At 41.4% G+C, this 144,179-nt stretch overlaps 2 protein-coding genes across 2 annotated transcripts; one reads left to right on the top strand and one right to left on the bottom strand.

Moving 5' to 3' along the window:
- Positions 1–40,968: 40,968 nt before the first annotated feature.
- MCPH1 (microcephalin 1) lies at positions 40,969–140,332 on the top strand. The gene is made up of 14 exons (XM_088665664.1): positions 40,969–41,148; positions 42,186–42,277; positions 42,588–42,706; positions 46,569–46,653; positions 47,372–47,486; positions 49,315–49,455; positions 50,203–50,298; positions 50,878–51,777; positions 55,783–55,880; positions 58,361–58,398; positions 59,275–59,437; positions 64,679–64,756; positions 138,072–138,309; positions 139,435–140,332. Exons 1-14 carry the CDS (start codon positions 41,100–41,102, stop codon positions 139,491–139,493), a joined length of 2,271 nt encoding a protein of 756 aa, XP_088521790.1. The 5' UTR covers positions 40,969–41,099; the 3' UTR covers positions 139,494–140,332.
- On the bottom strand, positions 65,254–110,104 carry ANGPT2 (angiopoietin 2). The gene is made up of 9 exons (XM_035109952.3): positions 109,250–110,104; positions 86,603–86,758; positions 83,116–83,237; positions 79,658–79,890; positions 77,858–77,988; positions 73,998–74,099; positions 73,188–73,354; positions 68,281–68,411; positions 65,254–66,119 (listed from the first exon to the last, which is right to left on the bottom strand). The coding sequence occupies exons 1-9, from the start codon at positions 109,538–109,540 to the stop codon at positions 65,959–65,961; spliced, it is 1,494 nt and encodes a 497-aa protein (XP_034965843.3). The 5' UTR covers positions 109,541–110,104; the 3' UTR covers positions 65,254–65,958.
- Positions 140,333–144,179: the final 3,847 nt, after the last annotated feature.

Raw genomic sequence — 144,179 nt, 5'->3', positions numbered from 1 at the left:
AATGAGAGTACCCCTAAACATCTTTTTAAGAAAGGGGGGGGGAAAGGCACTTGTTCTGCGTATTTATGAAGACGTAGACCCAGTGATCACAGTTAAATTCCTGGATATGTTTGTCTGTTGTCATTGCTTTAAATGGAAACACCTCATTTGCATTATCTTGTCAAGTACATTGGGGAAAGTTATTTCAGATATATACAAATCTATTGCTGGATAAAACGTAATAGTCTAGCACACACAAAAATGGACTTCACTATACTTTTCTCATATCTCCAATCGCATTTGACTTGAATAAGTGAGATGTCTGGGGATTTGGAACCGATCCCTCTTGAAAAGGGAACCCAAAGAGTGTTTGTCACTATGCATGGACACAGAAATATCACCTTAACTCTTGGCACCTGTGATCACAGCATGTCCAGCTGCTGACAAAATGGCAAGGAATGGGGGAAAAAATATCACACCCTGTCATACTGACATCTATAAGGTGTCAACTTTTGCTTTCGCTTCTTATTAAAAACTGAGCTAGTGCCATTAGAAATGACCTTATTAAAGGCTATCAAATACAGCTGATTTTTTTTTAAAAAAATGCCACCCTTCCTCTGGTCACAAGTTAAACATGATAAAGCTACACTAAAAACCTCAATGACTAAGATATAACCAAGCTGAAACAGGAATAAATACATACATTTTGATAGAGACTGTGAAAGCAGCTCCTAGTACTGTTTTTTAAAATAATAATAATAATAAGAAGAAATATACTAATATAAGGCTAGAGCAATGTCATCACACATGTGGGCAATGTTCTCATGTAGCTCTTATACCATGATGGCAGCTTATATATGTCTGATATGGTTTCTTGCTTTCAGTGGCAAGTTGCCCTCACCATGCATGAAATGATGTATTTGTTTATATTTCTTACCTGCCCTTCATCAAAGGATCTTGGTGTGTGTGTGTGTGTGTGTGTGTGTGTGTGTGTGTGTGTGTGTGTGGCAATAGTATACACAAATGTGAAAAGAACCAAAACTGGCCCAGTTACAAATCAAGTAAAACCATTCCAGGTGGAACAGAACAGTATAAATTCAATATAAGTGGTGGGTTCATTGTCAAAGGCCAGGTTAAAGAGGTACATCTCCAGCAGGTAAAAAGGTAAAGGTAAAGGAACCCTGGACTGTTAAGCCCAGTCAAAGGCGAATATGGGGTTGCGACGCTCGTCTCACTTTCAGGCGGAGGGAGCTGGCATTTGTCCACAGCTTTCCGGGTCATGTGGCCAGCATGACTAAACTGCTTCTGGGGCAACAAGACATTGTGACAGAAACCCGAGTGCACGGAAACGCCATTTACCTTCCCACCACAGTGGTACCTATTTATCTACTTGCAGCTGGTGTGCTTTTTAACTGCTAGGTTGGCAGAAACTGGGAGGGGATTCGAACTGCCAACCTTCATATCAGCAAGCCCAAGAGGCTCAGTGGTTTACTTTACATCTTTACCTTTACATCTCCAGCATACGGCGAAGTTGGCAGACACACCTCTGTGGCGAAAGAGTTCAGCAATTTAGGGACTGGGAGAGAATATCCTCTCCTGGGCCACCATTCATCACACTTCAACAAAACTACCAAGAGAGATGCCTCTGCAACTCAGCTCCTGAGAAAGGATGGAGATGGCCTTTCAGCCATTTATAATGGTGCCCAGAAAGTCAAAAATGAGGGCAGAATGGTAGCACAGCTGCTCATCAGAGGGAATTCCAAAGGGTAGATGCCACCACACTGAAGTCCCAATTCCTATATCTACACAAAAAGGTCTCCTGAGAAGACCATGTCTGTAGGAGGTAATCTCCTGCAGAGTACAGTGATTGAATGGATATATAAGGGGTGAGATTATTTTTCAGGTATCCTGGAAGGAAGGAGGCAGAAGACCAAAGACGGAGTATCTCACATATGCCGAAGTTTTTATCTTTGGCAACACAAAGAAGACTTCAAAAACCGCAGGCCCTCAAAAACTACAGCAATTCTGGCAATGAAGTTGATCGATGATGAGCTGAGCTAAACTTTCCTCGCCAAATGTAGGAGAGGACATGAAGAAGCAGAAAAGAAACAGTCAGCATTATAGTAATAGTAATAATAAAATTCTCTTTTAAACAAAATATTGTTCAAACCAGTAGCTTCGAGAGTGAAGTCAATAGGCTGTGACCCTCATTCATTTTCCTTGGTCACATAAAGCATAACTAAGTTCAATGACCCATGGAACATTATCAGGGTGGTGAAAGTTGAAAGCATAAATAAACACGGCTCCCCAATTCCTCCCCGCCATTCTCTCAAAAACAGCTTAAGCATTTCGCAAGATATAATAGAGAGTGACTGCTTCCTCTAAGGGCCCAAATGACAGAAAGACAAAAGGGTTGCCATTGTCAGGTTTTATATGGCTATAAGTAAGTATTCAATCAATAAGCAACTTCAAAAGGGGCCTGTTTAAAGAGACTGCTCCTAGCTGTTAAGGTGGACATATTATGCATAACTTCTGCCTGAGCCGGGAATTCTATGAATCAGATATGAGGCTAAAGGATGCAATTTCTAAATTGAAAGCCGGCAACTACCAATGTCACTGGAGGCAATCTATAATGTCTTAGTCCTATCACAAAGAGTACTTTCAAAATGACTTGTTCGGAAAACTAATGTTCCCTATAGTACAGGGAACAGCAGGAATAATGAACCGCTGCCCCCATAAAGCATTTTGACAAATACCTGGTTTAATTGGTGGCTTTGTTGGGATTAATCTTATCAGAAATGGGTTGGTTTCTGAGTGTATTGGCACCAAGTGGCCAGCAAGCAGCAAGTCGATGTTCTCTTAAGCATGAAAAATGTCTATTAGTATCTCCCTCATTTCTATAAATAGGAGCCCAGCTGTCCACAGATGATAGGACTCAAACCATCGTTTCACTGAAGGAATGACAGGTCAAAGATAACTTCACATATGATTGATGATGCTGGTGAAGTGACTATTATCTGGCTCTTGGCATGGCCTGTCATATGTGACAAGTGGCTCCTTTATTAAAGCAGCTGTACCGCCAGCCCATTCCTAAGGGCTATTTTCCTTGGCAAGTAAATAAGGCAAGCAAACAATTCTGAGCAATTACACACCTGTACACATGTGTAGTTACACACAATCCCTGACTGAATCACCTGGCTTTTTTTTTTTTTAGTACCTATGACATTTATTTAGTTTTAACTTGAATGAGGTAAATATTGCCAATAGAAATCCTCAATGCTGGCTTCCTTGTTTTCTGTTTTTAATCAAATCAGCTGCCGAATCCAAACTCCATATGCAACTGTTAAATCTGTCTTAAAGGTCTGCACTGATACGTTTTATTTGAAAGCCATAATAACCAGGCATACAACAGACCCTCCGGATGTCCCTATTTCCCAGGGACAGTTCCAGATTTACAGAAGCCGTCCTGATTTCTGATTTGATCCTGGAATGTCCCACTTTTCCTTAGGTTGTCCCTATTTTCATTGGAGAAATGTTGGAACTTACAGAATTATGTGACTCCCGAGCCAAGGAGATAAGTAACTATACAGTGGGATCCGTTCGGCGGCCCATTCACCACATGAAAAGGTCGCAACATGAAGCGCCGCATCTGCGCACACGCATGATGCAATGCGGCGCTCCTGCGCACGCACAAAGTACGGTTTAGCGCTTCTGCGCATGCTCGCAGGTCACGGACGCGCCGAACCCAGAAGTAACCCATTCCGGGACTTCTGGGTTTGGCGCGTCCATAACCTGAGAAGACGCAACTGGCAGTAGACGTAACATGAGGTATGACTGTACAACCGTTACAGCTCTGTATAGGGAAGGTTTTTTAAAAATGTTTAATGTTTTATTATGTTTTTATATATGTTACAGGGACCCAGGTGGCGCTGTGGTTAAACCACTGAGCCTAGGGCTTGCTGATCAGAAGGTCAGTGGTTCGAATCCCTGTGACGGGGTGAGCTCCCGTTGCTTGGTCCCAGCTCCTGCCAACCTAGCAGTTCGAAAGCACGTCAAAATGCAAGTAGATACATAGGAACCGCTACAGTGGGAAGGTAAACGGCGTTTCCATGTGCTGCTCTGGTTTGCCAGAAGCGGCTTTGTCATGCTGGCCACATGACCTGGAAGCTATACGCCGGCTCTTTCGGCCAATAATGCGAGATGAGCGCGCAACCCCAGAGTCGGTCACGACTGGACCTAATGGTCAGGGGTCCCTTTACCTTTTATATATGTTACAAGCCGCCCAGAGTGGGTAGGGGAACCACGTCAGATTTGTTATATCAAGTTGAATCCCCAATCTGCAAATAATATGTTCATTCACTATTCATCTACCAAGGATTTGTTATATCAAGTCACAAATAATATGCTCATTCATAGGCTATCATACAGAAGAGTAACTGTGTCCAACTGGCTCTTTGGGGCCATGGGGTAGGCCATTCCAGTTTCCATACACACTTTTCCCTTCATTTTTAACATTATTTCTTTAAATTTACTTTTATGGACTATCGCTTTTGATATATTAGCCTTCCTGAGCTACCAAGGTGCAGGTAAAAACTGGAATAAACACAATATATATACAACATAATAAAATAAGACGGGGAAAGTGGATTGAGAGACCTTTGCCATACCTACGAATGCAGAGTAATATTGGTTTGTAAAGTAATCATGGTGTGGAGGGAGGGAGGGGGTGGAAGTTCAAGTGATTTGAAATGGAATCCTAAGCATGTTTTCCAGAACCAGAGTTCCTCTGTGCTCTGAGGCTTACTTCCTTACAGAAATGGTCAAATTTGTCTGTTATGGTTCTCTACATTTCTTATATTTGCAGTCTTGATTTCAGTTCTCCACATTTCCCTAGGCAATTAAAAAAAAACCCCATGAAATGTTATTACCACTTTAGTGTGAATTTCTCCTAATAGACATATTTCAAAGCAATTTTAACTAATATGCACATTTTCGCAGGCAATTTCCCCATCTGGCATTGCAAAATTCATAGAAGGGCCCATTGCAAAGGACAGATGTTTTGAGATGTGAAAATTTGGAAGTTTTTCACTGAAATGCAAATGAAACTTCTCCATTCCTACCACCTTGTGTGTTTAGGGTTGCACTGTAACATCTTCTTTTTGTACTTTCTGTACCAAATGTCTAAACAGGAAATTTCATGTGTTTCTCATCCGCTGAGAGCTGCCCAAGTTGCTTTTGCATCTAGAACTCATGCATCTCACCAGAAATAAAACATTCCCATTTCAATCATGATACAGGAAGTGCAAAAAGAGGAAGTACAAGTCATTCACAGCCTTCTACATATTTGCACTCCTGCAGCAAATTAATCCTACTTTAAGTCAAATTAAACGCAGTGGGATTTACTTCTGAGTAAACAATGAACAAACACTGTGTGACAAAATTTAATAAACACACAGACACAGAAGAGCTGTGTATTCTGTCTCCTCAAAAATAAAGCAGTGGGGGCTTCAGTATAATGTTTCAATATGCTTTCCCCCCCCCCCATTAATATTCATGGCACACTATTTTGTGCCATTACAAAACCATTGTTAGTGGACCACTGTGAGAAACTCAAAGGCTGAACTTCCAGTAAAATAATTATTTAGAAAACTTGTATTAACAGGGCTTCATTTCAAAGCTGTGCCAGCCATGGTTCTGACTAATAATAATAATAATAATAATAATAATAATAATAATTTTATTACTTGTACCCTGCCCATCTGCCTGGGTTTTCCCAGACACTGTAGACAGCTTCCAACAGAACATAATACAACTAGGTACATGTCCAATGCATTTACTAGCACAGTACAGTCTGCCTCTGAAGACATTTTGGAAACTTGAGCTGGTGCAGAATTCAGTGGCCAGGTTGCTCACTGGAGCAAGATGGTTTGAGCATTTTACACCAATTCTGTTCCGACTGCACTGGCTGCCAATTAGCTTCCATGCCATGTTCAAAGTTCATGATCTCATGAGAGCCAGCGTGGTGTGGTGGTTAAGAGCGGTAGACTCGTAATCTGGGGAACCGGGTTCGTGTCTCCGCTCCTCCACATGCAGCTGCTGGGTGACCTTGGGCTAGTCACACTTCTCTGAAGTCTCTCAGCCCCACCCACCTCACAGGGTATTTGTTGTTGGGGAGGAAGGGAAAGGAGATTGTTAGCCGCTTTGAGACTCCTTCGGGTAGTGATAAAGCGGGATATCAAATCCAAACACCACTTCTTCTTCTTCTTCTACTTCTTCTTCTTCTTCTTCTTCTTCTTCTTCTTCTTCTTCTTCTTCTTCTTCTTCTTCTTCTTCTTCTTCTTCTTCTTCTTCTTCTTCTTTGTGTTAGTTTTGACTTCTAAAACCTTAAGCAGCTCAGGACTGCAATACCTTTCCCCAGATGAACTGACCCAGACTTATGATCACCTGAGGCCCTTCTTCTTGTGCTTCCTCCACAAGAGGTCCAGAGAGTGGCAACACAAGAAAGGGCCTATTCTTTCCTTCGCGGGGATTCGAACCGCCGACCTTCTGATTGGCAAGCCCTAGGCCACCCGCCACCCGCGTCCCTCTAACTAACATAACATGTGTTATGTTTGTTAATCTCAGCGGTACGGTTCTGTATAACTACCACTTAAAACCAAACCTTGAATTCTGATGATCTCATGAGAAATAAAGGCAGCACCACACCTTACACTGGTATTTCCTACAGCAAACACATTTAAAAGAGAGAGGAAGAGAGGAAGAGAGGAAGAGAGGAAGAGAGGAAGGAAGGAAGGAAGGAAGGAAGGAAGGAAGGAAGGAAGGAAGGAAGGAAGGAAGGAAGGAAGGAAGGAAGGAAGGAAGGAAGGAAGGTACATGAAGCTTTAAAACACCTGTACTGTATATATATTATTCAGGTTTCACAGACATACATACAAGGAGACAGGCATACACATATTTTTACTTTCTTGATATGTTGTGGAATACACTTATGTTTTCCACACTGCCTTTGGTACAGAATAAAAAGCAGGGAATTACACTGAAATTTGGAAAGCGGTATTTCATGAAAACGACCCAAAATAATGAAGCAGATGTTGTTAAATTTAATTAATCCATTATTCAGTATTGTGCTAATCAATTCATTGGAATTTCTTCAGTTGAATATTTAGTGTTTCGTTCCTAATGCCTTTTTAATTAATGCAATTAATGTGTTTACTGTTGCACTCCAGCACAATGTCACGTTGCCAGCACTGCGGCGACAGCCTAAGGGGTTGCCAGATCATAACAGGGATAACTCTCCTGTCTCTTTTAACAGCTCTGTGGCCATCCATAAGAAGAGGCTGCAGCCTCAGCTTCTCCTTCAGCTGCCAGTCGGCAATCTCAAGGTTACGCTGTGAACAATCTGGGACAGTGTCTTAAGAAAATAATCAAGTTCTAATTGCCTTCAAAAGCTGGTAATATTTGTGGCAATGTTATTAGCACAAGATAAACAAACACCCTTTTGGAAGGGGGGACTTCTTTGAGCTTGCATTTGGATATATGCTATAGGGCTTTTAAATAGTTTTTATTGCAATAGTCAGAGCACAGGACAAGCAAGAGATATGTGCCACGAGGCATCGTATCTGAGGTGTGGGGAGGAGATTATGGGAGTGACAGGACTCATGTCTCTCCATAAATCTTCTGGGTTATGTTACCAGGAAATAGGGGATGCATGCCTTTGGATAGCCCAACTCCCCAAGTTTGTTACCGGTAAGCGATTAATGAGCTGAGGCAGAAATCCAATGAAAGCAAAACTGATCTTTCATTATCTGTTGCAACAGAGTTCCCTCCTCCTTTTTGTCAGGGCAGTGGACCCATAACCAAGAAAAAAAGATCTTTTTAAAGGTTTGCCTTTCGGCATGGCCGATTCAGGAACTTCCCCTGGTGGCTATCTGCTTACGTGATTTCAGGCTAGGAGAATCATGGAGGGTTTCCCACAATGCAAAGAGGCAAGAATACATTGTTCCATGGGGAATCTCAGGTCTTCCTTGTTTTAACAAGCTACAGTGAAGGTATCTGGCATAAGTATACACTTACTAGGTAGGTAGCTGTGTTGGTCTGACACAGTCAAAATATATAAAAAAAATTATCCAGTAGTCTCTAAGGTGCTACTGGACAATTTTTTTTATTTTTTTATATATTTTGACTTATTTTCATGTACATCCTGGGGACAAGTGGCACACAACAGATGTATAGAGAATGGAAAGGGGGGGGTATGCAATGGACATTTTTCTGGTAACAGTTACAGCCTTCCAGTCCTGATTATTTGACTGGTTACAAAGTGGGACCAATCCCATTCAATATATATACAGTTGTACCTCAGAAGTCGAATAGAATCCATTCTGGAAGTCCGTTCGACTTCCAAAATGTTCAGAAACCAAGGCGTGGCTTCCGATTGGCTGCAGGAAGCTCCAGCAGCCAACTGGAAGCCACGGAACCCACGCCGGACGTTCGGGTTCCAAAGATCGTTCGCAAACCAGAACACTCACTTCCGGGTTTGAGGCATTCAGGAGCCAAAACGTTCGAGTTGCAAGGCTTCCGACTTCCGAGGTACAACTGTATATGCAGCAAAGTGTATGAGAGAGATGTACTTGACTTGACTTTAGTCAGTGGGTTGTCAAGAAACAAATGCTTGCATGAATGTCCTAGTTCCCGCTTGTGACAAGTCAGCATCTGGGTTGCGCATGTCTGCCATGCCACTGGAATAATGACTCCATCTGTCTAGCCGAGGACTGGGGAATGTGACTCTAACTCCCACCAGCTTCGGCCAATGGGGCGAAGGTTTCCCTGTCCCTGGTCTAGACCTACCTGCAAATGCACAGACAGGCCTGTCACTATTTTGATCTGTCGAATTCTGGAGGTTCATGGATTCCTTTGCCAATTCTACTGCCCACACTTCTTTCCCAGCTGCTGAAACATAGAATTGTAGAGTTGACAAGAGAAAACAAGGGAAATTGTGACTGTATCTTCATCCATGGCTGCAATATTGCTAAAGGGTGTGTGACAGGCAACTCTAGCAGCCAGATATGCAAATACTTTGGGGGGGGGGGGTGACAGGCAGTCCTAACAGGCAGATGTGCAATTCATTGTTGTTGTTGTTTTGTTTTGTTTTACAAATGAGAGTAATGTAATTTCCCCCAAAAAATAAATATGTAGACAAAGAGCAGGTAAGGGAAACACTGTGGGTTTTCAAAGTTCAGCTGCACAAAAACTACTCAGTGGGAATTAAATGGAGGTATAAAAGGAACATTCCACAATTTAGTATGCTGAGGCAAGAACTGGAAAAATACTGACCAGAGTTGAAATTATAGGGAGAATTTACAGTAAGTGAGCAGATAATCATTATGCTCAAGTAGGCTTTTGGCCAGGTCTCCTGTATACTACCATTGAAAAAATATGCAGTGCAATCAATTTTTAACAGAAATAAGTCCAGAATCTTTGCTTTTCCAAGTTCAGAAACCCAGTGTACTACATTATGAAGAATCATTTGCTTAACGTTGATGTAAAAGCCATGCTCCTGTAAAGACTTAGAAGTTGTTCCTATATGTACCATGAATCAACCTGCGGCTTGCTCACAGCATAAAGCTACAACAGCATAAATCTTTGCAGCATTAGCATTTCCCAAAGAAGAATGTTGCCTACAACAGCTTCTTGATCTGAACCTCATTAACATGTAAGCTGGAAAACTTGCAAGCAGGGCAATATTCGGAGCCCAGTCCTGCCTTCTCCACTGGAGCAAAGGCTCGAGGGCAACCGCAGAGTAAATCCCTTGCACCGGGAGCAAGCGTTGGCCGAACTCACCGATCCGAATCAGCAGCAAACAGAGGGGATTAGGGAGAGCCCGTTCGCAGAGCACAAATTGCTGTCCAAGAGCTTGTTCAGGCATGGATGCCAAACAGCCACTAGGAAGTAAAAAGGGCTAGCAGTTTCAGGGAGGTTTGCTTGGGTTTCTGTTGTGTTTTGGGAAGTTTGCTGCAAAAGTAAGAGGCAAGACCATTGTGCTTGTAGTGGTGAGCTAATAGTCGTGTGAGCTATGCTTCATGGTCAGAGGCAGAATAAATAGTGGCACCAGTTCCTGGAAACCACAAAAGGGGGCAGAGCTCTTGTGCTTGGATCCCGCTTGAGAGTTTGCCCCAGGGATCTGGGAGCCATGATGAGAACAGGATACTGGATTAAAAGGGCTTGATCCAGGAAGCTCCTCTTATGTTCCCCTCAGCTGTTTTTGTTTGTTTGTTTGTGGTAGTTTCAAGCAGCACACCTTAGGAAAGTCAATTGCTTTTTTTACTGGCTCCATCCTTAAACATACCTGAAATTACAGGGTTCTGGGTCCAAATCTGCCAGAATGGTGCAATGGTTAGTGGTTAGAGTGACTAAGACTTAGGAGACCCAGGTTCAAATCCCTACTCAGCCATAAAGTTGAATGGATGACCTTGGGCCAGTCACTATCTTTCAGCCTAGCCTATCTCACATTGTTGTTGTGAGAATAAAATTGGGGGGGGGGTTTAAGACCAGATCAGGAAGTAAATGTTGTTAAGGACCCCCAAAGAGCTGCTAGCAAGTCAGAGCAGGCAGTCCTGGCTAGTAGATGGGGAAATAGTCTGAACAGGAATAAGGCAGTTTGCTTATGGTCCTAGAATAAATCTGCTAGTTTCAAATTCAGAAAAATAAATAGGCTACAATGATTTGGATTATAGGCCAGAGTAACTCCTGAAACATGACTTGAAGCTAGACGTCCTGGGATAACATAGCTGTTTGTTTATAATATAGGACATTTTCTGGTGAGACTGGCCTGCTTGGAATTCTTTTCAGGGAGTTTGTATTCAGCTACCGTGGTCCTTGCTTAATATTCTGCTCTAAGTCTGACCTGCAGCGGCAAGAATAATGCATAATTTGACAATTTATTTTATTATTATTTTTTTATTATTTTTTTAAAAGTGCAGAATTTGCATCAACATAATAGACAGAACCATGTCCTTGCATTAATTGCATTCTGGATGGAAGCAAATTTTACAATTAGTTAGGAGCACAATATCTTTAATGCTATCACTTAGTTAATATTAATCAGCCTAAAAGCAAGGTGGTGGGCAACCTTAGAATCTAAGCAAGCCACGCGGTGCCCCAGGGTCTTGAAGCAGAGCGAGCCAGTCCACAAAAAGAGCAGGGAGCCCTGTTGAAATAGCCCCAGCTTTTATTGAACAGCATGGGATGGCTTGTGACAGCACCATACCGCTCACCTTTGTGTTTTTACAGGGCCCTCTGTGATTTTGAAAGCTGTGTGACAGGCAGGGAAGTCACAGGGGCACCTATTGCAGCATCTCCACGCTGGTGATAGATCCATATGTCAGTTCTTCCTCACTCACAATGCCCCACATCATTCTCTCTTGAGAATCAGCTGCTCTGTCACACAGACAATTGTAGGGGTTGTTGTTTTTTTGAGTACCAGAACAGGCAAGGAAAGTCATTTTGTTGTGGCCATCGCTAATAGCAATGAACAAATCCATCCATTTTGGTTTATCTCAGTTACTCATCTTCCCAATTTTGCGTTCAATTCTCTGCATAGGGAAACTCCTAGGGGTTGAGGCCCCTTCAGCCCCCTCCCTAAAATATTTGAGAGGGATGCCCCCCAAAGTTGATGGGCATTGCCAATCAAATGGTGTGCATGCCTCGTATCATGTGATCAATTATGTGGGGTGGGGTGGGGCTTACTTGCCCCCCCCCCCATATTTTATTCAAGTTGGCACCCCTGGTTCCCCACATTGCGATCCATATGAAAAATTTTCAGCATTTTAGTGTGAATGTATTTGTATGCAATTTTGCCTGATCTACATACTTCTGCACTGATTAGCCCAAGCATAGCACATTTTCGCTAATATATGTCTTTCGGTATACATTTTCTCCTCATTTTTGTACGCATTTTTGTATGCATGATTTCATTGGAGAACTGCATCACAAAACTCAGAGAAGCTCAAAGTTTGAAGGATGGATGTGTTTCAGTTTGCATCTTGTTTTGGAAAGCACACATTAGGCGGGTTCACCTTAAAATTCAAACCGAGCCCACCATTATTTCTTAAGCAACTTGGAGTCATAATTCCTTGTGGATCTACTGCAAATCACCCACAGAGATACCCCCTGCTCACTGCTGGGCTGTACAGCTGGTCTTTTTCATTGCCATATGATTAACTTTAATAAAAGTTAAATCAAAGTTCTAGCATACCTTTGGATATATTCTAACCCTTGCATTATAATATTAAATGCCTTTTCTAACTATGGATCTGTTCAGTTCTAGTCTTGTGCCAAAGGGGCATTAGTGCAGGATTGAAAACAAATGACTTCCCGGCACACTCCGGCTCTTAAGGTTTTAGGAAGATTAAATATTAAAAGAACACACGCCTGCTTCCATAAACCTGAGCTAAACCGAATGAATCAGGTGCAATACAGGGCAAAACTCATGCTTATAGATATCACAGCAAATAAAAGGAATGCTATGATGTGTCCCTCCTGCATGGGACTCACCAATAACTTTTATACCTCACATCTGTCACCTGCAAAATGGCGTGCAGATGACAAAGATGTTGGTCTGAAAAAATTACCGTGCTTAATCAAGAAATACAATGCAACCAACTCTCTTCAGAACAATCTCACCGGATTTTCAGATGATGCCGCTCAGCTGTTAATGAGCGACAGGAAATGTGGCGCAGACGACCGAGGAAGCAGGGAAAAATGTTTACAAATCAAGAGAAAGACTACAGAGGGACGAGGAAGTTTCAGGGCTCAAGCTTCTGAGGCACTGCGTTTTGTAAACTACATTTGTTATGCATGATATCGCGGCAATGTGTCCTCGAGGGTTACAAGATCTGTAGTTATTTTCTAGGCAAGTCAACCAGTCAAATGTGCAAGCAGAAAGACTCTTTCCATCCACCCCCACCCACCCCCATTCCTTGCTGCTGGTCTCCCTCGCCACTTGCTCTTGGCAAAGTTCCTCATCTCCCCATCCAGCTGCAATTTGCGTACTGCAGTGCCAACTGCCTGCAATGGTTATCTCAAACTTTCCTTCATATGTTGTTGTTTTCCCCTTTTAATACAAAGGCAAGACAATGGTTTACAAAAGGAACGTGACTCCTCCCCCTCAGATGTTCTGCAATCTAGACGGCAATAAGTGGAGGGCATAGGCAGTAAATTTCTAGAAAGAACCACATACCTTATATAATGGGTTGACCGTCTTGCCCTGAGGGGAGAGAAGAAGAAAGATGCTCAGTCTTGTATGCCTTGTACGCCTCCTTCCGGCAACTCCTGCAGCCAAGCTGGTGCCAAATGTGTTGCTCTGCTTTCCTGTGTACACATCAGAAAGGCTGAGAGGGGGCACCTGTTGCCTGGTCAGCCCAGGAACCCCATAAACACTGCTCAGACGTGTGCCCCGGGGAGGTCATTTATGGTGCTCCTAAAGCAGTGGTTTGACTTCACCTCCATAGGCGCACCTCATGGTCTCTCAAGGCGGACAGATGCCAACAACTTCTAGCATAACTAAGTCTGGATCTAACTTCATGACACTTTCTCAGACCTTACAATCCATGTCACCTCTGGCACAAGTTGCATTACCTGCCTTGTGAAATCCTGTTCTTATATTTCACTAATCGCACTTTTAAGGTATTAAAAAATGGCTAGCAATAGGAGACATCTTCAGGACTCATGCCTGACCTTTCCAACATGATGAATTCAAATTTCAGATCTTTCCCACACAATTTTGTAGTTTTTATGACCTGATGACAGTATACAAATTCAATTTTTGACTGAAGTGAATATAGTCTTCCAGAAGTATACTTTTGTGGCCAAGGAACTGGTGAAGCAAATCAGTAATATTGTCAAATACTTTGGTTTTTTGTATAGTGTCTTGTCTTTGATTTATGCACATTGTAGCCATAAATAAAGGTAATTGAACATACTTTGGTACTGCGAAGGAAGTCTTAAATCCACAATTACTGTAATTGCAGATTCTTCCACCGCATTTTGCTGTTAGCCACTAAGGAGATCATGAATCAAAAATCTGTTGTGTCCACATGTAAAAACACTTGATTGAAAAACAGTTTCGTTCCCCACGATGTGTTTTTTAAGTAAAAATTATGTATATTACTGGCTACAAAATGGAATATATGCTTCCCATGGATAAATATACATACATAGGAGTGAGATGTCTTGCAACACAAGGGTTTCGTTTAATAATGCTTTTAAAAAAACAAACCACCCATCAATTCAGTTTGTTTATGTGCACTAGGAAAGTTAAACTGAGTCTTCTGAATATCAACACCATTATCTTCTAACAGTGCCGTGAAGCAAAATGGCATTTTGCTTCTTCCTATACGAATCAAAGTTTCAGTCCTACAAGAGGCCTATGTGGGAAAACTATTGATTTCATTGGGTGCCTCAAGCCAAAACATTTGAAGTGTCAAAAAGTAAATTTGGAAATGTGTGCATCTGGTAGGTTAATCCTGCAGGTACAAGCTTGTCCCTCAAGGCTTGTGAACTATTATAGAATCTACATTTGGACAAGTGCCAAATTGGCTTCTTCTTGCTGGCAGTTATCTTTATTGAATACATCATACTAATGCAGAGCCATTATTCATGATCCTCGGAGACTTTTTCAGCCTTGTACTGCCTTAAAGGCCATCAGTAATTGCTAAAGATTGTAAATGATAGTAAAATTTATGGAATACATCCTGAAAACAGTTATTCATGTGCATATGATTCCTTGGCGATTTCAATGGGACTCCGCACAAGAGGAAGCGGGGAAGATTGTCAAAAGTGATGATTCAACTTGATAAACAAAACCCAAAGACTTCAGCAAAGAGCTGAATCAGTTCAGTGCTTGGTGTCGGTAGAAGTAAAGCTGGATCAATTCTAAAGGCTTCATAAGAGAGGGGGGGGAAATCTCAGTTTATGGAACATGACGGCAGAACATAATGAAACAAAGTGAATTTGAGACCTGGCTTCAGTTATGAGCTTACTGGGGTAAACAGAGAAGCTCCTGTTGGTTTTGATGACGCTAAAATCAGAGTCTATGAGAACTCAGTGCAGAAACTGAAGAATTCATAGTAAGAGACTGCAATGCTTAAATACTCTGGAATGCAATTAATATTTTGTATTGAATTTTTGTTGTTGTGCTATCCTATGAATGCTTGCACATATTAAAGAAGCAATTTTTGAGAATTAGAAAAGGACCTACGGGTTATAAGTTATTTGCAAAATGCCATTTTTTTTGGATTAATATAGGTATTATGAGGAGCTGTAGAACAGAAAACCATGATAAGGGTATAGCAAGTCTCTCTGTTAATGCCTCAGAAGGATATAATACCGATTTTATGTCATTTTAAAAGTGACTGTGGTCCTAATCCCTTTCCACTGGAAGTTGCATTTTTAATAAGAAAATTATATAATTTAATAGAAATTCGTTATAAAGGGACAGGCTTAAGAACATAAGAATAGCCTGCTGGATCCAGCCAACATCCCACCTAGTCCAGCATCCTGTTTTCACAGTCGTCAGCCAGATGCCCGTGGGAAACCAGCAAGCAGAACATGAAGATGATGATGGTGATGATGATTTATACCCCGCCCATCTGGCTGTGTTTCCCCAGCCACTCTGGGCGGCTCCCAACAGAATATTAAAAACACGATAAAACATCAAACATTAAAAACCTCCCTTCAATTTAATAAAGAAAGAAAACCTGTGTGAAAATGAAAAATGCTTGGGGCACCCAAATTCCAGGGGTTTTTAAAAATTCCTCACAACTAGGGTGGCAAAAGTTGGCCGTTGCTCTGTTCATGGCACTGCCCTCCCCATTTCACACGCGTGTGCCGTCTGTAGGGAGGCTTCATTGCCATGAATGCAGTAAAACAGGATTAATATATTCAGGGGGAAATGGAAACTGTCGTCATGTAAGCAGATCCATGTCAACATTAATAGAGAAATTATCTCAATAATAGTCAAGGGCAGCATTGTTGGAACTTCAAGGAAGATTCTCACTTTCATCTATTTTTTCAGCACCTTGGGTCACTGGGGGGGGGGGAATGTGCCAGTTTGTTTGGCTCCTAGGTGCTAATCAATTGTTAATTATCTTTAACCATATCGACCTGCTCCTACTCTTTGTGCCATATAGATTAATGAATGGCATTATACAGAGCACAATATCACATGCAGAAAGGAATGGATTCATGTATTATTCACTCCACATAAATATAAAGCTTTTTTTTATGGGAATTCTGAAAGGTCTCCCAAAAAGGTCTCCCAAAAAGGCACTGAGGCTGCAACCCCACCCCCTACTTTCCCGGGAGTAGAATCATAGAATCTTAGAGTTGGGAGGGATCCAAGGGTCATCTAGTCCAACCCCCTGCAATACAGGAATCTCAGCTAAAGCATCCTTGACAAGGTGGCCATGCAACCTCAATTCAATGGGGCCTACTTCTAAGCAGACATGGTTCAGAATTCAGTGAGGCTTACTTCTGAGCAGACATGGTTAAAATTGCAAGTAAATGTGCATGTTTACTCAGAAGAAAGTATCACTGTGTTCAGTGGGGCTTACCCCCAGGTAAGTGGATATAGGATTGCTGCCTAAGGACCATTACAGTCACTCGTGTACATAGGAAAGGAAAACAGTGTTTAAAAAGAGGCCAAGGAGAAGATAAAGCAAGACTGGAAAAGAAGTCCACCTATCTTTAAGAACTTGACTACAATTAGTAAACTTAAACATGTCTTTGGCTTGCCTCACACATTGATGCCTCTACCAATGTCTTTTGGGTGATGGATGTGGGGCTTCATGCTCAGAAACATGCACAGCCTACTCTGTGTGAGTAATGTACGTGATTTTCTCAGTCCAGGGCCATCCATTAAAAATGTCACACTTTTAAAAGCCCTTAGCCCTTTGCCACCCTTTCCTCCATTTTAACCTGTGCTGCACTATGCTGTTGACATGATGAACCAGGTCTATAATGTCCAACTTGCCATGACTTGCTTTCATTTTTTAAACGGTCAGTGTTCCATTTCTGACAGTCAGGGGTGCTATTTTGTGGATTTACTTAGCCAAACCGCACTAGGCATTTAAAGCACATCCAACACACTTAAAACATACAACTCCCCTCAAAGAATCCTGGGAAGCATAGTTTGTTAACTGGAAACCAGCTCTGTGGGGGGGGGGGACTAAAGTTCTCAGGATTCTTTGGTGGAAGTTGTACACTTTTAATGTGCACCGAATGTCCTATCAAGGAATAGTGTACATCTGCCAAAGCCTCTCTCTTCCTTCCATCCCACTCCACCCTTTTGCCCTATTGCCTTAGTAAAAGTGGCTTGAATTGCTCTAGGAAACCTCCCAGCTAGCCTAGCCAAAGAATAAATTCTTTCTATCTTGAGGTTTCTGAGTCAAATGTAAACCAGAGAAGGTGGTTATCACTGTTTGTGTGCCACACACCATCCATTCCTTCCTTCCCCAGCAATTAATGGCTTCACCCTACGGCAAAAAGAGGTGGACACACAGAGGAATTATCCAAAGCATGCCACCAAGAGAGAGCCTGTGGCTACAGAAGTCTGAGATAAATCAGATATATTTACAATCTAACATCTTGGCATTTGTGTAAAAAGCTTGTTGCTTCGAGCAGGGTGAACTCTACCAATGACCTTGCTTAGCATCCTGTATTCTTAATAGGCTACATGGAAATATATCTCAGGAAATGGCCATGTGTTGGGTGAATTGACACATCCCTTTGCAAAAGCAAGATTATCCTCCTTAGTATATTTTCTGGTAACTTAATCCACCATGGTTTTAATTGTTCTGATTAATGGAACTTCCACAGTTTCCTGGGGGGCTACTGAATAACCCAGAATATTAGGGAACTTTTCAGATCTCACTTATAATTTTTTTTCTTTTTCCAATCTCCTATACAGTAATTGCTAATTATGCAATTGAATTTACTCTAACCTCTTGCTTCCTTTCCTTGGTATTATTGCCATGCTTCAGCAGGCCAATATAGATGGTTTCTCTCTCACGCACAGTTGCTATTAAACTATGGATCTCTAATTCCTAATCTTTCCCCACAGTCCTTAATCACTTTCATCACAGTTCTCTAAATGCCATCCATTTGATCAACATCTGTCTGCTGTTATAATTTGTATCATCAAAGCACCCAGTTAGGACTGCTTTCATTCAAACCATAAAGCCAGTTGACTAAAACAGAAAAGGTATAGGTCTCTCTGCTCTTGTTTTTTGTTTTTGTTCCAGAATACACTTCTTATTGAATATATCTGCTGGGAGGAGATACCTCTGCGTTCTTCTAACATATATGTACTTTCAAGAAGCTGCGTCTTTCATAGCAGGATTGCAACATTTCAAACCAGCTAACTCTAAACAAAGGAATCTGTCTTTCATTTGGCTGCACATTAGGATTAATTATTTACTTCACCTATAACCTTCCTTTCTGATGAGCTCTAGGCAGCGCACATCTTTACACACACACACACACAGCCCTCGTTTTATCCTCACAACAACAGGAACACATGAGAGACATAAGAGGTTGCCTTACGTATATCAAATCAGACCATTGGTCCAATTAGCTCATTATTGTCTACGGTATTGTCCAACGTGCAGCCCCTCAAGGCCTTTTCTGGAGACCCTCGGGAACATTTGAGCCCCCCACCCCCACAACAGCCCTCATGTTGCCTTACCAAAGCCAGGTAAGTGAGGCTCTGGGCTTTGGGAAGGAGGCATGGGGACTATGACAGGGTCCTAGAGTCCTCCACCCTCCTTCCTAAAACCTAGTTACAGTGGTGCCTCGACTTATGAATTTAATCCGTTCTGAAGGCACCTTCGCAAGTCGAAAAATTCGCAAGTCGAAAAACACCATTGGAAACACGATTTCCCATAGGAATGCATTGGAAATGGAAAAATTCGTAAGTTGAATCAACCCTATCTAAATATTCATAAGTCGAAAAATCCCTATCTAAAACCGCCGCGTTTTCCCCCCGAATGTCGAGACATTCGTAAGCATGCGGCCATTACCCTCATCTGTAAGTCGAAATATTCAGTTGTCGAGTCATTCGTAAGGCAAGGTACCACTGTAGTGCTTTCCCAGCTTTGGGAAGCAGAAGGGAGGGCTCTAGGACTCTGGCAGAGTTTCGCACTGCCTTCTGAAAGCCCAGTGCCTCGTTTACCCAGCTTTGGAAAGGCAGCATGAGGGCTGGGCTGTGTGTGTCAAATTATGGCTTTATTCCGCCCCCCGCCTCCCATGCATTTGCACAACAAGGCAGGATGCAGCCTGCAGGTTCTATGTCAAAGTACTGTTGCAGTCCATTTGGTTGGACCGCCAACTCTCCAGAGTTTCAGGTAAGGTCTCTCCCAGCCCTACCTGGAGATGCCAGAGATTGGACCTGGGACGTTCTGCATGGGAAGCAGATACTCAACCACTGCACTATGGGCCCTTCCTCCCAAAATGCAGAGGAACATATGAAACAATCCAAAGAGGTAGGTTAGTCCGAGAGATAGTGACTGAAAGCAAGAGCACACATTTTGTAGTTTCAGATGGAACAATCCCCCTTCTGCTCCTCCTCCCATGGGCTCTTCTGGGGAAGCCCTAGACAGAGACACACACCCAGCTAATTCTGAGGTGTGTGGAGGGGGACATGGGGGGAAGGAGGGGGAACCTGGTTGAGTAAGTGAAAGTCCTTCGCAAGGTGTCCACTGACAGGACTCATTAGTTGAATCCCACCCAGAGTAAACCCCAAGAATGAATGCCTCAAATATAATGTGGTACAGTGGTACCTCTACTTACGAATTTAATGCGTTCCGAACGCACATTTGTAAGTAGAAAAAATCGAATCCCATAGGAATGCATTGGGAGAAAAAATTCGTAAGTCAAAGCAACCCTATCTAAAAATTCGTAAGTAGAAAAAATCCTATCTAAACCGCATCCAAGATGGCGGACAGAGCTCCATTTGTAAGTAGAAAAATTCGTAAGTAGAGTTATTTGTAAGTAGAGGTACCACTGTAATCGTAACAAATATACCACTTGTGTTTATCTGTGTGGTCACTGCACTCATAGTGTTTAATGCTAGATATGGCAGCCATCGGGTGAGGAGCATGCCTTAAGTTCCAATGTGCCTTCATAGCTACCCTCATGAGAAATGGGATTCAATGGAAAGAATCCAGGTTCCCTGTGCCAACAGTTGAACCTGTCATCTATTCCTTCATCATATCTTGCAACCCATATGTATTATTCTTCCATTTCAAGGTATGGAATAGGTCTGCAAATGACATCTAGAAATTAATTCGTGCAATGCATCAGTGTTGGTTGGAGTGAGGCAAATCATCCCGGAAAAAGTTGAGTAAAAAAATAGCATAAAAGCAAGCTAAGGCTGCTGGACACAGCTGACAACTTGCTTTGTGGTCATGCTCAATTGCCCATTCAAGTACTCCTTCCTTTTAGGCTGTCATAGGATTGCTCATAACCAACTGGATTACCACCATCCTTCTAAGAGAGCGGGAACGTGGGCTGACCTGTTTCGGTCACCTCCTGTGGAAAGCTATATTAGCAGGCTTCTTGTACGACGTTTTCAAAATGTAAGCACTCGGACTTGGAAAGGCAAAATTGGAACACTGGGCAACATGAAGGGCACTGTGTGAGTTGCATTGCGAACTGGCTACAATCTGTGCAAACAACGAAAGGTGAGTGATCACCATTCTGTTTGCTTTGAAAGGGGTCAGCATTCTTAGAGTATTGCAGATGAACAACAACAACAACAAAGATGCCTTGAGAGGTTTTTACAGTGTTTGGACACTCAAAACAAACCCCAACTCCCAACCTTGAGAGATCAAAAACCTACCTTGAGGCAGACGATGGCCCCAGACCCTAGTGGGGGCCAGACTGTACTGCAGAACCTCTGACAGAATGAGCACTCACACTTTACATTCTGGGTGCCCTTTGCAGGATCAAAACAAAAAATTAAAAAAAAATCCTTCCAATAGCACCTTAGAGACCAACTAAGTTTGTCATAGGTATGAGCTTTCGTGTGCATGCACCCTTCTTCAGATACTTCAGATACAGTGGTGCCTCGCTAGATGAATTTAATTCATTCCAGGACTCAATTCGTCCTACGAAAAATTCATCTAGCGAGTCGCGGTTTCCCATAGGAATGCATTGAAACTTAATCAATGTGTTCCTATGGGCTCCGGGGGACTGGCGGCAGGGAAGGCAGGCAGCAGGCACTTGCTCTCTTGCCTGCCTGCCTTCCCCAGCCAAGAGAGCTGTGTGCCAGGCGGCGGGGGGGGGGGAGAAGTGGGGGAACGGATCGTTCCTCCGCTTCCCCCCCCCCGCCCGACAGAGCCGGCGGGCACTGCTTGCTGGGGCTTGTTAAGCAGCACCCGCCGCGCTTTGGCACCGGGGGACGGAGCCAAAGATCGGTGGGCGCTGCTTGCTGGGGCTTGTCAACCCCGGCAGGCAGCGCCCGCCGCTCTTCGGCTCCAGGGGACAGAGCCGAAGATTGGCGGGCGCTGCTTGCTGGGGCTTCATTTGATTTTGATTTGATTTAATATCTTCCGGATTCGTTGCCGCTTTTTTCCTTGCTCCCTTTTACTACAGTGGCCCAACCATGCTCTCTAACACTTTCTTAAAGTCTTTTTGCCCTTTTTGTCTCTTGTAGCTCTTCCTGAACTCTGTCAACTACCCTTCCGTTTGACTTATATGCAACATTTTCACTTCCAGTCCCAACCTTTTAGCCAATCAGTGGGCTCCTTGTTAAGTTTCTCTTCTTCTTTAATTGCCAGATTCCTATGTTGAATCTTTGACCATCCGATGCAAAAAGTGAATTGTCGACCCCCTAGTGCACTACTTCCCCCTGTGAAGATTTGACCATCCTATAAAGCAAACTTTGATTCCTCCTTTGAGGAGGGAACGACAGGACCCAGCGGAATTTCAGATTACCCACAAGGAGAAAGACGAGAACAATTCAAGAAGGGGAGAAACTCAGGGGGGCACTATGGACGCCTGGAGGGCAAAACATTGGAAAAAGGGGGTGGGATGAAGGAAGAATGGGAGTGTAATTATTAGGATGGATTATTAAGATCAAATTAGGACTGTTGACTATGGAACTTGCTGGATTGGAGGGAGGTAGCCGGAATTTGGGGAAGAAAGGTTATATTGGGATTTGTTAGAGTGCAAGAGTGGATTACGGGAAAAGTTAAAACAAAAGAAATCTAGTGATTTAATAATCTTAAGAAGTCTATTGAGGGGGAAAAATTAGGCAAGGGAAGAAAAATTGGATTAGGAATTATAGCTGTTAAGAGATTTAGGGAAAATGGTATTAGCTAAGTTTAAAAATTTTATGAAGAAGAAAAGTAATTATTTTATAGATAAGGAAACTGTTAAAGAGGATAGTAAAGAGATGAAAATCGGGAAAGGGGGGAGGTAGGGGAAACCCATGAAATATGGTTTATTAATCTAGATTTGAAAAAGATGATTTTTATTGTTATTTTGTTTTTTGTCTTTTGTCTTTTTTATCTTTTTTCTTTCTGATATTTTTTCTTTTCTTTTTCTTTTTTTCTTTTTAGTATAGATTTTTTCTTTTTGGTATGAGAATGGATGGCTGGGTGGTTGTCTCCCTGCTTTCTGCCCCGACACCCTGGAGCTCTCTGGTGGCAGGGGGGGGGGCTCTGGGGGGGTGGGGGAAGGGGGGACATAAACCCAACCACAAAATGAACCATCTTCAACTGTTCGTCTGCATGGGACTCTCCTGTGGCAGGGGAGGGCCCATGGGAGGGGGGTGGAAAGAAGGTGGAAAATTTGTCTATGTAAGTATCTCTCTTATATTTTTTCTTTTTGTAACCTGTAAAACTAATAAAAATTATTTAAAAAAATAAAGCAAACTTTGGAGCTCATAAAGCAAAAGGAACTGTTCTATAACCCAAAACCAACCACAAAGTTGCTGAAAAGTCCTGTTATTTCACACCATCACTGAAAGAAGAAGCACACAAGGAAGGTTCGTGGAATGCCTGCAGAAGACTGCAAAAGCAAGCCACAGAGGATTCATGTAGAGCATAAACATTTTACTTGCATTATGGTGAATTATTTCTTATTGAGCCAGTTTGTGAGAAAAGCAGAGTTAAGAATTGATTAGTATTAGTTGAAAGAGTTTCCATTCTAGAAGCACATAACGTTTTCTAGATTTCACCTAAAATGTCCCCTTGAGAAATCTGAGGCATGTTAAAAGTTTATAAATGATAATGCTACAATCTCTTTATATTGTTGGAAGCATTTTGATCCTCTTTTTCCACACCCAGATATATCCTGCACAGGGAATCTGTAGATGTTCTACGTGCCCATAGAAGCCTAGTGAAGTGGCCTTGGTCTCTGATATTATGCCTTTAACTTTCTGTTTTATGCAGCTTCTTTAAAATTAGATCAAATAGTATGGATAGATTTTTTTTTCCCTCTCCCGTTACAAAATAAGCCCAAAATGGTCATACTGACGAAGAAGGTTTCTTTGAAGTAATTTCAAATTCTGAACTTCAGGGAGATGTTCTGTGATACTAAATTAAATTGGAAGGATGAACCCCATGGATGGAACAAGACAGCAGATAAAAAGAAGACACAAATTTATTCTGCCTGTATTACTCTCTGTTTGACCATTACTAAAGGTACTCCATAGTTTGATTCAAAGGCTGATTAATGAAAAGAACTCTAACATTTGCACCCATAATAGGATTTCCTTGCTTTAAAGAAAGTTGGGACTTTTATCTTACCTGATTTTATCGAATAAGGATTCTAATTCTGGGCATTAGCTGTCACATTTTGGAACATGATGTTACATGAACTTGAATTTTTGCTTGAGTAAGAACTGAAAGGGGACCCAGGTGGCGCTGTGGTTAAACCACTGAGCCTAGGGCTTGCTGATCAGAAGGTCGGCGGTTCGAATCCCTGTGACGGGGTGAGCTCCCGTTGCTTGGTCCCAGCTCCTGCCAACCTAGCAGTTCGGAAGCACGTCAAAATGCAAGCAGATACATAGGAACCGCTACAGCAGGAAGGTAAACGGCGTTTCCATGTGCTGCTCTGGTTTGCCAGAAGCGGCTTAGTCATGCTGGCCACATGACCTGGAAGCTATACGCCGGCTCCCTCGGCCAATAATGTGAGATGAGCGCGCAACCCCAGAGTCGGTCATGACTGGACCTAATGGTCAGGGGTCCCTTTACCTTTTTAAGAACTGAAAGACTCTGGGCTTTGTGTTATGGCGATGGTAGGCAATGGAGGATGAGAACACATACAATGGAAGTCAGTTAGTTCCCATGAAGCGGGGTTGTGCTATCCTGCAGGAATTTTTGACTTCCACTTGCCCACAACCACAAACACCTCCTTAGCTTCAAAAAAAGTTTAGCATATGGTGCTTGGGTGGGGGGTGGGGCTTCTTGAGGGGGAAATAGTAAAGCACCATGAGCTCGCCATACTAGTTTCACAGATCCTTGAATTCTGTCCATAAAATTATTTTAATAATAATAATAATAATAATAATAATAATAATATTCCCCAGCCACCCTGGGCAAATTCCAGCATATATAAAACATAATGAAAAGTCAAACATTAAAAACTTCCCAATACAGGGCTGCCTTCAGATGTCTTCTAAAAGTTGCGTAGTTTTTTATCTCCTTGACCTCTCATGGGAGGGTGTCCCACAGGGCAGGCACCACTACCGAGAAGGCCCTCTGCCTGGTTCCCTAACTTCACTTCTCGCAGTAAGGGAACCACCAGAAGGCCCTTGGGTGATGGGTGTGGAAACGCTCCTTCAGGGTGGGTGAGTTTGGGCTGCCAACCATTGGAAACAACTAGTATAGGTTTTACATTATTTTTCTACTCGTTTTGTATTATTCTGTAGAGAAATCTAGTTCTAAACCATTCTGCATCTGCCACGGTCAAAATAAATAATATCCAAAGGGAATCAAGATCCTTAGGGAATAATGCTTCATAATATTTTACAGCTTTGTTGCTCTGCTGCTTACTAACTTTGGGTCTATTCTTATTCGTCCCTATCTTCTCTTATTTGCCCCTTTGCTGTGCTGCTGCTTGTACATTTGCAGTAAACACACACACACACACACACGCATTTCCGAGAATAACTGCGAGTCAAGCAACGCAAACAACAGGCTGGATGTCTATGCTGGGAGTGGTGTTTCCTCATTGCTAAACTAGCCTGCTGCTTGAAGGCTGGTAGCATTTATTCTTTATCATGACTTTTGAGTGTGCACACCAGCCTGCTAATCCAAGTGGCAACTTAAATACTTATCTGAGAGCACAGCTACTTGTGGGGAGGTGCTCTGTTCTGTTGTTTCAAGTCACACACAATCTTGCAGGAACATCGTTCCTCGTGCTTACTGTCTAGGTACTGGGTGAAAAATTATGTATTTAATGATGCACTGACTTCCCTGGAATAAACCTCAGAAGTAGAACCCTAATCAACGACTCCATATGGCATCTGATGTATTTTACGGCGGTATGTTGGCCAGCTTCTTAGATTACCTAGCAACACTAAATTTTATTTATTATCTTGCATAAGTATCCCTCTTTTCTTCTGTTTGGAACGCACATCTCAGCTGCAATAGACTCCTTGAGAGGATACAAACCGTAGATTTAAAAAATGCTTAAAGCAATCTATACATGCAATACCCAAGCCAGGAAAGCTATTGAATAGCTATGCAGTGGATCATCAACATCCAGGGAAATTGTGCAGCTGTTCAATTGTACTAAAAAAGTAGTTGTTCTGAGGGTTTCTTTTGGGGGGTGGAATGAAGCTGTACAGGGAAAATATCCATGGAGCAGCTTTTTATTACTACATCATGCAGACACTCCAGAACAAGTGAATCTACAGACTGTGCCTATTCCACAATTAATGCTCGGTGTGGAAGCAGTTTCTTTCATTGAAATCCTAGAGTTAATATTTTGCAACAATGCTGCCTCATCTGGGCAGATTGGAGCTGAATTCGGGCAACAACTGTATTGTGTTCTGGACAATGCTATTTTTCTAGAAAAAGAGGTGACGGAACTCACCATGAACACCTCCCTTGTTCTCCTAGAATGGCAATGGCGCCCATCTGAGAAATGCCAAAACTAAGTTCCGGTGAGCTCTGGCTGAAAAAAAGGCTTGTTTCTGGAGAAACTGTTTTTGTGAGGGACAGCTGTGGAAGGGAACTCTGCTTCCTCTTTGAAAACAATGTGCCTCATCATTCCCTTCTGCATGTGGTGCAGAAAAAGCATCATGAACCCAGACCAGTCCCTCTTTGGAGTAAGACTACAACTCTCTAGTTAATCTCTAGAAGATTTCATTATGGGGAAAGCCCTAGCTCCTCATAAACTCCATCACTGAAAAGGATCATGAGGCCAGTTCCCCTAAAGCCTGAGAAGTTAGCACAACCATCCTCAAACTCTAGTTTATGAAACTTCCACCATGTGGACGTTGTCCCAATATCAACAAAGTCAAATGCTCCTAAATCAAGGTGGAACGATTTAAAGGTAGAAGCCTCGTTCAGTGTGGAGACAGAGCCCACAGCCTGAAGAAAGCCAAACCCCTACCTAAGGCTTATTCAGGGTTTCCTAGTTTGCCTGGCTCCCAGCAAAAGTCAGACCTCTCTGTGGTGCTAACCTCTGCTTTGGATTTCCTGAGATCTAAACTCCTCTTGGTCCACATTTCCAGAACCTTGCCAGCCACCTTAAAACCTGACATTTTGTTACCCCTGACTCCTGTTCACTGAGCTCTGCTCACTGGACCCTGGATGTGGAGTTAATATCTTCCTCCACTGGAACCTGGATCTACGTCTCCTCCAGCAGGGACTGCTGCCTAAAAAAGGAGCATGCTAACACATCGATATGAATCATCACTGTATTTTGTGCTGAGAACGAATTTGAAACAGTGCTCCTTTTACATTTTATTCCCCTTTTGTTTCTCTGGGTCCAATCCCATGATGGATCATAATGATTTTTTTTAAAAGGGTGTGTGTGTGTGTGTGTGTGTGTGTGTATACACATTTTTAAAAATGTATTTTATCCATTCATCTGATTTTCCTCCTAAAACTGTATGTGTGTTTAGATTTCCAACCTTTAAAATAATGTTATAGCATCATCTTTAAATTATCATTTCAAAGGTAAAATGGTAAAGGTAAAGGACCCCTGGACGGTTAAGTCCAGTCAAAGGCAACTATGGGATTTGGCACTCATCTCGCTTTTTAGGGCCAGGGAGCTGGCATTTGTTCACTGACAGCTTTCCAGGTCATGTGGCCAGCATGACTAAACGACTTCTGGAACACCATGATGGAAACCAGAGCGCACGGAAACACCGTTTACCTTCCCACCACAGTGGTACCTATTTATCTACTTCCACTGGCATGCTTTTGAACTGCTAAGTTGGCAGGAGCTGGGACAGAGCAACGGGAGCTCCCTCCGTTGTGGGGATTCCAACCGCCGACTTTCCGATCGGCAAGCCCAAGAGGCTCAGTGGTTTAGACCACGGCGCCACCTGCGCACTGAAATGCACTGAAATGTGTGCTTTGAAGGAGCAGGGGTGGGAGAACACCTTGAGAAAGCTTTGCAATGCTGCTCAGATAGTAAAGGAGCCATGCTTAAGTGCTACAGTTAGAAAATTAGACAAAGATTTGATCCAAAAATAATAATAATTGTGGGGAATGGTTGCACAGAAAGAGTTGAGCAAATGAAGCATTAAATAAGCTTCTTCTCTTGAAGGAGAATGAATGGGATAATGTCTTGAAAAGAGGACAACACAAGATTTCAGTACAGACCAATTGCAAGGAGGCTGGGATTCCTTAATGAAGTAAAAACGTTTACAAAAGACATATTGACAATGGAACAATGGGTGACTGATTTTGTATACCACTCATTTGTATCATATCCTATCCTTCATTTAAGGAGGGCAGCAAATGCTAGGTTGTTCCATTTTATCTTCACAAACAACTCGGTGCAATAGTTTGGCTGGCAATCCAAGCCAGGGCTACCCAATGGATTTCATGGCTGTATATTGTCATGGACACAGCTCCTGGTCTAAATCCAGAAATCCAGCCACTATATCACATTGGTAGTCAAGAATATACCACCTCCTTGAATGATTATCAGTGTGCCAAAAATAATAATCTGGTGTGGACGTACTTTGGATCTAGAGCCTGAGACTCTTAATCTCAGAGTGATGGGTTCAAAGCCCCATGTTGAGCAAAAAATTCCTGCATTGCAAGGGGTTGGACTAGATGATCCTTGTGGTCGCATCCAGCTCTACAGCACAATGATTCTATGTCTTTTACACAGCAGCTCAGCAGCTCAGCATTAGGTTTGCTTTGTTTACTAAAGCATTCATCCGCTTTTCCTGTATTTAAAAGTCTAAAATAGAAAGACAGTTACGTTCATGAAAGACTAGACACCCCCTTTTTGCTCTCTGTGTTGAGAAAGATGTTTTGTATGTGTATTTGTTTTATCCTTGTGTTAAAAAAAGGATTCCATTTGTGAGTGTTGGGGTGGGGGATGGGATTGGCTTCTCCTGTGATCTGAAGAAGAAATGCCTTGGTAAGCTGTGATCAAAAGAAGAAAAACTTCTGCAATCATTCATTTTAGCAAAAATTAATAAAAGTAGTAAGTCAAAGAAGACAGAGGAGGCAGATGGCAAATAAAAAATGTACATAATTTAAATAATAATAAACCCAACTCTGCATAAGACCTTTCATTCAGTTCGGGGCCTCTACAAAGTCAAAAACAGAAGCAAAGTGCTCTTTTAATCTCAGTATTACATAAATAAAATGCTCTTTGTAAAGACTGGAATAATAGGGCTTTCAGAGGAGTATGTTTGCAGATGAACTTTTTACACTGCAAGCTTATGCATGTCTGACTCCCAGAAGGATGTTTCACTGAATTCAGTGGTGCTTACTCCCTGGTAAGGTAATGCCAAAATCCACCATCGCCTGAGCTCTGCGAGTGCGGCTTTCTCCCGATTGAAGTGCAGAGTGTTTGAGGACTGGGACATTCGCAGAGAAACCAAAATGCTTGTTTACAAAGCTATTGTACTACCAACCTTTCTGTATGCTTGTGAAACATGGACCACTTCTAAACACCATCTCCAACTCCTTGAAAGATTCCATCAATGGTGTCTCCAAAGGTACTTCTGTGGCACACGTACAAAATATCTGCAGGGGGGGGGGATATGGGGAGGGAACCTCCAAGCAGCCCTCTAATGTGAAGGCAGTGAAGGTCTTGTGTGAGTGCCTGGAGGCGGTTGCAGGATGGATGGCAGCTAACAGATTGAGGTTGAATCCTGACAAGACAGAAGTACTGTTTGTGGGGGACAGGAGGCGGGCAGGTGTGGAGGACTCCCTGGTCCTGAATGGGGTAACTGTGCCCCTGAAGGACCAGGTGTGCAGCCTGGGAGTCATTCTGGACTCACAGCTGTCCATGGAGCCGCAGGTCAATTCTGTGTCCAGGGCAGCTGTCTATCAGCTCCACCTGATACGCAGGCTGAGACCCTACCTGCCTGCAGATTGTCTCGCCAGAGTGGTGCATGCTCTAGTTATCTCCTGCTTGGACTACTGCAATGTGCTCCACGTGGGGCTACCTTTGAAGGTGACCCGGAAACTACAACTAATCCAGAATGCGGCAGCTAGAGTGGTGACTGGGAGCGGCCGCCGAGACCACATAACACCGGTCTTGAAAGATCTATATTGGCTCCCAGTACGTTTCCGAGCACAGTTCAAAGTGTTGGTGCTGACCTTTAAAGCCCTAAACGGCCTCGGTCCAGTATACCTGAAGGAGCGTCTCCACCCCCATCGTTCTGCCCGGACACTGAGGTCCAGCTCTGGGGGCCTTCTTGCGGTTCCCTCATTGCGAGAAGCCAAGTTGCAGGGAACCAGGCAGAGGGCCTTCTCGGTGGTGGCGCCTGCCCTGTGGAACGCCCTCCCATCAGATGTCAAAAAGGAAAACAGCTACCAGATTTTTAGAAGACATCTGAAGGCAGCCCTGTTTAGGGAGGCTTTTAATGTTTAAGAAATTAGTGTATTTTAATGTTTCTGTTGGAAGCCGCCCAGAGTGGCTGGGGAAACCCAGCCAGATGGGTGGGGTATAAATTATTATTATTATTATTATTATTATGGCAGGATGTTGAGCAACTGAACCCATTTGGACCCTCTGCTCATATGCAAAACCTACACAACACAAGTAGGGAGAGTGGGAATAAACATGCTAAACACTCCACCACCCCATCATGGAACATTCTGGCTAGTGGAGGACAAAGGTCTGAAGGCCGGGAGCCTCTTCTCCTGTGGAGACTCTCTGTGTGATTTAGAACCTCAATTGTGCAGGAAACCTTCACAAATCAGAGGCTGCCAGGGATGGTGTGGGCGAGGGGCAGTTGGCCCGCTTGCATATAAAACCTATGCCACCTACCTGCTCACGCGTAGGTTTTATATGCAAACAGAATGCCTGAACTGGACTTGGGCTGGATCTACTTTCACCTCTTAAACACTATTAGAATGATATTAGAAATATCATTCTAAAACGTCAAGACTCGGAAAGTCCTCTTCAGTTTCTTTTCCACCTGGTTTCTGGTAGAGGGTTGCTCTGCAGCCCCTCTCTGGTGTCACATTGTAATAATGCATTGTGAACGTCAAAAAAAATAACGTCATACGACTATATGGTTATCAGAATCATACCTTAACTCTTTTTTAGCACTGAAATCTATGAGTGTAGATTGAAAGAGGGGGAGGAAAACCTGGTTATTGGAGTGCAAGTGGGGGAGAAGCATGACATGGCTGGAACAGGAGGACAGAGGATCATACACACACGAGTTCATACACGCCTGGCAGAAAGTACTAATCTTTCTGGATAGGTTGCTTAACTTCATGGTTTACATTGAGAAGCTATTTTTCAGTGTCCTCAGAGACAGAAGAGAGACCTTCCAATGGGTTTTTGAAGCCTCTAGGGGGAGGGGCATTGATGCTCCCAGCCTCTGTGTGTGTGTGTACGAAATTCGCATGGGGGGTGCCAAACTGGGTCTTTGACCCAGGTGAAATACAGTATGTCCACTCTACCCCCCATGCCACCAAAAAAAGCTGAACCACTAATCTCAAACTAAGATGAAATGTGTAACAGCCCCCCACACTGAAAGAAACCTACAGTGAGGGCTGACACACACACACACACACACACACACACCGAGGAAAATATAATTTACAAAACAGAAACCTGAATTCTGGTTATTTTCGCAAGCACATTTACCATGCTAAACAAATTAACTTAGCTTTCTTCATACTAACAATAGCTTTGGAGACATAAAGCTGTAACCTGGCAGCAGCCCATATGAAAGGAGAACCTGCCATTTGCATCCAATGCCATTTTCCACAAAACTACTCAATCCACAGTTGTATTTATCATGCTGGAGGTGCTGTTTTGTAGAAATTTCTCTGCTTCAAATGTCTATTCATTGACTATTTTGGTAGGTGAGCATCCAGAGGTTTTATGAAGCAGGGATGACTTCTTCACTGAAGGACTTTTTTCTGCATAGATTTCGGGACCTGTTGGAACATGAGATTTTCAAGGTTTCTAAGCCTATTTTATTATGTATTTATTATTAAATGTATAACCTGCCCTTCCTTCCAAAGGACCCCTGGGTGGCAAACAAATGCATGATAAAACAATAAACACATCTTAAAAACAAGTCCAACACAGATGCAGCTTGGGAAATATTTTAGCTTGATGAGCTTGTTGGAAGGGGAAGGGCTTCAGTACATACCTGCCAAGTCTCTCATGGAGAAATCCGGGATCGGCAGCCGCGCAACACCGGAAGTTGTGTAGACGCAACTTCCGGTGTTGCTTTGCCCATCTATGGGCACCAAAAATGGCCGGCGCTGGCGCCGGAAGTCGTGTCTATGCATGTCCGGAAGTGCGTAGACGCAACTTCCGGTGTCGCTTTGCCCATCTATGAGCACCGAAAGTGGCCGGCGGCAGCACCGGAAGTCGCGTTTACGCAACTTCCGGTGCTGGCACCGGCCATTTTCGGTGCCCATAGATGGGCATAGCGGCACCAGAAAAATGGCTACCAACAGGAGCCAAAATTAGGGAGATTAACGGGAGGGGAGCTGAAGCGGGAGACCGCAGGGAAACGGTAATGAAAAACGGGGGTTTCCCAGGAAATATGGGGTACTTGGCAGCTATGCTTCAGTAGGGTGGCTGCCTCAGGCTCCTGATTTGGGGTGTTGTGAAATTGTTTATTATTTAATTAGCTGAAGTTGTATTTTTACTCCTAGGGAGAGGCATTTGCGGAATTTTCTGCCTCAGTTGAACAAAGAACTTGGCTAGCCTTGATTACTATGTAGAAGGGGTGGGGGGCACAAGACAAAGCCTTTACACAAAGGATGGTGACCAAACCACTTTACTTAGAACTCTAAGACACATTGGGCATGATATTAAAACAAAACCATCTAGAAATCTATCTGAACTGCTTCAGGACCTAGTCTCTAGCACTCCTGAGCTTTGTGTAAAAAATGGACAGCAACTCCAGACCCTCCAATTGTCCCTATTTTCCAGGGACAGTCCCAGTTTTACAGAAGCCGTCCCAGTTTCTGATTCCATCCCCGAATGTCCCTCTTTTCTTTAGGATGTCCCTATTTTCATCGGAGAAATGTTGGCTATGATGGTCAGGGATGATGGGAGCAACAGCTCAGTAACATCCCGAAGCCATGGATTAAGTCACCAACTACTGTACAGCTTGCTTAGTCACATAGAATTTGGCGTTTTCAGGTTTCATGCTAATTAAATAAAATGAGTTTGACCAAACTGCGGGAGGCAGTGCAAGACAGGAGTGCCTGGCGTGCTATGGTCCATGGGGTCACGAAGAGTCGGACACGACTAAACGACTAAACAACAAATAAAATTGACCTGCAATACATTCAAAATATTTTTTTAAAAAAACACAAGTTAAGAGTTTTGAAAATTCTCTTTCCCTACATCATCGCTGCAGATCATTGACACATAGGATTATGTTACTGAACTTATTAATGATGAACAGTTTACAAACATTTGAGTGAACAAATTTGGGGTCACAGAATAAATTGTGCAAGAGGTTTTTCTTTTTTAAGAAATGCAGATTTATTGTGAACTTGAGATAGACTTGGGAGAAAAAAAGATACCTAATCTTTAACAAACAAAGGTCTAAAATAAAGCAAGCTCACAACATACTAAAAGGGGGGAATACAAGGTCTGAGAAAGCAGGCTTAAAAACCTTCAAATTTTCATCCCAGCATAACTCGTGTTTACATGAAGACATAAGTTTATATCTTCATGTGAAGTTTATATATTTGCCCATTTGTTATTCCTCTTTATATTCAGAAATAAAAAAAAACATCAGTCTTTATGTATGAATCATTTTGGTTACCCCTGAATTTACTAAATAAGGTATTTATCTCTGTTGGCCAGATAACCTACTTCCTGGGGAGGAAAGGGCAAAAGCAATGCGTCTATAGAAAATGATTGGAAAAAATTGCTAGCTGTGTTTCCTTTTAAGTTTCTAGGTGACTTTCCAAAGTCGGTCTAGATCAGAAGGTTATGTAAGAAAGGTTGGATTGAGCAAAAGGGGTGGAAGGAGTATTTGCTTTCCCAGCAATGTCCTCTGGAGAATTTGTCTTTGCAACACATGACAGTCCCTTTTTTTCTTCTTCTTTCTTTTCAGTAGCTAACTAAAAATATTGATTTGCTTTTCTTATATGTATTGCTTTGAATTTGGAAACAGAAGGGGGGTTTAAGTCCTTTTCACAGTGCAGCCCATCTACTAGTTAATCCTTATGACTCAAAGGCCCTTTTTCATAATGTCAGATATTTAGAAGTTGATGTGACTGGAGAAAAAACACTATGAACCTGTATGTCATGTGCCTGAGTCCAGGTACTGAAAACCAATAAACCCCATGATAATAATAATAATATTTATACCCTGCCCGTCTGGCTGGGCTGCCCCAGCCACTCTGGATGGCTTCCAGCACACATAAAAATAATAATAAAACATTAATAGTAACAATCAGATCCTGTATAAAGTCACAATAACTTTAAAATAAACATCTTATATCAAATAAAGCAAGATTCAATCATCCATTAGAATTCGATAGTAAACAGTAAAATTAAACATCAACAAATAATAATTTAACAGAATGGGGTAGGTACATTGTGTATGCCATCAAATGCCAACAGTGCCCTTCAGCTCTCTATATTGGACAAACAGGCCAAACCCTACGCCAAAGGATAAATGGACATAAATCTGACATTAGGAACCACAAGACAGAGAAACCAGTAGGAGAACACTTCAATCTCCCAGGACATTCTATACAAGATCTCAAAGCAGCTGTTTTATTACAGAAAAATTTCAGGAACAGACTGGAAAGAGAAGTTGCTGAATTGGAACTCATTACCAAGCTCAAAACCATGGAGCCACCTGGGATGAACAAAGACATTGGACTCTTATCTCATTATGCATGATCAAGCTTTCTTTAGCGCCTCAGCCGTTGCTCCCCCCCCCCCGCAGGACCAATTGCAGTCATCAGCAGTCGTTAACAGCCATCTACAGGTTTACCACTCCCATCAGCCCATCACCCATTCCCACCCACCCACCCCACCCTCTGTATATACATAAGGGTCTGACACTTCTGTTTCAAGTGTATCTGAAGAAGTGTGCATGCACACGAAAGCTCATACCAAAATAAAAACTTAGTTGGTCTTTAAGGTGCTACTGAAGGAATTTTTTTATTTTGCTTCGACTCAGACCAACACGGCTACCTACCTGTAACTAGGGGTAGGTACAGTTAACATCTTGCACAAACAGAAGACGCTTCTAGACATGTAAATATGACCCTAACTTCCACCAAGGCCTCTCCAGCTATGCTTCCTAGTATTATCACATCACACTCTGTTCCAGAAGGTCCCCCAGACCTCATCAGGATTACAGTGCCACAGAGGAAAGGAGAAAGCTGGAAAACCCTGTTGTAGACGGAGCTCATCACAATTACAACAACAAAAAGGCTTGACACATCTCGCTTTGCATGTCATATTGGTTTCACCTTTTAAGTTGCATTACTGAAATAAATGAACTTTTCGATGATATTCACATTTTTTGAGTTTCACCTGTATGTACTGAAAACCTCCAAGAGATTTTTTTGAGGCCCAATTGGGAAAGAGAGAGGAGCACTAAATCATCTGCATACAAAAAGGCTGAGATTTTTCTGTTCCTAATTACTGGAGTGGAGGAGCTTGTGTTGGCTATATATGCCACCAAGTCATTAATAGAAAGGTTAAAAAGAGTGGGAGCCAGAATGTTAACTTGCTTTACTCCTAGCAACATTTTAAAAGTGTCAGTCATACCACCATTTAAACCTATTCTGACCCTCATAAGTCTGCAGTCAATGTTGGCAATTTGAATTCCCCCCACAGTCTATTTTAATGCAGCATAAAGATTGTTCTGAATGTCCTTAGTATATTTTGTTATACTATGGTTCAGAGCAAAACACTGATCAATGGTCCTGTGTCATCCTCTGAACCCCACTTGATACTTTGCAACCAGTCTGATACAGTAATTTTTGAAAGGGATACGATGCATATACTGTAGCTTTGAGATGTCTAACAAGCTAATTGGCCTATAGTTTTTATAGAGCATTCCTATCCCTTTTCTTATAAATCAGGAAAATGATACTCATTTTCCACCCAGAGGGCATTTGGCCTGTGGCTAAACAATCATGATATGAAAACACACATTAATTAATTCTCTCTATGGCAGGTTTTGTGTGTGTATTTCAAAAAAAGCAGTGAATATTTTAAAATGCTTTTGATTATAATACAACTCTTCTATTTAACTCACTGAAAGTATGTGGGATTCTAACACATCCAATTATGCTCATTGTTCTACACTACAGTATGATGTTGTTACCCCACCACCCCTTCCTGGATATTCTTTAGAAAATAAGACAGCCAATGATTGATAATTTCAAGACTGGGGACATAGCTATACAGCTGCAAATAAAAACGTTCTAAGTGTATTGTAAAGTGCATTATACAAATGTGACACTAGATGGCTATGGTGAGCTATGGCAAATTAAATACATTTTCCAAAAAATAAATAAATTAAAAAGCATTTTTACAACTTTTTTTAAAATATGTGTGTAGATTCCACCAGTGTCTGATCAAAGTGCAGGATAACACATAGCCACCAGAATGATTTTTGAAAAACGTTATTTCTACAGCTTCTCGTGGGGCAACCAATGAGATATAAATGCAATAAATTAATTCCTTAATAAGAAAGAAATTACTATTTCCCATGCAAAATTCTATTGCCCAAAATATCTCCTACTGGCTTTAAGGAAAGTAGCACAGCACTTGGCTGTCATATAACCCATTTCTATTGCACCAAGCACATTGCAGTTATTTCACAGTGCAACACTTTTACTAGAGGCCAGAACACAGACTATCAAGATCAGTATGGGAAGCAATTTAGATAAATTTCAAGTCCAGCTACAAGCAAGGATGACTCATACTTTGTATGGAATTTAGCCCTGCTCTCACTCTTATTATGGGATTCGTTTCTGGGAGGTTAGCATTAGATTTCTTCCCATCAAAATGGTATCTCTCCCCTGTCATTCTCTCCCCTGTCATTTTGACTCTTAGGGAAATGCTATGCCAAAGAGGTGTATTTTTACAGTGTGACCTAGTGGTGGCGAGGCGATGACATTATCTTATTATCAACATCCCCAAGTACTCGAAAATAAACCCACCGCTGAGTCAAATCCAGAAGGGGTGATTTGTTAAATTACAGGACACCAAGAGTGAATAAAATTGAAGGCACTGAATCAGGAGAGGCATAAATACCGTGTGTCCTGGGTTTTTTTTCTGGAACCATTGCCATAAAAAGTCTCATAGCACAAGTATGGTCCCTTTGCATTTCAAAAACTTTGCCATGTGCTCATTTAAAATACAGTACGGATGATACTTATTCATTGCCATTTAGATCTAGGGTCAAATGTTGCAATTGGTACTACAGCTGATGCAAGGGTGCCCAGCCCTGGAGACGGCTTGAGAACTAAGCTATTTATGAACTCTTTAGGGTGAGCCACACAATTCATAAGCTGTGTTGCCAATCCACATTTGGGATCATTATAGGTACACACGCACCTGGCAAGTTCATGCAACATCTTTTTGACCACTCATTGTAGGCAGAAATTATATATATTCTTTCGGAAGAAAACCTTCTCCGTCCTACAAGATGGAAGAGACAAACGTCCCTTTGCCACTTGATTTTTGTATTTTGTAAGTGACTTTACACTATCCCATTTATAGATAACATTCACAAGAGGAACTATAAAGCAACAGTTGGGATACTACATTATTGGCATTCCCCATGTGCGCATTACATACTTGCAATAAAATTAGATGGATAAATAAAGCACCTTCAGGAACGGATGCTAGATGCTTTTGCTGGAGAATGTTAAAAAGTACTTGCAATTCTTGCACTATAGTGCCATCTACTGTGCAGAGCCTCGTTTTAAAATGGCTAGAAATTACTCTTGCCGCAACATGGTGCTCAGCTTGCATAAATATGCTTCTTGTATCTGCCATTTCTTAAACCAAATGCAGATCCGCTGAAGTTTTCATTTTCAGAGTTTCCAGCATTGTCTAATATTCCAATGTGTGATCCTAACATTTGTTCTGAGAGCTTAGAATAGGATACCATCCACAGATATACTGGTCTAACATGATGTTGTGCCAGTGTTGTTAGATGTTATGAAAGCTACCTTTGGCATGCAGAACCCCCTTCAACACCTGCTGGATTTAGAATTTGCCTAAGGCCCCATAGGGCAGTCTCAGTGTCTCCACATTTTAAGAAACAAAGGAAGGAAAGGCACCTGATGCAAGACCTTGGAAGAGCTGTTTCCAGCTAATTTTAAAATATACAACACTGAACTAGGTGGGCCAACAGTATGATAGTTTCTCATATCCATGAGCTCATTTGAACAAAGTAACATTGGTATTTCCAACACCATCTTATCTGTAGGAACATAGGACAATGCCTTATCTCGAGTTGAATCCTTAGCCCATGTAGTTCTATACTGGTTCTCGGCATCACTCCCAGGTTTCTGAGCTCCAGGGATTCCAGGCACTTAGCCAGGGTTCGGTTTCCTCAGAATGAGGGACAGCGGAGACTGCGGTGTCTGTAGGATATATGGCTTATTCACACACACACACACAATCTGAGCCTCCGATGGAGGGGCTCATAGTCAACACCGCAAGGTCTTGCTTCTCTGACAACCATAGCCTTAGATTCCAGCACAGATTTCCACCTGCCACCTGCTTCTAGCTCACTAAAAGTAAAAGACCCCTGGATGGTTAAGTCCAGTCAAAGGCAACTCTGGGGTTGCGGCGCTCATCTCGCTTTCAGGCCGAGGGAGCTAGCGTTTGTCCACAGACAGCTTTCTGGGTCATGTGGCCAACATGACTAAACCGCTTCTGGCACAACAGAACACCGTGATGGAAACCAGAGCGCACAGAAACACCGTTTACTTATTTATTTAATTGCACTGGCGTGTTTTCGAACTGCTAGGTTGGCAGGAGCTGGGACAGAGCAACGGGAGCTCACCCCATTGCAGGGTTTCTTCCAATTGGCAAGCTCAAGAGGCTCAGTGGTTTAGACCACAGCGCCACGCACGACTCAACTCTGGCTTTTGTCTTCCTAACTACCAGCCAGTTGAAGGAAGGAGGCCAGCCATTTGTTTTCCGGCACAAAGCTACTTCCTTTCTGTTAATGACCCATATAGGCCATTGCCTCACTGAGAACCTAGCCTGGCTATTTCAGGAATTAAATCCTTGCTGGATCCAGGAATCAGAAGGGATTTGGGCACACAGCACCAGATTTAGGGTGATGCAGGTGGTTCCCATGTACAGGGGACTGAGCTGAGGTGCAAAACAATAATAATACCTATATTTATACAGGTACCTACTGAGAAGATCCATTAAAAAGCAACAATACCAAAAAGAATTACTGTGGAAATAAGAAATATTTTTGTGCAAGGGTGCCAAATTCTGTCTTTGCTCAGGGTGTTATATTTCCAAAGTCTGTCCCCACTAGCCATCAGCACAACTCATGATACATAAAAAAGTGACGATGCATTTAATTTTTAATCTTACAGTCACACCTTAAGTCTTATTTTAAGATTAGCAGATTTTTTTCAATGAATCCGGAAACACTTTTCAACTTTAATGGATTTTGTATGGGGACTGATCTTATGGAATATGCAAAAATTGTGAAACTTACCGGAACAATAAGAAATCAAGATAGCCATTTTTTAAATGAAAGAATGGAAATTATTTGTTGACTATTTACAGATAAATTATATAAACAGATAAAAAACATTGGCAGGATTATTGTAATAACTTGCAGTTTTATAAGAGTGTATATTTAAAGAAGATGAATAAATGAGAAAATTAACTTAATTCGGATATGCGGAAGATATTAAAAATAAATTTAAGGAACTGCAGAAAGAGGAGGAAGTCAAGTTTTGAAATGTCAAAATGATTGTAAAATTAGTGAAATGTATAAAATCAGTGAAATGCATAAACTAGAAAAGTACAAAATAAAAACACATAAAATACAAAATAAAAATAAAAATTTGCATTTCCTTAGGTGAGACTCCAGTGAATTCGATGAGGCTTATTCCCAAGCATGGTTGTGTTATAAGGACCACGACCGGGCATCCCCATCTTAGGCAAGTTCGCACACAAAACATGCCTGTCTGCGTTTGGCAGCCCTGTTTAGGGAAGCTTTTAATGTTTAATCCATTATTGTATTTTATTTTTCTGTTGGAAGCCGCCCAGAGTGGCTGGGGAAACCCAGCCAGATGGGCGGGGTATAAATAATAAATTATTATTATTATTATTATTATTATTATTATTGTTGTTGTTGTTGTTGTTGTTGTTGTTGTTGTTATTATTACTATTTTAATGTTTGGTGGATTTCTGTATTTTAATATTTTGTTGGAAGCTGCCCAGAGTGGCTGGGGAAACCCGGCCAGATGGGTGGGGTATAAATTATTATTTTTATTATTATTATTATTGGTGGAGTCACGGGCAAGTTGTGCCCAAGGTGGCAACCTAAGAGACACGACGCCCAAGCACTGTATGCAGAGAACTCGGGCTGCCCAATTTCTATTAAAATCAGGACCGGGTTTAGGTTTGACGAGACCCTAAGCTACTGAAGGTAATGGAACCCTTTATATTAAGGTTACCAGATTTTTTTCAATGAATCCGGGGACACTTTTCAACTTCCTACTAAATAGATGGATTTTGTCAGGGGACTGATTTGTAAATCTGGGGACTGTCCCCGGGAAACGGGTACCTCTGGTAACCTTACTTTATATGCGGTATTTTAGGGAGCAGGCTAGCAGGTGGGGCCCATTACTTGCATCATAGGAGCCTACACAACACAAAACACTGTTGCTGTGTGTAGGTTTTATTCTATTTGTTTTTTTTATCTTATATTTTGGAAGTGTACATCCAGTTTATTTTTCCTTTAAATTTTTTCGGGGTCCCCAAGAGAGTGGGGCCCTAAACTATAGCTTCTTTAGCTTATACGTAAATCCGGCACACGCACACACATCTTTGACAGCAGTCAAACGTCTGGCTTTTCCTGCAGCTCAAAACCGGGGAGAAAAAGCAAAAGCAACCCCAAGAACAAACCAAATAAACAAACCCATGGTGGGGACGTCTCCAAAACGTGACCTAAGCATTTGTAAGAGCTCCCTGCTTTCCATTGCTTTTCAGCTCCCTGAACGATACCCCGCTTTAGAACTTTCTTCGTACTTTATGACGCTCATAGTGGGAAAGCCCACTCCCACTTTTACTTTCTCTCTATGGCTTCCGTGAAGCAAGAGCGTCCCCGGAAGAGAGGAGGAGGGAAGGAGGGAGGGAACCGGAAGAAAGGGACGAGAGAAAGGCATGCTCAGTGCGCATGCCCCTGCAGCCCACGGCGGTTTCTTTTGAACGCCTCAGCTGCTGCCTTTCTCATGGAGTTCATGGACGGCCCGCCGCGTTGTGCCCGGCCTGTCTTGACAGGTACCGGCCCGGCGGAGAGGCAGCCTCCTGTCAGGCCTCCCAGTGGGGATGGGGGAGCCTCTGGAGCGCTTTCCCAACATGTGCGGGCAAAGGAGGGCGGGGTCTGCCCTTTTTAGTCGACGGGGAGCGGGGGTCCCTCAGGCAGAGGACTTTTTCTAGCTTGGGGCGAAAGCTGGGCCTACGAAGGAGGCCGACTCACGGGCAGGGGCGCGCGGGGGTTGCAGCCTCTTTTGTCTCCCTGGCACTCGCCCACCCGCTTCTTCCTAAGGCATGTGCGTGAAGTTGACCCTTGGGGGCTCACTAGAAATGTTTTTTTACCTCAAGCTTAGTAGCCCCTCCGCTCAGCCCCCCTGCTCGTTTTCCATGGCTGACTGTATAAAGTAACAGGCCGCATGCTGTGTACCCAGTTTCTTAAAGGGCTTAAAAATAATAAATCCCCATTTTAAACAGTACTGAATATACCTTCCTTTTTGTACAATGTTGTTACTTCCTTAGCTACAGAGTGGTGGTGATTTATTAATTTTCTATACAGCCCAGCATCTGAAGAACAAGCTAAAAACACCCCCCAAAAATGCATGACATAGTAACAAACTATGCACTCCCCACACACAGTTTAAAAGGATGGATTATATATATATATATATATATACACACACACACACACACACACACACACACACCTGGGTTGCCCACATGAGGAGACCCCACTGTTGGCCTCACTTACGTGGTTCAAAGGAAAGCAGAGCAATACATTTGGCCGTAGCTTGGCTGTAGGAGTTGCCAGAAGGAGGCATACAAGATGCCATGCAACCATCTTAGGCACTCCTCTAGATTTGCGTTGGGTTTACTCCTTACTTTTTTCATCTCTCAAGGATGTTCCACAAGGCAGTGAGTAAGAAGAACTATATGAATACTGTATGTTGTAAAGTGGGAATTAACTGACGCAATCCTGACACTGGACCCTAAAAGTGGCAATCCAAAGATTATTCAACATTTCCTACTATTTAGATCTTTCTCCTTTTTTTATTCCTTTATAGGTGTTGTAGCCTATGTTGAAGTATGGTCATCCAGCAGAACAGAAAACTACTCTAAAGTTTTTACTCAACAACTTATTGATATGGGAGCAAAAGTAAGTTATTCTTTTGAAGAAAGCAAAATGATTGTAAGTGTAACAATTGGTTACACATTGTAACAAATGTTGCTAGCTAAGAATATCAATGAATTTAACCACACTCCTCTGTGTGTTGGACTGTGGCCAAGGTGTATAGCAAAGCACTTTAGAATTTATCAGCTTTTTTCTGCCTAAATCAAATGTGTTAATAATTGACACATTTTTTAAAGCTGCACATTATCTGCTTACCTAGTAAAGTGGTGTGTCATAATGTATTGCTTTTCAGTACAACTTATAGGGAGATACTTTATGTTCTTATGTTCTATAGGTTTCTAAGACTTTCAACAAGCAAGTGACTCACGTAATCTTTAAAGAAGGACTCTCCTCCACATGGAACAGAGCTCAGAAGGCTAGGATTAAACTAGTATCAGTGCTTTGGGTTGAAAGGTAAGTACTGCCAGTATCTGTAGACTGCTTTTCATCATAGATGGTCACAAAGCAATTTGAAGAACAATCAGTAAAACAGGTAGGTAGCCGTGTTGGTCTGCCGTAGTCTAAACAAAATTTAAAAAATCCCTTCGAGCAGCACCTTAGAGACCAACTAAGTTTGTCATTGGTATGAGTTGACAAACTTGGTCTCTAAGGTGCTACTAGAAGAATTTTTTTAATCAGTGAAACAGTTCATCAGCCATATAAAGTGGCATTTAAAGCAAACAAAAAACATGGGTTAAAAAAACCCATAAATTTCCTAGTTAAGTATAATACAACACACTTAAAATGTCAACAGAAATAGAAAGGTCTTCACCAAGTGCACCAAGTTCAGCAGGCTGCAAGGTATATCTCATATCAGCTGGGAGGGGTTTCACAGAGTTGAGCCCACAATGCTATCTGAGACATGGATGACCAGGAACAGTGACTCCCTTGAAGACCTCAGTGATCTGGCAGGGATATAAGAAATCAGGTGGTTTTTGAGGTATCCTGGACCCAAGTTGTTAATGGCCTTGTAAATTAATACAATCAACCTTGAACTTAGCCCAGTAATATATTGGCAGCCAGTGCGAGCTTTTAAGGAAAGGAGTTATGGGCTGCTGGTAGTTTGTGCCCATCAACAGTCTACTCTGTGTTAAAATTAGTTGAATACAACCAAGTCTTGAGGTTACCAATGCATGAATCATCATGGCCTGGCAATCCCTGTCCTGGAAAAGCCAAAGTTGGTATATCAGACATAGCTGAAAAAAGGCAGCCCTACCCATTGAGACTACTGTAGTGCAAGTAACAGAAATGGGTACATGAACACCTGCAAACTGAACCTTTTGTTTCAGAGGCAACTGGCCAATCTCCAGGGTATGAAGGGGGAAATACTGAAAGCAGAATGCTAGTAGCATCAGTGTGGATGTCAAAAAAAATTGCATATTTGAATAAAATGGTTGCAAGCAACAACTGCTGGCGACAATGTGTGATAGCCAAAGCTTTGTTGGCTGTGACATTAATGAAGACTTCTTCATTAACGCTTCAGGCATATTGAGTTTTGGGAAAAGAACAAGAAAAAGCAAGGAATGTCAAAATTAGCTGTCTGTAGTATTTGCTTTGATCAGCTGAGTACTGTATTAAAATTTAATTTTGTGGCGCACCGATGCAATCTGGCAAATGTTTTCATGACTGTATACATTTTCAACTTCATTAGTAAAATATACCAGATGTCTGGGGTAGATTTATATGTACATGTTTTACAACTGCAAGATCACTAGGTGTCACTAGAAGTGCATTGTTCAGCTACTTAACTTTTTTTGCTGCTTTCTCATAAATTCGTAATATGAAATTTATATCAAGAGATAGCAAATCAGGGATTTTCAAACTTCCTACCTGAAGGGGAACACTTTTCTGTGTTAACTTTTTTTGTTATGGAACACCCCTGTTGCAGAGTATTCTCTGGCGTAGTTGAAGATGTGCTCTCAGTTCTACCAGGGCAGTGGGTGAGCTTGTTTATTTATAAAGTTTATTGATTACCTAATCAACACAAGTTTTCAGGGAAGTTCATAATAAGTTCTGACATAATTGAAACATGAAAATATTAGAACATTAATTGAAACACTGTTGCCTTGGAGAACTGATGTTATTTGAAAACAACCAGCAGTAACCTGCAGTTTAGATCCCTTCAGGATCAGCCCTCCCAGTAGCCCTTGCCATTTCTGTTTTGCTGTGGCAATACAAATACTGTACTGGGTTGGATTAAACTAATAAGCTCTGTTAGCAGAAGTCCTATGCAAGAACTTCGACTTTCATAATGGGGCTTTCCCCTCTCCTCCCTCCAAAATTGGCTTGGGTGGGGGTTCTGGAGAACTCCCAGCACAGTGTGCAAGGGGAGGAGAAGGAGTATCATTTCCCCTGACAAGCCTAAATGCTGTGATGGAATGATAGCCTTAGTGCAATGCTGAATTCCTGTGGATGCTTAATGTTTAACAATAGTAAACTAACAGTTTAGTATTGCTAAACTCTAAACATTACTTGCTGCTGTGGAAAAGCAGTACAGGCAATCTGCAAAGCCATTTTACTATAGAAAGACCCTACATCAGATGGTATTGGAAAGCCACAGCAGCGAAATCAGGAGGAGGTTGGTGCCCTAGGGGTGGCAGTGATAGCTGCTGGTCTGTCTCAGGAGGCAGAATGTTTTGCCTTGAACCTGGAAGGACCCACAACAAAGCATTACAGTTGTGAAGTGCTCTTATTCGGAGATCCAGCCAGGATCTTCCCCAAAAGAAGTTATTCAGCATATTCTGTCTTCATGTTGTTTGAGATCTCTCTCACTAAAATAGTCCTTGTATGTATACAAAGCTTAGAATTTTTCCAAGCATCTTGATACCACCCCCTTTTTCATAAGTAGTACAGTTTCACCTATAGTGTCTAAATGAGTTTGTTGGTAACATCATCATATGATGAGTAAAGTTTGGCAATGGAGGACAGATCTTTCTTATAAATAGGCTTTAGAAAAACCCTAGAATTTCTTGGAGTGCAGATTGGACAACAGTGCTACAGAGTAACACAGTAACAGTTTAAGCCCATTATTAGAAAACTGGCAGTTCAAATGCTCTGTGAAGTGTTCACATCATTCATCACACAAAATTCAGTTCACAAACTCTTATCATAAGATTTATTCCTGTTATATAGATACTGAAAATGCATACCTGCTTTTAGTGAGAAATATTGACCCAGTGTGTTCTTAGAAAATACGTGTCAAGGCCATTTGATCCATAATGAAATGCTTACACTGAAAACACTTTCATGTGAAAATTAGTTTTTTGAACTTGCACAGATCATAGCTTGCAATTTATATATATAAAGTCCATAATCTCTGAAGCTTCTGTAACAGATCTATGGATTCCTAGGAGAGGTTGTAGATAAAGGCATAGTAGCTGGGAAGAAATGTATCTGTTAGACCACATTGCAAATATTTGGTTTGCTTTCTGTTACTGCCTGCTGTGTGTGGATTTTCAAATTTGTCTTGGTTGGTTTGACTAGATTAGGCATGACATAAAGGATTGAAACTTTTTGGCATGCTCACAGATAGGGAAGCTACAGCCATGTATGTTAGCAAGAGGTTAGCTGTTGGTAACTGGCAATTTTATATTCCTGAGTTTTCAGGACTGAAGAAATAACTAATAAAAATGTAAGTATTAGAAACAGTGTATGTTCTCTCATTGAAATCCCAGTGCTTGTGGTTTCAAAATAATAGGAGAGACCAAGGATGCTCACTTTGAACATAAAACAGAGTGACTGACATTTAAGCCTTGCCAGAAGGGCTTTGTCTTGAACTCTGGGTGCCAGCAAAACTAAGGAATGTGACCCCTGTCCTTCCTATCCAGTGCCTAAATTACTAGTTTATTTTACAGCTTTGTGCTCTATCTTCATTCTAATGAATATAAATAGAAATTGTAGCATATTAAACGTCCCTTTTACAAGCAGGCGAGTGGTTCATTTGGTGACCTGAGCTTTCTAGAAAAAAATATAACTCTAAGGGATCTTAGATATGATGGAAGGAACAGATGAGAAGTAGACTATAGAATTGTAGACTTGGAAGAGATTCAAAGGGTCATCTAGTTCAATGCAGGAATCACAGCTAAAGAATCCCTGACAGATGGGCATCTTATCCTATGTTTAAAAAACTCCAATAAAAGAGAATCCACCATCTTCCGAGGTTCGAGCCCTACCCTTCGGAGCAGATACCCTCTAGGGGCTGTGGCCAGCTGTGGCTTTGCAACCACATTTTACACTAAAGATATATATGAATTCATTTTTGTTTTGTTTTGTTCAGATGCCGAGAAGCTGGAGCACATGTTGATGAGTCACTATATCCTGCAATAAATACTAATGAAGGGTTACCTCAATTTATTAAAAAGGTATGTATATAGCTTCCTAATGGTCTTGAATGTAACCTTTAGTTTTTATTTCAAATTGATCCTAATTAATCTTTGGTCCTCTGAAAGGTGGATTGAATGCTTAAAATTTAGCACAGGTGTTCCAAAGTCCAACTTACCTATAAGTGACCTGGGGTTCAGTTAGGGGTGTTTACTAACATTCTAGCCTTGCACCCTGAGTAAATTATTTGGTAATGTTTGTTATTAACATTGCAGTTATCAGCTGCCCCCCCAAACCTTCCTTTTGCCTCCATAAATTTATGGTGGGTCACTCAATTTCTCATATGAAGCCAAAATGTCTGTAGCCTGTTTTTTAAATTATTATTATAGGTCAGTAAGGGTTTTGTACAAAACCCACCCTTTGGAGTGTTTCAGTTTATCTTACTCAGCAGGCTTCATGTAGATTTCCAAGAGTGTATCTCCTTAAAATAAAATAAAAAAGCTGTTCATGCAGTGTTCCTGCAGTTTTGAAATTGCATACTTATAGCAAGAAACCAGTGCACACATGCTGACAAGACTGAGACTGCTAGATATGGGTAGGAATGTTTTGGCGGCTGTGCTGTGGCTTGGGGATTGGTGGAAATATATTATACCTTATATACTGTATTTCTATATTCCCATGTCCTGTGAGAAATGTGAAAGAAGTATTATTTCTTAGATTTATGAATGCTTTAAATATTTTGTTGTTGTTGTTTCATAGCACAAATGCATGCAGCCCAAAGACATTGTTAGAAAAACTCCAGAAAATGACAGGAGACTACAAAAAAGGATTGATGTTTTGACTAAAGAGTTAGCTATACAAAAAGCAGCAATAGGCAAGTATAAAACCTGTTCTAATGCACTGAAAAGGAATTTTATTTTCCAAAACTTGAGGATGTCTTAAGGAATGGTTTTTCAATTGTGTTTGAAACTAATATCAAGAAGTGGAGGCTCTAGTGAAATTTGTAGGGTCAGATAAACCAAGAGAAGGGAGAAGGCAAATGTCTTCCTTCACTATTTTGCTTCCTCTTTATTGTCTTTCCCTACTGATTGATCATTTGTGGAGGAAAGAGGAACAGGAGCAAAAAGATTTTCCACAAACTTGTTTCTCTACAACTTTCTCAAATCCCCAATGGCCTGTTAAAGGAGGGATTTGGGGTCAATGTGCTCCGAATCCTTTGATTTCCCACTTTGCAATCTCTGGTTCGAAAGGAGAAACTCGGGCGTGCTCAGCTGTCATACGTAGTTCTAGTCTCTGTTCTGGGCTAGCCTCCTCTGCACTTCTATCTTTGGCTGGATATATTTTTGTGTCTAGGACAGCTGTTTACCAGCTCCATCTGGTACACAGGCTGAGACCCTACCTGCCCGCATACTGTCTTGCCAGAGTGGTGCATGCTCTAGTTATCTCCCGCTTGGACTACTGCAATGCGCTCTACGTGGGGCTACCTTTGAAGGTGACCCGGAAACTACAACTAATCCAGAATGTGGCAGGTAGACTGGTGACTGGGAGTGGCCGCTGAGATCATATAACACCGGTCCTGAAAGACCTACATTGGCTCCCAGTACGTTTCCGAGCATAATTCAAAGTGGACTCAGCCCAGTATAACTGAAGGAGCGTCTCCAACCCCATTGTTCTGTTGGGAGCCTCCCAGAGTGGCTGGGGAAACCCAGATGGGTGGGGTATAAATAAATTATTTTGATTACTATTATTACTATTATTTCCTGGAATCAGTAAGCTACAATAAAGTACATGTGCTTCACCCACATTCAGAACCAACTTTGAGCAAGAAAGGGAGCAGTCTTTGACAGACACTCCACAAAGTTTTTCTACAAGGGTAATGTGACCCAGATATCCAACCTTCCTTACTGCTACCCATGTTAGACACTCAGCTTTTCCATACTGTGGAATTCTATAGGATATTATAAATCAGATAACTTACGTTCGGAATAATATTTTCTGTTAGGGTTTCTCGAGAATTAGTGCCTTTTTAAAAAGTCTGGACTTAAAAAATCTAGCCACAGCAATCTATATATAGTTTTCTTTGCATGGATTAGCTGTAATACATAGGCCAAAGTTAGCTACACATAATAGGGAATCCAGCATCTAGCTTCCATGTGCATTTTCTCCCCCCCCCCTCCCCCGGGCTCTGCCTGATTGATCAGTAAGTTTTAAGTAAAACATTTATTAGCAGATAAAATTTGCATAGTTTCTTTAGCAGTGGCAAAAGTATTTGCAGAAGAAGATAGGACCAGGAAATTGTGGGGTTAGCATGTGTTGCTTATGCCACCTCATATCCCTATATTGTATTGCAGGCTTCCTCAAACTCAGCCCTCCAGATGTTTTTGGCCTCCAACTCCCATGATCCCTAACTGTGACTGAATCTGTCATGAATTGAATATTGAATTGAGTGAATGTCATGGCCTATAGGAGGCTATAGCTGATTGGCTAGAACCTTGAACCAGAGCGATACTGTTAGGAGGTGAAGATACACTGCAGCATTCTAGTTGTGTTTCCCACTTGTTTGGATATGCTTGGAAAGTTTTTGGAAACTTGCTCAAAACCTGTAGCTATTGAAGGGATCCCTTGTATAAAATTAGCTTTTCAAAATGTTACATTGAATATTGCCATTGAATACTGAATCCTCCTTATAATTCGCCTTTTAGAGCCAGATACACCAGTTTTGTTATTTGAAGATGATGGTTCATTAGTCTACAGCCCAGCAAGTAAAATAAAGAATATGTGCAGTGCAATGGAGAAAAGGATAAAAGAAATGAAGGAGAAAAGAGAAAATCTTTCCCCTACGGGTATGATTCTACGTTGCTTGTGATTTGTGAAAGGGCAAAAATTATTTTACTTTTTTACTTTCTGGGCATTGTCACCATTTTGCCAGTATTTTGCTCTGAACCAGACTATAGTGCTGGAAACATACTGATATATTTTGTTATGTTGTGTAAAACACCTGAGTTGGATGTCTTAAGTTTTGCAGCTTATTCATGCGCATGTTCTCTAAACCCATACATATTGAAGCCTTGTTCACTTTCCTCATAATATAGATAAGTATGAGAAAAGTTGCATTAAGCTTTAGCCTAAGTGTTGTGATGGGATGTGAAAGTTTTCCTTGACCCAAGAATATGTTACTTTTTTGTTCTAAACTAGCACATTTGTATTTATTTTAATCATAAATAGACTCTTTTCATGTTTTCTCCTTTTCTGCAATATCAAAAATCAGAAGCAAGTAGAAGTGTGGGGAATATTCTGCCTGTCAGATCTAGATTTAAGAACACCTTTAAGCTGTTAACAATCCTTCATTGAATAGATACAAGTCTCTCAGTATCTTTATGACTATTAAACATTGAACACTTAGCACGTCTAAAATATTTAAAACTAATTTGAATTTCTAAAAGGCTTGTAAATATAGTACTATATAGTAGTATATTGTGTCTGTATCAACACATTAGTATTTAATAAATTTATTTATTCTGAACCTTAACATGTATTGAAATACAAAAATTGAATCTATGAGTTACTTAGCTAATTATTTGCACTTTTAGCTTCACAGATGGCTCAGGGATCTGACGCTAGTTCTAATCCAGCAATGCATGAATCAGTTCTTGTTTCTACCAGTTCAGCTTGCGCATTGTCATCAGGTAAAAGGGGGGCGGGACTTCTAGTATTGTGTAAAAATTAAAACATAAATATAAAATATGTTCTCATGTTAGATAGCATATTATAAATAAGATGTTTTAACGATGCATATGAGATTAAATTGGATATGTGGCCTCTTTCAAGGCTTGCATCAGTGAACATGGTGTTTATGATGCTATAGTCATACAAAGGTTAAGGATTGCCTGGATGTTTTACTGAAGAGAGCTGTTGAAATAGACTTTTCTCAGTTATGAGGGGGCAATTCTTGATGCTCTAATATTTCTAATTGTAAACATAAAAGTATGACTTTTTAAGTCTCTTGCCTTGTTCAAAACTTCACTGATACAAAATAATTACTGTACAGGATTTAACCAGGCACAAGTTACTTGTTGCCAGAGGGTGCAATTTTGCTCACAGGGCCATATTCACCAGACCTTGCCCACCCAACCATCAGCTGAAGTCAGTGGGGATTAAAGCCTCTAGCAAAAATGACTGAATAGCGTTGCGCCAATTTCTTTGAATCATCATTGATGCTGGTTTTTTCTGCTTTTAATGCAATGTTAATTGCTTTCTCCTTGTAGGAGAGAGCAGTGACGATTTAAACTCAAGTTTCACTAACTTTTTTGGAAATTCTAAAAGCAAGAAGATGAAAAAGGAATCTAGCAAATGTGTGCCTGAAGTTGAAGGAGCTGGAGAAGTGCTAGGGAGTTCTCCAGTTTACACAGGTGGCTCCAAACACACAACTCCGAAAGAATCTAGCGGCAAACATTTAAGAAATACATTTTGCTTGGAAGATGGCTTGCTTCCCACAATGGCAAAAGTTGAAATGTCCTCTGCAGAGAAACACAGTGAAATTAAGGATTGCTTTACAGCTAAGACTGGAAGTCACCTTTTCCAGACACACAATGACCACAGACTGTCTTCAGAAAAACTGGACCACTTGGAATTTGCTGAAAGTAGCAGCAACTGTCACATAAATTCAGAAAGTGAGCTACCTTCAGTTAATCAAAGTCTTTCTCTGGTAACTGAATGTTCTTCCACTGGCAGAAAGCCAAGGAAACTGAGGAGGAGATCACGTAAGAGTGATTCTCAGAATGACTTCTTGAAATCAGTCCTCACTCCTGTTAAGTGTGCTAAAGACCAAGATACTTCTTTTGAAGATTATTTTTCACCTTCTAACTGTACTAAGACTAAAAGTAGATTTAGCCTTCCTTTTCAATACCTGGAGAAATCACAGAGTCCTGAGCCAGTGTTGCAAGGGTCAAGTAAAAAGAGGGAAAGGGTGGCTGAGATTAATGAGAATACTACAAATAGTGACAGCATGCTTTCTGTACTCGCTTGGAATAAAGAAAGTGAAACTTTAAAGTGCATGTCAAAAAGGAAAAAAGGAGACACTGAAGAGACCCCAGACTGTCTTCCAAAGCCCAGCATCCAGGAAAAGATTTCTACACCCAGTATAAATAGATGCTTTCCCACAACTGGTAAGTTACTTGAACTTGAGAAAGACATGAACATCCAGAGGGAAAACCCCGTAAGCTACTTAAAAGCATTTGAGAATCTTCATTCTGAAGTGTAGATTGAGAGAGATTTGTTGTTGAGAACACATACTGGTGGAAGAAGACTTCTGTATACATGGTAACAATATTTTGAGTGGGGAAAACTGCAGCAGAAAATACTTTTTAGAGGCCTAGAGTGGGGAAAACTGCAGCAGAAAATACTTTTTGGAGGCCTAGATTTGGAAAACAAATGGAGTGAGAATAAGAGGCTTTTTGATAGTACTCCATAAATGGTTTGTAACCTCATCGTGTGTGGTGTGGACCTTGTTTTTTAAATCAACCCCACCCCCCACTAGCCCGGTAGTTCAGCTCTAACACAGAAATAGGGCCTGTGGATCCTCCAACAAAAAAGGGGACAGGATTTGGATGAATCAGTATCATGCCCCTGGAGCTTTCTGCAGGTTCCGTGAGGTTCTTATGAAATCTAATGCTACCAAGAGTTCTTGGATGGTAGAAATCAGAATTGCTGTACCAAATTTGGCTGGTATCATTGTTTTAAAGATATATAAATCCTGGGGAATCTTCAGTATTTGACTTCCTAAGTATATTATTTACTGCATATTATATTATTGTAAGAATGTAATTCTTGCAATGCACATTGAGTTGTTCATTGAATTGCTGAGATTTTAAGCACTTGATGCTTGGGTGAGTGCCTGGAAATTGTTTTGTGGTTATGTGTTTTATGTTAAATAGGATTTAATGTTTAGGGCTTGCACACTTCTGTAATTTCAAGCAAAATACAATGTATAGTGCATATACACTCTTGTGTATGGGAAGTCTTGTTTAGTCAAGTGAAAGTGGGGGTAAACTGGTGAAAATGAATCATATGCAGTTAAATGTGTTTTGTGAATTGAATTTTTAAAAAGAACCCCTGAACACAGATTAAAAATGTATGAGTATGATTATTAAAAATGTAGCATATGTAATGAATATAATTTCAGATTGTCAGCAAAAATTCATTGATTCTTAAAGCAGGTTTGTCTATTGCTTTTGTCTCTCAGTTTCTGTGACGTAGATAGTGATTTAAGAATGTACTAAATGTAAAATAATTCATTTATTCTAGTAAAGAGCAAGCTTTAAAAAAAAAGTCAGCGTCTTCTATTTATTACAAGTGTTGCTCAGTTCAGTGGGTCTTGCTCCCAAGTATGTTTATATGGGATTGCCAGTTTAAGAAATATACTTCACTGGCGCCGGTGGAATTTACTTCTGAGAAAACTTGCTTAGGCTATAATGAAAGATTACTTTACAATCATGGAACTATACAGTCTACTATTTTCTGTATACTAGTAGACTGTATAGTTCCAAGTTCTAAGTAAACCATGTTGTGTTGATTTCTGAAGTCAACGATCATCCAGAATTCAAATCTCACATTTGGAGTGAATAATTTGATCATTGCATGGAGAAAATAACAATGCTGCCTTACTAACGTCTAAACTGTATGGGAGGGGGTTGTCCCACAGCCCCTCCTTGTGGGTATTTAGCTCAGGCATGCATAGCTTAGTAAACCAGAGCCCTATGCATATAACCAGACACTTCTATGGATTCACCATGGCTCCATCACTTTGCTGCAGCTTTTTCAGGCAGCTCAGGGAACTATAGAAAGGTTGTTAATCATACATGTATCTGCAGCTATTTGGATCTCTGTCAGATGGTTCTGTTTGGAGTTGTCATTGTCTTTGGCACCTTGAAGATGAGGAAATAGAATATGGCATAAGCTTTTGCAGGCCGAGTCCCCTTAAACATATGCAAGTATAGGGTAGAAATCTTTCAGTCTTGTGAAAATATAGAAATGTCACCCAGATATAAAAATAGTCTCGAGCCCACAAAAGCATGTGCCATAATTTGTTCATTTTTAAGGTGCAGCAAGACTGTTGTTATGTAGCAGCAAACTAAGATATCTACCCCTTTGGATATTGTTCAAAAGATAAGTAAGAAATCCATACCAAGTGTCATACTGCTGCTATCAAATGCTGTTGATAAGTGCTACTATTTCCACTATCCGTATTAGAGCATCATTTATGTCCTAGAACTTCTAGATTGTGAATCTTCAACCATTTCAGACTCAGGATTCAACTTTAACCCAAACATGCATTTGGGGACCCATTTATTAATAGTTTGCCATATATTGTGACCCTCCTTGGATCAGGCCTGAAGACCAATATTCGAGATGATCTAAATCTCTCGTATTTAGGGTTAATCTCCCATTCTGTCCTCGTTTCAAGCTCACAAGGTGAGCGGTAATAAAAACATTCATGGGGGTTGCACATGGAAGTTGCTATATCAAGAATGAAGTGCAAAGTGAGTTTCTATTAGTCAGAAAACTATTAGCTGAGTTTCTATTAGTCAGTAAAGCTTGGCTTTCTCACTTCCTGCTCTACAAAGCCCCCCAAAAGCCTTGGTTCCTGAACATTGTAGCAATCCTCTTCATGCAACCCAGGACTTGACCATGTTCTGCGTAAGACCCAGCCTAGTTCCATTTTGAAAGAGATATTTTCTACCACCCTATATTACAAGACTCTTTTAAAAACTTAATACTTCTCCAGTAAAGTATGCTAACTAGAAGCTTTCTCTGCTGGGTGTCCAAGTAAAGTTTACAGTAGGCCCCGGTGATGTATTTGTAGACTCCTGAAAATCCATTAATGTATGTTCAGGGAGTTTCTATAACCGCTGGTTACAAAGTCGTAAACATTTCACCTCAAATGATACAGTTTCCTGAATTAGTGGGCAGCTGAATGCATGTACATTCATAATCGGCAAGGGTAAAAATTAAACTTGATATCTAGGCAATAAATACTATGGCTAGAATCCAAAGAATACAGGAGGAACACAGTATATAGATCTGGAGCTTACCGTACTCTAAAAGGGTCTTGGCCCTTAGGAAGCATGAATCTGTATGGTAAAAAAATCTAGCAAAATTAAGGTTTTGTACCTACGTCCTCCCACAATCTGGCTCATAAAAGTCACAAAGTAACTTTGTTTAGGGACTAGAACTTCTTGAAGACTTCAATGATGTCAGTCTGTACTTTATCCTAATTGTTGCAAACACAGATTTAATATCAGTAGCTCTGAAACTTACTTTTTTGCCAAGAGAAAAATGCATACAATCGAAGTTCATATTTCATTTTTATCTAGTATCATCGCTGGTATTAAAAGATGACAGGTGTCTTGAATATCACCATTGTGGAATACTGGAATTGTGGGTGAATGTACAGGATAAAATTATTTGAAAAAGTTCGCAATTGCTTTATGAAAGCGTGCTTGTACTAAATGAATACTGCAGATACCAAATAATGGCTATATAGCAAAGTAAAAGACAATATTAAGGCTGCAGTTCTATGCACACTCACCTGGAAGTAAGTCCATATGAGCTCGAAGGGGGGAGGTTGCTTCTGAGTAGACATAAATAGGATTGTACTGTAAACAATCTAAATTATATTTAAATATAATTATCATTAATGACATTATTAAACTTGCCACATTTTAACCGACAGCAATGGATTCACCTATTTGTTTCAAATATTTTGTGCTGAAAATAGTAGACTGTATAGTTCCAAGTTGAAAATAATTTAGATAATATGGGGAAACCCCATTTGTTTGGAGGGAGATCCAGGGTGGGATTCACCTAAGGAGCCCTGTATGGAAGCCCTGCCCTCCTCTGCACCCCTTCACCCCTTGAAATTGCCTGGGGGGGTGGGAGAACCCCCAGAACAGCATGGGAGGGAGGGAGGGTGGGTGATCTTTGAAAAGCTGGTGCAAACAGAAAGTTTGTAATAGCATGGCATTTAATTCTACATAGCTTGAAACAGTCCATCAGTCGCATTTTGAAAAATGTCCATTCTACAAAAATTGCTTTTTTATGTACAGTGCTGCATCTAATCTTACTCCTTTTCCAGATTATTTACTGCTGTTTTGAATGACCTTCGTTTCTAGGTGGTAACAATTTGTCCATGGGCGATGTCAAAGATAGTTCATGTGACCAAGTGAATGAGCCTAGTGAGAAATTAATGAGTACTGGGAGACTCAAAAAGGTGAGTGTGCCTAGTCAGAATATCAAGGAACACACACAGTATGCATGGAAATATGCATATAGGAAGTGCATTACAGGGATAAAGCTCTGGAGAGCATAGCATAGCATTCTTAATCTAAATCACCCATCCACCTGATATTTGCCTCACGGGGGGCTGGGGATGGGGAGGTGCCAGTATTGTTCCTTTCTTCCCTGCCCTCTCCATGGTGAGGGGGATTAAATCAGGGAATCAACAGCAAGGCTTTTTATGATTGAGCCTTATCAGTGGGGCATGCAGCAAAATGGTGCCGTGTATTCCTACAGAAGTGTTCCTGTTCAGAGTTCCAGAAAGCCATTCCTTCCCAACAGAACGTGGATTCTGCTCTGCTCTTTTTCAGATGAAACTCAACATTTCATAGCTATGGCACAGCACATACTTATCCTCATAAGGCTGTTTCTTGTTGGGGGGCTGGGGGGAGTGTTGCCTCCTAATTTAGTAAAAATATATAATTATATTTAATGGTTCCCTCAAGCATGTTGATACCTCCCTCTTTTCTCTGTGGTGGCCCCATTTTGGCTCCCGTCTTGTTGGCACTCAACAAGTGTGGGAATCAATGCTTGATGGCTCTTAAATTTGGTTTGAAAAGCATTCTGCCTTGATGTATTTTATTATGTTCCTTTTAATGGTTTTATTATAGTCTGTATTTTAAGCTGCCTTGGAAACATTTTATTTTGAAGGGTGGGGTACCAATGGATAATTTTCCAACTCTACAATTCTATTCTATTATTTTATCTATCTATCTATCTAGGTAGGTAGGTAGGTAGGTAGATGCATTATATATTATGATATATTTTATATGTCATATATATATATTCCTATATAAATATTTTCTATATTTTCCAAGTTCAAGAGTGAATGTCACTTATATCGCACAAGAGGGGGGGGAATTATGAAAAAGCTTCCCAGTCAGCATGCTTAGTTGCCACTGACTTTGTGGGGAGAGGAATGATGGAGAACTAGGTGGAAGGAAATTGGAACAAAGTGTCATGTTGGAGGGTATGTCCAACAGACTGGTGCACTGAGGAGGAAGACTTTACACTGCCACTTTATTACAGGTCCCACTTATAGTCAATGGGTACAAACAAATTATTAAATGGCTGTTAATTTTTGAGTAGTTGGCAGCTTAAAGTGTTCTTTTCAGTGTTGCTCCGTTCCATGTACAAATACAGGAATCAAAGTACTTTTCCAAAGTCTCTGATGTGGTTCAGAGAGGGTGTGGGGCTTGAGCAACCCTTTGCCTGTGCCTCTGCTTGCATGTGTGTGCATCTCCTATTAACAAAGTGGATCTCTTTTGCTTAGCACTGTACCAGTAATTTGTTGTGGATTTGCTAATGTGTTCTTTAATATACTTCAGTAGGGGAGAGAGAGAGATAGAGAGAGAGATTGAATTTATCTGTCCAATGCTTCAATCTGTTCACTTATCTAAATGAAAAAAATTGGCTAATACTGACATGTTGCTCTGAAATAATAAAATCACCTGGTGTGTCTTGCACATTTGAGCACAGCGAAACTTAATATGATTAATCAAGGATGTTCAAATTAGGTAATGGTTACATCACCTCTGTAGGACTATTGTATTTTAATATTTTGTTGGAAGCTGTCCAGAGTAGCTGGGGAAACCCAGTATAAATGGGGTATAAATAACACATTATTATTTATTTATTTATTTATTTATTTATTTAGCAGTGGAGGCAAGTTCAGGGTCAGCAGACTTCATGTCCAAAGCTACATCTTCCCCAGTATTAAAGAATCCTGGCCATTAAAATGAATAACCAAGAATCCTCTTATTCTTGTAACATACTGTACATAGTATTTTCATATTGGGGGTATTCACACAACCCTCATTACATGCTGTACACATGAGAGCGGGTGTGGCTAGCACTGCTCTCTCTCCATCAGTGCATGCTGTGGCCGTGACCCCTGCTGACCAACAAAGCAGGGAATTCTGGGCCATTCAGGAATTCCCGACACGTGAATAAGCGCTATGTATTCAGAATAGCCACAGAATGACCACAAAACTCAGAGCTAACAGGGTGTGCCCAAGCGTGTGCATTGGCAGCGGGAGTGTGAAGCTAGCCGGCATGATCCCACAGCCCCGTCCTAGGTCCTTTCAGTGATGTAGGAGCAGTGAGGGGGGGGGGCAAATTCACTCTACTGTGTGTTTGATGCCATCTTGACACCAAATGGCCACAGATTTGATTAATTTGTTTAGAAAAGACTTGCTTCTGTGTGAACAGAAAACAAAATAAAATCTCGCTTTTACTTCTGGCATAACCTTCATCTATGGTACTATATAAACCAGTAAGGGGAGACTTTAATCTTTGTATGATTTACGGTACATCTTTGTGTCTTCAGTGGAAGGTTGATAGCTATAACTCTGGGTGGAAATGTTTCATACTTGTTTGACATGCTCTTCCTTCTTTCCTTCCTTAACTCTGTAGCCACCAAGAACATTGGTCATGACAAGCATGCCTTCTGAGTAAGTACAAGATATTTTGATGACATTCCTGCCTGCGTATATCTTCGGTTTGTAGGCCCAGGCAAGTGTTACAAGCCAGTGAAGTGTAAACATGTGAGGCAGGTCAGTGGAACGCTAGTTCCTCTTACCTTCCATCATTCTCCTGTCACACTCAACTTAAGTGCTGTCCTTCTTCGCATATTTACTCTTCATTGGATCATAATGGCAGCATGATAGAACTAGTATTGCAGGACTATGTAACTTAAATGACAACATTTGGTTGACTACAGTAGGAATAATAGGGCAGCATTCAACTAAACAGTTCTGCTAGCAGAAACACCAGAGAACAACTTCTTCCCTGGATCCTCCAGAACGGATTCACAAGGCATCTGGGGAAGGGGTGGAGTTGCGTTATACAACCAGAAATGCTTGTGCTAGTGGAATTGTTTAGCTGGATACCACGTATAGAGTTGAGCACACCAAGCTATAACTAGCAAAGCTACCGTTAGAAAATATAACATGTTGTGATTAGAAAGTTGAAAGTTAAGTAGACACAGAGTCTAACTTTTGGTCCTTGGGCTCTGACGTTGGATGTAGTTTTCTTATTGTTTTCAAAACACACCATAACAAATCTATTTTAGTTACTTTTGTGCAACGGGTACTATAGAACAAATGCTATTTTCTAAGGGATGCTACAAATAAACCAGATTTTGAGGGCAGCTGCCATAATATGCGGATGCGCAGAAAGATTTCTCCATGTACCTAGCAAAGAGCATCTGACAAAGTTGCCCTTTCCATTCTGTCTAGTGGTGGTATCTGAAATGCTTTGCTTCTTATGGATATATCTCTGTGTTATATTAACTTGTATTATGGACTTCTCTCCATCTCTCTTTTAAGGAAGCAGAATGTGGTTGTTCAGGTGGTGAAGAAGTTGGGAGGCTTTCTGTTTTCAGATGAAGTGTGTGACAATACAAGCCATGTGATTGCAGGGAGCTCCCGTCGTACTTTAAACATATTGATGGGAATTGCTCGCGGCTGTTGGATTCTGTGTTACGAATGGGTAAGTAATATGACTGACCATCCATGCATTGTTTCTTCTCTTTCCTTAACTATTTTTAGCTAGTTCTAAATGAACACATAATCCTCCTTTTCAGGTGTGCTGATGATCAGGATAGCTTCAGGTTTTGCAACAGTCATACATAAGGCAATGCATACAAACTTCTGAACTTAAGCACTGTTATTTCCACATTTCTTTTGCATTCTGTCAATGTACAATGTTCCCATTGAGAATCCCCCCCCCAAAGCAAACCCAAACTGCAGGCATGGAGTTGGGTGGAATGCAGAAGAGATCAAAGGATTCAGGCCACCCTGCACCCCAATCCAAAGGGAAATTAAATTTAGGATGGATGTTTGCTTTCTGTTGTTAGTAAGTAATCAAGAAACAGAACTAAAGCAATAACTGATTCCACCCATGTGGTAATTGATGACTGTTGCTAGATTATTACATTGGGGAGGAGCCCCTTGTGTGAGTAAAAGGGATGAGGCCTCTAATTTCCACATACACCCACAGCTGCAGCTCTCTGTCGCATATCCCATATCATGCATCATATCATATCATTCCCCCAACCCTCAGGACTGACATTACAAGGGGGAGGGGGAGATGAGAAAGCTCCATTGTACAAACAGATTTCTGTTTGCCATTTTCTGGATGTTATCCAGTACTACAACTTTTGCTGAACATCTGCAGATGGTTTGGTGAACATTGAACTGAACATACATATTAAACCAGGCTTCATCAAACTCTGCCCTCCAGATGTTTTTGGCCTACAACTCCCATGATCCCTAGCTAGCAGGACCAGTGGTCAGGGATGATGGGAATTGTAGTCTCAAAACATCTGGAGGGCCGAGTTTGAGGAATGCACTGGTGTGTGTTAATGTCTCCAGAATGATCCAATATAATAATAATAATTTCTAAGACCCTTGAAGGCCAATCTGGATATGGAGAATGTTTACCAAGGCCACATGAACATTACATTGTTTTAAATCCAAGAAAAACAGTGAAAAACCTTTCCCCTCAGCAGAAGCTTGCCCCCACTGCCTTCTGCAGTCCCCACCCCACCCCACCCCACCAACTGCTACCTATTTACAATGTATCATGGTATTTACATACCATGAGTATGTGCTTTATTCATCTAGATTGGGGTGGGGTACCTCCAACTTGCGGGCCAAATTTGACCCAGCACATGTGATGTCAGGTGCAGAGCAGGCTGGATCAGCTATGCCAGGGATGTCCAACAGGCCAATAGGGATCGACTGGTCGTTCCCCAGGAGGCTGCAGTTGATTGTGGGCTCCTTTTCCTTTAATTCTATCTAAGAGCGCCCGGACCCACCCCCTCTCCCCTCCCTGCATTTTATCCTGTTCCGTGGAACGAAGAACGTAGTTTTTGCAGCGATATTTTGGTGAGCAAGTAATCCCCTTACCCCTGAAAGTTAGGCATCCCCCCCCAACTGAAGTTTTTATCCTCCACCCCTTTCTAAAAAAGCTGAACCCCGATAAAATGTGGCATTTATTTCCCCTCTGAACTTTGACCTGAACCCCAATACAATGGGGGTAGATCACCTCCAGTTTATAACTCTGCAAGTAGATTGCAGTCTCCTGGAAGTTGGCCACCCCTGAGCCATGCAATTAACTTCTCTATGGGGAACTCGACCATGCAGCTGGTCTTTCCAGAAAGCAGGGATGAAGTTGCTGTTAAAGCCTGTGGAGTCAACTTGTATGGCCAAGTTTCCCTTGGGGAACTTGATTGTGCAGCTGATCCCTGCCGAAATCAGCTTTGCTAGCCCTATGCTTGGCACAGGAAGACAGGGCTGGCAAAGGCTCTTGGGAACTGCAGTACTACTGGCTGTTGGGCACTTGGAAAGTGCTGCACAAGGGATTTTGTCAGATGAATGGGCGTCAATCCTCTGACATCATAATGGCATGAGGTCATTGACAGGTGGGTCATCCTGCTCACTCGTCAAAGTTGGCCCACAGGGTTGGGACAGATAAGGATCTGGCCTGCTAGGCTGAAGGATTCCCCACCTCAATCTAGATTTTCAATTCACTGTATAGGAGTTGCTTTCAGCATTAAATCAGCCTAAAAATAAACTCCAGAAATAACAGCGAGGGGTTTACATAATTTTTCTACATTATTTTAAAATCTAATGGGATGAAACACAGACATTCAAAAGAATGGTAAACTAGTATTCAAACTCTACATAGTTATTTTAAGAAAAATAGATCGTAAGAAAAAGGTAACTGAAGCCCCACTGTCCCAAGATTGGGAAGGACTCAAATACAGCTGCAGAAACAGGAAGTCATTTAATGCCAAGGGATTTCTGTGCCAAATGGATCATATTTTCTGAAACCATGCTGAAAGAAATGGTATCTGGCTAGATGTTTCTGAATCAGAAGTATCTTCTTTTCTCAGTGATGGTCTTTCCATTAGCAGTGTTCAAATTGACCTGGATATCTTGTGTGTCATGTGTACCGTGCATTGTAAACTTCTCAAATAAAATAATCTGGCATTTGGGCAGGATAAACTGGAAGAGGGCTTGAGGTGCAGGAACAGGGGGGAAAGAAGCCTGGGAAAGGCTCCAAGAATTTGGTGATGGAGCTAGTATTTAATTTCACTTTCTCCTTATTTCTGCTTGTTGTGTGTGAACCGGGGATTGTAGTTTATCGCAAATGCCTGTTTAATTAAACAAGCCTGCTTCATAACCCATGGTTTAAAGTTAGCATATTTTGAAATGGACAAGAGTTTGAGACTAACCCAAGGTCTTTGGTTTATATGCAGAGAAAGTCACTTCGAATGTTAGCAAAGTCACCCTGTCCACTCAGGAAAACAACATGGGTGTGCAGAAAGCAGAAGATTCACTCAGGCATTTTGCCTAGCACTAAACCATGGTTTATTGCTTTGTTTGAAATGGTCCATTATTACTCCAAGAGCTTTCGGAGACAATTAAGAGGCTTTCATCCAACCATTAATGCTTCTGAGCTGCTACCCCTTTGTTGATTTAAGAAGGCTTACCATGAGTCGGCAAAGATTTGGCAAGTCACCGGATGCTGTTAGCAATGTTCTTCCCTCATTTGCCAGACAATAATTGCATTAAATATTTTATTGGTGAAAAATTGTGACAGAACACGTCCCAGTCTTTTTCTTAAAGAGGGGCTAGTGACGGAAAAGAGACACATAACAGAGGATGTCATATTGTTCCTGTGGAAAAAGTCATTGAACCATTTTCAACTGCACTTGTTTTGATCTTTTGTTCAGCTCTCTTTGTAATGGCCCTTCCGGGTATGGGCATGTTAAATCATTGTTATGAACGCCCCAGCTGCTGACCACTGATCTAACAATGAATGGCTTTGATTTTTGCTGTCTGTTTTATTGTTTCACACATTATCTAATTTTGCATAGCACCGAGAGACAGAAATTGCCAGTGGAGTTAGCTACTGTAATTACAGACAAGTTACAGCTGAGGAAGGACGGCCAGTTGGTGCAAGGAAGCCTAAACTATTTGTTCATATCCTTGCACGTGTGTCCTATGTAGTGTGGGAGCTGAGAATACATCTTTTTTAAAAACTTAAGTTTTATTAAATTTCCATAACTTGAGACAGTTTTGAATTGATCCAGATTGCCAAAATAAATCAACAACTGTGCTTTGCATTCGAAACCTTTTTCTAACCAAGATTGCCAAATAAAAGAAACAATAAACTTGGTAAATATAGAATTGTACCCAAAGAGCGCCAGCTACCAGTGGATGGCTTTTTAGGGCTAAAAAAGGCCATACACAAAGGAGGTTTTCTAACTTCCACCAGGTCTTTCCCACAGTTATAGGCTGCTGAACCACAAACATGCTATCCAGGGGAGCCACTCACACACTTTAAATTTGGTAGATGCTTGGGGCTGTAGCAAGAAAGTAGCTTTTTTACTCACAGTTCATGCTGCACAGATAAAAGTCACTGTTTCTCCCTACTTCTCTGTCTCATGGGGCTAGTGGCATAGTTGCAATGTATTTGTATCACCCTACTTCAGCAAGCCGATATAAGATATATTTGAATTTTTCATCAGATCTGTCCGAAACAGCCAAGCAAGCTTGGTTTCTGTGCTACATCAACCTTTTTCCAGCTCAATCCTACATCAACCATGTTACAGCCCAATAGTAACCATGTCTACTGTGAAGTAAATCCTACTGATTTCAATGGGGCTTACTCCCAAGTAAGTGGGTTTAGCACTGCAGGCTTAGTCAGCAGCAAAGGCGACAAAGGGTTGTGTGGCACTTTTAGCTTCCATGATCATCCAGTGCCAGAAGAAGACAGCATCTTATGATTGTAGTGCATGAAAAGCTATGCTGTGCTTCCTTTGTTGCTCTCTTAAGTGCCACAAGACTCGTTTTTTAACATCAACTTTGGTATTCTCTTGCAGCGGCCCTCTTTGCGGAGGCACCTCACTTGCTGAAGTACAATTGGCGCCAATCTTGTTTACCTCAAGCCTTTACCTTAGTTTGATGGAGTTCAATTCCACAGTTGTAGCTTGGTTTTCAGAAAGTTTGGAGTTGCCTATGACTGCTTTAAGTGTGGTGTTTTATCTGTTTGATAGTGAAGGTATTGTTTTAACCCCTTATGCTGTAGCCCACCTTGAGGTCGTGAATCAACGGTGTGCTAGAAAAGAAATAAGCAGGGCTTGGGCTCAATGGCCGGGATCTGAAGACATGGGCAGTTGCTTTCCATTTTCAAAAGAGTAGTGAGGTTGTGCTTCTTGAACAGCTGTTTGCCTTGTACCGCAGCAAAGTTGCTTCTCAGACTGAGGGCACATCAAAAGGAGTCTGTGATGCAGCATGGATGTCTGTTTAAAGAGGGAGGAAAGGAAAGAAAAAATCCCCCAAATCCCAAACACCTGAAATAACACTGTGGGTCCAACCCATATCGACCGACTTGGAAACCCTTAACCTTCATTGAGCTTTTCCTTATTGTTTTTCCTTAACTTATAAGTTTTCATCTTGTCTTACTGCACAGTAGTATATCACTTCTGAGAAACAGTTTAAGTAAACTAAAATTTATAGCACCGTGTTTTCTTTGCCATGATACGTTTTATATGTCTAATTCATAGCTTTCCAGAATCTGACATAGGGAGTAGAGCCCCAATATAGTGCCGCCTGCTCAACTTCTGATTTATTTTATCTACGTATTCATAGAGACTACAGTACTCTTCAGTTTCTGAATACAACTAATTATAGTAATTATAGTTTGATCACTTTGTAGGTGTTGTGGTCACTTGAATATGGCCACTGGATATCTGAAGAACCCTATGAACTCTCTGTGGATTTCCCTGCAGCCCCAGTAAGTAATACATTATTTACTTTTTAACTTTTTCAGAAATAAATCAATTTTTATCTTGGAATATGGATCAACAACAGAAGTGTGTTCACAATATATCCAATCAAATGGTGACAATTCCCCCCCCCCTTTTACCTTCTCTCGACGAAGGCCTGTTAGTACGGGAATATTCAAACTTTCAAGTCATGTAACATTTCTAATGAAACCTCCCCATTCACCAGACATGGGGCTGACAACACCCCTTGTGGTGTGATTCCTGAGTGGAAATGTTGTGAAGAGGCTTTTGACAAGTGGGTGGGGGCAACCCTCCTGTCAATCATCTGGTGTCAGAATGTCAACTTTCACCTGGGAGGCTGGTCCCGATACTCCTGCTCTAATCCGTACTTAATTCTCAGAGAGAGCAGAAACAGTTTGCTGTTGTTGAAATGCATCCACAATACCGAGAAATGTCCAACTACTGGGTGTTATTTAAACATAAAGGAACTAGGAAAGAAGAAAAGTGCAATTTTCCTACAAAATATATTTAACCACACAATATGTGTTGCAGGGCTATTCTGACTTTTAAAATACTGATGGAAATATCTGATATATTAAAAGGGGGAAATAGTTGTCTATTATTATATATTTGGTACTAGGATGTAAAGCATAGAAATATTTTTTACAAATCCTTATTAAATATACTAGTACGTGCTACCAAATATCCCCAAATATGTGATTACTAATGGTAGGAATCAGACTACAGGAAGTAATTACAAAACAATGTGCTTATGTACATAATTACAACCATGGCATGAGATAGGAATACAATAAAGGTGACCAAATGAGTGTCCCTTGTTTTAAGGTAGTCATTAAAGTTCAGTAAAAGGGCATAAAGAATCACTTTGAAAGCTTAGGTAACTTCTGTTTATGATCTAGATGTATTTCACAGTTCCAGTTATGCACAAACACGTTAAGCTGGTTGGGAGTCCTTTTATTGTTCTCTTTTGCCAAATCATTATTGCATCAGATACCTCTTCTTGCTTGACATTTAATTGCGATGAAATTCAGTGGCTGTTGAAAACAAGCTGATTCCCGAAGGATAGATGTGCACGTTATCCAGGTGGGGGAAAAAACCAGTTAAGCTGCATCTGTGGTCTTAAAATATTTGTCAAATATAGTATTTTGAAGTTGTTTCAATAGGCACTTCATACAAAGAGGAAATGTTTTTAGAAATCTGCTGGTCGGATCATCATAGTTGTGGCCTTGAGAGAGTAGCCTGCGCCTTTCCAGTAGTACCATTTAATTCCTTTAAATTTGTTTGTGTTCTGTCGCAATGGATAGTACAGACCATTCAGATTGGAAGGACCGCATGCATCAAACCACCATCCTGTTTAAAATGAAAATGAAAGTGAAAGTGAGTCTGGAAAATAATAATAAATGCATTGCTTTCAAGTTGTTTATACAAATTCTCAGATTTTTTATAAATCTTAAAATAATCACACATATACAACATACTGTACTAGAATATATGTATATGTGTATATGTTGTATACACATATACAACATATTAGATTTGCATCTTAATGTTAGTCTACATAAACCACCTGACACCAGCTGTTCTAACTATTCTCATTCTAAGTAAGCTGAACAGGAATTGCTTTATATATATCTTAGTGCACAAGTTCAACATGATGTAGCCATTTTGGCACTCATCCTGAGATCCTTGTGCTGGATCAAATGCTTCAACACACTGGATCAAATTTGATCACCCCCTTTTAATTCTCTGCTCAATCAACTTTAAAAGACCCACAAACACAAAAATCCCTGGACCTATTATCAGGTTTCTTATGTAGGGGGACTTCTCTTGTAAACTCTGTTGTTATATAAATTGATCCCAAACCATAGGGAATTATTTCTGGCACCCCAAAACCCGAAGCTTGCTTTTGCAAGAAAACCACAGCAGCTATCCTTTTCTTATGTGGAAATTATTCATCCCTTCAGAGGAGGCTGCCATGCCTGCAAAAAAATTCCGCTTCTGGGCAACAGAATTCCCTCTGTTGCCATTCTCTAGTTTTTATAGTTCCTAGATATATCTAAAAATGGTGAGTTTAAAAAAATGAGCTGTTCTAGTGGAGCTAGTTACTTTTATCGGGCCTGCACAGTTATTTCTAATTGTTATTGCTATGCGTAATAGCAGTTGCTGCAGTGTTTACAAAGTGAAGTTCCTGTGGTAGGAACATAAGAACAGCTTTGCTGGATCAGGCCAAAGGCCTATCCAGCTCAATATCCTGTTTCCCACAGTGGCCAACCACTTGCCTATGGGAATCCCACAAGCAGGATATGAGGGCAGTAGCCCTTTCCTACTGTTACGCCCCAGCAAATGGCATTCAGAAGCATTTTCCTCTGATCCTAGAGGTATTGGGAGGAATCCAGGAGTTCAAAAACGCTTAGAGCCCAGTAAGTGTCTGCATAGGCAAGACTGCACAAACTGTGGGCAATATTAACTATGGCTAGTGGAAATAAGCCAAGCCATAGTTTATTAGGCTGTCTGGTTTTTGCTAACTGTAGTTAAGATTAACCACAATTTAGTGTTCAGATGACACCTAAAATGGAAGCAGTACCTTTTTTTAAATCATCTTGCAGAAAGAGAAGATAGGAAGGGGAGCATGTGAGCCCAGTGAGACTAGGTGTAGTCTTGTAATGATAAACCATGGTTTAGCATTTAGTCCAAATGCAGCCATTATTTAATTCAGGGGTCCCCAAACTAAGGCCCGGGGGCCCGATGCGGCCCAATAGCCTTCTAAATCCTGCCCGCGGCCGGTCCTGGAATCAGCATTTTTTACATGAGTAGAATGTGTCCTTTTATTTAAAATGCATCTCTGGGTTATTTGTGGGGCATAGGAATTCGTTCAAATTTTTCTTCAAAATATAGTCCGGCCCCCCACAAGGTCTGAGGGACAGTGGACCGGCCCCCTGCCGAAAAAGTTTGCTGACCCCTGATCTAATTCTATGTTGCATCCCGAGGTCTGATTTAGCTAAGGGTCACAGTACTTTGTACTCAGGTTTCGTCAGTTAACACAGTCATACTATTATTGTGACATTACATCAGTTCAAAAGGAGGGAAGAAAGTTCATGATTTGACTGTTTGCCATTCCCATATTCTCTTCACTTCCTCTGTCTGTCTGCATATCTGACTTGGACAAGCTACATTGCAGATTGCACCCTTGCAGCCATAAAGTCCTAGTGGTTGTACCGCAGTATCCCAGGTATTTTTCTGCTGTGATGCAATCCCAGATCTTACTGTTGTTCTATTGAGCACAGCCCTGACAACTGGATGTGTCCACTTTTTTGGTTAATCAGTTACGTGTTATTTATTCAAAAGTGAGCATCAAAATGGAAAAAAATGGAAGCCGTCAAAATTTCTATATTTTGGATTTTTTCATGGTTTTGCCCAGATACCATGACAAAATCTACTTTTATGGCTCGATTCAGCGCCCGTAGAAATAGGAAGAGTCTGAAAGGAAGTGAGCAGAAAATGCTACTCTTACCTCCTGTTAGCATTTGTGAGCATTTGCAGATGCATTTGTCATTGTCTGCATCCTTTGTGCTAAAACCATTTCCTGGTTGGCTTATGCTGCTTATTTTCCCTGCTGTCCCCGTAACTCCTTTAAGGTGGATCCTGTAGAAAAGCAAAATGGGAAACAAACGAATACATGCTGAAGCAATTGTGGTGGTGAAGTCTGTGCTGGAAAGGAAGCGTTTTCCAAGAAGTATCCTGTTCTGTTCTCCAGTTAATGATCTACTATGTGTCTTTTGCACACAGTATGCCAGGAACTTCTTGTCAACAAAATCTGTTGTTCTGGAAGAGAAATAGCCTTGTTTGCTCCTGTACTGTTGTACTAGATTAGCAAAAACAACAAAGAGGTTTGTATAGATATTAACTGTGACTGAAGGGATTTACAGTCCAATGCCTTCTGCAGGGACCACGGGTTCTCTGCTCCCAATCTAAAGCCAAAGAATGTGTTTTTTCCTCTTCAAAATATGATTTTTGTATGCAAATTCACATTGATGGAATTGCTTGACCTATTAAAACTCATACTGTTCTTCAGTTGGGATATAACACTAGTGCTCTGGTGTTTTGGCACAGAAAGTATTCTTCCTTGCAGATCCAAGTTGGAATTAGAAAGCTTACAATTTATATTCCTGCAAGAAGTGGTCTTATTTTTCAAAAGTTCCCAGCCCCCCACTGCTTCTCTTAAGATTCTGATAGAAAGAGACTGTTCAAGCCAATTGCTATATAACAGAGTTGAAATATGTCTATTTTTTATGCTAGCATTTATAAACATTTAAGATGTTATTAAAAGACGCCTGCTTCTTGGGAGAAAAGCAATGACAAACCTAGACAGCATCTTAAAAGCAGAGACATCACCTTGCCTACAAAGGTCCGTATAGTTAAAGCTATGGTTTTCCCAGTAGTGATGTATGGAAGTGAGAGCTGGACCGTAAAGAAGGCTGATCGCCGAAGGATTGATGCTTTTGAATTATGGTGCTGGAGGAGACTCTTGAGAGTCCCAAGGACTGCAAGAAGATCAAACCTATCCATTCTTAAGGAAATCAGCCCTGAGTGCTCACTGGAAGGACAGATCGTGAAGCTGAGGCTCCAATACTTTGGCCACCTCATGAGAAGAGAAGACTCCTTGGAAAAGACCCTGATGTTGGGAAAGATTGAGGGCACTAGGAGAAGGGGACGACAGAGGACGAGATGGTTGGACAGTGTTCTCGAAGCTACGAACATGAGTTTGATCAAACTGCGGGAGGCAGTGCAAGACAGGAGTGCCTGACGTGCTATGGTCCATGGGGTCACGAAGAGTCGGACACGACTAAACAACAACAACAAAAATGTTATTCAGAAAGGAATCTAATCTCTCTCAGGAGCAGTACAGAGAACCTGAAGGGGATGTATCCAAAGCTGGAGTCTTATTGTCCTGATGAAGTGAAGGCCTTTCACATTTTCTTACCGTGTTTCTCATATTTTAAGTCACCCCTACAAAATAAGCCATGGCAGGATTTTCCTGAGTTGAAGAAATATAAGACATACCCCAAAAATAAGCCGTAGTGGTGGGAGCAGGTCTGGATGGCGCCATGGAAGAGGAAGATGCCTGTAAGCGCCTGGAATCGGCTGCTGCTGCCCCTCCAAAATGTCCAGCAGCATGCACCGTGCCAAGCGCTGACCCGGCGGCGGGACGCAGCAAGAGCCGCAGCGCGCGCTGCTCCGAGCCCCGACCCGGCGGCGAGACCCGGCAAGAGCCTCAGCGCACGCCGCGTGGAGCCCCGACCCGGCGGGACCCAGCAGCATGCCCTGCTGAAGCGCCGACAACGCGCGCAGCAGCCGCCAGTTCCGGGCGCCGAGCCGCGACAGGAAGAGGAGGGACGCAGCGGGACGCAGCTACAACGACAAAAAACACCCGGCCGAGCCTTCATTGGCCGCCGCGGCTGCCACTCGCTGGTCCCTCCTCTTCCTGTCGCGCGCGCTGCAGGTCCCCGCCGGTCCCGCTGCTGGGTTGACGCTTGGCGCTGGCGCTGCGGGACGCAGCAAGAGCCGCAGCGCGCGCTGCTCCGAGCCGGGATCCGGCAAGAGCCTCAGCGCGCGCCGCGTGAAGCCCCGACCCGGCGGGACCCAGCAGCGTGCCCTGCTGAAGCGCCGACAACGCGCCCAGCAGCGCAGCAGCAGCCAGTTCCGGGCGCCGGACAGGGGAGGTACCATACTGTAATTTTTTAAAAAAATAATAAGACACCCCCCGAAAATAAGCCATAGGCTTATTTTCTTGAGAAAAAAAGATTATAAGACATGACTTAGAATATGAGAAACACGGTACTTGTCATTTGAAAATGCCTGTGAGTGCAAGCCAGCAAATGGCTACAAAGATATAGCGTGGGAACATCGCCTCAGATTCAGCACTGAGCATTCAGATGACATACATCTGAAGCCATTTTCTGGCAACCATTCCACCTGTGCATTTGAAAACATTTAATGTCTGACAAAGCCAGATCTAGCAAATGCTTCCTGTATCATCATGGTTTATAGGTACAATACACCAAGCTTTAGAATCTCTATGCACAACATATAATGACTGATGCTTGAACAACAGCAGTCAGTGAGGTCCGGATCAAGTCTCTCCGTCTCCCAGTTGAGATTTACATACTGTACTTTCTTTTGGGGAAAGTGTGCACAGCTGAAATCACTAGACATGTAACTCCTGGTGGTACATGCAGCCTTTTTCAGGCTATATCTGTGCATGGATCATGTTCAGTGCATGGCTAGGGGAGACTGTCATTGCTAGTTTATGTTGGATTCCCTCAGCAGCTGCCATTTTATTTAATCTGTACCAGTGTTTATTTTGGCTTTTTCTCAGCTGCTTTGCATTTCAAAGTTTTCAAAATGATAAGCAGAAACTGCTTTCAAGTAGTGTTGCTATATAGCTTCACCGTCAGGTTGACTATCAAAATAATCTATGTTTCGTAAGTGAAACATGTTTTCAAACACTACATTTTGTGGTTCAAAAACTTGGTTGCATTTCAAAAGGACCTATATTTGCAGACAGCTATCTTGTTCTGTAGAAATTGTTTTTTAATAATGTAAATGGACAAGGGCAATGACCCATTTTGCAAAAGTTACCTTTATAAAGATTATATTGCCTTGATTTAAAAAAAAAATCCCTGCTGTAGAGCCTAACTATTTTCAGATGAGGAAATATTTATGTTGGAGTCAGAATGATATTTTGCTTCCTAATGAAGAAGAAACGAAAGCTTTCTTCTGCTGTGACCCACAGAATGCTTAAGTGGGCTGTACCTAAGTCAAAACTAATGTCCTTGCTAGTAAATTTTTCTTTGTACTTTGTTTTTTAATATAAGCAGAGCCCTGCAGACTCTAGTCCAGGCATCCCCAACCTCAGCCCTCCAGATGTTTTGGGACTACAACTCCCATCATCCCTAGCTAACGGGACCAATGGTCAGGGATGATGGGAATTGTAGTCCCAAAACATCTGGAGGGCCGAGTTTGGGGGTGCCTGCTCTATCTAGTCTGACCAGCCCAGCAGCCCGTACTCAGTGTCCCCAGTCAGATGCCCTTAGGAAGCCTACATGCAAAGGCATGAGCACCACTGCACTCTTCACAATTGTGCTGCCCAGCAACTGGCATTCAGAGGACATAGACATCATATCTAGTAGCCACTCATTGTCTTACACCACAAATTTGTTGCTGGAACAGCTCTTGGGTTGGGGCAACTGGATAATACGTTTTAAACAGTTCAATTTTTGCTTCCTCTGTTTTGTTATTGTTGGGTTGGTGTTGGTTAAATGTTTAGTTGGGGTTTTCAGTGACTTTAATTTGGGTATAACTGTAAACTGTTTATTGTTGTTGTTTTTAGTTTCTTTTGATTTATTTGTTTGTTTGTTTGTTACTCATATAGGATCTTTTGTTTTATGTTTTGTTGTGTTTTTATATGTGTTGTAAGCTGCCCAGAGTGGCTGGGGAAACCCAGTCAGATGGGAGGGATATAAATTAAATTATTATTATTCATTTTTAGAGCCATCCATGTTGGTGGCCATCACTACATATGATGGCTGCAAACTCCATCGTTTAACTATACTTTTTTTTGTCTGTCCTGGCTCTTCCACCATTCAGCTCCATTGTATGACCTCAGGTTTTAGTTTTATCAGAGGAAAAACCTCTCGCTATCCAATTTCTCCACACTTAATAATCTATCATGTTCCCCTTTTACTCTTCCTTTTTTTCTTAAAAGAAAAAGGTCCAAATGTTGTAACCTTTCATTGTAGAGGGGTCTGCCTGGTACCTTGATCATGTTGGTTCCCCTTTCCTGATCCTTTTCCAACTCTAAAACATCCCTTTTGAGGTGCAGCGAATATTATAGAATGGTACGTCTGTACAATTACCATGAACTTCTTCATTGACTCTCAGAGCTAGTAAGCCAATGGAAAAGATCCGATGGTGATCTGTACTCAGTGACTGATGCCCAAACAAGGTCTATCTTTTTCCCCAAACTGGGAAGGCTTTGAGTTTAAGTGGAGGAATGGAGAACTGCTTGGCGCTTCCTCCTGCCCATTTCTCCACTCAAAATGCCACCTTGGCAGGTGATTTTCCACCCACAGGGGGAAAGGCATGCTTCTGTCTTCAAAACAATAAAAAATAGCTTAGGGTTGCAATCCTATACATGCATAATGGGGAGTAATTTGTGTTGAACTTAACAGGGCTTACATCAGAAAGGTCATGTGTATAGGATTCTGCTGCATATTGCATTTAATCATTTCCCAGGAGAAAAACATTATCTTTCAAGTCAATATATTGGTTCATTGTCAAATGGTTATAACATTTTTAAAAAGTAGTAATTAAGTTTATAGACAAGCAATGGTCAAGCTCTTTTCAGCATTGACTTACCTGTATTTTAGTTCTTCGTTTGCAAGATAGAAGTGTTCATATAAGGAATATGCCTCATTTGCTTCCCAGTCCTTCAACTGTATTCTAAGAACATACTGCTTCTGATTGGTTAGTTGGGAAACTAACTCATTGCCCAGCCAGTACTCCCCAGAAGGATTCCCGAATCCCTGTAATCCAAATTAGACATTTTAACTATATTAGTTTTGTTTGACTCTGAAATCAACAGGTCACGCCATCCAAAAAAATAAAATGTTATGGTTGTCAATCTGTCATCACATAAAACACTTCGCAATGCCAAAATTTCTGGGTCTTTCTATTTTTTTTGAGAAGTAGATTTCAACAAACATAAACTTAGGAGTCTGGAAACAAAATGGAACCTTGTTCTTGCTAACTGTGGGGCAAAATGCCAGTGGAACTATCCATTAATTTTTATTGGGGAAAACCCCGCCATAAATTAAACATCACTGTGTTAATAGCCAATGTGTGGGCTAAAAATTCATTTTTAAAACACAAATGCGTCTCATGCAGTAAGGTAAGGCAGGTAAGATTGCTCAAGTTTCATCCGAAGAAAACGCCTTATTACATAGATCTAAGCTTTATAATTCATGTTAGGCATCCAGAGCTTAGCTCCTGGGCCTATGGTTTGCCTGTAGAAGACCCTAGTTTCATCCTCCTGCCTTCTCTGGTTATAAGGAACTTAGGTCCAGAGCTATGAAAGATCATATAACCTCCAATTGTGTGGGCAACCTCAGTTATAATCAAAGCTATTCAGAAGTTAAATTGTTCAAGATTATGTCAATTCCGCCTTACCGCTTTGTACTCCGCCCACGTCCGGTCAAAGTCAACTTTGCCGTCTGAGCGTCGCTGAATAATCGTCCAACCTCCTCCACTGGTCTCCATATCACAGTATGTCTGCCAGTACATACAAACACTGAAATTACTCACATTTCATTTTATTCATTCTATATGATAGAAATTCTCACACAAAAAAAGCATTGCTGTAAATGGGAGGAGGGAATAGGAAGACACTTACAGTACTTGCTCACTTCCATAGCTTTTTTTTTTGTCTTAATAGCTTTTACTCCAACTTTTACTCCAAAGAGCTCCAGGTGGTGCATACATGGTTCTTACCCCTCATCCTTTTATCTCCACAACCACCCTGTGAGGTAGGCTAGGCTGAGTCTGTGACTAGTCTAAGGTCCCCGGTGAACTTCTAAAACTAAGACCTGTTTGCTATGCAAATGTTGTTACCTTAATCCAGAAAGATTAAGTATGAACTCAAGGATGCTGTGGAGGGAAAAACTCAGGGATGCTGTGGAGGGAGAAAAACTGCCCTGAGCATGCAGGGGACAAGTCCAAAGTGCTCCTGCACTAGTTGTACGCGAATAAACAGTCCCTGTTGTATCGATCATTCATTTGGAAGTTGAAGGGGAATTGTTGCTTTCTTCTTGCTGCCATTATTTTCCTTATTGGTCTCCATTATTGTCCTTAAAACTGCCTATGCTATCCGTCTAGTCCAGGCATAAGCAAACTCGGCCCTCCAGATGTTTTGAGACTACAATTCCCATCATCCCTGGCCACTAGGGATGATGGGAGTTGTAGTCCCAAAACATCTGGAGGGCTAAGTTTGCCCATGCCTGATCTAGTCTGATGTGGAGGGTTCATGAAACTTAGAGATTCATGAATTCACAGAGGCCTCTTTATCTAACAGATAGGAAAAGGAAACTTGTTGCTGCACTACAATTCCTATCCTACCTGTCCATTAGCTTTGTTGGCTGAGGCTGATGGGAGCTGGCATCCCAACATCTGTAGGGCTGCAGATTGTGTATGCAGCGAAACCATGTTCCTGAAATGGTTAAAATGTTAGCTAAAGTCTCCTTCCATCAGATCCTGTATCTTGCTGCCAGTTTTGGTTTCCAAAACACTTCTGTTTTTGTTTTGTTTTTGAAGGCCTTTCTTTGTTGCTCTGGGGAAGACCTACATAAAGCTGAGAACTAAGGAGCGTTTTTAATGGCCAGAAGCCCATATAATTAAGGATTGGATTAGGTAGATCACGGTAGATGGAGTGAATCCCCTTCAAAAAAATGCATGACTAATTTTAGTTCAGGAGGTTATTTACTATGGCCCTTCAGTTTCCTCAACAGAATTGGTTTGAACGTTTCGGCTACTAGAAGGCGCAATTTGTTATTTGAAAGGGCAAGGGTTTTCCAAATGGGTGTTACGCTGAAAGAGTAAACAGCCATAGGATTCACAAAATCATTGAAGTGCACAAAGCATTTTGGCAACAGAATGTATAGAATTTCCATGAAACAGGAGGCCAAAGTTAGAATCTAAAGAACCATGTGCTCAATGAGATTTTGGCTATGTGCTTTTCAAACAGCAGCCCTCCCTGGCAGCAAGCAAAGGTTTTGAAACTTCTGCTGTTTGTGGTGTGGCATGACGTTGTGATATTTCTTTGGGGTACTACTAACCTGTCTCAAGCTGTTTTTTAGTTGCATGTAGGAGGTGAATATAATATGGCCCTCTTAAATTATTATTGTTTCTTAAGAAAGGGGGGAAAGGAGATCACTACTAACAACAGCACAGTGGTTTTTTGCCTTGTCAGTTTTAAGCATGTCAGTTTTACTCTGTGCTTTCCAATGAAAGCTTGCAGGGGGGGGGGGGGAACAAGCCCAGTAAAATACATTGTGCAGCAGTGTTTATAAGTCTCTTGAGAATTTAGAGTCAGCATCAAGAGGAAAAAGATCAAAACAGAGTAAACACCGGGAGGAAAAAGATCAAAACACAAACAGCCAGAGTCTAACAAACGAAAGGCAGTTCTGTGTCCCCGCTCACAAAGTAAGTAAAATAACATCAATGACCTCTGAAATAAATGGCAGTTTGATATAATAATTTGGACATCTATCCCAGCCTACAAAAATGTCACCCATCTTTTCTCTATTGATGTAATGGTAGCGATTCTGCAGGTTCCATGTGCAGTGATATCCACCAGGACTGTTTCTGCAAAACTTCAATTTTCAAGGGGTGCTATAGGAGGCTCCATGTAAGCTGCACTGAAATGAATGAAGGCGGTGCAATAATAGTGTTTGATGGATTGCACTCCTAAGGCTGTGATAATCCATTAAACTTCTTCTGCAAATAAGAGTCAGTATGATGAAGTCTAAACACTATAATCATTGTATTCTATGTAGCAGGTCTGGGAATAAAAATAGCATCATCAATCATGCTGCCTAATTACTGGCCTAACAATGACCCTGGTTTTGGGTGGGTGTTTTGTTTTTTAAAAAAGAGCTCTTTACAGAAACATAGTAAAACAGTGGTATGCAGAAACCTGACGATTACTTGAAATATGTAGAGCTGACATGTTCCACCACAAGCCTGTTGACTGACTTGTCAGATACTGAGAAGGCTATTGAAGTCACTTACAAAACTGAGCAGATATCCCAGTGCAGAGTATTGAAACTACGGTGCTAAAAGTGGTTTATGTTTAACGCAATGAGAGCCAATGTGGACCAGATGTTTCTAGTGTATTGTCCATCCAACTGCTCTACAATCTCCCTGACCGAGCTGGCAAGACGTAGGCTCAGCGTTGGGGTTGGAGAACCCTTTCACAGTGCTGTTGAGGGAGAGGGAGGCATCTATACCCATGCCAAAACTGCCTCAAATAGGTCATCTCAGGACTTCATGGCCTCCACAATAGCTATGCGGCTTTCTCAATACATCAGTGGTCCAATACATGTAACTGGTTATACCCTCAACCTGGTCTTTGCCACAGAGCAGAATGGAAATACTCTGTTGATTGTGTGTGTTCACTGTGAATCCATTGTCATTGTCATCACCATCATTTTATTATTTGTACCCTGCCCATCTGACTCGGTTGCACCAGCCATGCTAAGCAGCTTCCAACAGATATAAAAAAACATAATAAAACATCAAACGTTATGTTTGATGCCTTTGGGTGTTTTCTGAAAGTTGTATAGTTATCTCCTTGAAATCTGATGGGCGGGTGTTCCACAGGGACAAAACGGCCCTCTGCCTGGTTCCCTGTGACTTCACTTCTCGCAGTGAGGGTACTGCCAGAAGGCCCTCAAACTCTCTGGTGAGGTTAGGGCTAAATCTTCAAGTATGTGGGACCCATTGAGTTAGTCTGCTTTTGAAGACTGCTGGTATCTGACAAATTCCTGAATGCTCTGTGGGATTTTCCGGCTGACATGTGTGGCACTCCTGTCGAGACTCTTGTTTCACTATGGAATGGTGAGGTGCATAAAGCTATTGAGGGAGTATTTCCCCTTCCTATATTTTCTTAATTTGTTTGTTCCTCAGCTTCTTGGCTTCCTTCAGTGTATGAATGTGGTTGTGTTGGGAATTTGCAGAAGGGGTGTGACCATTAATCTAGCTACTGAAGAACAATTAGATGGGGACAACTATACTGTACATCATAGTTTGCAACTGGGCAGTCTCCAGACTGTTGAGCTACATAAGGATGGACTATGGAAAACATTCTTAGCACTCTTTTATAAGATTGTACTGCTATTGTTGCATTTTCCTTTTCTAAATTGGAAAGCAGAGTTTCATGGTGAGTTTAAAAGTACTTAAAACTGATACGATTTTTTTAAAAAAAAATATTGAAGCAGGATCTGGTCCTGCCTAAATTTAATCAAATGTTGTACCTTTTTCTCAACTCCTGTATTTGGCACTGTTAATGTGTAGACGCCACTGGTTGTCAGCCCTGCTTTGAATGCTTCAGCACAGTCCTTGAAACTGATGTGTTCTCCTCCAGTCTCCAGAGCATTATTGGATGCTGAAAAGCAAGTACACATATTAAGCATATAATATAAATGCATTCAAATGGCCATTGTATTTGAAAAACCTCTAAGAAAACTTCTGCAGAGCTGACTTCAGCCATGTACTATTCTCTCCTCTGCCTCATTTGTTCGAAGCCTTTCAGATTGTTTACCTTTTAGATCTGGTTCATAAATTTGGTTTCCTTAAAGTACAAGGTTGCTTCCAGCTTTTTAATTGTTTTTCCACACTCCTCTGATGGTTGACACTTTTAGAAGCGCCCCCCCCCCCCGACACTGGCAAATGTTCAGGGTTTTATTTTATTTTTCCCACATCAGTGCTAAGACTAACACGGCTTGTTTACTTGTTTGTGCACTAGCTTAGGAGATAACATCAGCAGAAACACGCAAAGTTTTGGAAATATGCTTAACAGATTATCTTTAGCCTTTGAGGACAATATTGTCTTGTATAGGGCATGGTGGTTTTGCTTAAAGAAGAAGTAGAAAACATTCTGAATTGGTTCTGTGTTTATTATGTTTGCATAGCTGTATTTATAATTATTTGTAAATACAAATGGACCTGCAATAAAATATGTGCAGTGAAGAGTGCAGCAGTTCAGCATTTCAGATAGCCATGCCTTGCTTTAGTCATCCCCCCCCCCCCGCCCCAGTTTTCTTCCTTCTTCCAACAACCTGTCGGTATGCTCAGTCCCCATTGGGCTGCTGTGTTCCATTTCTTCTTCTTTTGTGTGTGTGCTGCAAAATATGCAGTTCATCAAGCATGCCAATACTGTCTTCATGTGAGTGTATGGTACATTAAATAATCTCCACACTTGGGGAATGAGTTTGCTCGTGGCTTTTTTTCAGCTGGAATTCAGTTCCAGCACTTCTCAGGTGGGCACCGTTGCCATTCTAAGAGAACCAGGGTGAGTTCTGGCACCTCTTTTTCTAGAAAAATAGCACTGAGTTTGCTACTAGTATATACAACCATTGTAATTAATGATGGGAGTAAAAGTTTGTTCATATCTTCTCAAGTTCCGAGGCAGTTAACAATTAACAGCAAGTAGCATCCTTGTCACATTTTAAGGGTGTTGCTTTCAATTCTGTGCATACAGCTTGGGAGATTTTGTGTAAAGGGTGAGAGCTAGCTAAACCTAATCGACCTCGGAGGAACCCCCTGGAATCGCCAAATCGGGGACTGTGAAGTGCTTTAGTTGGCGCTAGCTGGGTCCTCTTCATTGCTGGCGTCACACAAGCTGGAAAAGACAAGCTCTGGCGCCTCAAAGGGTTAATTTAATTCAGATACTAGAGAGCAACCAGAATTGTCTTTGGCAGAAGTTAGTCCTCTGTGGTCACACTGTCATGGTGCCAGAGGTTTTGGCCTCATGGGTGACCCGCAGGCTTGTCATTCTCAGAATTACTATGGTATGAGGTTTGACACACACAAAGAAAGCAATTTAACCAGATCTCACACTGGTGCCAGGCTCAGAGTATCTTTGGCCCTCGTCATTCCTTTCTTCCTTACCCACATGGATAGGCAAAAAAACTGGCCGAAACCTATGCATACCTGTTATAATTATACTTTACACTTGGAAAGAATCTGAGGGTCATTGCGGAGGTTTGGGGAAAGGCTCACCAGAAAGGAAATTGTTTCTCACTGCAGCAATTAGCGTGTTCTACTCCACTTACGGTTTGGTGTAGAAATCATAGAGAACAGGCTCTGCACAGTCTCCCTCAGATCGTGTTGCTGTTTTTGCAGGAATGAATTGTTGGCTGTGGCCGTGGCCAGCTGTTTTTCTAGTTCTTCTATTGTGGAGTTCTGTCTGGACACGAGTGACTGGAGCTTATCTTTCTCGTCTCTAATCGACTGTAGCTGGGATGTATGCTTGTCTTCTATATCAATAACTTTTTTTTCCAGAAAGCTAACAAATAAGAGGGGGGAAGAAAACAGGGTTATTGGTTTAGCACTTTTACGTGGCTAAAGTGAAGGGGGCGGGGAAACAAAACTGTGCCAGCTAAGGAACCACAAGTTTCCACCGTAGGTTCTGGTCAGAAGTTACTTGCCATACAAAGTCTGGTGAGAAACTCGAGTGCCTCTCCTGTTCCCCAGCTCCTAATGGTGATCAAAAAGTAAAGTCTTTTGCAAGCTTATACCATGGTTATTTGAGCGTAGCATCTAATTCCCTGATCTGTTCCTTACAAATAGTAGTGGGTTTTGCAGTGGGAGGAGGCTCCCAGTACCGTGTTTTAGAACAGGGTTTTCCAAACTTGGATATCCAGCTGGTTTTGTACTACAGCTCCCTTCATCCCTAGCTAGCAGGACCAGTGGCCGGGGATGATGGGAACTGTGGTACAAAAACAGCTGGAACCCTGTGTTAGAAGAAACACATATTCCTTTGCTCTGATGATCTAAATTCTATGACATGAATGCATGGTGCAAATTCAGCTCAATATACACAATAGCCTTTTATTTTGGTCAACTCTGCAGCTTTTTATTTTGCTTAATTCTGTAACTTTCACTTTTTTGCATTATCTATTGCGATTCTGACAGCATACTGCAAAAGAGAATCGGGATCTGGGCAGGGCGTTAAAGGAGTTTGTGTGGAAGGGAGTCACTGGTCATACGCCGTTAGGTTGTCAGTGCTCTCCCCTGCGTTGCGGCAAAATGGGGGCGAGCTCTCTGCTTAAACATACGTTTTCCAGAGCCAGCCCAATCCCCACACAGTTTGGATAACCCTGATGTTCCCCAGATCCCCGGACAGGGACTGGGAGGGATAAACGCCCAATGCCTAAGCCAAGGTCTCCCTACATCTGAAAGTTTAATAATGTTGTGGCCAATTTTAATCCCATAACACATTGTCATGAGTCATTATTCCTCACAGGGGTCGCCTGGGGTCGGGGGGACTCCGCCTGTCCACGGAATGAAATTTGAAATTTGCACGATGCTGAATCCTGCCATCAATGCCATGTTTGGTTTTGCTGTATATGCATAAATCATACAGTCCTGCTGTATATGCCCTGCCCTGGATATACCATATTCAAATAACTGCTGTTCAGCATCGATCATGTGCATTAGAAGCTGTGTTGGATCAGCAGACCAGATTTCATTTTACACTTCTCCTACGTACGCTGAGAAAATCTTTCACAACTTAGGTCCCATAGTATACTTGTTCTAGCAATATCTGCTGCTTTTTCTGCATATATAGAGAAGGACAAGTATGTTCAAATGCTATCCCCGCACTTGCCACAATAAATCACATTGTAATATTGAACCCATATTTTCTTTGCTCCCTTTGAGTAAAGTATCTTGTTTGCAAAAAAAACAAACCTTGCAGGAGCATGCACAAATCTAGCAGGGGAGTGAAGACAAATGTGAAAACATGCCCTTTCCTTTCAGCACTCATGTTTACCAGAAATGAAAAGTCCTTTCAGCATAGGACTTCAACTGAATCATACACCTTGGCTCATTTTACATTCAACCCCACATTGTACTGTTGCAAGCGCAGGATGGCAACCCTATGATTCGAAACGTATTTCATCTTCATTTCAGAAAGCAATTCCCCTTTCTCTGTAACATAGCTGTTGACACATCAGCATCTCCCTGTGAGGACTGTTAAACCGAACAGATGGGCTGATTATGCATTTACTATTGAAAAATTGTGTCAGTAGCAGATTACAATCCAGTTTGGAGAACAGTGAGATTGATTTCTCTTCCATGTGAGACTAGCCAACTACAGATCACGCATGAGGCTTATGGAGTAAGCAAAGTTCACAGTTCCCCCTCTCTTCCCGAGCTAGCCTAATGTGATCCCAGCTCAGCAAGAAATGTTAACAGTTCTGTTGGCCAGCTGTCATTCAAAATGTTCTGGGTAAACAAAAAGAGCCTCAAAGTCCTTTGATGTTGTACGCTGAGTATGGATGCAAGCAGAGATCATGTCTGGCTCTCAGTTAATACAAAAGGAAGCCAAGAGTGGAATCAAATACTTATCTCTTTGGTGGTTTGAAAATCACAGTAACATTTTTGTGGCATCCAATGCAGCTGGACAGCCAGATTTTGCCTGACAATCAAATAAGCTTGCTCATTAGGAATGAAGGGGCGAGTTTCCCCCTTTTGGTGGGGGAAATAAGCTGGCAAATAAAGGATATTTCAAATCCACCATCTTGTCACACCAGATAGGTTTAGATGAATATAGCTCTAGCGGAGCTCACACACTATAGCGAAAGACACACAGACAAGAGATGGATTCTTTTGTCATCTGATAGGCAGGAACTCATTCCCATTATATTCCTTGGTATGATCAAGTGGCTGAGATACAACTTGGTACCTATTGCTAAATAAATAAATAATGCTGCCTTCTGAGTGGGAAAGGCAATGGGATGCCTTTAATGAGCTCAAGAGCTGATAGTCATTCCTCAAGTTCAAAGGAATTACACATGTAAGCTAGGTTGGCATCCATTGATTGTTTATTATTCTCTTACAGCTCCCATTACCAACCTGCCCCCCCCCCCACTGCAGCTGTTTTGGACTTCAACTCCCATAATTTCAGCCAGCACAACAGTGGAAAGCTAGGGGTGATGGGGCTTGTAGTCCAAAATAAATTGATGGCACCAGATTGGTGAAGGCCATCTTATAGTATTGCTGCAGTGATGAATCTGCGGAGCTATTCTCCTTTTCCAAATCACATGTCAGTTTTTGTTATTTGTAGTCTCTGCTTATCTATAGGTAGGAGGAAAAGTGGGGTGTTCAAAAGAGGACTATAGTGAGGGTGAAGACTAAAAGCTACAGAGCTTTTGCAAGCAGGGGAGAACTTAGACCTTATTTCAAATGATGGTTGTTGTTGTTTTTTTCATTTCTTTGACAGGACCTATGTGCATGTCAGTTGAATTCTATATAGGGCACACATGGTCTTGGGAATGAAGAATGTGGCCCCATAACTTCTGGCACATTTCAAATTCCATGCATACAAATAATATTTCCTGGTGTTAAAAAAAGTCATCTCCATTTCTCTTCATTGAAACAAAAGACTTGATGCTCATTTGAAATATCCTGAAGTCAATGCAATTCGTCATCTCATTATAGATTTCCCTGCTGGGAATAAAGCACATTTGAGAACAATAATACATTGCCAGGTAGGAAGAGTTATTACCTGTTTTTTTCTTGCAGTTTTCCTATCTCGCTGGTCTGATCTGAAATCTGCCTTTCTAGTTTGATAGTTGAAATTGAATGCGCCTGAAGCTGAAGCTCAAGCCTTGTTGTCTGATTCAGTACCTACATTTTGAGAAAGGCAATCTTGAATCACATTAGAAATAATTCAGAATAATTTACAAATTAATCCCGTCCTAAAATACCTGTCATCACTATTTACCTGAATGAAAGAAAAGCTAAAACCTCTTAAAGGTTTGATAAAATGTAAGTGACATTTACTTATGTCTATATTTGCAGAAGACAAGTTGCAGTTTATGTGGGCTGTATCAGTCTTGTGTGTCGTGACCTGAGCTGTTCCCAGTTTTATGAATGACTGACGGCATCCACAGTTGTGACAGCCATTTTGTGGATATGGTGGTGGTTTTCAAAGTTGCCACACTGATCGGAGTCACTTCTAGGTCACTGTGGGTGTACCTGCAGATAGGGTTTGTTTTTCTTTCTTGATTAATAATTCCATGGTTCCACATTAGTATGATACCCGCTGCTTATTCTTGAAGTCTCAAGAACAACATCTGTTTTTAAGAATGAGGCAGCAAAATTGTCACATGGACTGTTGCTTAGCATTCCATTCTGCTGCATGCTCTTCATTGTGTTTTAAAATAACTCTTTTAATTCATCAGAATTTGGCTTCAGTTGGCAGGAGGAATTTATTACTCACATCCTTCATGTTGAATGGTCATTGAGGACATGTTTTCACACTTAAGGGTATTTCCAAATTGTTGCAGAGGAATTCATTCATTAATTAGAAGATATTACACACACACACACACTGCCCTTTATCATATCAAGTTCCAAGGTAACAGACAACACAAAATATTAAGAAAAGAGAAGATAAAACTTCAAAACGTACCAAAACTTACAAAATTAATTCACTAAAGTCTATTAAAATGCCTCAAAAAATCAAAATGATTTTGCCTGGTACCTAAATTAAAGCCATGTTGGTGCCAGTAATCTTCTTGCGGGGACATTCCATCACTGAGGATACACTGCCAAGAAAACTCTTTTCCTTAAGTAATAATATTTGTCCCTCTGGTGAAAGAGGAACATAGGAAGGGCTTCTGTAGAAGATCTTAAAGAGCAGCAACAGGTTGAAATGAAACACACACACACACACTCCTGAAATTTGGGCCCCATACCATTTTGAATTTTAAAGTAGGAACCAACACCTTCAATTGGGCCCCAAAATAAACTGGCAGCCAGTTCTTTTAAAACTGCTGTGATATGGGTAAATTAGGCAGCACTAGTCAATATTCTGGCAGTCTATGCTAACTGAGGCTCCTGAAGCTTCTGAGAACTGTCTTCAAGAGCAGCTCCACAAATAACAGATTGTAGTGACCCATTTGGGAGATAACCAGAGCATGGATCACTGTGGCCAGAAATGGTGTCTTTGAAAGAGTAGTTATTTACTTAATCCCCTTACACTGTTAATTAAACCCAGGACAAACCCAGTCACCAGCACAAATATTCAGCTTCTAAGCTAATCCTAACTATAAAAGCATCCTTCAGACATATAAGTTTGCAGTAGTGTGACATTACACATGGTTTGAAACTGATTCACATGACTTTTAGGAAGCGGTCAAACAAATGTTTCATTTACTCTGCTACTCACACTTTTGACCTTGGACATGAAAAATGGAATGAAGCGGGGATGATTTAGTATTGTTCTGAAGTAGAGATTTAAGTGTTTCCGTCTTTTTAGGAAGCAATATTACAGCGCAAATATAGTAGTGATCTGAGAGTCATTGGGTAGCAGAACCCTTTCCCTGGTGTACTTAGTTTACCACATATGGTGAACTACTACGTTGGAAGAACTTTTGAAAATATAACCTCACACCGTCAATCTGAAGTGGTGCATTCCAGAATTTTCTCACCTTGTTTTCGGTCCTGTATAGAATGCTTTTGGTTCTTATACTAACCAATCGCTATGTGCTAACACTAGGTTTTCCCTCCCCAACCACCCTTCACTTCAGTTTAAAAGTCTGGAAAATAACTGTAACTATGCACAAGCTCCTCTCGAAAGCTTACTTAGCTTATTCTAAGAATGTAAGGAGTTCTGAGATGAATTTATTATTTCAGAACATCTATATTGTTTTTTCTGTGAATATAATAGTTTGCGGTTACTCCATAATAACCATATTTTTGGATGAGATCTGACTTGAAATCTAAAATGAAGAGCAATTTTTGTTGTTGTTCCAATCTGAGTATGGGAATGTCTCTGTTCCCCACAATTGATTTGGGACTTGAACAACAACTTGAAAAAAAATGTGACAATTTATTTTTCTTTGTAGCTTCCTGTTACTCCCTAACCTTTCTCCCACTCAGTTCAATCTTTTGATTTACCCTGCAACTAAATTATAACCATTGAAATGCTCAGGCTAATCCAAGTTCCATTGCAGACTATGCCTTGCATAAGGGGTGCATAACTTAGGTCACTCCAAGTTTTTGCAGCCTGAGTGCTGCAAATTGGACCCAGGTCTGAATTTTGATGCTAGTTCGGATCAGAACTTCTCGGTTTCAAACATTAGTTTGACCACTGTGCTGGTGAATAGGAATAACAGTAACCTTCATGAAACACTTTGCAAATTAGAGAGCTATATAAACAGCAAGCCTCCATCTGCAGTATACTTTTAAAGCAGTATCATACCATGTTAAACAGTCATAGCTTCCCTCAAAGAATTGTAGTTTGTTGGTGCTGGGAGTTGCAAGGAGACCAGTTTCCCCCTCACAGAGCCATAGATCCTTATGGATCCTCATAATTTTTATAAGATTATCCCCTCAACAATTCATAGAAATGTATTCTGTGATTGGTTGGTTGCTTTGTTATTATGTGCAAAACACAAAGAGCCACGAAGATTTGTGACTAAGATCAGGATTTTTGTGGTGCTGTCAAGCGTTGGAGTTATGATTTATACTGTGCAGTCTACTATTGTAAGTTTTACCGGTAATTGACTAATTAGTAGGGCTGGGCGATAATATCGTCCAAAACTGGTTTGAAATCCATATCGTGATATCGGTTTCATATGGCAATGTATCGTGAATCATGATATGTGTGCGCAATGCAAAAATCATAATGTTAGAAGAAAATGTGAAGCCAGCCAATGTCTCTATATCAGGCATCCCCAAACTTCGGCCCTCCAGATGTTTTGGACTACAATTCCCATCATCCCTGACTACTGGTCCTCTTAGCTAGGGATCATGGGAGTTGTAGGCCAAAACATCTGGAGGGCCGCAGTTTGGGGATGCCTGCTCTATATAGTTCTATCCTTAGTTCAGACCTTGTGATATATCTGTTCATCGCATCGTTTAGCTGGTGATATATCACAATGTTGGAAAGCAAATATTGCCCAGCCTGACCTAAAGCACACAATATAGGGCACATGAGTCCTTTGAGTTCAGAGTTAGCTTCAGCTTGAACGACTGGTACTTACATGTGCTTCAACATCTGTTAATTTGCGGGTCTGTTCAGCGGTTTGATTTAGCAGATTTGTGCCGATTTCAATCATTACCGCCGTCTGGTTCTGCACTGCGTTCTGCTGGATCTCCACCATTTCTTTTTTCATGTTATCCTGAATGTAGCTTTCAAGCTGCATGTCACAAGAAGAAGAAGGTTTTATGTTCATGCGCTGTTTTGTTTATTTATAAACATGATTCTGGGTCGATTGCAAAGCATTTCTTAAATTACAGATGTTTCCCCTCCATTTCGCGGGAGTGGGGGCGAGAGAGTTTAACAGGCAGAACAAACAAGAGATCAGCATCTGGAGATGCCTGAGCCAGCTCTGCCATTAGAAAGGGGAGCCAGTCCACTCAGGTAGCAGGTGCTGGTGGGTGCAAGACAACTGCAGGCCCGCACTGTTCCCAAGGCCCCCTTGCACACCCATTGACAGCCTGTTGTTTTAGGTGGATGCTGTCTTGTTACCAGCGATGAAGTAATATGCAGCTACTAGTCCAGTTGAGTCCTATATGTAGAAAGTGGGCCACCATTTTGTCTTTGCCTCAAGCAGCAAAATGTATTTGACTGGCCCTGCTAATAGCTGCCAAGTACCCCGTTTCCCCGGGAAACCCCCGTTTTTTTCATACCATTTCCCGGCGGTCCCCCGTATCTCTTAGTCTCCCGTTTTTCTCCCTTATATTCTCCTGCCAGCGGCCATTTTTTTCCCTGCTTTGCCCATCTATGGGCATCGAAAATGGCGTCGAAAGTCGCGTCTACGCATGTCCAGAAGTGCGTAGACGCGACTTCCGGTGTCGCGCGGCTGCCGCTCCCGAATTCTGCAGTCCGGGACTTGGCAGGTATGATAGTAACTGCTAATAGTAACTGTCCCGATAGTCAATGTAGAGACAGGGGGGATATGAAAGGAGCATTTCATATGGATCTGGGACTTGTCAGCAGTTAACTAGCCAGGTATTCTAATCCACTCCATCTTCACAGTACCCATCCAGTGCAAACTAGTCACTACCCACCCAGAAGCTGGTGTCGAGTGAGAAAGGGTCGATTTGTTACACTTCCCATCTGTCTCTATGCTCCCGTATCTCTGCCTGGTAAACTATTTTGTCACAACCGCCCCTTATTGAGAAAATGTTGGGGTGCCTTTCTCTTTGATTTTTTTTTTTAATGTGCTTATGCATCAGCCTGAACTAGAGCTTTCCAGAATTCTTTGGTCTCCAGAAATTCAATATCTCAACAGAAGGGGAAACATCTTGAATCTCGTGTGCATGCTTGTAAGGGCACAGATTATGGATGCAAGACAAGCACCATCAATTTGATGAAACAATAAGTAACCTGTGTTTCAGAAGCTCAGGCTACTTTACAGTTAATACATGAGGCAGCTGGTGGTAAAGAAGGGTTTGGTCAGGAGCAGGTGGTCAGTGTGGGGATAGAGTTGCAAATGTGCATGTATATATTCACCTGTGTGTCATTGGGAAGAGTTCATTGCTCACACACTTTGAGAAGTTTAATTGACTTTTGATATATGGCTGCTTCCACCCATTGTCACCTCTGGTGGCACTGCGCTGGTGTTAGCAACAGTGGGAATTTCATTTAGATATCAGAGCAGCTTAGACAAAGGCTTAAGAGTTTAGTCACCTTCCTGAACCAAGAGTTCAAATGTTTAAGAGCATCTTACACCTTCATTGTTAGGGATTAGACAAGAAGTCTGGTATGCTGTAACAATGCTGTTTGTACATTGTTGCTCAACTTTTAGACAAACAAAACATAAAAAGCAAGGGTGAGAAATGACGTCTTCCTTCTAGGGATGCCAAAATAACAACTGTTTCAAAAGGCTCTCTGGGCACGTCTGCATAATAACTGTTTAGCAGGTCTCGCCAACACCATAGTCCAAGGCTTTAATTAAGCTTTTTATTTAAAAGGATTAAAAATCCTTTTTTGTATTATGGATTAGCAAGTACAGTGACTTTGCTTAGACCTTAAAGTCTCTGAAAACTGATTCTCTCCCCCCTCCCAATTTTCTGATTTCTGAGAGATTTTCTAAGGTCTCTCCTGTCCCCAGCCAAGTTCTCAGCAGCTAGAAGCACTCTCATCTCTCGCCATTCATTTCCCAACTCAAGCTAGTTATTCAGTAAAGTCTCATTCCGAATGGGAAATATTATGCTTAATTGTATCTCCTGACAATATTTGTGGGCCATGACCTTTTCTTCTCTCTTCCTTCCCATGTTGCCATTATCTCCTTTGAGCTCCTCTAAATAGGAAAGTGTTTTTTATGTATCGTCTTATTCTAATGCCAGGGTATGCAGCAATGATGTACAGTATGAGGTTTTTTTGCTATAAATCTCTGAATTGCTTTTATTTTGATTAAATTGGTTCTTGGGGCTTACTCTTAAGCACACAGCCCATCCTAATAAGTCCTTTTTAGTGCTGAATTCATTTCCCTGGATGCCAGAAGATCATATATAATCACTTTTTCTTCTCTGAAACCCAGATATTGTAGACGATATCTGGGCTTAATTTAGACAGCTAGTTACAACTTTCCATCTGAAGATCCTTCATTTTCACATTTACTGTTTGTACAAAGCTTACAGATTGTTCACCACCCCAGTTTTGCTTAACCATAATTTAGTGGCCTTTAAAAGTTGCCTTGTAGACTCAAGAAGGATAGGTCTGTTGTACTTTGTTACTTCCAGGTGAACTGGGAGAGGTGACAGTGATTGGGGGAGTTCATCCCCAATTCAAAAGATTCTCCAGCTATTTCTCTGGACCTTACCTAACCTGGGGGAAATACATGGCATGGACTTGTGTACTTTATGGTTGTTCAATCAAAACTGTATGTACTCAGTCTAGCTGCATGTACTCGAATGTGTCGAGATGATGTATTTAGAGAATTATATGCCACTCACCTTCCCTCAAAAGACATCATCTCAACACTTTCACCCGGGGAATAGGGACTGGACTGCTTACAGTTGCAAGGAAATAAAAGGAAACATACAGTTTAGTTTGAGTACATACCATTCCTTGAACACCAGTTGGAAGTACATTATTAATCATTTTTAAAATAAGAATGGATTTGCCAGTTCCTGTCTGAAATGAAGACTCTCCTTGAACCTTCTTGTTTACGTCTGTTTCAAAGAACAAGTCAGGCACCAGACTAACAAATGGGTTGTGCTTTTCTTGAGACATTTTAGTTGCTCATCCATGTGATTTATAATTCCACATTGATGAGGAATAACTAAAACCTCGCATTTATGAGGACTGAGTTTTCCATATATATGCATTTGTGTTCTTGGCAGCAATGATTGTTGTATGCGCAACTCTTCATTTTTGCCAACTAAGTGCCACCATTTTACAGAAAAGCACAAGTGAATGCTGAAGTACACGATGCAGACGGCTGGTGGGAGGCATCTCACTGGAACAGTCATAAAAATTTAAGCTTGAAAATACTGAGTTACTTGGAGATAATTAGGCTGGAATTTAGAAGGTCCTGGGAATGTGCATTGGAATTCCTGACTTTTCCTTAAACAGCAGATCCTCATACACTCCTTCAGGATGCCCAATGGCATGAAGGGAAAAGCTGCTGTTTGAAAGCCCATTCCCTCTAGTTGCCCATTTCCTCAGATCCCAGCCTGAAAACAAGTATTGAAGGAACTGCTTTAGGTACCCAAGCCTGAGGGTATTTGGTTCCAGGTTGTCTTGGAGATCAGCCTTTAAAAAGTGGGGGCTTGATTCTGCCTCCTTGATGTACTCTAACATGTCCCTTCTGTGGATTAACAGCAGAAGAGAATTTTGTGAATGTAAGGTCTAGGGTGAATAACAATGGGATGGATCATAGGCAGAGAGTGTTTCCTTTCCTGGAAATCCTTTTCATCCCATCCCATAGCCTTCTCCCTCCACCTCCAGCTACCGCATAACATTAGCTTCCAGACTTTCACATTGAGTACTGTAGTCCAAAGTTGCAACAGAGCTTGCATTTGAACCCAGATCTCCTTGGTCCTAGTGCAGCACCCTAATCATTACAATAGAGGTGAGAAGTACAGTCATACCTCGGGTTAAGTACGCTTCAGGTTGAGTACTTTCAACCTGGAACCATCTGGAACGGATTAATCCACTTTCCATTACTTTCAATGGGAAAGTTCGCTTCAGGTTGAGTACGCTTCAGGTTAAGTACGGACCTCCGGAACCAATTAAGTACTTAACCTGAGGTACCACTGTAACAAGTATTAGCCCCGCTGAGGGGTGGGACATGGCAGTGGAAAGGAGAAAATGCTGCCAAAAGTCATTTGCTCCCTTCATCCCTGGATTCTGAGCCTATATCAACTGCTCTTGAAAGTCTTGTCAGTTATAAAAGCTTCCACTGTGCCACACAAGGATGCGGGGGTTGTTGTTGTTTGGGGGGGGGCACAAGCTCCCTTCATGCAGAAACTTCAAGTAGTTCTTTGGTTCCTAGGCAAAGTTTATTTTCTGCATGTGGCTTTTGATGCTTCTTCCCCTTTTTATCCTCACAAAACTCTGCAGGCAAGTTAGGCTGAGAGATGGTGACAGGCCTAAGGTCACCTGGTGAGCTTCACTGCTGAGGGTTTCCTCAATCCTTACCCGGCATTGCAGTCTAACTGCTGCACCACACTGTCACTCTGAAGCTGTATTCCAATGAAGGCTTGTTCATGAGAAGTACCTACTTTTTGGTGTTTTCATGGAATCAGCTCCGGAGTGACCCAACACCAAAAGATGGATCTGACAGGCTAAGTAAGCAAATAAACAGACAAACCTGGAACAAGATTGCGAAGTGGAGTAGCTGGGTTCACTTCCACCTGCAATCTTATCCCAGGTTTACTGAGTTTTAATATCAGCAGATGGGCCCAGAAAAGTATAGCTTTGACAAAGTATATTTCAGAAAGTTCAAGGCTATAATACCCATCACTCAGTAACCTTATTGTCCCTGCCTAATTTCATGGTGCGTGTCTCAAATTCAGTCCTGAGAAACCACATACCAGAACAATTTTGCATTATGTGGAAAAACGTACATGTAGTCTTAGAAAAATCTATGAATTTGCTATAGGTTACTATGATGAGTTGTACAGGAACAGCATGCCACAGTAATATGCTGGTTCAATTAGAGGCTCCATCCCCCCACCCCACCCCACAATTTACAGGTCATATAAAACCAGAGCAGACATATTAAATACATGAGACTTGGATAAACAAATAATAGTAAGAAAAGGTAGAACTACATAGGTGAGTTAAGGTCACTTAAAGTTTCGTTTCTTACTTTTATCACCAATAAAGCACAATTAATGTGCCCACAGCATTTCCTACTGGCTTCTGTTTTCTAATGCAAAGCAGAATATTAAAGATGCAAAAAGGTTTATTGAACCACAAAAAGCACAACCTTTCTTTAGGGGCATATCTTAAAAAATAATAATAATAACACCTCTATTAAATTTACTATGAGAGACATAATAGCATTCACATTTCTTTTTTCTTTTTTAATTGTAATTAGCCGGCAACATTATTATTACTTAAAACAAAACAAAACATGATGGTGGCAATTTATTATTCTGAAAGTGTTCACAATTGATGAACTGGAGTGGCCTTTTTAGAAGCTTTCTTCAGTCTAGGAGGCAGGATTTTTGTACACTATTAGGCATTATCATAATTGTGTGGGTTTTTAAATATGTGCAACTTGTTAGTTTACCCTTCTGTAATGCTGTTAGTCCAATATTCTAGGGTATTATAATGTTAATGAGGACTTCATCGTTTTTCCCCAGATTATTCCCCTGAAAAACTGTTCAGTTCAAACTATGTGGACTCCCAAATTTTTATTAGTTGAACCTTCTGTGAAACATTAATAGTATGCCATCATCCTCTTTCAATGGTTTTCTTTTCTTCATAGCATGTTGATCATGCTGTAGGAGTTAGAAAACAATAAATCTAATCTGGAGATTTTTTTCTGATGGAAAAAGAGGATATTTGGCCATTTCAAGTGGTGTTCTAAAGTTGCTTATGATGTCCTGTAAAAAAGGACAGGGGTGTGAAATATATCTTTATATTCCTATCTCAAAAGAGGCCAGAGAACATGGCCCCACTCCTTTTTTTTTTCTTTGCAACTACGTTATGTGGTAGGGCCTGCTGGGAGAGAGAGTGAAGTCACATCTGCCCCATATATTTATAGCACATGGTTTCCCCTAAGAAAACATGAGAACTGCCGTCTACACCTCACAGGGCTACAATTCCCATTACCCTTAACAAACCGCAGTTCCCAAGATTCTTTTGGGAAAGCCCAAATATATGGTGTGCATGTGACCTGGAAATTTTTCACTCCATCAGAAAACAAATAGTATCTTCTCACCACCAGCCATCTCCAACTTGTTTTCGTCAAGTCTTCAGTCAGAAGGGCCTTGGCAGATTACCATTCCGGCGTACAAGACGACTGGGTGTATAAGACGACCCCCAACTTTTCCAGTTAAAATATAGAGTTTGGGATATACTCGCTGTATAAGAAATAGGACCCAGTGTATAAGCCGACCCCCGACTTTTGAGAAGATTTTCCTGGGTTAAAAAGTAGTCTTATACGCAGGAATATACAGTATATATTCTTGGCAAAGGGCAATGCGCAGTCACTAATTTGTAACCTATCCTTTGGGATAATCATTGGTCTTGTCTCGGTGTTGGATTTTTTAAAGTCTGCAAATCCCAGAGAGATACTGTGCAGGAGATACATGGAATAACTTGATTTTGAGAAGGGGCCATAGCTCAGAGGCAGAGCGCATACTTTTCATGCAGACAGCGGCTTCCCCTAATGCTAAAGTCACCCAGTTCTTGGAAGCTGGGCAGGGTTGGCATGGGGTGAATAATACTGTGGACTCCTTCAGAAGCTTCTGACCTTGAAGGTGGTGTGGAAAAGTGCAGGATTACTAAGGTAATGTGAGAAGAGTGCCCAGGATGAGTCCCACTGAAAATCAAAGATCTTCCTATGTATAGAGTCATAGCTTGGTGCTGTGATTTATTTCAAAACAAAGCCTTGCATTTATAGCAAAAGTCTAGTTTAAAGGAGTAGGCCGAGAGGGGCTGCCATTCTCCATGGCCTCACTTTCCGCGTCATTGCAGTGGGGACTTCAGCATTTCCACGCTGTTATCATATACATCCAGTCTGATCTACCAGCTGCTTCAACAAGTATATTCTTAAACCTTCTGAATTCTGTTTGAAGTTTATAGGGTTTAAACACAGAGGTTCTTGCTTCAGTAGCTTGTTGACTTTGAAAGGGGACACCATGTTTTAGCAACTATCTTTGGCCACGTCCCCATGCGTTGTGGAGGGGGGGGATTCAGCTGCCATTTATTATTTCACGTGAACAGGAAAAATATGGTTCTTAGCTTGCTGCTTAACTGTGTTCTCATTTTATATAACGTTTTAAATTCATTTTATGCCAGTGCTTTGTTGACAGGGTCCCCTGCCCACAAATCGTTTATGATACCCTCTTTAGATACTGGCTTTAGACAGCTGGGGAAGGGCATGGTTTTCCTAAAAGCGCTGGAAGTCAGGCTTATGGATTTCATTAAGGGCTTCGCTTTCCCCTGAAGCAAATGTCACCCTCTATCAGCTTGCCTGTAATCCTTTCAATTCTATTCTGCAAAGCTTAAAATTAAAAGAATTATACTTTCACAATTCACTTCCCCCCCCACAAGAGCCTGTTATTTATTTTCTGTCTCTTGTTTTCTGTCCTCTTAATGTTAGATAGCTACATGGATATATTGACATAGATAGATAGATTCCCAGTAACAAGAATTTAGTCTTGTGAAATTTGCAGCATAACAAGTACATAACTCCAGGCTGGAAAAGAGTCAATTTAAAACTGGTTTGCTGCCCTTTATAGTTCGGGCAGGAAGTCCCTGTAGACCTCTGTTGTTTGTCAAGAAAAAACAATCCTCTTGAGAATGCAGATGGGAATGCTTGAGAAGCCTACAGTATTAATTTTATATACAGCCTGCTGAGAGCGTCTCTGTCAGTCCAGACCTCCAGCTAAGCTTGCCTCTCTTATCTCCTTTTCCTGTCAACAAACAAAAAAGGTGAAAGTAACTAAATGAAAACTAGCTAGACAGACATTGGGATACATTGGAAATGCTCAGGGCAACAAGCATATGTGTGTGTGTGGCATGTATATAAGCACAGAGATATACCTTCCATAAATTTTAAGTGATAACTCTTACAACAGTAAACAAAAGATGGAAACCAAAATGCTGGGGAGGAGATTATCTTAATGAAAACCATTTGTGTGCTAAATTGAAAGGAAAGCTACCGTCTTTGAAGCCAAATGTCTCAACTATGTTTGATTGGTTATTTGAAAATTCTTTTTTGCGATGGTATTCTGTAATTCCGAAGGCTGGAAAAGTGTTACTTGGACTAGCTATTTATTGGTTCTTGAAAGCACCCATTGACCTTAGAGTTTGTTTTGGCAGTACTTGTATGCATTATGAAATTGTGGGTCTACCCAAAACGTAAGAACTGGGTCTTATACATACACTTTCTCTCTGCATAAAAGACGTCACTACTCAGTATGAAAAATTCATGGGGACCCTTAAGTAGGGAATAAGCCCCACTGGACAGAAGAGATTTACAGCCATACCTTGGGTTGAGTACGCTGCGGGTTGCGCACTTTCAGGTTGCGTACTCGGCGGACCTGGAAGTGTTTACTTCCGGGTTCCGCCACGCGCATATGCGCAGGAGCATTCTGTGCGCTTCGCGCGTGCGCAAAAGTGCTCTATCGGTGCTTCACACATGCGCTAAAGCGCCACTCGGGTTCGGTACTTTTCGGAATGCAATTAGCACCCCGGAATGGATTGGGTACTTAACTCGAGGTACCACTGTACTTCTTAAGTTGAACAAATATTCATCATCTTCCCCAAAGGCCTTTCTCTGATTACACTCCGTACCTTCAGAGGTCAAACAGGTGATCTGTGGTTAGACCCAGACTGTGGAATCTTCTCTGTCAGCAAGTTTGGTGTGTGTTTTGTCTGTCATCTTTGAGGCACCAGTCAAAATCCATCCTACCATGGGTTTATTGTTGATTTTTTAATTATTTATTTATCTATTGTTATTTTAAATTATTTTATCTGTTGTTTTAACTGCTAGCTCTGCAGTTTTGTTCATATAAGTTTATTGTTCCAGGATTTGTTTCTTACTTTATTTAGTTATTTCATAAAATTTATACACTGCTTGAATGTTAAAAACAAAAACCTCAAGGCGGTTTACAAAAAAATAAAAATAAAACAATAAAATAATCAATAAGGAGAATTAACAACAATTACTGAAGACTTTTGAGAACATTAGATGCAGAACAAGGTATGGTACAGTATCTATGTGAAAAATCATGACCTTTTAATCATTCCACAGCATTCCAAACATTTACAATATTTCTTTAAGGTTCTGCCTTTGGAACAAAATGTGTGTGAGAATTAGGCAGTTCCTAACAGGCAATATGCCAGACTCAGCATATCACATTTCCGTATGTTGTGCCCACAACGGCTTCTCCAGTTTGCAAACATGCCCATGTGCCCACAAAGTTTAGCAGCTCCTGTTTTCAAGCATCCATTTCACTGTGGTCACACGAGCTCTTAATGGAATGCCTAGTAAGAAAATCCTGGGAGCTACCTGAAGTATGCTAACATCTGAATATAGGATGAATTCCTTGGTTTGGATACTAATATGCCATAATCCATAATCAATTTCCTCGTATAAAAGAGTAGCTTGGTATATGTTTCACTTTTTCCTACTGTTGGAATGAACGCTGTACTTTTTACAGGATTTGCTTTTTCTTAAATTACTCATATAACTGAACCAGCTTGGGTATTTGCGTTGTGCCAAAAAAATTCTCCTGCAATTTTTGACATTTCTCCATCAGTTAATGCGGGAGGAAATTATTAACAGTGAGAGAAAAATGTCAGTGCAATTCTCCTAGGAGGGACGTAAGCTTTCTGTTGTGCCTGTGTTACTTTTGAGGTGTCTAAGGGATGTCTAAACCACAGAGCCTAGGGCTTGCCAATCAGAACGCCGGCAGTTCGAATCCCCATTATGGGGTGAGCTCCCGTTTTTCGGTCCCAGCTCCTGCCCACCTAGCAGTTCAAAAGCACGTCAAAGTGCAAGTAGATAAATAGGTACCACTCCAGCAGGAAGGTAAACGGCATTTCCATGCGCTGCTCTGTTTCGCCAGAAGCGGCTTAGTCATGCTGGCCCGAAAAAACTGCGGACAAATGCCGGCTCCCTCGGCCTATAGAGCTAGATGAGTGCGCAACCCCAGAGTCGTCCGCAACTGGACCTAATGGTCAGGGGTACCTTTACCTTTAAGGGATGTTTAGGAGCATCCCTCCTCTCATTCTCCAAATCACCTCACCAGTGATCTGTACTCTGTGGCTTTCCCAGGTTCCTGGGCCTCAATAAAAAAAAGCCCGTTATGAGGTAAACTTGTCTCATGGGCCTTTTTCAGATCAGGAACCATGTGGTGCCAGGGGAGGCTGCAGAGTACTAGAGAAATGTTCGTGGCGAGTGGAGGACAGACACCACACACCATCCCCAGCCTCTTCAGAACAACTGAAATTCTAATAATACTGAACTTTAAAGAAAGTGAGGGAAGGACAGCACTGGTGTTAAGAAAATGGCAGGCACATAGTACGTGCAACAAGTCAGAAAGCTGTTGAATTTCCAATTCCCTAATAGACTTTGTCAGCCATCGTCATGGCTAAGTCACTGGTTTATTTTTCCATGTAAAATTGATTTCATTCAGCTCAGTTTCACCACTAAGAAGCATTGAGAGATTCCACCTGGGCAGAGCTTAAGGCAGGCATCCCCAAACTGTGGCCCTCCAGATGTTTTGGCCTACAACTCCCATGATCCCTAGCTAACAGGACCAGTGGTCAGGGATGATGGGAATTGTAGGCCAAAACATCTGGAGGGCCGAAGTTTGGGGATGCCTGGCTTAAGGTTCACTACGTGCAACGTAAAACAGAATAAAGGGGAAACTCACACGTAGACTGTAACATTACTGACCAGCTCAGCTCAGCGGAACAGCTTCCCATCTGATGTCAAGGGGATGAGTAATTCTATCATCTTTAGAAGACATCTGAAGGCGGGCCTGTATAGGGAAGCTTTTTAATGTGCAATGTTTTATTATGTTTAATATATGTCGGAAGCCAACCAGAGTGACTGGGGCAACCCAGTCAGATGGGCGAGGTATTATTGTTGTTGTTGTTGTTGTTGTTGTTATTAATTAGGAAGCTGTGACCGTTTGCTGCTCTCCATCATGTGTAATGTAGAAAGAACAGCGAAAAGCATTTTCTTATGCATGTGGGAAGGTCACATTCCTCAGCTGCAGATCCCCATTTCGCATCACGCTCAACGTTAGAGCTTCTGGGGTGGTTTTGTGGGTGCATATAGGAGAAAATTAGGGAGAAGGTGAGTTGTGCAGAAATCCTTTCCGCTCGTGCACAGGGATCTTTGTATCCAAGCCACAATGCCTAATTGGCGAGTTGAGCCCACTTCTATTTATGCATCACAGGATATAAATTGCCTTCAGAGATAATTTTATATGCCTCCAGCCCCTGACTGTGAAATGCCTCGCATTCTACTGCTGCCTGTTTTTGTGGAAAGCAGCTTAGTTGGTTTGGCTTTTGTGCCGGTTTTTACACAGCAATAAAGCGACTGCTTTGATTTCCCAAGCATGCTGCTTGTGTTTTAGCTTCCTAAGGGTACCTATTTGCTGGTAGCCAAGCATTAGACCCAACTTAAACAATATTGCACTTGAAGGAAATTGCTCTCAAAAGAACACGCTTTGAAAGAATATAAATCGCTTTCTGCCTGCAGCCCCCTGAGCACAGCATTTCAGAAGCTACCAAACTATTCTTCCAAAAGTTCTTATTGACCTTTCTTAAATATTCACAGAGGTTGTTACGCAACAGGTGGACAAACGTTTCTCAAATATCTGCAATGTTTTCTACTGTGGATGCATGTCTGCTATTGAATAAGAAACTTTTTTGCTAGAGAAGATTGGAGCAACTTGCAAAGGCAGAGACAGTTCAGTGCGAACGAGTCCCATATGTTCCCAGCTTCTTGGATTTATTCTGCCCAATAATCAAATTTAAGAACAGAATTGATAATAGTTTACTTTAGAATAGTAATATATTCTGTCTAAGCACATAACGTAATAGTATAAATTTAATATGTTATGAGAACCTGCTTGTTGCATTCAGGTCTTGCAGAAAGTGCACCTCATTTGGAGCTAAAATGATTACTTATAGGTTGACTTAGACAAGTGATGTTCTACCCCCCACCCTCCCGTTTCTTTCTTTCTTTTTTCTTGGAAACTTTTCCATCTGGCTAACCTGCTTTAACTTCAAGAAATGGGTCAGTCCAAAACCTACAATTTCTAAGCAATAAATTTAAAAAGAAATGGGGCAGAAGTCTAATAGGATTCAATCTAATAATGGAATAAGTGGATCTGGATGTTGAAAAATATACTTACTTCTTTAATAAATGCAAGCTTCAAAGCCTCTACCCAATCATTTCCAATGGCATCTGAAGCCACACAGGCCAAGCAAAATATATAAAAATAATGTATGTTAGATATGTAAGATAGGGTAATTCATCATGAAGTATGCAATTTCCATTTATAGTAAATGGAAACTGTATACTTCATTATGAATTACCCTGTACAATAAAATCAGACTTTGTACACATTGTCTTGCCCTGTATGATCGTATGGAGTTACTGCAACAAAGTACTTAATGTCATCTATAACACCATGCATTATCAACTTATTGAAACCCAAAAATAATAATATTTTCCAGTTTAAAGTTTATTTACAGTTACCGGTAGTAGGAAGGTTACTAATTAGTGTAATAATGTTAGGATGCCATAGGAGTAAGATCCCCACCACCAAGCTCCCTCAGTATGTTCTGATTATCCAAATCCGGGTCATCTTTGATACCACCTCCATGTATTTTCTCTGTCCAATTCTATATGACACATTTGCACGATCTCAGACAGTCAAGCATCCTTGGCAATATGGGGGAAATAGCCCAAGTCATGCAGTGGCATAACCTTGGTGCTTCCTCCTAGAGCCTTATTTGCTTTGAAGATGCTTGTTGCATTGGACCATTTGCTTCTCAAAATCCCTGGTTGTGTGGCCAATTCAAGTAGAAACTAGGCAGAGTCAAGAAACTCTCAAAACAAGGTATATGTGCCAATGAACTGAAGTATTTTTTTAAGACAGCAAATGTTTTCCACAGGTTTTCTTATGCATTATGTATCTGTTCTGGATTTCTTTTTACCTCTTCTTCACTTGGTCATCTTCTACCAGATTTTGCTAAGTTTTAATATGCCCATACCTGAAGAATTTGTACCTTGCTCTGCAGCTCAGAGACTCATATAGTGTAATGAATCACCTAGATACCCTCTTTGTATAGAGAGAGAGAGAGGTTTCCAAGGTCAAAATTGCCATCCACGCCATTTGTGATGGCACGTATCAAAGCTGAACATTTTCGTGCTATTGAAAACTATGTGGTTGGTGGCATTTGGTGGTACTGTCAGCTAGAGACAACAGTACTTTCTTTAACTGTAGGCCGGAGACCAGCTCAAAGGAAGCTTGGATAAAAATAATCACCAATGGTTTTTCATCACCGTGGAGGATTATTGGTAGACAGGGGGAAGCGGCATTGCTGACATCTTGCTGTCTGGCACAGCATCCAGATGACATTTGGATGTATTGAACTAGGACTTGGGAAACCAGGGTTCAAATCTCCACTGAGCCATGAAGCTCACTGGGTGACTTCAATCAATCAATATACTTTCTTCGACCGATAGTCAGAAACAAAAAACATTTCTCAATACAAAGATAAACATATAAAACTGAAGGCATCAGAGGGATACATAAAAATATAAAAATATAAAACTGAAGGCATCAGAGGGATACATAAATGGGGTATGACCGCGCTACTAAACCTCCTACAGATAACCCACATCAAGACATTCGATTATACGTTTCCGACACTTGAGCGCCAGGAAGAGGAATTTAGCCACTGAGAAGGTTATTTTCCCAGTGGGCTTGTTTAGCAAATATGCTGCCTGCCGTTCTCTTGGTCGGGAACTAAACTGAGATAAATACGGGTCTATAAGATATTGCCTTAAATCATTATAAAAGGGACAACTCAGTAGAATGTGTTCTGTGGATTCTACTGGGTGACTTTGTCCAGTCACCATCACTCAGCCTAATCTACTTCACAGACCTCTTTGTGAGGATGAAATGGGAAGCAGGAGAATCATGTATGCCACCTTGAGCTCCTTGACAGAAAGGTGGGATAGAAATAATAAATGGATAGTAATAACTTGCTAAATTAGGCTTGCTAAGATATATAAGACTGAATCAGATAAGTGCTGGAGATGCAAAGTGGTAGAGGGAACGTTCTTTCATATGTGGTGGACCTGTAAAAGGGTAAAAGAGTATTGGGAAATAATCCATAATGAATTGAAAAAAAAATGTTTAAAAGTACTTTCAAAAAAAAAAACCACGGAAAAAACCAGAGTCCTTTCTGTCGGGGGTAATTCAGAATGAAATTCCCAGGTGTCAAAAAAGGTTATTTATGTATGCCACTACTGTGGCCCGTGTTTTGTTAGCCCCAAAATGGAAAATGAGTGAGGTGCCAACTAAAGAAGAGTGGCAACTTAAGCTGATGTAATAGCTTGAAAACAGTACATAAATAAAAATAAATTTTGCTCCCTTAAGGAAGCCTCCACCCACCAGAATAATTCCAAATCTCGCCAAATCATTTGCACACCAATTCCTGCCTTCATCTATTTCTCCCACTTCTATGGTGCTGCTTGAAACAGGTCACTTCTCCCTGCTGTATGAAATCTGTTATGCTATCTCTCATTCTTGTACACCAAACAATGATTTGAAATAAAAACCACTGGAACTATTTTGTCTCATGGCTAATAAATTTTATGCTAGTGTGGAGCTTAACACACAACGGATTGGCCCGTGGGGTCTCCTCACATCCCAAAGATCTCAAAATTTTGTTAACTAAAAATTATGTTAACAGCTGTACTGTAACAGTGTAATAGCTGTATAGTATGGTATGTATTTTCTCCATTAGAATATTAAAGGATTTGAAAAGGTCAGTGATTTATTTACATCAGTTTTTTCAAAGCATCTAAAGTTTACCCAGTGAAGTGAGCCTATTCCACTCAGGAAGCAAACTGGCCAATTGATGTTATACAAATAGCTTAAAGTAAAAACATAATAATAAGATATATATTCCAGGCTAAAACTGCGTATTATAAAAAGGGTCTTCTGCTGTACACATCAGTTGTTTGGAATTTTTGTATGCGGCCTTTTTAAGTAGAAGCTCTTGCACAACTTAACTAAAATACTTTTTGAAAAAAAGAATGTTTTCCCACAAAGCTGGACAAGCCCAGTGGTCTATTTTGTGATCTAAAATAGGGTGTGTTGAACTTTGGTCCAGTCATTTTAGGTTTTGTCACAGGAGCTCCTTCGTGGAGCGCAGTTGAGTGAGATGTTGCCATTGATCCATCTGTCTGAATGGCAGTTACATCAATAATTGTAATGAATAAGCTCACCTTCCATGTGCAAAGTAACAGGGGAGTGAAAAGTTTGCCTGAAGTTGTGCTTGTTCTCAGTTCTGTGCTACTGAACAGAACTGTTCAAAGTATGGCAGGGAAGCCAGTCAACAGACCACTCAAATGCTGAACACAGATGAACATGCCTGATAACTGAGTCAGAGCCATTGTCTATCTAGCTCACTATGACTGGTTTAACTACGGTAGCAGTTCCCTCTCCAAGGTCTTTCCCAGCCCTGTGATCTGAGATTCTTTACTGGGAAGTCCCAGTGATTAAATGTGAGACAGTGAAGCATCTACTCTACCATTGAACTGAAATTCCTCCACACCTGGATGCCTGCTACTCTGAGCATGGGGAAATAATTCCAGATATTCCATGTAGCCAAGAATGAGTGTGCAGCCATGGGCATCAGTTCCTGTGGGCTGAGTCCTTTTGAGCTTGTCTATATTTCAGGAGTAGGGGCCCCCCATGCCCCCAAAGTACAAAGCCAACTGCAGCACAGCTCCAGTGGCCAGCTCCTTGAGTCAAAGCAGTCTCCTGCCAGTGACGGCACCAAGAGGAGGTGGAAGATGAGCCGCTGGGTGTTGAAGCTGCATGGCCACCAGGTTCTGTCCCTAGCTCCTCTCAACATCCAGACACCATGTGTGTGACATGCAAACCGGTGCCTCTGGTAGCAGCCTTGCTTATTACTGCATTTTGATGTCACCTGACAGCAATAGTACAAGTGTGTGAGTGAATGAAAGTCTTCTGGAGATCTGCAGGAGTCAGGGTCATGCTCCCTGATTTAAGACTGGGCATTACCAGGCTGCCAGCTTTCTCAAGTGAGCGTGTTGCTGTCCATTTTCTCAACTGTTTAGCGTGCAACTCAAAACAGGAACAAAGCCTTTGGCATTCAGGAACACTAGGAGACCAGCCCGTTAGAGAGTGAGTCATCATAGTGGTCCTGCTCTAGATTGCCAGGTAGCTGGGGAATGATGATTGCACATTTGTGTAGTGCACTGCTTTGCATCCCAAATGCATGCTGTGTTGCTGCACACAGCTTCACCTGTAAAAGAACCAGGGAGATGCCCTGGTCTGTGTGGCAGTGTGCATTTGGTGACCTTGCATGCAGCTGTGTTGATCTCCCAGAAGTCATGCAGATGAACCGGCTGTCTCATTGCAAAACCATATGCATCAGTCAAACAACTGGCTGTCCATCACAACCCAGGCCACCTTTCAGACAGGGGCAAGAGAAAGAGGACAGCAGATCCCATGGCCTCCTCTTTTCTCAACAATAATGACTCTCCAGTTATTATCCTTAGATTTTTCTTTTCTTAAACTCCCTTTAGGCGGAAGGAATTCTAGTCAAGTCAAGTACCTTTATTGGCATCACAGTATAAAACGTTTCAGATCACTGGGATAATTAAAGGACAAGGGTGAAGCTGTCAAGGGTTATAGGGTCACACTGTGGTTGTGTGCACTAGATATTCTGCTATGCCTGGTCTATTTCCCGAAGGGATGGTTCGTTGGGAACCCTTTCACGTAAAATTGTGGCTAAAAAGGAAGCTACTAGAACAGTGGTATCTTTGCCCCGATCTGCCAGGAGAAACCTCATTTGATTTCTCCTCGGGGTTGTGGGCCAGACGTCCAACATTTTACTCAGCATCAGTTGGCGAGGTCTGCTATGTAAAGGGCAATCTAAGAGAATGTGTTCCATTGAATCTGGTACTTCTTGGCTGCAGGCACACAAACGGGCTTGATATGGAGTATGTAAGAATCTGCCTTTAGCCACTGCAGAAGGGAAAGCATTTAATCTCGCGAGCATAAAGGCTTTTCGGTGGGAAGGGAGTAGTAAATCCTTTAGGTATTTGGCACAGGTTCCGTAGGGTGTTGTAATACCTAAGGCCTCCAGAGAACAAGATCTCGGAGTGGAAGGAACTCTATTCATGCTTAAAGGCACTTTGTCCTAGATGCCCGGATGATTATAAACAAAAGCTAGCGCAGGTCAATTGCATTTGCTACGGCATTTGCATTTGCTATGAAGAGGGGGGTGCACTTTAAAGCTTCCGGGAGGACCTGGCCTCTGAAACCTTACAGAAGACAGCAGTTTCTGCAGATAGCTGAGTTCTTTATTCCCTGCTCACTGATCAAATTGTGAGCAGGGCTATGCCAGCTAGTCCCACCCCTGACATCAAACTTGCTGGCATGTCCTGTCCCCTGCGGTCTGTGCATTTGGCATGAAAGTCTGCAGCAATAAAGCTTGCAGATATATGTGAAGGCTTCCACACAATTGGGTTCCTGGTCCGCTGAATGCAGAGATGGTTTAAGGCAAGCCAGCATGTCTGATGTTGGAGGTGGGGCTAGCCAGGTGTGGCACTGTTCGTGCTACATGTGCTAAATACCTGACTATTGCCTGGTGAGATATAAGTGGTATTTAATTGATCCATTGCCGGCCCTCCTTCAAAAAGCCACTTTCACCACTCTGGGTAGGAGAGATACTTTGTGGAGTATGAAACCAGGGTTGCAAATAGGCTAGGTTGCTCTCCGTGAGAGATCTCCCAAATGCTTCTCTCCCATCAAAACTACAGAGGAGCACACTTCCATCAAGGCAGCCCATACACAGCCTTCATTTACCTTTGCATCGTCAGCAACCATTATGCCAGTCTCATCTTGCACACTCCTTTGATTACAAGGCCCTGCACTAACTGACAAGCAGCTGCTGTGCCTTCCATGCCGATAAATAAACAGGTTCCCTAGCAACACCCACACCTTCCTTGAATACTACAAATGCATCTTGTGGCTTTTAATTACTTGCTCCGTATCACTGATGTTCATAGAATCATAGAATCATAGAGTTGGAAGAGACCACAAGGGCCATCCAGTCCAACCCCCTGCCAAGCAGGAAACACCATCAAAGCATTCTTGACATATGGCTGTCAAGCCTCTGCTTCAGCAGAGGATATACTAGCAGCATGGAAAACAATATTACTGTAATACACATTAGGCTGTCAATATGCTGAGATGTTAGGGAGGAGGAAATGGGAAGAGTCTGGACAAGGAGCAGAGATTCCTCTGTATAACAGACATGAGGGGGGAAACAGGCCTTCAGAAGTGAATGTGAATCTGCACAGCTAAATGTCAGTGTAGGGCAGGAATGTCCAAAGTCCGTTTCGGGGGCCTAATCCGGCCCGCCTAATCCTAAAACAGCTCAACAACTCTGGGGCAAAATCCTAAAAAAGCTCAACATATTCAATCCTTAAAAAAAGGTTAACAACTTTGGTCGGCCCTCACGGCCCTTCATCAAATCTGGCCCTCTTTGAAAAAAGTTTGGACGCCACTGGTGTAGGGTTCAGGGAAGTAGGGGCATATTTGCCAGCATTTGGCCAGTTTGAGTGTATATATGTAAGTGTATGTACATTGAATAAAGTTTGTGTGCAAGAGTCTGCAAATATTTCTTGAGCCATTATTTTTGTGGGCATCTCCACAGCTGGTTTGCACGGTCCTTTCAGAACAGCTAGCGGAAAGTTAGTTTACTCTCCAGCACAGATAACCTTTAACTATTTCGTGCCTCTCTTGAGAGGGTAGTGCATCTCATTTGTCAACATTCCTAGCTGTAATAATGTAACTACACGACCATCAGAGCTGTCAACCCCTTCGTCTGATATGTTAGGCTATTTCTGTGAAGCAGCTGTGAATCAAATTAATGGCTGTACCTGTTTGCAAACCACACCAGGGTAAAAGCCTCATTTTTCCATATCTTGAACCTACTGCAACTGTAGACTAACAATGGCAATAGTTGTTTCTTGGAAACAACATTATATTATCAAGTATTTTAGAAATTGATTACAAGGGAATGTAATACATATTGTTTAGCCTATAACGAACTCAAGCAGGCTTTGTTTTTCTCCTGCAATATTGGGAAGACTTAAATAAAAATGGAAAATTCCGGGGTTGTGGCATACTTAAAAGGACTACTATTGTGGTGCAGAATCTTATATGCATTATAGGATACTACTTCCTCTTGAATTGTGATTTGCTGGAACATACCATAAGAAATTAGCCTGTTCTTTTGGTATGCCAGATTATTAGTTTTGCTCAGACGTCAGACAAATTGGTATTTTTAGAAAAGGGGTTTTAAAAGATATAGGAAGATAAGGTGGTGCGCTAATAATAGTACTAGTCTCATTTTAACTGCAAGCCCTTCCATGGTGATTGTGGTTTTCTAGGAACGTCTGAAACACTGGCCTTGGTTTTCTGTTAGTTTCCGGAATGCACAGCAACACTGACACCTTCCAGCTTCCTATTGTGATTGCGAGGCATCCACAGTGATTTCCACTCTCTTCCATTCAGACAGTTTGGTGTCCATTCAGAAACATAACATTTCCTTTTGATGACTGATTGAAGGTGGGAAATGTGATGCTGTGTGAGGATGTAGAATGCATTTGAAACAAAGCTTTTGTGCATAACTGGTGCTAGAAAGATTTTTATGCTGGCAGCGTTATTTCAAGCACCCTTCAAAATTAAGTGGTTCCTAGGGTTTAGGAAGGCTCACTAAAGGGAAAAGGGGAAATTAAAATTGTCAGATTTCCCAGAACCAGTTGAAATGGTTACAAAGTGGCATTCAAGGGCATCCATGTATTATGTACATTAATTTGCCTTAGCATAAAAGCGTTTATAAATAATGAATTGGAATGATCCCTATGGATTTTTCTTCATGTTATTTTTATTTACTAGGTTTCATTAGAAAGACAGTTTGGGACATAAGTTGTTTGATGATAATGAGGGTAAAATAGCATAGGTGCCACATGTTAAAGGAATGACAAGCCAAACACAAAACCAATGCCATCCAATAAATAGTTAGGGTTTTGTTTAACCCAATGGACCTTACTTCTGCACGATTGCATTGTCAGTTGATAAAATGTAGAAATAGAATGTTTATTTGTTTTTTAAATGGATTGACTGACCTCCAAAGGCAAGTACCTGGTTTTAATGACTTTGCTAAATGTGCTTGTCATAAAGAAATTCCGAGAGATTTATAGGAAAAGGCAATAAATAAAATTGCTGACCTGAGAAATGTGCTGTGGCAGTCTTGCAATTGATCCTGACTCTCATAGTTATTTTAGTTTTTTACTTAAAGTAAAAGGGTGGGGGTGTAGAATGTAAACGTTTTTGTAATTCAGTGTGTGTAAATATAAAAACAATGGACATAAACTTGGGTTCTGAAACCCTTTTTCTATCCGTCTATCTACCTACCTACCTGTCTATATGAACGGTGGCATGACATTTATGTTAAACATTTTGCAACTTGAAGTTCAATCTTACCAATGCCTACTCAGAAGTAACACTCATGATGTTCAATGGGACAGTCTGCATAAGATTGTAGCCCATCTGTCGGTCTCATTTAACTCAATAGGACAGACATACTTTTGAAAGGACATACCTAGCATCGTTCTGCTAGATACACAGCTATTTAAACAAGCTTCCCCAAAGCATATTTTAGATTATTAAATGCAGTTTTAAATTGTCTCACATAACTGTTCAGTGTTACTTTATAATCTTTTCTGCTTCTTATCATAGGAAGGTGTGGGACACATTAGTCTGCAATAACAGCTCATAATACATGTTTGATTAAAAGCTTCAAACAGGGCCTATATTGATTTTAATTTTTTGTGATGCTGTGTTAGTGAGGTGTATTCTAAGTATTTGCAGCTTTCTCTGCAATGAATATACTGAGATATTAAATGAGATCCTTTAAAGCTTCAGTCATTAGCAAGAACCCTAGAGAATTAATCTAATTGAACTTAATGGGACCTACCTCTGAATCAGCAAGCTTAGGTTTTCAGCACATGTATTTCATCCTCAGAAGACATGTCTTGTATCATGTGACTTTGCAAGGATATCATGCAGTTAAGCTGCACTTTCTATTCAGTTTGTATATAATGCCATCCTTTGCACACTTACTTTGAAGTAAACTTCAACTTCAGAGTAAACATGAATAGATTGAACTGTCACACAGTCTAGCTAAACTGTTTGATACTCTAGAAAGTGATTTTGTTAGCTTTTTCCATGCAGGATGCTTGTTCTCAAGTCCGTTTGTTTGTAACTAACCAATTACGGTTATCACATATTAATCCATCATAGTTTAGTGGTGCAGGAATTACACAGAGACTTTTAGAACAAAACAATAGTTATCCGGACGCCACCCAAAGTAACGTTATTTCACACACAAAATTGAATCCCTATATCAAAACTTAAGACATTCAAAATGATCAAAATACAGTAATATTCACAGATACATTATGTACCAGTCCACAGAGCTGTTGTTCAAGAATACTGTTGCCGAAGTCCCATTCAAATCTTTGGGACTCAAGCATATCTCATTTTAAATCATATGCGCACACTGTAGGAAGCCACAATTAACTTTGATTCTTCACAGCCTCTACACAAGAATGACCCCCACCCACCCCCTTGCACATTATACGCTATGCTATGGGTACACACAGTGTATAATTGGGCTTCCTGCTAATTTTTCACGGTGTGAATCAGACCTTAATAATGCTAACTATGGCCTGCAATGCTAAGCAAATTTAACTGGAAGTAATGAAACCCTGCCTATCTGACAGTTGCGTGCATGTGAGCTTGCACCCACCGCATGCTTTCTGAAAACATAATATGGATAGAAACAAAGAAGCTGTTTCTAGCTGTTCATAGCATACAGGTTTGAAAGCCTTTTTTCCCCCTCCCTGAAAAGCATGGTGCAACATTTTAGAACAAATAAAATCAGTTAGCCAGTTGCTCTAGTTCAGGAAACAAAATTCCTCACGCTGGATTTTTCGCATGGCTGTAAATAGCATGCAGTCGTACTAATGCTTTTGACAAAGTTGTTTGTCAAGAGCAAGTGAATGAAATTTTCCACAACTCAATGTACTCACTCGTCAAAAGGAAAAAACAAAAAATCAGCAAATTTTGCTGCTGCTGCAAAAGCCGGCATGTAGGATAGAAATAATACAGTTGTTAATTTTTTTTACCTTCATTAGCCACTGTGTGTTGTTTTCCAGGATGTTTTCGAGCAGCTGGAGCCTTTGTACAGAATCATCATAATCTAAAGGTGCATCCCTCTGCACTGCATTGGAAACGTAGGAGGTAGAAGCAGAAGAGCGGCAATTTTCTGTTTCAGGCAAAAGGAAAGTGTAGCTGCACAAGCCATGCTGGACTTGGTACTGCTTTTTGCCCAGGCTCTCTATGTTTTTCCTAAAGGAGTTGAATCCCGGAACGAGAACGAGATTGCAGCTCAAAATAAAGCAAACATGCCGCCACATTTTCTCCTTTATAAATCAGAAGATCAAACGCTGTTAAAGAGCGAAGGTTATCTAGATAGCGTCTTCCAGCAGTCAGTGCCCCACTGACATGTGCGAATCTGGAGGGGGAGGGGGGGTTGAGTCCCAGTTTCTTGTTGAGTCCCAAGCTTGGTTAAAAAGTTGTCAGGCAGATCTGTCTCAGCTGCTGCTAGCTCTGTGGTCCATTTTCAGATTCTGCGTTTTTCTTTTTCAAAAGGATATAATCATCTGCTATTCCAAATCATTCAGTGTCCTTTCCTTCAGCTAGATTGAGAAGAGGACTCGAACATGTGCAGCTAGTAACATTCCTCTTTCTTGTATATCCGTTATCTTCCTGGTGAGGGTTGCGTTGTGAGGCAGCATGACTGTTCAGAGCATGCTGTTTTATGCATTTAGCGTAACTGCAGGAAGCCTCTCCAGGGGCAAAAAATGGATCAGCTAAAGGAGACTCGTGAATTTCCTAAGCACCTCCCCTATCCAGGGTCTCCAGGATGTCTCATTCTCTCTGAAAATCTGTGTGTTGTGAGGTTGTTGTTTTTTTAAACTGAGGCTGTATCTTTTACTTTTAATACTTTAAAATTTAAAAACACAGTCACAGGGATTCCTTTGCTTCCTGCTGGGGAGATGCAAAAAGTCCCTTTTGAGTTTAATCTTAAAGTCAACATGGTATGGTTTGCTTAGCATTTTCTGCAAATGGAAATCTTATTTCCAAACAAAAGCAGACTTTGATACTGTTGGAAACACTTGAGTGGATATTTAGCCCAGAGTATTAAGAAACCTCGGATTATCTTTTAGGCAATACAGAATGCTGGAAATTGGTTTGGGATCATAGAAGCAAGATATTGAATATGTGTTGGCTCAGTTCAGCCATCACAAATAGGCTTTGTGCTAATATGTTCCCACCTCCCACCGCATTCTCTTAATTTCTTTTCGGGCGAATGCAAACCATAGTTTGCTGTGACATCCAAATTCAGCAAACTGTGGTTTGCAAAAGCTACAATCAGCACCCATGATTTCAAGTGTATTCCCAGTTTGGATGCAAACTGTAGTTCGTGCACACTGTAGCTTGTCCCAATTCAGGCGCCCTGGCACCCTGTGGTTTCTGTGAAACAAGAAATGAGTGCACACGTAGGAGAAGGGAGTACATGAAACCCGTTATCTTTTTGCTGCTTCCTTACCTAAATGATGATATGTTCCCCACACTTCCAACTACAAACCAGAAGTTTGCTTAGGAAGCACATGCTATCTATGCTTACATCTCATTTCAGTCCCAGAGTCCCATGTTTTTCAGATACCTGTCAATGTATCCTCAGGTGACCCAGATATTCTGCATGCCGGCTATGCTTCTTTCCACTCCCCCACGGCTTGTTGTTCTTGTTCCCACCCCCTTCTTAAGTTTCCCTTCCCTCTTTCCGTGTAGTCTCAGGACAATTGGAAGGAGCACTATTTTGTTTGATAAAAATAAATTGATTGTATTTTTATGTTATTATTTATTGACATTTTTCCTGGTTGTATGCCTTGGGGAATAGGAGTTTCTTCTTCTCCCAGCTGTCTGTTGAGAGAAAATAGGTAAGTTATTTATAAAGGTTTGTGTGTGTGTGTGTAGCATACTAAAATCAGAAAGGAATTACTTTCACTCACATACCAGTATTAGTGTCCTAAGTATAGGAAGCCGGCAGAATTTCTGCTGCCTTAAATTAAAATGGCATAAATTATCTGTTCAGAAGCAGGGCTACTGCCTCCTGAGCTCACCTAAGTCTGACTGGGGGGCGGGGGGGTGTCTTTAAAATAGAGGTTGGTGTGCACCACCATTTTTTGCAAGCATAGACCTCTGGGTAACCTCTGAGTTAACAGTGAACTGAATTAAGTTAGGGTCCAGCATATGTCCTCCACCGCCCCCACCCAGTCCCACTTCCACCCATCTTCCAGAGCACCCTTTCTCCCCCAGGGCTTACACCAGTATAGAATTCACCAGTCTCAGCTTAGGGGGCTCAGCCCTTGCTGAGCCAGGAGGGAGCTGCACCGGCATCTCTCTGGCTGAGCCAGGGTGTGGGACTTATGCCAGAGTAGCCTGGCTGCACCAGGTATTGGCAGTTGAGCCAGGGATCTGTTCCAGTGAACCTTTGGTTTACGTTGCTCCCTAAGTCTGCTGTACCAGGAGAAACCATCATTTGTGTACTTGCTTGAACATAAGCCAATCAAATCCAGTGGGAGTAACTTTTGAGTAGAACTGCACAGGCCTGGGAATTCCTATCTAAGGTAGTCAGGGTGAATTAGCCAGTACTCATTAGAAGTTTCCAGAGCAGTATCTTCAAGTGCAAGAGAATCTCGCACAAATTATAATTACGGTATATTTAAAGAAGTGCAAGAAATAAAATTAAGATCAGGCAAAGAGTGTAGAGGGCATCCAGTGATGTCTGTCTGCTTGCACAACAGAGGTCCGCTTGAGCAATGGGATTTTCTGCTTCCCTTCATCTTTCCTCCCATGCTCCCCCCAAAAAAATCTGCTCTAGAGGGTTCTCTGGAGAACATTTGTGAAAGAAAAAGCAATCATCCAAGGGCAAACTGCACGATAAGTATCACATGCCATTTGGACCTGATACTGCTTTAACAAGTGAAGGTGGGGCCATAGCTTCATGGAGGAGCAAAGGTGTTGCATGTGCAAGATCAGGGGTCGACACCCTAAGGCCCATTGGCCACAAGCAGCCCATGGGGGTTGTTTAACTGGCCCATGGACCCCCGCCGCCCACTTGGGGACCCCCGCCACCTGCTTGGTCGGCTCCATAGCTGCCAAGTTATCCCTTTTTTTAAGGGATTTTCCCTTATGCTGAATAGGCTTCCTCACAAGAAAAGGGAAAACTTGGCAGCTATGGTCGGCTCCCGTGCGCCGCGCTAAACCAGCATGGAGCAGAACGGGGACTGCCTTCTGCTACGCTGGCTGGCTTCCCATTGCCTGCAGGAAGCTCCTGCCTCCTCTGTGCTGGAAGGAGCGCCGGAAATAGCATTTGTGCGTGCGTGCACACACACTCCGGCCCACCGTGGCATCTGCAAGACCGTGAACCGGCCCAAGGCACAAAAACTTTGCCGACCCCTGTGCAAGATCCCTGGTTCAGTCCCCAGAAATGCCAGGTAAAAGAGGGGCTTGTTGCCAATGATGGGAGAGAGGTGTGCCTGAGATCTGCTTCAAGTCGGATCAGGCAATACTGGGCTGGACCTGACATAAGGCAGCTTTCTAAGGCAGATACATCGGCATCTACATATTCCAACAAGCTGGCAAAACAGAAAAGCCAAGGGAAGTTTGCAGTAACTTCCCATGTGTTCTTCTGTATTGGATGCAAACTTGTCTAAACACGCCCTATAAAAATTATCCCATCCTGTGGGAATCCTAAAATTATTATTCTCCCAATAAGAGGTCCTCTTGAGTAGGCGAGCATTCTTTATTGAGCATGGTCATGTTTTGCTTGGCCAAGTGTGTTGAAGTTTGTGGTGGAGGATATGCTTTGTGGATGTGTCAGCCCAATTACACGTTGGCCTCCTCCTCCTCCTGGTGTCCACAGAATGCCCCCTTTCTCATCAGTGTCATTATTAGGTCCCTGAGGGAGGGGGGAATGGCTGGAATCTCCCATAATGTCCAGGAATGTACCCTGCGATTTTTACCACAGGATGTCATTAGGGTAAGAACAGTGAGGCCCATGGGGAGATTCTTGACCATATTCTCCATGGTCTTGGATGGATCCTTCCCTCAGCCGTGTGGCTATTTTAGATTTTCTGAGTCACATATGACTTAAGCTCCCAAACTGGTATGCCATTGATAGACCCACATAGTGATCTTAATATAACATGGGCATAATTCTGGTTTCTGTACATGCCAGAGCAATCGCATAACCGTCATGCCCTTACCACCAGCTCTGCAGTTTCGCTCAACACCCAGTCTGGACGACAACTCCTAAGCTTGCCCACTATTTTGTGGCATTTTAGTAGGTCCAAGTAAAGATAAATGGAACAATTTATTTAGCAAGTGCCCAAGATCTACTGAGTCTGGGGCATGTGTGGCCAACCTGTGGCATACCTACATAGGTAGCACATTTTGTGGCATGGCTGGGCCAGAACTGGAGAGCTTTGGGGCCAAAAGCACAACCAGACCTGCAATACTGTCTCTCTCTTGATACTTTGCTGTTTATTCTGTATAAACCCCATACATAGTGCTGTGCTTAATGAGTAGCACAGTTAAAATGTTAACTTGTGAAAGCAATTATTGGTAGAGGAAAGGCCCCAGCAACACTGGCGGAGGAACATTCCCAGCAGCGCGATTCTGGTGGGGTGCCATCACGGTTTCCCCCCCCCCGCCTGCTCTCCGCCCCCCGGTGCCAGAGCATGAAGCTCCGCCACTGCCCAGCAAGTTCTGCTATGCCAATATACTAACTCCGCAAAATGTTTTCTAAAATACCTGTGGCCAAATGTTCTTTAATACCCTTTCTCCACACAATTCAAAGGATGTAGTAATGGTTTACTAATCAATCTTGTCTTAAACATTTCACTTACCACTGACCACACCATCTTCCAGTATCATCCTGCCCCCTGACGTCTCCACTATATATGGAGGGAAATCCAGAACCAAAATTTGTCGTTACCTTAATCCTATTGCCTTTTTACTCCTCCATGCTATTGTTCAGCTATTTTAACACAAGTTTATCTAAAATATTTGTTGCTATTTTGGAGTTGGAACCGGTGCTGAATCAAAAATTTGAAAGTTCATCTAGGATTTCGTTCTGCAGCTCTTTTGTGATAGATCTGTGCTAGTCTTGGGAACTGTTTTTCTTTAAAACACACACACACACACACACACTTATTCAAAAGCTACAGTACAGCTTTTTCCACTGCCACAATATCACAGAATGATCACTCCAGTCCTCAATCCCACACCACTGTCATGTTGGCTTGCCAAATACCAAATACCGATCTGGTTTATTAGACATTTCCTAATCAACTTTTCAAACACCTCCGCTCTGATCTCCTACCTTCAGTCTAATCTGTTTTTAAAAGATCTTATTTGTACACAACATACTGAAATATGAGAAGCATTACTAACAATTTCTCTTTTGCTTTTCCACATGTCTTTTCCAGACTTCATGGTTGTGAATACCATTCTCTTTCCATTAATCCCCCAAATCAAATGTCCAACAAGACTGAACCTTTCATCCTCTATTACTGATGTAATTGGTGATGAAAGGTAAAGGTAAAGGGACCCCTGACCATTAGGTCCAGTTGTGACCGACTCTGGGGTTGCAGCGCTCATCTCGCGTTATTGGCCGAGGGAGCCAGCGTATAGCTTCCAGGTCATGCGGCCAGCATGACTAAGCTGCTTCTGGCGAACCAGAGCAGCACACGGAAACGCCATTTACCTTCCCGCTGTAGTGGTACCTATTTATCTACTTGCACTTTGACATGCTTTCGAACTGCTGGGTTGGCAGGAGCAGGGACTGAACAACGGGAGCTCACCCCGTCACGGGGATTCGAACCGCCGATCTTCTGATCTGCAAGCCCCAGGGTCTGTGGTTTAACCCACAGCGCCACCCGCATCCCAATTGGTGATGTACTAGGTGCTAAATAATCCTGGCATTTCTCATATATTGTTATACAGACATTACCTATAAACCTTTGTCCACTATTCCTTTTTTCTATTCTTTTTGGACATCTACAATATTTTTCATACTGTAAATTCTTCCGTGGGTCTTTTTTGAACCAATGTGTTGTCCCTGAGAGTGTGCCTTTCCACATCTGGAATATTCAATCTACCCCTTCCACAAGTTTTCTCTCTCCCAGTGATTTGGTCCACCCTTGCCTTCTTTTCTAACCAAATAAATAATGTTCTCAGATTTTGCCATTCTAGGAGTGTCTTTTATTTGAATTGTTTGAATTGTACAGAACAGTATTTTCCATTGCAGTGTGGAAGCGCCGGAACGTCACTATTAGTTGTCAGATCTTTTGGTACACTGTTGTTGTGGTGCTCCTCTCCAATCCTAGAGAGGGGGCACATTTTTATACATGGTCCCTGCAGAAAATTTAAAGAGAAACAGGATAGAATCCAGTCACTGTTACCTTCTCCTTCTTTTTAAATGTATATTCTCTTCTCTTTTTGCAGTGGGTGGAGGAGAAGATGCCTCAGAGGTCTGTTAGGCAGAAAGGCAGGATATTTAAACATCTTAAAATAACTAAAGTAAGAGAAATCAAAGCCTTTTCTTAGATTGTTTACCTCTCAGGGATGGAACAATTAACATTAAGACGGGGGACAAGGGGTAGGAGCACTGCTGTTAGCTACTCTTAAGCCACAGATAAAAAGGTAAAGGACCCCTGACAGTTAAGTCCAGTCGCGGACAACTCTGGGGTTGTGGCGCTCATCTCACTTTACTGCGTTTGTCTGCAGACAGTTTTTCCAGGTCTTGTGGATCAGCATGACCACGCCACTTCTGGCGAAACCAGAGCAGCGCACGGAAGTGCCGTTTACCTTCCCGCCATTTATCTACTTGCACTTTGACGTGCTTTCAAACTGCTAGGTTGGCAGGAGCTGGGACCGAGCAACGAGAGCTCACCCTGTTGCAGGGATTCGAACCACCGACCTTCCCATCAGCAAGCCCTAGGCTCAGTGGTTTAGAGCACAGCACCACCCGCGTCCCCGTGAAACCACAGATAGAGTGAAATATAAATGAAGTAATTACACGATAAACCATTTTTGTTTTGTTTTCGTATGTAGGTCCTTCCCAGCCCTCCAGTCATCTCTTCTCCTGGCTCATAGCCTATGATGAGCACCAAAACAAAGTCTTTTGAGTCTGAGTTCTTTAATTGGCTTCATATTTAATCGTGTGTGTGTGTGTGTGGGTGTGTTTCAGACATAATCTTGTCATTTTCATGTTCAGCATGTTCTTCAAATGGAACAGTCATTCTTTTTGTACTGTGATTTCCTGCTTGTTCTTGATTGATTATACACTTTTAGACATAAAATAGCAAATACTGTCTCAGTATATTTAAAATACAAATTAGATCTTTCCCGTTTTTTTTTTTAAGTTAAAGGGTGTTCACTCAACATAACTCACCTTGTAAAAGGGGTGAAAGATATAGTTTGCCAGATGTGCTTCAGGCATTTTCTTTCCTGGGAAACACTAATTTCCCCTTCCTTAGGCAGTCTTTTTTTCCCCCTTTTTTAAAAACCCACACAGTATATTACTTAGCTCTTTTAAAAGAGATGCCTGGATCCCACTGCTATTAACTTTTTACTTCCAGCTGCATAGCCTCTGCCTGACGGGCACTTCTGTGAGATCTTTGGTTCCAACACAGAAAGCATAAACATTTGGGAAGTACCTAGTATAAAACTTTTCAGGCTGACTTACATGCAGATCCTTGTAATCCGTCCCGTTGAATTTGAGTGAGCTTTCATTCCAGTAGAATTTAGGTTGCAATACCCTTCCCATTTATTTGTTTCTTTAAAACACTTCTATGCTGCTTTATATTCAGAAATTCCAAAGGGGTGTGATAAATCCTTTTCTAAATAAAAATAAATAAAGCTCGGTACCAGTGTTAGTGGTCAGTAAGTGCCAGTTGTGAAGAAAGCGATTTAAAGTATCGGAAGAACTCTTGGTGCGTGCCATATGTGATGGAGGACTGTTCCATGTGGAAGGTGCTGCTCTTTTCCAAGGTGGTTGTCAGATAGATCCTTGGTTGAAGATCCACCGAGAGAGCTTTGTCTAAGATTCTCAGTGAACTGGCAGGTCTGTATGACAGGAGGCACCCTCTCAGGTAACCAGGCCCCAAGTTGTTTAGGGATTTGTAAACTAGCAAAAATCAGCTTGGCTTGGTGTGAAATTGGCAGTCCATGCAGTTCCTTTGTTGTAAGAAAAACTGCTCCTTTTCCCTTATGGGGAATCCAAGAGCCCGTACAGAGTCCTTAAGTAGATTCCCTATTGTAAGGAGAAACTAACAGAGGCCAACCAGAGAATATTGAGAAGCAGGGCAGCCTGATCTTTATTAACTGTTGCAACAGGGTGCTCACTGCCACAGGCAGGAGGCAGGAGGGACCCTGAAAAATGGTGCGCAAACCTTTATATAGACCTTTGAAGTTGCCCACCCTGGTGGTAGCTAGAGACCACCCCCAAGACATCATACATACATCACAGAAAGAGGCGGTCTGCAGCAGAAACCCTGTCTGCCAGGATACCTGATAATGGTCACTGATTGCATTACCTGGACCTCCCGGCCATTCTTTTATGATGGTAAATAGTTTAATTCCTGTATCCAGGTCACAGGCTCACCCTGTTCACCCACACAAGTATGCCCTTAAGACAGGTAAGCAAAAGACAATGGAGAGACTTTCCCATTTCCTTCCTCCTTGCAGAGAAATATTTGAGGTCACTGGCAGAGTCAAAATGGCTTCAGGATTGTTCTCCTGCACTATTTTAGACACGTGGTATATATACTTACGTATGTGTTTGCCTTGTAAATTTATGTACACTTGTTTTATATTTGGGACCTTGGAATTCTTATAACACCTTTATTACGGGAGTTACCTTCTCACTGTAAGTCGATCCACTGAGCAACCAAGCTGCTGTATTCTACACCAGCTGCAGTTTTGAACCAGCCTTAATGGCAGCTCCACATACAGAGCATTTCAATAATCTGGGTGTGAAGTTACCAGTGCTTGGGGCACTGTGGCCAAGCTGTCGCTGTTCAGGGTGGCTGTAGTTGGTGTAGCAGCTGAAACCCTTTTAGAAGCGCTTAGGTCAGTTGACTGTGGATTAAAAAGAAATTGTGCTGTGTTTTCTCCAGAACACCAAGCCATTTTTGTTGTCGACGTTGAATCATTCCTGTCCTCCAGATGAGATGGCATTTTGCCCTTGCGCCAAGAGAGCCATGTTCTCAAATATCCTTTGACCTACTTGACAGAAACGTACAAAGATGCCCAAGAGAATGCACAAAGCAGTAGCAGTGTATACACAAAGCCCCACTCTTCAAAAGAGAAGGGATGTAAGAACTCGGGGAGACATCTTGGTGAGGTGGCATCTGTTTAAGTCACTGCACTTTTTTCACGGAGGTTAAAATAGTGCACGCAGTTCCTGGCAGCATTGTCATATACTATCAACTGCATTAGCATTACAGTATTGTTATAGCAGGGATGCAGAATCCAGATGTTTGTGGACTTCAGCTCCCATCAGCCCCAGCTGGCCAGCCAACATCTGGAAGGCCACAGGTTCTCCATTTCTGCCCTGTCTCTTTCCCATCTCACTCTGCTTTAGCTGTACCCTGTTTCTCCTAAAATAAGACATACCCTTAAAATAAGCCGTAGCAGGATTTCTAAGCATTTGAGCAATATAAGCCATACCCCGAAAATAAGACATAGTGATAGGCGCAGTTCTGGAGGGCGCCAAGGAAGAGGCTAGGCTGGACATGTAATTAAAAAATAAGACATCCCCTGAAAATAAGCCACCGTGCGTTTTTTGAGGAAAATTAAATATAAGACGATGTCTTATTTTCGGAGAAACACGGTATATCCCTTTGCACCTCATTTTCCCACAAGTGTGACAAGACCAAAGCAATTGCTTGTTTCTATTTCACATCAAAAAACCGCAACTTTAACAAGATACATCATTATACACAAATACTCTGAGGCAGTTGAGTTGCTTTTCAGTACAGTATGTGGCACTGAAGAAGATTGTCTGGTTGAAACATGTTTGGGGAACTGAAAGTTTTGCTTATCAGCAATAGGCTGTTGTTACTCTCTCTTCTAAGAGCATTCCTTGTAATTTATCACTTGGTACATAAGCTGTTTTATTATATTTTATCTTATTTCAGGGCAACTGAAAATGTGGTTTACCTGTGTAAGGCTGTTAATGTTCTACTCCCTTCTATCTTTTAATAACCATTGAATTTTATCATTATGTTTCTCAGCTGTTTCTTATTTTTTTAAAAAAAGTTACGGTATATAATTAATAAAATTTGCAGAATTTGATGGTCCTGACTTCTTGCATTGTGCTCTGGTTTTGGGTAGTCAGGAATTATTAATATTCGGTTGATTCTAGTTTCACTTTTGCATGGCTTTACTAGGGTCTGTTTCCATCTACGCAAGAGAGTTAAAATGTTGTAATCCTGAGGTTTACTGCTCCGTCCTTCTAAACTACAGCATTTGTTCAGATAGGTTAAAGCAAATCGGTCTCATCCTTGAATGTCTCCAACATTATCTTGCTAAATAAGTCCCATGGACTTTCCCACCCAAAATACTTTCTCCACCTAAAAGGACTCACTGATTCTGGATATTTCCAAGTGGTGCACCTGACCTTTAACCCCTGCTAGTTTCAGTCCCTTCGCCTCATAAGGAAATCTCAGAACAGTTAGTCAGTTGCTAGAGAAACAGGAGGTTTGCCTTGTTGTAGACTTCCCCTGTTTTCTTTAATCTCCTGCACACCTCTGAATTCTCCATATTAGTATTGATTTCTTTAAATATTCCTAGATCACACTTCCATAAAAACGCAGCAGTGCGGAATACAATGTACAGAATTACAAGAAGATCAGTAAAAACATCAATAAATATACTGGGCTGGAAAAATAATCCCTGTTCCAAATGCTGTTAATTAACTGGCTGTTAATTAATCAATGTTTATTGTCCACATATATTTTAGCCATTTAGATTTAGTGGCACAACTTTATGAATGTCTAGTTGGAAGTAAGGCACACTGTGTTACATGGGGGTTACTGCAAGGTAAATGTGTATGGGATTGCAATTTAAAACATGGGGAGAAATAAGTTTTGTAGCATTAAGCTTCTTGCGGTTGTTTGGATGCAGGTTATTTGTATTTTTTTAAAAAATGTATTGCTTATGTATCTATATGAAAGTACTATAATGCATTCCTGTTTTTATATACATTGTAAACCATTCTGTGTAACAAGTGACTTACAAGTCTAATAAAAATAAGATTCAGAATTGGACTAATAAACCTAAATATTTCTTGCAATATGTAAAATGGGTCAAAATACATGAAACCAAAAAAGAATGAAAATTCAAAACAACACTTTTTATGCTTCCCCCAATCGTCCCAAATTTATTTCTAGTTTAAAACAAAACTTACCCAACCGAAAGGTTTTGGTCCTTAGTTTAGATTTAGAACAGATGGAGGAATGTACTTAAATGAGAAAACAAAGTGCTCTGTATTCAAAATAAATTTGAAGAATGTTAAATCTAAGAATCATTTGGCCAACATTATGAGAGCAGGGATGGGAAACCTTTTTTTTAACCCAAGGGTCACATTCCCTCAAAGGAAATCTTCCAGGGGCCGCATGCCAGTGGTGGGCGTGGCCAGAGCAATGGGCATGACTTCTATCTTTGTACAGTGGTACCTGAGTTAAGAACTTAATTCGTTCCGGAGGTCCGTTCTTAACCTGAAACTGATCTTAACCTGAGGTACCACTTTAGCTAATGGGGCCGCTGCCATGCAATTTCTGTTTTCATCCTAAGGTAAAGTTCTTAACCTGAGATACTATTTCTGGGCTAGCGGAGTCTGTAACCTGAAGTGTTTGTAACCTGAAGCGTCTGTAACCCGAGGTACCACTGTATAAGATGCCACATTTCAGCCACACAAACTTCATAGGTTTAGATGCATGTGCTCGGAAACCTCTCCGTTCAGTCAGGCAAGAGGCATTATCACATTTCAATGACACATTCCAAGCTGGTTGGCAGGGTGTGAAATGGCTTTGGAAAATAGCCATGGCAGATAGATGATAGATAGATAGATAGATAGATAGATAGATGATAGATAGATAGATAGATAGATAGATAGATAGATAGATAGATAGATAAGATAGATACAGCTCTGTTAAAAGGAATGTGGGTGGCACTGTAGTCTAAACCACTGAGCCTCTTGGGCTTGCCGATCAGAAGGTTGGCGGTTTGAATCCCTGTGACGGGTGAGCTCCCATTGCTCAGTCCCAGCTCCTGCCAACCTAGCAGTTCAAAAGCATGCCTGTGCAAGTAGATCAATAGGTGCCGCTGCGGTATCTGAAGAAGTGTGCATGCACACGAAAGCTCATACCAATAACAAACTTAGTTGGTCTCTAAGGTGCTACTGGAAGGATTTTTTTTTTATTTCGTTTCGACTACGGCAGACCAACACAGCTACTTTAGCTGTAACTAGGTTTCATTTTGTTAAGGTTAAGATCATTTTCAGTTGCTGTCGAGATTAAGATCATTTTCAGTTGCTGTCGAGATTAAGATCATTTTCAGTTGCTGTCGAAGCTGAGCATTATATTTTTGTATTTCTCCCCAGTCTGATAGTTTATGCATTAGACGTGATCCAAGGTTTGCAAATATACAGAGGCTTCCCCAAGATTATCCATTGCACATGAAACGCATTCCACTACTTTTCATAACACATAGGGCCGGCACTACCATGAAGCAGAACTAGGCAGCTGCCTCAGGAAGCAAATTCAGAGGGGTGGAAAGTGGCTAGAAAGGTGTGCCCTGTGGTCTTCCCTGCAGCCCCTAAGTCCCTTTGCTGCCCTGGCATGACCAGTGCGCCAGCAAGGCAGCCTGCCTTGGGTGGCATGCTTCTCCCATCCCACCGGGGTGTGGGCCCGGTTCTGTAGGCAGGGTGGGGGAGCATCAGTAGCACATCTTGCCTCAGGTGCCCAAAGGTCTCTGGCCAGCCCTGGCACATAATTTTACTTTTAAATAGGCCTCGTTTCTACATTACGTGATATATATCTGTATTTAGGCCATTTAGGCTGCAATACTATCCTCGCTTTTTGGGAGCAAGACTCAGGCTGATCTGAACCAAAATAGAATTATTCTACAGCACTTTGCCTTCATGTGTGCTACCTCTTAAACTGGTTTCAAGAGAGAGAAATGTGCATTGTTTTGTACAGGCATGTTTAATGATGGATTTTAAAGTCCTTCCGTAGTACCAGTATTTGCCTTTTTAAGTTGTTTTGGTTTCCAAACACCTCCATCTCCTCTGCTCAGGAAGCCTCCCATTTCAAGCTGGCATTCATGAATCAATCGGTATAAATACATGTTACCTCAACTCTGGAGTCACACGACTCATTAAAAACTGATGTCAGAGAAAATAAAAAGGAAGTGAGAAATTGGGTAAGAGGAATAAACAATGGTTTTAGAGCAAAGGACATTTGTGGCAACAGCAAAATAATTAGTTCCTGACATCTGTTTCCCTAACAGAAAAAGCAGTTGTATGTTAACCCCTTTCTAAATGCAAGCAGTTTGTTTGTAGAGAGTTCTGATATGGACGTACAAATAGAGTTCCTATAAACTAGACTCCTCATCACAACAAGTTAATACCGCCCCCGGCCCGATTCTTATCAGCTGAGCTCTGGTATTTTCTACCCTGGCTCTAAAATGTTCTGATGTACTAAACGTGCCGCATTTGTATTGACCTTATTCCGTTCTGATGAAACCAAACTGACCGTTTCCTCCCCCTGTTTCCTTCATGTTGAATTTTAGATTGTAAGCACCTTGGGGCAGAGCCTGCTTTGTGTGTGTTTCCCCCAGTAACTCTGTTAATTCTCGGGAGCTTGTTGTATTCACTCTGGCTCACACCATAATGCATAACAGTCTTCCTTCACAGTGCCTGAAATCCAAAAGACTGCCTGTAGTGCTCATGTGTGCAATGGAGCTTTTCAGGGGCCCCTTCCCATCACAGCCATTCACAAGGTTTCCCTGGGGTCATATTCAATCAGCTGCTGATTATAAGTTGTTTAAAACCTTTTTTTTAAAGTGTGTGTGTGTGTGTGTGTGTGTGTGTGTGTGTGTGTGTGTTTTAACCCACCTTAGGGACCTTAGGGTGAAGGGTAGGAAATAAACAAATCATTCCATAGAATAAGGTCAAAACCAAAGTGGAATAACCAGAATGGGCACCCTCAAAACAAAATACAGTTAACCCATTTTAGTTTTCAGCATCCATTTATTTGCCCTTCTGCTTGACCTGCTATATGAAGTTTCCACATTTTATCCTAATGTCCCAGGTTCAGTCCCTGGCTCTGGGTTGAGTAAACAAAAAACTCCTCCCTAAATCCCCAGATTCAGTGTAGCCATATTGAATTGATCTACCGGGAGCCATGTGGTCTCATTTGGGATCAGGCAGATGCCTGCGTTCATTTAATGTTTGATATTTTTACTAGGTTTTTATATATGCTGTAAGCCACCCAGAGTGGCTGGGGAAATGAGCGGGATATAAATAATGAAATTATCACCATCATCATCAGTGTGCTCTACTTGGGGCTACCTTTGAAGGTGACCCGGAAACTACAACTAATCCAGAATACGACAGCTATACTGGTGACTGGGAGTGGCTGCCAAGACCATATAACACCGGTCTTGAAAGACCTACATTGGCTCCCAGTACATTTCTGAGCACAATTCAAAGTGTTGGTGCTGACCTTTAAAGCCCTAAACAGCCTCGGCCCTGTATACCCAAAGGAGCATCTCCATCCCCATCGTTCAGTCTGGACTCTGCGGTCCAGCTCTGAGGGTCTTCAACTGGTTCCCTCACTGCAAGAAGCTAAGTTACAGGGAACCAGGCAGAGGGCCTTCTCGGTAGTGGCGCCCACCCTATGGAACACCCTCCCATCAGATGTCAATGAAATAAACAACTATCTGACTTTTAGACGTCATCTGAAGGCAGCCCTGTTAAGGGAAGTTTTTTATGTTTGATGTTTTATCATGTTTTTAATATTCTGTTGGGAGCCACTCAGAGTAGCTGGGGAAACCCAGCCAGATGGGTGGGGTATAAATTGTTGTTGTTGTTGTTATACTTAGCCACGATGTGCCAGCACAATAGGTAACTATTTCATTGATGAGTAAAGAAAATTACATTAGTGCATAAACTGCCAATTTAATTTTTTAATTTTTTTAAAAAAACAAACCTTTATTTAAATTCATAGAATAAAAACACACAAATACACAAAATACTCTCACACACAAAAACAATAGACAAAACCCAAACAAATCATAAAATACAAAATCATACAATACAAAACTACCAGTTTTATTTTTGTGAGGTCTGAATTATTGCTGGTCTCACATATATGCATGTGTGAACGTGGGTGTGTAGTATTTTGAACCCCCAAGAGTTCAAATCTAAACTCTCAGCTATTAATCCTGTTGTCTGTGCACAATTCTATTAGAATCACAATATGGTAACAATAAACAATATTATTTAGCAGGAACGGTTTGGGTGAACACCGCAGGGTAGCTGGAATGTACCAAACAGGCCGCAACAGGGAATGTCATGGTATTTGACCCAGTGTGAATGCAGCTGCTTCTGGGATGGGTATAGGACTCCTGGCAAAGGCTTCGTGCGCTCTCACTCTCTGTTTTGGTCTGTTTCAAATAAATTTTTTTATATTAGAAGAAAGAATGATAGAAAGGGCAATGGCTGTTGTCCTGAGATCTCTTTGTTTATTGGCATGGAAAGTTACAGAAACATTTCCCAAACGGTTCTGACCTCATTCCAGTTTTAATGTATGTACAGAAAGTCACGAGGATTGTAAATGTGAATTAGTACCATTTCTGTTGGATGCAGAGAACTGATAACTGCTATGGTCAATTGATATGTGAGAAGTTTATTAAGCCTTGTGAACTGCAGTTCTCACCGCAACTACTTCCAACCCAGAGGGTCGGCCATGAGTCTGTGTGACCTTCAGCAGACCCTCCAAGTGACCCTATTTTCCAGGAACGGTCCTGGATTTACAGAAGCTGTCCCAGTTTCTGATTTGATCCCAGAATATCCCTCTTTTCCTTAGAACGTCCCTACTTCCATCAGAGAAGTGTTGGAGGGTATGGTAGGACGTCCCTATTTCCGTTGGAGAAATGTTGGAGAGGACATCTCTATTTTCATCAGAGAAATGTTGGAGGGTATGCCTTAGCCTCCCCAAAGGGTGAGCCAACCCTAGGCTAGAGAAATCTATACAGGTTAGAATCAGCCACATTATCAGCATGCTGCTGAGCCCTGTGTACCTGGGGAATGCTATTCCATTTAGCTTTTAAAATGTCAGATTTTCAGAACTGGGAGGGGGGATTCCAGAAGCCGGACGGGGGGGAGGTTTTTTTTTTGTTCATGACATTGTACAGGTGGCCCATAAAAAGCGCATGAACAAAGCACGGCTATTCCAAAGTACATGTGCAGCACTGAATCAAGCCGAAGGTAAAAGTAAAGGTGTGGGAAACCACATAGGTGTAGGGTTCATATTTTTATATTTTCAAGTATAAAATATCTGAGCAAATAAGGAATGATATGTGATAAATCCCAGTGCATTTCGAGTATCACTCTTCTTCAGGGAATCAGCTGAGGAAGAAGGCTTGGCCTGGATCCAACCCATTATATTTAGCAGGGACTGTTTGGGTGAACATCGCAGGGTAGCTGGAAAGTACCAAAGAAGCCACAGCAGGAAATGTCATGGTATTCGACCCAGGGAAAAATGCAGCTAATTCTGAGATGGGTCTTTTGTTGGCCAAGCCATTGCTCCTTCTTTGACTGTTTGAAATATTGTTATTATTTTAATTCTAGAAGCCTAAAAGAGTGGTGGAAGGGGTAATTGGCATGGGTCCTTGGTGTATATTGGAACAGTAAGCAAAAAAAAAAAAGTTTCTCAGCCAGCCCAAAAGTAGACGGTCTCTATCTCATTTCAGTTTTTATGTTTATTTGGAAAATAAGCTTTAGTGAAATCCATGTGGGGAATATAAATATTAATTACTGGTGTGTGCATTGAATTCAGAAAACTCATGCCTTATAAGTTATGGCCAGTTAACATATCAAAAGATGAGGTCCATTAAAAAGAAAAAACGGATAGCCAGGTTTCATATCAGGGATGTTGATCTATTGAGAAAAGAAGACGCACTAAGTTTGATAAACGCCAAACTCCTTCAACCTGCAGCGCCCACTACCTCCCAATAATCTGCTCTGAAGGGTTGAATGACCCTCCAGAACAGTACAGAAAGTGATGGGGGGGTTGCATCAGCATCATTTTATTTTCCTTTACACACACACACACACACACACACACACAAAATCATGCTCAAAGCGGCTTGCAACAAAGAAACAAATAATTCATCTCAAGATCAAGCATCGCAAGAACCATTTCATAATGACTTGCTGAAACTCCAACATAACAGCAAATATAACATCCAAAAACAACATTTCTGTAATAATAATAATAATAATAATAATAATAATAATAATAATAATAATTTATTATTTATACCCCACCCATCTGTCTGGATTTCCCCAGCCACTCTGGGCGGCTTCCAACACGATATTAAAATACAATAATCTATAACAAGATTGCACTGACAACATTATACCTCCTGGCAATAGAAAAATAACAAGGGAGCTCGACACTTTGGTTTTGTCTTGGTCCTAGAAACACCCTTCCCATGATGTTGCTCACTGTCCTTCTCCAGCAGCAGCTTGCCCTGACGAGCACATAATACTAGATAACTCTTTACTGGCAAGTAGCAATAAAAAAAAGTTGATAATATATATGCATGTGTAACATGAATTCTTCTTCACTTGACTGTGGGTTACGTCCCAAGCTTTGAATTGTGTGAGATCTGAATTTTTGGCCCATCACATGGGGGAGAAGTATTTTGAACCAATGCAAGTTAAAAAAGTAAGAAGAAGAAGAGAATTGTAGTGTTGGAAGGGACCCTGAGGATCATCTACTCGAAGCCCCTGCAATGCAGGAATATGTAGCTGCCCCATACGGGGATTGAACCTGCAACCTTGGCATTATCAGCACCACGCTCTAACCAACTGAACTATCCAGGAACACTGCTGCATCACACCAAAGGCCCATCTAGTCCACCATGCTGTTGTTCTCATAGTGTCCAAGCAGGCGGTGGTGGAAGCAAGCCTGAAAGCAGCCCTTGAGCACAAACAACACCCTCCCCATTTTCTGTTCCCCAGCAACTAGTGTTCAGAGACTTACTGCCTCCAACACAGCAGCTAGTCACCTTTGCATCTCCATTAATTTCTCTAAATCCATGCACGCTTGTAAAACTCTTTCATAGATTAGGTTCATCGATTCCAAAGACCTGAAAGTGTGTTTAGGATTGCAGCCTTAGCTTGTATTTGGAATGTAATAGTGCTGTAGTTAAATCAACTGCAATTCACTGTTTGTATAACTTTATGTATCAATCTGTTTGAGAAATGACCCTTCTTTACTTTGATTTTTAAAATTTTACACGTAAATGAAAGGAACTTGACATTACCTTCAAATGTCAAAGCAGTATGTGTTAAAGCTTCTGATACAAAATGTGTGAAGATGAGTGTTTATATTTTGGGTCAAATCCTGATTCCTTGGTTCTTTTAATAGCCTATATTCCACAATTTACTGCTGCTTTAGATAAACAGCTGGAGAAACAGACCTTCGGAGCTTACTATTTATAGTTGTCTTAAATCTTACAAGAGAAAAACCGTAGTTCGTTAGTGTTAGGCAGCTGTTTAGGAATCTTTATTGGCTCTTCCTTATCATTCATTTAGAGTAGTATATCTAGCAATAAAAATGATCATAAATCTGCTTTGCATATTATGTGGACAAAATTGATTTTTTTGTCCCCTTAAGATGTTGGTCCTGTTTTATATGGAAGGGAGGACTGCTAATATTTAGGCTAGAAATCTGCCTCACGCTATAAATGTTCACATATCTGTTGGACACTCACAAGTTTTGAATGGACAGAATTTCAGCTGTGAGTCTCTAGAGAACCCCCCCCCCAAAAAAAAAACCTTATATGTTAAAATTCAAGACGCAAAGCTAACATGCACTCCTTGTTCTACACATGACGGGGGCTATTCTGTGGCAATTATTCCTGTTGTATCTGCAAGGTGCATGGAGATGTATTCCAGCCCAAGACAGGAAGAACATTCAACAAATGCCTCTTCTCACTCACTGGCAATAAACAACGCAATAATGATAATGAATTTGCTGCCTCCTTCTGCCCAACAATGTTCTAATGTCCTATGTGAAGAGACATATGCACAAACCAATAACAGCTCTCTTTATTTCTTCCCAAAGATTATATAGCCCCATCTATATGCAGTTATTACCGGTATTAATTATATTTATTGAGCCTGCCCTACACCCTGAGGTCCCAGGGCAGCTTACAACAAATCAAAATAAAAAGAATTCTATTTCTAAGGCTGCTCATATAAGGTCTCGAGTGTATTCCTCTTGCCAGTCCTAAAGCCTGCTACCTATCAGTTTCAGGCGATGACAAATTTTGTACTCTGAGCTGATTATTTTCCCTCCCCCACTTCCTACCATGCATCCCATCCATAGTTAGCTAGTATGAGGACCACCAAAAGGTGGGAGTATGAATAATTCAGAAGAATGCCTCTCATTTTCATTTGCTTGCCCTTTCACGGCTCCTGGCATTTGCAGGAAGCAGATTTATATTTCCGTTTGGCATGCTTATTAACATGTGCCTGGCAGGGGCTTTACCTAATAAACAAGGGAGCAGCCCTTGGGTGCATTCAGCGCATATCTCCTCTGAATGGTGGGGCATGTGGAGAAATGGATCAGCCCAGTCCAGTCAAATGAATGGGCAAGCCATTTGTGCTTGAAACAGTAAATTGGATTTGATAAAAAACAGTACATGGGGCAATCTTTTTGCGTGCATCAATTGACGCATGGCCACCGACCGACTTGTGGGTCCTTTTGGACCTGGAAGAGGGTGGAATGGAGGGGGCAAAACAGGGTGGAACAGGGACAGAGCACGCTTGTGTGCACTCTGTCGACATGTGCGGGGACCAGGAACGGAACCCCCAGTCAAAATGGTCTCGGCCTATACTAGGGTTGCCATATTTTGAAAAGCAAAAAAGAGAACACATTTGCCAACTTCTGCTTTTAGCTATGGATCTCTATTCCGACACTCATTCTACATACCCATGAAAAAGAGAACATGTCCTAGAAAAAAGAATACATATGGCAAACCTAACTAGCTCAAACAGTGTAGCATTCACTCAAATTCAAATGCTTGAAGGCTCCAATGCTACAGACACATATCTTAAAGTACGTCCTATCAAATACAGTGGGACTTGCTTCTTAATAAATATGTGTAGGGTGATTGCTTTTATAGCCAATTATTTTATTTTAGTTTCCCCTGCTGTGTTATCATTTGACTTCAGAAAAACACATATTTAAACCAGCAGTGTTTTGGTTCCTGAATGTGATAGATTGTAAAATTCAAAACAAAGATATTTGCACATGCTTCCTTGCTTTATGTTTTCAGGTGTTATCTTTCCAAAAAAGTTAGATTGCTGGGCTTGATATCTTCTTCTTTCATCTATTGATTGTAGGGAAGTGTGTGAGAAAGCTGCTACTGAGAGAGAGAGAAAGCTTGTGATCCCTAAAACCATCCATCTCGCCTTACCTCTGAAAGGGATTCAAAGACTACATATTAGGAGTGTCCACGTTTTACATTCAACAATAGCTGAACTTTACAAATCAACAAGTATGCCATAGCTGTCAAGTTGTCCCTTTTTTAAGGGAAATTCCCTTATGCTGAATAGGCTTCCTCGCGAGAAAAGGGAAAACTTGACAGCTATGAAGTATGCACTCTTTCACACAACACTTGAACATTTGTAGAAATGAGTGCAACATCCGAATAAACTGGTGGTTTTGTAGCAGTAGCGGTTGCAATTGCATTCCCTATAGCTTTGCTTTTAAACAATGTGCCCCCAACCGCCACGTAAACCTAAAAGAAAAGTGACAATTTGTTCATTCATACGGTAATGATTGCAATGTTATTTTTTTATATACTCAGTGTTACTGACGTCTGGTTAAAATGACTGACTATAGATCACTCACTCTCTTCCCTTTGGACTCTTCCACTCATCCTCTCAGTACGTTGTTTGTTTCCCCCATGCACCCCCTTTCCTTCCCTTCCTTCCCCTCTGTCTATTGTTTCCCACCTGCTGTGATTTACATCGGTTTGTGTCCCGTGGTATCCTACTGCTGATGCAAGCTTATTTCATTGAGTGGAGGCTTCCATCAGTGGGGGCAGGGAAGGCTGTGATTTTTGCCAATCTACCCTCCACCTGCCTCTAATGCTTTCCCAAAGGGCCATCGAACCCTCTGAAGCCCTTTGGTGGTGCAGAGAGAGAAGGAATTAAATGAAAATCGCCTCCATCCCCGTGTATGAGAAATGCATCCAGAAGACAAAAATGTATCAAGGAGTTAGTGATTTGACACAGTTACCCTTCCTGCCTCTGTTCCTTCCCCCTCCCTCGGTCTTGCTAAGTTTTTTGAGAACCGTCTTTAATCTCCTGAGAATGTTGGGAGGAGGTGAAGCGTCACACACAGCTGCCTTCATCAGTTGTGGAGGATAGTGCTGGGTACTTTCTTTGACGTTGGACATTGTTTTGAGAAAGTGGGGCATTGGGAGGGGGTGGCTAAAGCATGATCTACACATAGCCAGTCTTGGAAGCCACACTGGCTATTTATAAAATCGGACGGTTTGGGCAGAGTTTCTCTGAAGCTTGTGCACGGACTGATCGGCCGCAGGCTACCTGAGGGAGACACTTTGCCACTTCTTGAGGGCTTCCAAGTGGCAGATTGAAGTGCTTGCTTCAATCTTCAATCTTCTCACTCACTTGTGTATTTTATTTCACTTATGAACCACCTTGCCTTCAGCAAGACACCCGAATTGATGGAGACCCCTGCTGCTTCTCAGAGCTTCCTATCAACAGGGTGCTAGAGGCTTTTGTCAACATGTGATGAAAGATGCCTCTTGGAGCAAAGACCAGTATATGGCCTGCTCAGTTCTGTAAGTTGGTGTACCGCATTTCTGATGCTGTACAATAAACGGTTTACCTTTATAAAGTGTTCTGGGGGCATCTCTGCCTACCTAAAGCCTATGCCATTGCCTCCCAATGTTGTGGAATGCTGTCAGCCATCATGACTAATGCTCAGGGGTGATAGGAGTTAAAGTTCACAACATCTGCAGGGCGCCATGTTGGCTACACCTATTCTAGACCATCCATATGGCAAAAGTCATTTTCTCTTCAAATTCAATAAGAGAATTAACCAGTGCAGTGTTCTTTCAGATGTTTGCTATGTTTGTGATGAATGATGCTTGTTTTTCTGGGCTCTTTAATTAGAGTGTTTCTACATTTGCCAAAGAAAATGTTGGAAGGCAGACAAAAACTGAAAATTATTGATGTAATAGCTTATTTGTAAAGGAAACTGAACTTCTTTGGTATTTTATTGAAACAGGAAGTTCAGCAATCCGTCCGCAGGACTAACAAAAAATTCTCAGGTGCTAGTTGAGTCATCTGTTGTTGAGCGTAATCACATTCTCCCCTGATTTGCTTTTAAAGTTTAGTGCAGGTTTTTAAGGAAGGAAATTAAGCGTGGATTTGTAAATCTGTCTTCTAAGAGCTGCCAGCTGAAATAATTGAGAACTGTAAGCACCATGTTGTATGGATTTCTGCTAGATCTTTCTGCTTTAATACATGCCAGGATTCTACAGGTTTTCAAGTTTTTGGGGGGCGGGGGGTGGAATTGCAAAGAATGCAAGGATTAGCTTTAAACTAGACGTCGAACATGAAGTTTGAAGCTGGTTCTTAATTCTTTGCCAAAACTCCTGTTTATTCATGTTGACCTCCATGCCATTGTTTCCCAACAGCCTCCAATATTGAAAGACCTGTTCTCCTTCGTTGCATGTCACTGTAGATGTAGTTTTAGCAAGAACATCTTTATTCAGAGAAGTAGCTGAATGACTTCAGCCTTTAGCTTTGAATCTGAGAACTTAAGAAAGGTGAACCTATGGTGGCTAAGACCATCCTAAAGCATGAAAAAGTGGGGTATGGAGGTTTTTAAAAAGTTATTTGTGGATTCCCAAGAGGATGGTGTTCCCTTCCCATCACTTATTCTAACATTTGCAGCACAAATGATGCCTGAAATAAAAAGAAAATGTTTGGCACACTACGAGGTACTGTACGCGTCTTAATGGCATCTCAGCTAAAATTAAAGAATAAAGAATGTACCCGGACTGTGCTTTTAATAATTGTAGTTTGTTTTAGATAGAACAGAAGGTCTAGCATAATGCGTATTTTTGGTTAATAAAACAAAGCACAGCTCTTAATGTAGTATTCCATTTATGATGAACTTTGGGAAAGAAATCTTTGGGGAGCATGTTTGCCAGGCTTTCGCTTTCAACAATCTCTCTGATAACTGTTATTATTGGAATAAAAGCTCTTTCAGTTTCAGTGCACCACAGTAATAAAAAAACATATAAATGTTGCATGGTAAGGCAAAGGCAACACTGAAAAGACAAAAAAAATTGTTTCCTTCATTAGAGAGAAGCTCCCTCGCAATCGCCATACGAATTCTGAATTCATATATAGCTTTTAGAAAATCACTTTCATCTAGAATATAGGCACACGTACTTCCTTCTGGTAGAAATTTTATTTGCTATGCAGGAAAAAGTGATTCAGACATTTTCTATATAAAATTGAAAATTTGCCAGACAATAGATTCATCTGCCAAACACTTTCGCAGAGCGTTCCCACTGGAAGGTTGTATTTCAGACAATTATTGAAATTAACTTTTCTTATCAGTGTGTGAGAGTATTAAGGCTTATCTTGCAACATAGAGTGGAAAGGCACATTTTAGTTAAATTGTCCATGCTCTAGTTTGTTCTCCCTCCCCTTTCTTCTAGGGCATGGAACATACTTGAATGATGCAAACAAAGAGAGGCAATAACTAAGGGGGAAATACACTTAATATAGCACATTAGTTTTCAACTGGGAATGGACGAATGGTGGAACAGCACTCTTGTCTTCCCTTAATTTCTTATTTGTGAATTTAGCCTGTATACACCATGACTCAAGACTTTATTAAGTATTATAATGGATGCTGAAGTAATCTCACAGCTTTACATTCTAGAACTATAATATGTGAGTTGCTTAATATGATCTGGATGTGCAAGAGAGTGGGGGGCCTTTATGAAAGAACTTGTAAAAGCATAAAAGTGTATTCAGAAATAATTTATAATGAATTGGGGGGGGAGGAATGTATAAAAGCACATTTCCAAAAACAAAAACAAAAAAACACAGTCCTTTTAGTTGGGGATAACTCAGATGGAAATTCCCAGGTGTCAAAAAAGGTTATTTATGTATGCCACTATGGCAGCCTGTGTTTTGTTAGCCCCAAAATGGAAAATGAGCGAGGTCCCGACCAAAGAAGAATGGCAACTTAAACTGATGGAATATGTGCAGCTTGTGGATCTAACCTATAGAATAAGAGAACAAGAAGAACATTCATTTAAAGAAGATTGGAAAAAAATTATTGAATATATGGGGGAAATTGTGTACACTCGAAAATATGGGCACCATTAAGATAAATTCGACAATGTAAGTTTTGATGGAATACTGAATGGTTTAGTTTGTATAAAATACGCAGGGATTTATGCTATGCAACATGAACCATGGAAAGAGAGGAAGGGAAGTCAGTGATATTTTAAGGTTGTTTAAATGAATACTCTAAATTATAAAACAGAAAATTTAATGAAAATTATATATATATATATAAAAGAGAGTGGTGGGCCTTTTTGTATTGGACTCATTTGGGAACGTCTTACCAACCCAAGTTGGTAAACGGCACTCCTTCTCACCAAGAATACCCTGTGGTTTCAGTGACCAAGCTAAATCCAGAAGCACCCTCACATTACTCATTTGCATCTTCATGGAGAGCGCAACCCTATCCAGGGAACTGGGAACTACTCACCCCTGAGCCTCCATTTTGCCAGGATTCAGTTTATTTTCCTTCATCCACCCCAACGAGTTCTGGCTGAAACACCACCCTGGAGGTAGCGTTGCAGGAGGAGGGAGGACTGTCAAAAATCACATGGCTTGATGGGGCATTGGAAACCTCAAAGTGTCCAGCAAGCAACTCACAGAGAAGGTCTCTGAAGTATCCCATCTTTCTTTCTTTCTTTCTTTCTTTCTTTCTTTCTTTCTTTCTTTCTTTCTTTCTTTCTTTCTGTCTGTCTGTCTGTCTGTCTTTCTGTCTTTCTGTCTTTCTGTCTTTCTTTCTGTCTTTCTGTCTTTCTGTCTTTCTTTCTTGAATTTGTGCTGGCCTTCATCATGCATCTAAAACATGCACAATAATAATTTTGGGTGTCATACATAGAATATCAAACAAACAAAAAGTTGGCCTGATTTTCAGTCCATGTGTTTGCTACTGGAAATGATGCTATTTCACAGGCCACTTCCCTGATCACCAATAGCACATAGGAAGGGCTGCCAGACAGGGATGTTACAAGTTAAAAGAGGGTTGGTGGTGGTTGTTTTCAAAATTATAAACTTTGGTATGTATGGGCAAGTAGACTAGTAACTTCCATGGACATGTAATTTTGCATGTGCATTTTTGAAGGTGGGTGGAGGGCACCACACAGGAAACTAGACTTTTCTGTCTGGATTTTCAATTTTTTAAACATGGCAACCCTAGCAAACCTACTCTTGTTGATGTCACCTTTTCAGGTGTTTATAGTAGGTGCAATATGGGAAGGGGAGTGACAGCCTCATGCCCTGACCTACAGGTATTCATTAACATATGTGTGAGAGTTCTCACAGCTAGAAGGATGGAAGTAGTTTAATACACTATCCAAAACTCATATAAGGGACACGGGTGGTGCTGTGGGTTAAACCACAGAGCCTAGGGCTTGCTGATCAGAAGGTTGATGGTTCGAATCCCCACAACCGGGTGAGCTCTTATTGCTCGGTCCCAGCTCCGGCCAACCTAGCAGTTCAAAAGCGCGTCAAAGTGCAAGTAGATAAAAAGGTACCACTCCGGCGGGAAGGTGAACGGCGTTTCCGTGCGCTGCTCTGGTTCGCCAGAAGCAGCTTAGTCATGCTGGCCACATGACCCGGAAGCTGTACGCCAGCTCCCTCGGCCAGTAAAGCGAGATGAGTGCCGCAACCCCAGAGTCGTCTACGACTGGACCTAACGGTCAGGGGTCCCTTTACCTTTACCTAAACTCATATGTATTACTTGATTGCTGCTCCATTGATTTAATGGAACAAGGAAGCATACCTTTTCATTGCTTTTAAATGTGAACGATTTCTGTAGAAACTGAAGTGCAGTGTCTCTTTCAAAGAATCTGATTGCCCATTCCAATTCCAAATGGACAACTTGCTCCATAGGCTCTGTTCATAATCTCAGTACTAGCCATTCCAGCTGTGCAGCATGTATGTATTTAAATGTACAACAGCCCTTGACTTCATGGTTTAAAACCTTTCTTCTCTGGCATTTCCTGATTTTACATCTTTATTGTGAAACATAAAATAGAAGCCATTTCTTTTTCCTTGTTCAATTTCCTTGTCTACTCGAGTACATTGCCAGTACCACTGGAACCACAGTGAAAACAAAATGACTTTTTGTTACGACCACAACAAATAAAAGCTTTCAGGAACAATGTTGAACAAGCAGGAATACAGCAAGCCCTTTAAATCATGTCCTCCAAAATGTGTAAAACAGCAGGATTACAAAGCAAGTTACATTGTGTGTATGTTCCTTCTAACAAACTCTGGCTCTTGCTGGCTTTTAACATAAACAGAGCTTGTCACTTCTAATCAGCTTCAGGTTGGAAGCTTTAGCGCCGCAAAAGCGATGGGACAATTTTAGCACAATCTGGTTTGATTATTAATTTTAGATAAAACAAAGCTAGATTAATGTCTCTTGCAGATTGTTTTGCTTCTCTTGGATTTTGCTGATTAGCCTAAATAGGCAGCATGGGAGACTATTAAGATGTCTCTAATGGCAGAGAATGCTATTTCGAATAACTGAAAAGTGTATAAATTGCATTTATCCTGAGGAGGTTCTAACTTTTTTAAGAGTGTGTATGTTGTCCATGTTAACTTAAGCATTTAACCCGGGGTTGGAAAACCTGTGACTCTCCAGGTGTTTTTGAACTCCAGCTCCCAACACTGCCAGCAACCACCAATCATCACAACATCTGGAGCACTACCCCGTTAACCGTTTAACCAAGTCTCTTTGTGTTTTCACAAATAAACATTTTTCAATTTGTTAAAGTTGTTGTAGAGACCTCCCTTTGGCAACCTGGTGCCCTCCAGAAGTTTTGGACTGCAACTCTCATTAGGCCACGCCAGCATGGCTGTGCTAACTGCAACTGATCCTATCTTACCTGGGGGATAAAATCCACCAAGCTCAAGGGAATATACTTCTGAGCAAACGCATAAAGGCTTGTGCTGTTAGATGGCTATGCTTTTGGAATTCTGGCACATTGTTCATCATATTGTTTACTTATAAATTTGTTATCAGCCTTTCAACTTTTTCTTTTTCCCACATGCTTATGTTTGTCTATTCTCTCTCTCTCTCTCTCTCTCTCTCTCTCTCTCTCTCTCTCTCTCTCTCTCTCAGAGGTAAGATAGGATTGCGGCAGTATAGAACATTCCCAAGTGAAGCGGAGGCTGGAGAGTTAAGCGGTGAATGATCTATCACTTTCACAAAAACCTGCTTTAGGCTGGTTAGTTAAGGGATCCAATCTAGGAGAATTCTGGGGGAGAAGTGGGGTGGGCTTTGGATAAACTGAATCCCAGGCTAACAGATTTAGCGTGGCATGAAAGGGGAATTCTGTTAGCTATTTATGATAGATGTCTTACACAAGACTTGAAGATAAATCTTTATTTGTCAGGTTGGCAACAGTTGAACAACAAGTGTTATTCATATATATATATATATATTGATGAATACAATGTGTTTATCTCCCTTGAGCCCAAAAGACGGTTTAGTCCTTTTTGTTTTCAAAACTCCATCACAACTGTGCACAAGTTATTAATCCATAGCTTGCCTCTTCTCACAAACGTCCAGGCAGCGTCGAAGTCGCCACACTCACATGTTCTGAGTCAAAGAATCAACTAAGAGAATAACCAACTGCCAACCTCTTCCGCAATGCCATTTATTCTCTTAAGAGAGAGAGATACACACACACACACAAATGAGCAAAGGTGTTTTATGATGGAGTTCATATTCTGGTTATCTATTACTTGGGCAATAAATGAATAATTCAGTGACCAAACTGCAACAACAGTATTTTTAAAAACACTTTCATGTATGTAGAATCTGTATAATTTGGAGAAATGGAAGTCATACATTGCATTAATATAAGATTTACACATTTATTTATTTCAAAAATAGGACATTTTGGTTCCTTTAAATAAATACTTCTCTGTGGGAAAAAAATTTTTTAATGGGTCAATTAATATCAAGGTTGTCCTGACTTTGTTTTCTAAAAATTATAGAGCCTCTATCAATGTCATATGGATCTCTTCTAGTCTTAGGTATGGGACTTAGGTATATAACTAGCACAGTTATATCTTGGTTAGCTTTAACTCTGAGACTCTGCATTGGTAGATTTCATATGCACATGAGCTGTTATGCGCAACAATGCAATTTCTAAAGAATGCATCAGAATAGTTCCTTTTTTCTCTTCAAACAGATCTGCAGATTTCAGCACTACCTTCCAAATAAAGAAGTTCACCAGAAACTCTTTTCGAATCATCCTGCAATGTTCATATCTCCTGCTAGTCAACCACCCTGTAAGAAACTGTGTGAGCTGGTACAGCTTTGTGGGGGGAAAGTGTGCAAAACTCTCCGTCAGGCTAAAATCTGCATTGGAGAATGCAGGGTTAGAAAGTATATGGACATACAGTGTTTATCGGAAAAATGGATTCTAGGTAAGTGATCTGATTATTACTTTTTAACATAAAACCATAGCTGTGTGTGCACTTAAATGTAAGCAAATCTGCACATCATCCACTCCTATGTTAACTCACCGGTATACAACTGGCACATAGAGCTGTCTCACTAAACTAGTTCTTCCTACGCACAAGAAACGATGGGCCCTCCTCATCAACCACACACAGGTCCTCCATAATTTAAGGGAAATGTGAATGTGTGAACTTGACAGTGCATAGATATTGCTTTTCTTATTTCAATATCCGTAGTTAAACACCTTCCATTTTCTTTGTGCATAAAAATTCCTGTGACTATATCCACATAGCACTTCAGCCCACAACAACATTTCCCCATCTGATCACACGTGTGTGTGGCAAAGAAGAAGCCATGCCTGCTGGCACTTAGGAAAAACTGACTGTGTGACCCAACTGCTGCTATTTGAGCTGCCTACCAGTCTAGTTGGGACGCGGGTGGCGCTGTGGTCTAAACCACTGATCCTAGGGCTTGCCGATCAGAAGGTCGGTGGTTTGAATCCCCATGACGGGGAAACTCCTGTTGTTCAGTCCTGGTTCCTGCCCACCTAGCAGTTCGAAAGCACGTCAAAGTGCAAGTAGATAAATAGGTACTGCTCCGGAGGGAAGGTAAACACCATTTCCCTGTGCTGCTCTGGTTCGCCAGAAGCGGCTTAGTCATGCTGGCCACATGACCCGGAAGCTGTCTGTGGACAAACGCTGGCTCCCTTGACCTATAGAGTGAGATGAGTGCGCAACTCCAGAGTCGTCTGCGACTGGACCTAACAGTCAGGGGTACCTTACCAATCTCAGTGCATTACTGAGCCTGCCTATCTCTACGCATTTATGTACATTGAAATTATTAGTGGGCCTTACGCTGTTCCACTTTCTTCTCACAGTGTGTATAAGCGAATATTCAGACTGAGGAATCCCGCAGTTATCTAAATGTAGGCTCTCCTTTGAGCTCAGTCTTGAACCAACTAGGCTAGGTGGGTTCAACATCTAGGTGATTCTCCCATTCGGTGTGCAAATGGATCTCCCAGTTTAGTGTCTGCTTCTATGCAAATCTGTTGGTCCGCTCTAAATAATGTCCTTCATTTCTCATCCCCACAGATTCAATCACACAGAACAAGATCTGTCCGCCTGAAAACTACAAATTTCGGAGTAAGTAAACAACGCCACAATCTTTGGACTTCATCTAGCAAACTGAGCAATAAATACTTCCCACTTCACAAATGTAATGAAACATGCTTACTTTTTTTATTAAAAAATGCAAGAACCTTCAATGTTAAAGTGGCAAAGGACATCTAAGCCCTACCCTCAGTCTGTCCAAAGATATAGTCCATGGTTTCGAAAAAAGACTGTCTGAACAGTGAATGAGAATCACACAGATGTAAAGCCAAACAGCATTGGGGTTTCACAACCATGTTAGCGTCACAAATGCTACAGTGGGCTGCAAATGGATACTTTTGTTTATGAAATCAAAGCCTATAAAATATGAAGACGGGGTAGATGAATTTCTAACTTTGCCAATATTTTTGCTCTTCGTGCATATAAAATTTTAATTTGCTCCTTTCATACAAATGGCAATAGAAGACTCTCTGCAAACGAGGAACCACCTTTTACAGACAAGCCATATGAACCCCTTTATTAGGAAACTTGCTGCCAAGGCAGCAATATATCATGGACTGAAATAGAAATAAATAAAAAGTGGCATGTGAACACAGGGTTCCCAGTAAAGAGCAGAATATGGTATCAAAAATTATTCTTAAAAGTTTGTGTATCATGATCTTCTAGCCCTCTCATAAATGTTTTATGCACAAAAACCTGTCATCACTAATTTATGTAACCCAACATACCAAATTGACTTTCTCATAAGTTGTCTTGAAATGAAATTTCAAGTCATGTACAGTGCGACCTCTTGGGACAGCTGCTCATTTTTATTAGGTGCATATGTAACAGACTTTACAGTGGGAGAATAATAAAGATATTTACAACAAACGTATTTAAATGACGGAGACTGGTCACCTTTGCTTTAAAAAACAGACATTTTCTACTCACTCGAGAGCTGTGTTAGGTTTTATGCATGCAGCTTTTTTGTTAAACAGCTCTGATTTTAGCCAAATGCAGGAGCATTTGACAAATTGGGAGTCACCAGAGTTTACACCGTTGGCACATGGGATCCTCAGAGATCCCTTGCAAATAAAAATCTCCTCCTGTGGGGAATACTTGGTCCATTTCACACATCGCACAACAAGAAACCAGGTTTGCTGCCAAGCATGCAAGGTGCTCTAGCCAATCTTAACTCCATATTGACTGCTTCTGTGTAACTCGTGCCTTTTTAAAATACTGGTTTGTTGCATTCACACTTTTACGCCCTTAAAAATGCAGTGTATGAGAAGGTTCTTGGTTCTCTACTGTAGATGGAGAAATGTGTGGAAACATTCATCCAGAATGCATAATCTTATCACCTTCTTCTGCGCTTCACGGGGAATCCACTAAAGAGGCAGAGTTGGGGGGGGGGACACTACGGTAGAAAGCAATATTAAGGAACGTTCTTCTGCGGCAACTCTCACCCATCATTATGGGCCATGCTGGCTGGGACGGGCGTTTTGGCTAAGATCAAGCGTAGTATCTGTTCTTATCAGTTTAATGCTGGCTGGGATGGGTGGGAGTTGGCGTCCAATAACCTCTCAAGAGCCACAGGTTTCCCATCCCTGCAATACAGCATAGGACCTAGTAGAGGAATCCTGCATCAGTACTGGGGTCTGTGGAGTGAGAGAAGCATAGCTATTGGCCAGCACTCTGAGCCAATTCACCAAAGCTATCAGAACATCCCCATTTCCCAAAAGCTGCCAGAGCTTTGCATCAATAGAACACTTCATCAGAGAGTACGGCAAGGGATTTCAGTAGAGCAGAGCTGTCTACCCATGCCTTTGTTGTCTTTTAGTCGGATGTTGCATTAGATTATGTTTGTATCACTGCTGCTTGCTCGAATGACAAAAGTGGGCTATCAGAATCCAGTGGTAAGTTCTACCAGGTTATAGATACCTTTCTGAATGTTTTCCACATAGGTTCGCTCAGTGCTTTTTTCCCTGGGGGGACACAGGGGTACGCATACCCCTAAACATTTTGTGAATCTACGTTTGGCCTCATTGAGAGGCAGTATTTCAATATGAGTAGGAAAATGAGAGTGCCCCTAAACATTTTTTAAGAAAAAAAGCATTGGGTTTACTTTACACGTCACATATATATTCTTGCCATGGCTGTAGGATTTCAGTGCTATCATCAAGAGACATTAAGGTTATTACAACCCAGCACTTAATATCTTCTTCTTCTTCTTCTTTGGCGATCACAAGTAGCCAAGTAAGATTGTCTTCCTTAAACACGATTTTAACAATGGGTCCGTAAGTGACTGTGGAGGCCAATTCTGGATTCACACGTCCTTCCACAGTGGGGACATAGGTTTCCGGGCGGGAGTTGATCACGGTGCGGATTTGCCAAGCGTGCCTTTCCTCTTAGCACATTTCTCCACATCCTGGGTTGCACATTTCTCCCTTGCGTCCTGAGATCGAGTTTCTTCAAAGCCCATGGCACCTTTGGTAAAGGCTGTTCTCCAACTAGAGCTCTCGCAGGCCAGTGTTTCCCAGTTGTCAGTGTTTATACTACATTTTTTAAGATTTGCCTTGAGACAGTCAAGGTTTGCAGAAATTCAATGAATTTCAATATATATTAGCATATGGACTGGGAGGTAGCTGGTTTGAAGTCGAAGTTTGTGGGGTGCCAATAGCATGATAGCATTTACAGCTTTCATTTTCTGGGGAATGGAAAGCCTCTCTTTTTACACTTCACATTTGGAGTCTGCCTACATGGCCAGGAGAAGAAAACTTTCATCACCCACCTTTCCTTAAGAAAACCATTGTTTCCAAGTACCTATTTCCATTTTCTCGCCATTAAACTACTATTTGGGTTCATGAAGTTCAACAGGATATATAAGAAGTGCACTAAAATATGGCTTTGCAACACAAACTTGATACCAAAAATAAAACTCATTTTTTTCTGTTCAAAGCAATTATTCTTATTTATTTCATTTCTATACTGCTTTATACATTAAAATATCAAATAAAGCCATCCAGAATAAAACATTACAGAAGAAAGTCAAATATGAAGTATAAGTTAGGACTCTCCTGAAAGAAACCTCTATATAGGTATCTCCTAACAAGCGTATGTAGGATGTCAGACATAAGAGGAAATACTACTCTGCAGAAGGGTCTATTTTATTGTTTCTTAAATAAATGGAACTGTTTCCTGACCTTTTAATTCCCCATAACTGTTTTCCATAAAATATCACAAGAAGCAGAAGGTATTAATACTTAACCTTCCACCTAATCGGGCTTCCTGAACTGAAACTGTTCTGGGAAGACAGTGTTCTAAATGGCTCAATCCATACATTGTACTAAGGTCCTTTTCATCATAAACAATAACTTCCTTCCATCCACAGAAGCTAGTAATAATGATAATGAGCTTGCCTGGGGATGTTTGATGGCAAGGCTGAAAACTAATAAGTGGGTGGAGCTGTCATCTCATTTGTGGCGCAGCGTTTTCCCGTTATAGAGGCCCCCAGGCAACACATATCAGGGATAACAAGCTAGTAAATGACTCTTTTACTAAAGTAGGGGGAATCCGCAGCCTCTTCCCTGGGGCACAGATTTGTTTAGGTATGTGCCCTTTTTCTTGTCGCGTTCTGGCCAAACCTTTGAAGTGACGGTTTCTACAGTAAAAAGATTACTTGAGACCGCTGCTATTGGCCTTTTGCTGTGTTATTTGGGGATTCCAAAATAATATTACTATGATATTTGGGGTTCAGGAATAATGCCAGCACCCAGTGAATGGCTAAGCATTTTTACAAGCAAAACATCTGAACTGGAGGTGAGTTTCCAGGTGCATTCTGCGACGATTCTGGCATGGTCCCACCTTGTTCCGTATTCTCCTATATACCTGTCTGCAGATGCCTGGGATAAATTATTGGAATGAGAAGTCTTCCATCCACACTCACATGTGGATGGAAATACAGAGATGGATACAGGGGCTGCTCCTTATGGAACTGATTTGCCTTTATAGTGATTCCCTATACCCACGTAGCTTAAATTTAAAATGAAGCGGAAATGCTTATAAAGATAAAGTCTGGAAAGCATAAACAGATGTGCTGCCTGATCGCTCTCTGCTTTAGCCACCACACTGCCAGCCTCTGCAATGCGCTGTAACAGTTAATGTGGCACCCTAGGCAAAGCGAGAGGGGCAGAGCAATGTCTGAGCTGTATAAGTAGTTGCTGGAATTATTATGACCGGGGAAACTTTTTTAAAAAAAAAAGAAACGACAACTCCCCAGCTCCAGATTAGAAAATAGCATGAAAAGCTTTCAGTCAATATGGGAAAAAGAGTGGTCCAGGATATGAGTATTATAGCCTTCATTCATTAAAGAAAGCACATTGCGTGTACATGCACATCAGTTTCCATCCTGTGTCCAGGCAGTCCTGTGTCAATAGGAGCTTAAACTTGATATTTATATCGAGGAAGTTCTCCCACCTTTGTCCAGGCCATTTCCTCCCTGTTTGTAATCCATTTCAGCTAGGGTGCGTTTGATATTTAAATGTAAATATCCTGTGTCCTGTATCATGCAGTGGCATGAATGATATCATATTTTGAAAGTATGTAAACAGCAAAAATTCCTCAATTGACTCATCACAAAATGAGTTCATTACTTTCTGTTTTCTGCATAATTTTGTTACTGTGAATGATCCTTGCTGGGATAAGTCAATTACATTAAAATGTTGCTCAGATTTTTCTGGCTAACTCTT

The sequence above is a fragment of the Zootoca vivipara genome, chromosome 3 (assembly GCF_965207765.1).
Source record: "Zootoca vivipara chromosome 3, rZooViv2.hap1.1, whole genome shotgun sequence".
NCBI classification, from domain to species: Eukaryota; Metazoa; Chordata; class Lepidosauria; order Squamata; family Lacertidae; genus Zootoca; species Zootoca vivipara.
The sequence above is the reverse complement of the archived record's forward strand: the minus strand, read 5'-3'. Positions and strand labels throughout refer to the sequence as shown.

Coding starts and splice junctions, on each gene's coding strand:
- MCPH1 (XM_088665664.1), top strand. CDS start 41,100: ATGGAGTTCATGGACGGCCCGCCGCGTTGTGCCCGGCCTGTCTTGACA. Junction 51,778..55,782: donor TAGATGCTTTCCCACAACTG/GTAAGTTACTTG, acceptor CTTCGTTTCTAG/GTGGTAACAATTTGTCCATG. Junction 59,438..64,678: donor GGATTCTGTGTTACGAATGG/GTAAGTAATATG, acceptor ATCACTTTGTAG/GTGTTGTGGTCACTTGAATA.
- ANGPT2 (XM_035109952.3), bottom strand. CDS start 109,540: ATGTGGCGGCATGTTTGCTTTATTTTGAGCTGCAATCTCGTTCTCGTT. Junction 79,891..83,115: donor AAACTGCAAGAAAAAAACAG/GTAATAACTCTT, acceptor CTTATTTGTTAG/CTTTCTGGAAAAAAAAGTTA. Junction 73,355..73,997: donor CGTGGGCGGAGTACAAAGCG/GTAAGGCGGAAT, acceptor TTTGGATTACAG/GGATTCGGGAATCCTTCTGG.